Source organism: Channa argus, chromosome 19, assembly GCF_033026475.1.
Source record: "Channa argus isolate prfri chromosome 19, Channa argus male v1.0, whole genome shotgun sequence".
NCBI lineage: Eukaryota > Metazoa > Chordata > Actinopteri > Anabantiformes > Channidae > Channa > Channa argus.
The window spans coordinates 412057-556235 of NC_090215.1; the positions used below are offsets into that span (position 1 = coordinate 412057).

Here is a 144179-nt window from a genome sequence, read left to right on the forward strand (position 1 = left end):
CAACAAGGTGGAGCAGGACAAGAGGGCTCTGGGAGTTCTCCTTTCCACATCACCCTAACCTTCTTGCAGTTTTTTTACATTGTTTCAAAAAACTGTTGGGATGCTGTATAAAACCAGTGTTTTATTAGCAATCACTTCTGTACATTTCTATCAGCCTCAGCTATTTTGTATTTAGTGCTAATTTGCAAACAAACTAGGGAAACTTGGATGGCAAACATCCCTGCAAAAACCAGCCTGTTATCTTAATCATTGTATGCATATTAGCATCCAGTGCTGACTAAGAGTATTGCTAATTCTAAGTCCACCACACCTGTGGTACAGCCTGACTATTTGTGGTTTTAGTTTTAGTGTACTAAACGTTAAGAAGGTAAAAAAAAAACTCTGGTAAAGTATGTATTTTCTTCTCCTCCTTTTCTACCCAGAAAATATTGACAGAAACCTAACAGGTACTAGACACCACAGTCAGCTTTCCATTTTTAAGAGATGACTTTGTTGTGAATTGGTGTTATTTAAATAAAGTTGAATTGAATTGCTTTGAATATCAAGAAGCTCTAATCATTTTCCCCTGGCTAGAGATTTGGAATTACTAAGTTATTAATTATTAAGCAGAAATTAAATAAAATGAGCAACAATTCTAAAACCTGTCTGTATAATTAAAATGAATAATCAAACTATATGTTGCAAGTTCTTTTTTTAATTGGCATGAGTGCTGTATTTAGACACACAACATAATTACATTAATTTTATATTTGTAAATTTGTAGTCATAGTGGTGTTGTCTTAGGGTACCGAATCATAAGCTTTATTCAGTTTGACCATCGCGCTTATTCTAAAGAAGCACATATATATACACACTACACTGCCCTGTATTTCATGAATGGCATCCATCTATGTAATATTGTCATCAATCAGGAAACTGTCAGCTCAGCCTCTAGAGTTGCAGTGATTTTTCCGATGCAGGGTTGAGAAACAGCATGGCTACAGCTCAACACATTCTTAGACAACATGAGGGCATTAATATGCCTCTGCTGTTGTTTAACTGAGACATATTTCTTCACAACTGTGGCAAAAGATGAGGGATATACCATGAGTTCTAAATCTACAAGAACATATGAATAAACAAGTTAAAACACTGGTAGGTTAAGTTATAACGATGGTGGTGCTTGCTGAGAAATCTGCCAAAGAGATGATTTAGATAGATCACGCGTCTGGGTGTGAAGGTTCCTCAGACACTGACATGGGAATGTGAAAGGCGATGAATGAAAAACCCAGCACATTTCCAACATGACAACTAGGACAGTAGCGTTAACTCGTAATCTGTCATTAAGACATGGACATTTAAGCAATCACGAGAAAAGACTCATTCTTCTGTTTTAGTCTAGCTCTTCAAGATGTTTGGATCAGCACGACAACAAATACAAGAGTTTTGCACACACACAAACAGTCCCTTAAAAAATAGTTTTATTTAGTTCAATACACAGGGGCGCTTGTACTGAAATATGAATACATTCAGCTTTATAATTCACAGAAATTATCCCTCCAACACACAATTTAGAACTTATACACCATTTTGAACACAAATGACAGCTGCTGTATAATAGCTTTAAAGTGATAGGCTTCTTCCTTTTTATTTTATCATACTACATCTTTAAACGGTAAACCTTTATGCCATGTTGTATTTTCAGCTAAATATTAGTGTTTATAGTAAAATGCATCAGGTCAGTCACTGGACAAAACAAAAGAGAACGACACACAGTTTTCCATGCAATTAAACAGAGATAAAAACTAAATTCAATCTGTGACAAAACATGCTTGTTATCCATGCCATTTTCATAGTCCTGTTATAGGACCGAAGTCCCACAAATTTATGTCCCTGCATTTCTCAGACAAGCACTTAAATAATACAAACATCATAGGAGCTCAGGGCATCAGTAATATGTATATAATTGATTACACATACAAAATTGTGTTACTGTGAAATCCATTAGCAACAGCAATAGCACAAAGATTTTCTGATTTTCCAAATTTAGTGGAAACGCCCTCATGACTCACAGCTCTGGTGTAATATTAAGCACTTTCCCTTTGTTTCTGTCCAGTCAAAGAAATATATTTCAATGGCTGTAGAAGTGCAAGGGTTATTTCTGATATGAGGCAGAGTCAGTAGGTTACACTCCTTTAAAGCAACTCTGTGGAAAAAAGGCAAGAGTATTCTTCTTCTTCTGCATCTAAGAAGAGCTTCCTGGTGCCACCCCTGGTGCTCCCAACACACATGGTGTAAAGTCCAAATCAATAAAAGCAGTAGAACATCATTACAAACACAACAATGCCGTGAGACAGAACACACGATGCCCTGGCTTGATAAGCTTCCCTATAATCAGAGTAATGTTCACAGAGTCTGTGCTGGGGGTGCAGCATCAAGCACAATAGAGAGCAGAGGAAAGACAAACTCTAAAGAAAAGTAAGCCGCGCACTGATACAGATGTGCTTGCAAAGGCAAGGGCTCCTAGGAGAAATGCATGCAGGAGACCAGAAATAAATCTCGGTAAAAAAGTATTTTTGTGCTTCAGAAAAAAAGTCATGATTGAAAAATTTAGGTTTATACCCAACTATACATAACTGTCATGATGAAATAAAAAAAAACATACTGAGAAATTGGGAAACTGAATTTTAACCAAGGTTAACTGTACAAAACTGTAACTTAGAGGAGCAAACAACTAATATGAAGGCTGAACTGCATTTGCATTTTAGTGCAGCTCTAAAATTACAAAGTGTGCAAAACGTAGTATCTGTGAGAACACAGAGAGTTGTCCTCCATTTTAGCTGGAGGGAAGACCTCCACCTGCTTTCATGTCTGAGGAGAGAGCTCATCTCAGGACATAGTAGAGTGGGGGAGCTGTCTCTGTCTGTATATGCTTGTGTTTGACAGTGGTGCAAGGAATTCACACATTTTAGTGTGTGTGTGTGTGTGTGTGTGTGTGTGTGTGTGTGTGTGTGTGTGTGAGAATATGTGTACTTTATGTTTGTGTTGCTCAGACCAAGGAGCAGTAGCCACCACAAGTTCCACCCCCTGCATCTTCGTCAGTGAGCTGGACTCCTCGGCCGTGGTTTTCACTCTGCCATAAGCCAGGAGTCTGGATGATCTTCTCCACCAGCTCCTCAAATGCACACTGAACACCGTCCCTGGTCTTTGCACTCGCCTCTAGGAGCACATGGGTGACAAATGAAAGATTGAAAGGAAGGAGTGAAAGGACGGACAGGAATACAAGGGTAAAAAGGCAAGAAGTAGTAATACACGGAAAAATAGAAAAATAAAATAAAAAAATAAAATAAAAATAAAGAGGGCATAGAGAGAAGAAATTGGAGAGAAGGAAGATGGAAATGAGGGAGAGAATATGAGAAACAGATCTGTTTGATGTCATCTGCTGGGTTGCTTGACTACAGCAGAGGGTGGTGGAAAATGTCTCAACAATAACTGTCAACTCCAGATAATAATAGTGGACCTTAGGAAGTTATTATAGGATAGTCAACACTGAATAAACAACATGGTGATATCCAGAAACAATATGGTATTGATGAGCAAAGAATAAATTGTATAAAAAGATGCATCAAAATGAATATATTAGGAAATATAAAGATCTATGTTTCTATTCAAAAAACAGTTTTAAAGAACATTATTAGTAGTTAATAAAGATAAAAACTTGGTATCAAAGCACAAATCATTTCTACTTATTCATTTACACAGCCCTTTACTGAATCATGTGAAAAATAAAAGCAGACAGGAAAAACATATGATGATAAATAAAGCTTGTTACATAAATAGAACTACATTCCCCAACAAGTATAATACTCATACTCAAGTGTAATAGCCTTGTGTAAATGATGCCCAGCAACCTTTTATAAAGTAGGGAACCTTCCTGACTTACCTATAAAAAGCATTGAATGTTTTCTTGCAAACTTCAGCCCTTCAGCCCTATCTAGTTCGTGGTTTTCCTAAAACAAACAAGTAGTAAAGGGTTATTTCGTCCACCCGGCAGAGCTGTCTGTTGCTGAGGTCATCGCAGGACAGAGAAGTTAAGTGATTTACACAAACAAACACAAGTACACAATAAATTCAAAATGTTCTACTTAGTGGGCATTTCTATGCAGTAATTCTGGTAACCTGGTAAAATACTAGCTGCCAGAAATACAATTTACTATACTACAATTTTGTTTCTGGTCTGTAGGTTACATTGTTTAACCAAAAAAATATATATTTTAATTTTACATTTGTAAACTAATACTAATTCAATTTAAAGTTTTATTTACAGATTTATTCTCTTTAGCCAAACAACCTTTTTAACCAGAATGGATACAAAACCACAAATCAGCATACCTTATCAATTTTGTTTCCTACAAGCATTTTCACAAGGTCGTTTCTCGTACAGTATGTCTCCAGCTCATTGAGCCAGTTATCGAGCTTGGTAAAAGTTTCTCGACGAGTGACATCATACACTGTGCCAAAACACATAAACAACACGTTTCAAATAAATGTAATTATACACAAACATTGTATATTTTCTACACATCTTGAACATAATTTGCATTGATAGTATGACTGAAATATAAAATGCAATAGAAGGTGACCTGAGATTAAAGATAATGACTACGATGGACACCTGGAAACTGTGACTGATTAGTAAGAATAAGTAAAGTGCCTTCTGAAAGTCTTCCAGAAGATGTGAATGCAGCACCATGAACAACCCCTACTGCCACTATCACTAAGACCAAGAAACTGATATACACTAAAAGATTGTCTCAAGTATGTAGGGCTAGACAGAACCAGGCCCAGACATGATCCACAACCATTGGCTGAAGAAACTTTAATCCATGAGCAACTGGCGGTACAAATGAACCATCTACTAATGGATGGAACCCACCCTGAAAGGTTAACCAGCTGGAAAGGTCTGATCCTGGAGGAACACAAGAAGAGAACAGTCCCATCCAACTACGTGCCTCTGCACAACAAGGAAGCTCCTGTAAGGCATCATAACAGCTAAGATGAGCAGGCACATTGTTTAATACATTAAAGGGCCCCTAGAAAGAAACTGGTAGCAATACCAGAGGAGCAAAGCCCCAGTTACAGATAAAGCACTCACTTAAGACTGCAAGACCCGTGAAACTCATCAATTGACTACAAGAAAGCCCATGACTTGATTCTAAACACATTGATCCTGGAATGATTGGAAGGCTATATAACATCAACAGAACTCTGAGAACGTTTTATCAAGAACTCAAAGGGGATGTGGAAAACAATCTTAGAGGCCAACTTCAACCCAACTACACACGTCACCATTAAGTGCAGTGTTTACCAGTGTAGTTGGATGATGACAAGGAGAGACCAGGGTAGTCAGAACTTAGTGGAAAATACTATCGGAAATGAACATATCAAATATTGAGGACAGCTACAAGTGCCTTGGGATCCCACAGGAAAATGGGAACAAAGCAGAAACTCTCAAATACCTACAGAGAGTGAGAAATTAAAATAAAATGTCCCAGTCCCCTCAATACACTTTTTTAAACAGAAAAATCTTTAAATGTTTTATGAAACAGTCCAAAGTCTGTGGTTTTCTCCTCAAGTTATTGGGCAGGGTGTTCCAGAGCTGTGAAGGCAAGTCCTAAGAAGTCAGCTGAATGGGAACAACAAGTACTGGTATTATTAACACCTAAGCCCTGCTTGTAAAAAGAAACACTGCTGCCATAATAAGTTAACTAAAGAGGAAAAGAGGTCACGGTCATCAAAATAAGGAAGCGCCTTAAAATACATGGTGGATTTCAATTCAAATCCAACATCCTGAGACTGTACACTAAGAAGAACGAAGGAGGCTAAAGACTAGTGGGCATCAGACCAACTATGCAGGATGGATACATCTTGAAAATGGCCCCAATTGATGATGTGCTTAGTTAATACAAGAGAAGGACAAGAGCACAAACCATCAAGGAAGGACAAACCCCTGCACAGTATGTACTACTGACAGATTCAATTCAATTCAAATGTATTTATATAGCGCCATTTCACAACTAAGTCATCTCAAGGCACTTTACAGAATAAAGTCAAGACTATAAAGATGTATAGACTGCTTCTTATTCATCCATTCGCACTAACAATCACATACACACACTCATACACCGATGGGGGAGCTGCTATGTTGGCCAACACTCACCGGGAGCAACTAAGTTAGGGTTCAATGTCTTGCTCAAGGACACTTTGACATGTGACCGGAGGAGCTATCTTCCTGTGCCACAGTCACCCCTAATACCATACTACCCAAGACTCCATGTAACAGGCTGTGCAAAGATGCTGACACATGGCAGAGTGGTGCAAGATGCTAACAGGCACGGTATAGCCATTCCCAAGCTGTTGGGATAATGGAAGTGCAAAGATAAAAATGGGATACACCTCTGAAGGCGGTTGAGAATTAACAAGCTAAGATCATGTGGGACTACTAGATGCAGAAAGACAAACTGGTAATGGCTAACCAACTGGAAGTAGTGGTGTTTCACAAACAGAAAAAAAGAGGCCATAATGATGGCTGTAGCAATCCCAAGTGATACCAAGATTAGGAAGAAGGAATATGAGAAGTTGAGAAATACTAAGGGTGTAGTGCAATCCTATCAACAGCTAAGACACTACGCAAATAATGAACACTATAAAAGTGACAAATTAATTCATAAATTAATTGATAAATTAAAATGAACCTTTAATAAATTTCTGATAGGATATTTGTACTAGCTGAACGTACATGAAAAAAAATCTCTTTCTACTATTTCAAAATAAGGAAATGCAAACTTTTTCCATCAAACTATAGCCAACTGTGTGTATAAAAACACACACGCAGATGCACGCAAACATACCCTAAGGAGAGAGGGAAGACTCTGTGTGTGGGGTCACAGGATGAAAACCCATCTTAAGTTCTACAATCAGGTGCAATTTAGAAGTGGAAAGGCCAAATACATACATGCTTAATCAAAGATTGTGTCATCGTCTTGGCTTACCCAGAATGACTCCCTGGGCCCCCCGGTAGTAACTAGGTGTCAGGGTTCGGAAGCGCTCCTGTCCTGCAGTGTCCTGCAAAACACAACAAATCTTTGCCACTAGACACACTTACTACTGCCTCAAACAGCGGGTAACCAGGGCAAGAAGGAATACAATGCCATGCACACCAAAAAATGAGTCCTAATGTCAATTACCTATTTGTCTTTCTACAAAACCCTCTCTTATTCCTTTAAGAAACAATAAAACTCATGACGTCCAACACTGGATGGACGTACCATTATCACTTATGGGCCGAATAGATTAAATTACAATGAAGAAAAAAGCAAAAGATTTAATTGCCTACTCTACAAATACCCAAAGAGCCCTCTTCGCCCTATACTTTTATTACTATTCAGTGGCAGGCCAACTTCAATATATATTTAATTGGACACACCACAATCAAGCATGGTTACAGTAGTCACTCATAGGTAGGGTTGTTGTCCTGTTGAAAGATGAACCGTCGCCCCAGTCTGAGGTCCAGACCACTCTGGAACAGGTTTTTATCGAGGAACTCTCTGTACATTGCTGCATTCATCTTTTGCTCGATCCTGCCTAGTCTCCCAGTTCCTGCTGCTGAAAAACATCCATACAGCATAATGCTACCACCACCATGCTTTACCATGCCTTTTAGGGATGGTCAGGTGCTGAACGGTGCCTGCTTTCCTCTAGACATGACACTTGGCATTCAGGCCAAAGATCTCAATCTTTGTTTCATCAGACCAGAGAATTTTCTTTTTCACGGTCTAAGAGTCCTTCAAGCGGGCTTTCATGTGCCTTTTACAGAGAAATGGTTTCTGTCTGGCCACTCTACCATACAGGCCTGGTTGATGAAGTGCTGCAGAGATGGTTGTTCTGGAAGGTTCTCCTCTCTCCACAGAGAAATGCTGGAGCTCTTTCAAAGTGACCATCAGGTTCTTTGTCACTTACCTGACTAAGGCCCTTCTCTCTTGATCGCTCATTTTGGCTGGGTGGCCCGCTCTAGGAAGAGTCCCGGTGGTTCCAAACTTCGTCCAAGTACAGATGATGAAGGCCACTGTGCTCATTCACACCTTCAATGCTGCAGTATATTTTCCTTACTCTTCCCCAGATTTGTGCCTCGGTACAATCCTGTCTCGGAGGTCTACAGACAATTCCTTGGACTTCATGGCTTGGATTGACATGTACTGTTAACCTTATATAGACAGGTGTGTGCCTTTCCAAATAATGTCAACTCAACTGAATGTCCCACAGGTGGACAATCAAGTTGTAGAAACATCTCAAGGGTGATCAGTGAAAACAGGATGCACCAGAGCTAAATTTTGAGTGTCATGGCAGCGGCTGTGAATACTGATGAACATGTGATTTTTTTCCTTTGTTATGTTTAATAAATTTGCTAAGATTTAAAACAAACTTCTATTCTATAAACTCATATTGTCATTATGGGGTATTGTTTGTAAAGGTTTGAGGAAAATAATGAATTTAATCCATTTGTAATAAGGATCCTGATTTTGTCATCAATAATAAACAATGATCTCATTCACCTGTCCAGAGGTTTGGATTATACACAACTTAAGTCACCTATTCACTCTAAATTACTCACCAGCCTAAATCTTGCCCTCTAGCCCTCCCTCAAAGAAGAAAATCCTTTCTAAAATATATATGTATAATATGAACAAGTATATACAAGTTAATATCTGATGAAACACCATCTATACCATCACAAAATGAGAAAGTGATATGTACATCAATCCTACTGACAACTTCTGGACCCATTTTCAAGAACATCTTCTAAATGACCAAAAATGCCAACATACAACTAATACAGTTTAAGATTCTACACAGAACTACACAGTTTATTCTATGAGGCAAAAATGTTTAACATGGCTCTAGCATCAGAAATATCAGTTCACAGTGCTAAAGAAATACCCCAGCTACCTATGTCCATGCCATGTGGCATTGCACAAACATAAACAGATTCTGGCAACACTTTATCGAATCATTATTCCTCTGGCTTGCTGTATCCCACTTACCCCTCACTCTGCTTACTAGGAGAAATATCAACACTCAATCCAAAAAAGTAAGATAATATATTACTTTTAGTCACTGTAACTACAGTTTAAATCTCTTTTGAAAATGTATCTACTCCAACACAACACAGACACAGAAACCCACTGCTTCAAATCCTGACTGATTAACTTATTGCAGTACTGAATCTCAGAATATATGTTTTGCTATTTTTGTTGTCACTAATGATACTAACTATTATTGTTGTTTCCAGCATTATTAGAAAATATCCGTATCTTGTTCCTGTCTTACTTTGTATTTTTTGGGATTTATGATTCGTGAATTCCTTTGCTTTTTGAACCATTGGCCTTATGCGCAAAATGCCCATGAACACACAAATTACTTTTTATCTATTGTACAAAGATGTTTAGTTTGTTTCTCTCGTCTTTGAATGTGGCCTGTCCAATGTTTTATATATATAATAAAACATAAGCAAATAAAACTAAAAGGGCTGATTAGTCTGTGTCCCTCAAGGCACATGTAGGTAAAACTGTGTTACATAAGCGCCATCTCCTGGGGACTTGAGATTGTAGTCATGCAGGAGACAATGTCTGTGGTTTGAGTGACAGACATGAACCACATGTTTGGTAGTTTGGTAACATAATCACCACGGAGATAGTCACTTACCCATATTGCCAACTTTGCCTTGTTACCATCCACAGAAATGGTTTTCACTTTGAAGTCAACTCCTAGACAGTGAAGACAGTCAATCACTCATACTGCCATTATGACTTCATCTTACTACAGTGCTAATTTAATGACTCTTACAGATTTCGAGAATTACTGCCAAGAGTTTTGTATCATGACGAGAGGCAATAATTATCAGTGATGAACTGTCAAAACATACATAGCCCACAATGTCTCTGAACTCTTGTTAACCCCAGCTATTCAGACTGATGGTATGGCCAGCCCATGTCCTGTATTTAAATTACGGTGTGACCATGCTTTTATCAACCATGAAAGCATGGTGTGTTTTAATGCCTTTAGCTGAAACTGATATTGGCCTATGTGAAAAAGTAAAAAACTTAATGACTTCTAAAATGGCTCAGATGTTGGTGACTCACCCCTAAATCTTCCTATCAGGTCCCAAAGGAAAAGACCTTTACATCAATATAACAATATTGTCCCCCTGCCTTTCATAGAGTAAATCTCCTGTATTGCCTTTGTACAGTGACTTTGTGTGCATTAGTGCAGTGACACTATGACAAATGAGCCTAAGCTTTAGCATCCACTGAGAGATTTACCAGCTGTACATACACTTCTGACTGACTTATTTTTACATTTGTGATTGGGGAGAGAAGGCAATTCAGTGCCAAAACTGTGGAGGAGAAAAGTGACATAAAGACAGTCTAAGAATATATGACAACAGTATGTCTACCCCACACACGAATATTTAGTGTATTACACACAACCAATCACAATAGCTAGCTACTCATGTTCACCTGGTCTAGTTTGTTTTTTTGAGTCTCTGAAGAGCAGTTCATTTGAGGCAGAAGTCACATGTGGTTCTTAGCCACACTTATATGCAACAACATTAATACCAGGGCTGGGTAATATATCCAAAAATAATAGCATGACATATTTTTTCATATTAGTTGATAACAGTAATTATTAATATATTCAGTTAATACTATTATTGAGGAAGGAACATTATGCAAAAGAGAAATGCAGAGGGAGAGGACTGAGTGTCACAGTATTGCCGCTTTACAACTACAGTTGAATGATTCTTTGTGTGTTGACTCTGAGACAGACATAAACCATAGCAGGATAAATACAACCCCAATTCCAAACAAGTTGGGAAGATATAAAATGGTATAAAATGTAAATAAAAACAGAATGCAATGATTTGAAAGTAATTGCCTTAAATCAAAAATAAATGGAGGGGCATTTGACAACTAATTAGGTTAATTGGCAACAGGTCAGTAACATGACTGAGTATAAAAGGAGCATTTCAGAGAGGAAGAGCCTTTTAAATGCCAAGATAGCCAGAGGTTCACTAATCTGCTTCTAAAAATTGTGGAACAATTTCAGAAAAATGTTCCTCAATGTAAAATTGCGTTGGGGATCCCAAGTGATCAACTTGTGTCTGACACTAGGTTCACGTTTAAGCTGAGGTGAACCTATATCTGTGAGCAGGGCAGTGTGAGATGAAATGCCTTTTTGCACTGGAGTTTCTGCAACAGCTGTCTGTTTGACAGGTTCTGGACTAAAGAAAAAAATAAAAATAACCTAATAACCTTGCTGTTGCCACCACCAATATATGTTATTGGTTTATTTTCTACATTACTGAATTCAGATGATAAACTCACCTATTGTTGCTGCTTGCTCTGGGTCAAATGTGTCATCTGTAAATCTTAAGAGGAGGCTGTGGACAGGAAGAACAAAATAAAAAGATTACGGTATGTTTTAGTTTGAAAGAATATTTTATCTAAGACGTGTCTGCCTAATGTGTTTTTAATTGTTTTTTTAATAGGGGTTTATGGCATGAATGATTGAGCAAATCCACGCTGCAGGCTGACAACTAACTAAACGTTAGAAGAGAAGATTCTATGTCAGCTTTACAACATGTATGACGATTGAAGACAAATCAATTATCTAAGAAAATGACCGAAGTTATTCTAGACTGGTGGCCACTCTCTTAGTGGAGTACTTGTACTTTTGGAAGTAAATTTAAAAGCGCATACTTGGTAGGTTTGTAAAAGTTTTGGAGCGGCTCTTGTATTATAGTGTAGTACATTTAAGCAAATATCTGCCTGCCCACCTTTACCATTCAACATGTAGTTTTAAAATTTCGATTTCTATGTTTCACTACTTTCTAACCACTAAAATCAGGTGTCAAAGATGAAAGAAAAAAAAAATATTCAGAAAAAATGTTTTCGTAAATGCAGCCCATGCTTTGAAAGCCACACGAGGACCACTGCTGCATTTCTGCTTGTCTACATTGCTTAGCACAGTATAAAAACATATAAAAAGCTTTAATTTATGCTCGAATGAATCATACTGAATTGACAATTCCCTTCAACACAAAAACTAAGAACTAAAAATATTTAACTTAAGAACAAGCACAAAACTCAATGTCAAAAACTGCCACATTCTTTGAGTAAAGTGAGAGGAGTCCTTTATGGAGACAGGATATAAACAGGTAATTGGTGAATCTGAAAAAAATGCCTGTAGGTATAAATGTGAGTGTGAATGGTTGTCTATGCCTCTCTGTGGGCCCTGTGACCCAAACAGGAGGAGCCGTGACAGATAATGGATGGATGGATTGATATAAACAGAAGAAGATGATGAATATGAATGTATGATGCATGATTGTTCGAGATAGCCCCAGTTGGGTGCCAGCCTGTTACAGCAGCTTCATAGTTGTTCTTAAAGCTTGAAGTTATTTTGAAAAGTTTAGATATGTGCTTAGCTAGTGCTGTTTTATTGCATTTCATTTTAATTTTTATGACGGTTTAAAGCAGAATTGAGTGGATTAGACTATTAGATTAAACACACTATTAATGTGCCTGATACTTGGAGGACCTCTTAAAGCAACACATCAGATCCGGGCACGCAATGTTTCCTATCAACAGGGGCTCCTGGACCTTGCTCTGCTTTCAACACCATGTAATTTCCTGCAATGGATCAATAAAGTATTATTCCTTTCTATAAATGGGAGCATGTAAATCATGAAAATCGTGAACTCCTGCAAAAGTTGCTTCACAACTTAAGCTTGAGTCAATAACTGATTGATTTGTTCATGGTTATTCAGGTTAGAAATTTACCTGTTAAAAATAGCAAAGCAGTCATTGTAAATGGTTGGTGTTATGCCACAGTCACATATTACAAATCATCATGATCATAATAATAAAGGTCATGTTTGAAATGAAAAACACAGTGATGATGGCTGAATGTCCTCAGGGCTAAAATCTACTACTGAAAGCAATCCTCTAGTAACAAAACCAACAGCGTTAAGTAAAGAGACCAGAGGTAAACATTTTTAATTGGCTCTGGATATGACAGCACTGAATGCTAAATGAATAAGGGACTTGAAATGGATAGCAGTACTCTGATATGATTCAATTAATGGAATAAATCTGTGCATGTGTTCAGATAGACAGAGGTGGAATGAAACTCATCCATTACCAACAGCACAGTAGGTTGACAGAACACATGTTGCTAAAATGGGGGGGTTTCTTAAGATATTATTACATAGCAGGAGTGACAGGTAACATTAATTATAACCCCGGAGTCTTAACCAAAGAAGCAGCTGCTTATAACCATAGGCAGCTAATGCTAATGCTATACTAAAGTTGTTGAGTTGCCATTAACTTTGTCTAGCTTCAATGACATCTGTTCTCATGTTTACATAGAAGAATTTGTCAGATGTTAAAGCAGCCAGTGTGAAGTTGAAACCTGTTTGCAAAGCCAGTTTGTAAAATGAACTTTCTAAACCTGCAAAACAGACTTTGTAGATACAAGCCTAAATGTACAACTGTACACCTCAAGAAATAAATAATTTACCATACTTTCTTATGTAACACAACAAAGTGCTGTTTGTTATTAAATCTTTTCCACACAGGATGAGCAGCTTTTGGTCTGTATAAGGTTTCCATTTTATAGGCTCACATAACTTGATCTGTGGCACCAGGCTTATCTACACCTTTATCTCTTTCTAATGATAATTTTGTCATTAACTTGGATTACATACCTTTGGATATCAACACTAGATTGTAGTCAGCAGGACAAGGTTCATTTCTCAACTATGACTTATTTGAGTGCAAAGGTCTTAATCACACTGCTGGTGTTTAGGATGATGCTTTTTCCTTGACCCAAGCATAATTCCTTTTTTTCTACATGGGCCATGATGAAGGATGAAACAAGTGGCGCTATGGAGCCAAAGAACTTTGCTTGGAGACAGCCAAAAGAGAAATGCATTCTGTATAGGTCAATTGTTCATGTGAAATGAACCTTGTATGTTCCTTGCAAGGCAGACATCTTACTGATGATTTGAGGTCTTCTACAGGTTTGAAGAAAAACAAATGAAATATCTGTATGCTATTAAGAATTTGTTGTCAGGATACCTGCCTGATGATTCAAAAATTGACATTTGAAACCAGTTATAGTCGGTATTTGTATATTGTATTAAGAAAAAGCATGTTTAATAATGACTGCTTTCTGGTAACAACGCTGTTGGCCTGAATGATGCACTAAAAGCCAGCATATAGTAAAGCCACAAACTCATTATTTAAAACCACTACATTATTTTTCTCTAAACAAACCAAGGTCTATGTTATGGTGTTGGCAAAACCTAGTCTGCCACATCCAGTTCAAATTTGCCGATATAGTATGCAAAATAACACCACTGGAGAAGGTGGAGAAGAGGGAAGATTATATAAAATAAATTTGTTATTGTGAAAATCTAAGGCTTCATCATCAGTCTGCACTAAAAAAAAAAAATATTTGGCTAGACAGTTCAATTGTGGGGCTAAGAACAAAGCTTTGGGCAGCTCATTATGCATCCAGTACCATAAGTTGCAATGTGATGGTTGAGAGCTCATACGGCTATTAGGATTCTTTCATGCAGTCTGGGAAAGTCTGGTGAAACAAGTAACCTACTGCTGTAAATCTTGCCTTAAATTAGTGTGAAGTTACAAATACTGTACACTGTAATGTGCGTTAGCACTATGAATGTGCCTCTGCCTTTTTTTTTTTTTTTTGGCCTAAACCTTAGAATTGAGAGCTCCTAATTCTCTTTTCACTGTACCAGCAGGAGGAAGACAAGGTTGAGCAGGAGAGACAGGCTTACAGTAGACAAGCACACAGAAGCAAACCAAGCCCATGTGAGGAATAGCAAATATGACAAAAGCTGCAAATACTATGCTGCAATAAAGAAAATGACTAAAATGCCTGGTCCCCAGTAAAAAACAAAACAAACAAACAAAATGAAAACCAATGTTGTTATTACAATTGATTTAGTTACCTTTATGCACTTATGATAGTGTAGCTACAAAGACACAACAGGAAAGGGATCTCGATTGCAACATTTTAACGTCATACCTGCACAAAGCTTAGGCTGTCATACAAATTCTTAGCTAGCCATAGTTAACAGTGCAGCACAGCAACAGCCTTACTTAGCTATTAGCAGTCAGGCAGTTAGTCAGACCGTCATTCTCTTAAAATGAAAGGCCGCCACAGTCTACGTTGCCTTAGTTTTAAACCCTTAATCATCTTTTGAAACTAACTTTCTTTGGTTGGCTGCTAAGCTAACACTGTAAGCAGCTGAGACACATCAGCTGCTATAGATAACGTTATCTTCAGCTTACCTGGACTTTCCAACACCACTTTCTCCTATTATTAATATTTTCAGTGTCGTTAGAATATCTTCTTCCATTTCCCTTTTACAGTTAGTTCTGTACCTCACGATAAAGTCATACAATAGACGTTCTTTACTGGTTACAGCTCAGCATCAGCGTTACGTCAAAGAAGCCTCACTCCAACCTTATCCGGTTTGATTTTAGGGTACTTCCGGTTGGTTTCCCTATGTATGTATAACTTGTGTATAATAATAAAATTAAATTTTGTTACTTTATATTAAAAAATTGTAGATCAAAACCTGGTGATTTATAAAAATTTGGCTAGAAATATATTTTGGAAAACAACCATATTTAGCCATTGGCTACAAGAAGAATCATACAGCTCTCACGCATGGTTTGTTGTTTAATAAATAACGCCATAAACAGTACTGGGAGAAAAGATGGTACTGAAATAAAAGGCAGTTTTAAATAATACTGTAAATGTTTTGTTGTTCTTAAAAGCATTTATAAGTAGAAGCATTTCAGAGGTGTAGCATCTGCAAAAGACTTACAAAAATCTAACAAACAAAACTGACTTACACTGAGCTCACTAAAAATAACTGACAGAAGACATATTTTTGGTGTACTTGACAGAAACACAGGGAAGGACCTGAGAAGGTGAAATAAATGTACTGCAGACAGCAAATACAATAGCTTACTTTATTATTTGCGACATTTTTGATAGCAATACAAATAATTGTATTGTTCATTGCAATAAAATATTGACAATACAAATAATAATAAATTGATATTAATCTTCATATTGTGTATTTACATAAATAAAAGGCACTTAGAAAACAATACTGTAAATGTTTTGTTGTATTTAAAGGATTTAAAGGAAGTAGAAGCCTTTTAGAGCTGTAGCATCTGGGAAACAGTTGTTGCAAAAAAGTAACAAACAAAACTAACTTACACTGAGCTAAAAAAAAAACTGACAGAAGACATATTTTTGTTGTACTTGACAAAAACACAGGAAAGGACCTGAGGAGGTGAAATAAAGGTACTGAAGAGCGAATACAATAGCTTACTTTATTGGTTGCTAACAATACAAATAATTTTATTGTTCATTGCAATAATATGTCAACAATACAAATAATTATAAACTGATATTAATCTTCATATTGTGTATTTAGTCCTTCAAGAAAAAAGTGCAAGAAATTTTAAACATAGCATGTTTTTAAGGTGCCCTTTGAAAGTACATTTACAACTGCTCACTACTGCAGATTCTGTTGTTCAACATACTATAACTCACAATCAAAGTTGAATGCTATATATTATTAAATATTTCCCACGGCTTTTGTTTTCTGTATACACACACTTTAATATAATGTATATAATATAATACTAAACTTAGGTCTTTTCTACAACACACAGAAATGCACAAGTAGTCAGTGCACAACAATTGAGGAGACAAACAAGAGTCTGTTGGTACAAAGGTGTTAAGAAACCAAGTATATTTACTTAAGTGGTTTATGTAATTACAATTTTGAGGTACTTTCTACTTTACTGGTGTATTTCCATTTTAATTTATTTAATTTGTTTTTACTTTGATTACCTCATACTTCACTACATTTATTTGTTGCTTGTTTTTACTATTAATAAAATATACCATATATAATTCATGATGTTTTATTATAGATAAAGCAGCTGTCAGTCACAAAGCAGTTAAAATCAAATCCACCTACACCATCTCAAGTTTTGTTACACAAAGTCTTCAGATAACACAGATATTTGGGTCTTTTTTGTTGTTTTTTAATTAACTAGTAGGAAATTTACTAACATACATAATTTTCATCTTTAAAAGATCAAAGAATCGTTCAAATGTGGACTACATCACACCAGGGCTGGATGTTGGAACCACAGGGTTACTGGTTCAAACTTACATGTTTTGTGCACTTTGTAAAAACTACTTGTGGGCAATTGTGGCGTAGGAAAGTAGAGCGGTTGTCCACCAATCTCACAGTTGTTAGTTCAATCCCCACCTCCTCCAATCACATGTCGAAGTGTCCTTGAGCAAGACACTGAACCCCAACTTAGTTGCTCCTGGTGAGTGTTGGCCAGCTCAAGGACACAGCTGCATAGCAGCTCCCCAATCGGTGTATGAGTGTGTCTGTGATTGTGAGTGTGAATGGGTGAATGAGAAGCAGTTTAAAGCGCTTTGAGTGCCAATAGGTAGAAAAGCGCTACATAAGTGCAGACCATTTACCATTACTTTGCCACAAAGTAGATATTTTGCACACCATACAGCCCTAACTTAACTGTATACGACTAGGAAAAACTCTATACATGTAATATTTAGATGTAACATGTTAAATGTGTAAAATTGTTCAAAGGACAAATACAATTAATCTAAAAATCAATTGCATATTTATGTTATCACATCATCAAATTCAATCCTGTAAACACATTGTTTTCTTAGTGGATTATTCATACTTTTAGGTGAAAATATATTGCATGTACTTAAGCTTTAGTAAAGCACATGAAGTGATATTTCTACTTGTAGTGAAGTGTTTTTTTAGGCAAGTACTTGCACTTTTACTTGAGTAATGAGTTTGTGAACACCTCTGTCCGATGTCTTAAGAGAAACGGAAGCTGAAAAATTCTTGTACGTACAGTATATTGTATATCCCCTGGGTCCACATTGTGTTGATAAGCCCTTCTATCCAGGTCTGCAGATATCTAGCTTAAAAGTATATACATATAATATGTTGTACATCAAGACTACAACAAATGCATATAAATCATGTTAAGCAAAAAAACTTAGAAAGATACAAACTGGTGTGACTGAATGGTACACTATAATGATAAACAGACAGGAAGAAATTACATAAATTCCACAAAAGATTTGACTTTGGAACCCTAACATACTGCACCTCAAATGCTTGATAGATTGAGAGGAGTTCATTATAAACTCATCATTTTCCTTCATATTTGGGATTGACCACAGTTGTGACAGCACTTTTGTAGATTGGATTTTCACCCTAGAAAGAAAAGAAATGTTATGGTTATAACAGATGTTGCAATTTTTCATTAGACGATAACAAATTTCTTACAAATTCGGGAAAACAGAACCCTAGAAACAAAAATTGTATTGTTTTGTAATAATTTGCCTTCATTTAGAGCACACTCAGCCATGCTTTTGTGATAAAACATTAAATTCCACAATGTATGAATTACTCCTCCTCCTTATTAAGATACATTACTTACCAGAAAAAATTGTAGTATTGGTAGTCTGAGAAAAACGTAATACCCTCAAGCCATGACACACTCATGCAGTTTTGGAAACAATAAAGGCAAATATTCAAATACATATTTTAATTTATTAGAAGCCTGCTGAAATAAAAAAAAATTAGAAACTAGAACTGAGTGAAAGCAAGTACTGAATGCATTCAGAATGAGTCCATGCAAGGAAATTACGTGGAAAGGAAAAGAAATACAAACTTAAAGGACAGCAGCTTTACGTCCATAGTGTGGATTCTGGAACTGATTGATAGGACTCTTGTATATGGGGTTTTCTTGCTACAAGTGGACAATAAGGACAGAAAATTGTTCAACAGGGAAAGAGAACGAAAGCACAGAAAGAAGAAGTATGAAATAAAAAAGAAAAGAGTAGAACAGAACAGAAGTGCTAATATGACACACCTGACTGAAGCATAAGTAATAGAGCTCTATTACTTTTAAACAGGGAATGTTACTAACAGTCACTCCAAAAATTCTCTGGTTTTAATGTTTAATTAAATCTTGCCCCATTGGTGTCATTCACTCATCTATTTATGGAAACCCTACACCATTTTAGTATGTATTCTCTGTCCTACAGACCTTTAACTCGGCCTAACAGAGACAAGGAAGTCATGCTGTTGCAAAGCAACACCACATCTGTGTTCGTGTCCATACTGGGTATTTGGGCATGTGTTGAACGAAAAAAGCCTTATATAAGTGGAGGCATTTAAATTTTTGTTTTTCTTAGTTGGATTACGAAAAAGTGGTTTTAAAAACATCTATCAAACACCACTTGTACTGTTCAGCAGCAAAACTGATGTATAAGGTAGATTTTTTGATCTAGATGTATTTCTCTATTCTTTGTAAAAATACATTGGTATAGAGGCTTTCTGTGGAGCTTTGTATGCATATAAAAAAGAGAATTATTAAATGTAATTAAATTGGTTATTGAGGGATATCAAACTCTCCTCTTGTCTATGACAATACCATCAATAGTAGAAAAAACATAGTGAAAATAGTGAAAAAAATCTTATTAATTTGTTGTAAAGTTTTATTTCTTTTTTCAATCTGATCAACAATTATTTAAGAGATATATTCCAAAAAGGATGGGCTTATGTATCCTTATCTATCCTCAGATATTCATATATCCTCCTCAGGTTGATATATATAAGGTTTTGGGACATTCCTTAAAGATGACTGGAACAATTTCCAGGATGAGTAAGGTTTGTGGTGCAGAACATCATATAAGACATATAAGACACTTGAAATGTACCATTATCTTTGAAATAGCTTATGGACGCTATGACTTGTTGGAGAGTTTCAAAATCCTGAGAACAGGGGCAACAATGATAAGGGTCTTCGGCATCATCCAACCCACAAACAATGTATGAATGTCACAATACTACCACTAGGTGGTGGCCTTTTACTGTACAAAAAGATGTTTTGTAATTCAACTAGCTGTCATGTTGATGTTGGCTGATGAGGCTGCACAGAAGGGGAGGCATTAAGGGGAGGAGCTGTGGCCACTCCCTACAAAAAGTCCAGCTTGCTCAGAGTGCATAACATTTCCAAAAAAGTCCACACAATCTCTGATACGTTAGCTTTTATTTTGGCAACTATGCAAATGAAACACGCTTGATCTGTTTCTACTGCGGTGAGAATGACGAGAATACAGGAGAATACAAGTGGGACATTTGTAATAAGATCAAGTCTGTGAATATCATCATCTGCTAAGAAGAGTGATCCCCACATGTGTATTATATGATAGTGGCTGGCTTTGCAGAGCAGCCAAACAACAGCTGTTTAAATCACCAAAAAGATTATATTTATCTGGCCCATCTTCCATAAAGCCTGTAAAGGTCCAGACACTCACCGTATCCCATTTGGCATTCATCTTCTCCTTCTCAAACTTGGCAAACTCTCTTCTGTCATGAATGATCATGAGCAGCTTCCAGATGAGCAACAGGGCTAAGCCAATTAGGACAATACCAGCGACCACACCTGCCACTATTGGGATGATGTCAGGGCCAGCGGGGCAGTCTGAAACATACAAGAGTGCAACTTGTTCGTTTGCTTAAGGTAAGAGTGCAAAAGAAGCCAATAAGAAAAAAAACATGCCATCATATTTCTGTATGTGAAGAAACATATGGCCTATACAGTAAGTGTAACTCAACAACAACCACACCAGTAATTAGCCTTCTCTGTAACAGAAACTCTCCATGGCCTTGGTTCATGTCAGCCTATCTGCTTACCCAGTGTGTCGACCACATGGACTTCCTTCTCCGTGTTGTTGTTCACAGCGTAGGTGTAGTAGAACCAGCAGTCATTGGCGTCCCTCTCTTTGCAATGCATCACAGGGTAAGAAGTGTCAGTGGGCTGGGGCAACTTGTCTCTGTCCTTCACTTTAATGAGGTTGAAGTAGCTGCAGTCTCGCTCACATGTATCCTTTTTCTCTCCTGTTCCAAATGCCCGGCACTGGACACATTCTCTGAGGAGAATAGTTTTTTGGTTAGTAATGATCAGTGGCATTTGCTTTGCTGTGTCTACAGTTTCCCTCCACCCCACTTATATTGACATGGAGAAACCATGTTAGCTGTTGTCTGTAATTTTTGTCTTTTTAGCCTATACTTCTATAAATTTTGATAAAGTGGTATCATCAGGGTACTGTGATACTAAAGAAAACTTCAATATTTACATGTAATGCTTCCTAGGCAAGTCCAGGTCACAAGGAACCCCAGGATAACATCTAGGAACCTAAAAGCCTTTGTTGAAGTGTGTGATATCAGTGATACCAAAAGAACACCGAACAATATCGTAGCAGAGCCAGTCATTCTACTAAAGAATAGTTTGAGCTAGGGCTGCTTGATTATGGCTGCTTTTTTAACTGCTTTTTTCCTCAATATGTTTTTTAAGATTATTTGAGTAAATAATTTATTAACTTCAGAAACATCAAGCTTTTTTTTGGTAAAAATATTACCAGTCTATTTTCTGGAAAAACTAAATTAATTTATAAATATTACAACATAACGGGATGTTTTTTTGTTTTTTTCTGCCACTCCTTTTGAGTTCCAGAGACTTCATATAACCTTTGTACAGCAGAGCATTTTTAATATGCTTGCTGTTTTTTGTAGGGCGTGTAAACAGGGTGACAGCTCAGCAAGTAAAGCAGTCATCCACCAACCCCAGAGTTATTGGTTCGAGCCCTCAAGTGTCCTTGAGTAAGACACTGAACCCCAAAACTAGTTGCTCACGGTGAGTGTAAGTGAGTGTGATTTTGAGTGTGAATGGCTGAATGAGAAGCAGCATAAATCCAATACTTTGGGTACCAATAAGTTAGAAAAGCGCAAAATAAGTGCAAAACTGTATTACCATGTTTGTGGGTCCACTAATATTTGAGCGCTTTGTGTGTTTCTGTCACTTGCTGTGCTATAGCTACAGGAAATTAAATCTGTTTTCCCTTAGATACACATTTGTTTTCAACTTAATCTGAGGCAACTTTAGAAGAACCGGTTACCTCCCACTACTTCTGAATCCCAGGATCTAATGTTTAGCTCATTCACCTAAATGACTGGATAAAACACAGCAAAAGAAGCACCCACACATTTCTGCCAATATGGCCGTGCGCCATTGACCATTGATGTAAAGAACTGATTTGTTGTTAGTTCACTCTTTTGGGTCTTCTACTTTGTGACAGGATGTTAACAGGCTTAGCCAGCAGATGTACCATCTTGTTGTGTAGAATCATTGGGTGAACTTAACATACTGCAGCCTGGAGGAAAGAGTTTAAGCTTTTGGTTAGGGGTCAAAGCACACTGCTATTAAGGATAGGTGTTTTCTGGATTTATAACACAATACAAAGCAAGAGCATCATCACAAATTGGAAAAGGGCAAAATAATCTTTTATAATCTTTCAAAGCTACAACTGTAATTACATTTTTGTGAAATGTCTAAGTCAAAGTCATAAATTAATTAGAAGGAAATGCATTGGAAATTGAAAGCCAGTAGTTCATGCAAGAACCTGAGGCTCTGTCAGTTTTTTTATTAGCCTGAATCTTTAGGTATTACTAGCTTTCCAGTCACATGTTGGTATATTACTGATATTGTGTCCCAGCAACAAGCTTACATATGAATACCAAGAAAAGACGGTGACTTGGGAAGAAATCATTAGTTTGGGTTAATTTTGAACAGTATTTGTATATTGACAAGTCTTAATTTTGAACTTACTTGTGTTCAGTACAAACTCCTGGACAGGTGGGGCAAGTCTCACAGGTGGGACCCTGGAATTTAGGGTCAGTGCACTTACAGGTGCCACATTCACATGTTCCTCTGCCATTACAGATCTGCTGGTTGCTGGCCATACACGTGCTACTGTCCATAGAACAGTCACAGGCACTTCCAGTCCACATGGGATCACAGATACACATTCTACACTCACAGCGCCCATGTCCTAAGAAAAACACATAAATAAAAATAGGAGTATGAAAGATTTAATGGACCTTTTTTCTAAACATAAACCAAGTACTGAATAGAGTAAGCCTTCATAAATTCAGAGTGAAATTTTTTCAAGAGCCTTTTAATTAGTGACCTATTCACCTCCACACAGTTTGTTTCCAGAGCGGTCACAGTTGAAGTTGTCACATTCACAATACTGGCCGCTATACCTCTCCTCGGGGTTATCTCTCTTTTTGCATTCACATGTGCCGCACACGCAGTCTCCGTTGTTACTGCAGATGTCAGTACCATTGTCTTTACGACAGGTCCGGTCCATATCTTCTGTAGCTACGTCATTGGTGCTGCATTCGCACTGTCTACCCACACGTCCTTCATTACACCTGAGAGAAAGGGAAAAGCAAAGATTCCAAAGTCTTTTTAACACTAAAAGTCTTGATCCAAAATAAGGCTTACAGATTTTAGATATTGTCTGTGTAAGCTGGTGGAATATAAACGTTTTTCACAGACTTACTTGCAGGCTCCACACTCATAGGTACCGTTACCAAAGTGGCAGAACTGATTGCTTTTGATACCCTCTTTGTGGCATTCACACTCACAGATGAAATTTAGAGTAATCTCCACCTCCTCTGTGAATCCCAGGGGCTTAATCTTAATAGTCTCAGGCTTTCCTTGTTTTGGACAGCCCTTTGATGTCACACTGATGCTAAACATTACCTATGAAGACAAAGCGATGTGCAAAAGTTAGTACCCCCTTATTTTGAAATGGCAAATAGAGGAAAACAATCTTTTTTTCATTAACATTATACCTAATACACAATTACTAATTATGCATTAAATTTATCAAACTTTTGCACTTTTAAATTTTCATTACTTTTCCTACTTTTTTAAAAACTGTTGAAATACTACCCCTTGAACCTTTTTGTTACTTCAATTGATAAAAATCATTTGTAGCTGAATATGCAATGTTATTATGTTAGGTTTAGAGTTGGGTTTGCATCCTACATGCAGTTTTCAACGTACTGCACATATGCTGTACCACCCTAACATACATCCAGTCCTGACTTCCTCGTGCAGTACCACAACTTCTCTCTGCACTCTGTTGTGATCTTTTTTAAAATCCATAAACACAATGTGGCTCCTTCTAACTTTCGCAGTACTTCTCCGTCAACACTCTCAAAGCATACATTGCATATGTGGTGGTCTCTTGGCAAGAAGCCATGTTGTTACTGATCATCACAAATAATCTGGTTAACCACTCCACTGCCATCTCTCAAAAATAATTTCCATGCCTCCACTGGTATTTCATCTACCATTCTTCATTTTATTAATTGTTTTCCCCACTTTGTTCTTAATAATTTCTTGCACTTTCTGGTTCACTATCTGAAGGTCTGACCTTCCCTCTCTCTCATTTTCTACAGTCTTCAGTTCCTCAAAGTACACAACATCATGATTGAGTCTTCAGTGATTGTCCCCACCAAGCCAGCCAGAAATCTGGAGGTCATCATCGACGACCAATTGAGTTTCACTGAACACATCTCCTCTTTCTCTAGGGTAAGGAGATTTGCCCTCTACAACATCAGAAAGATCAGATCCTACTTTTTAGAATATGCCATCATCTCACTGTATAGATGCTGGTAATATTTCATATCTACTACTGCACCAGCAGCACAATCTAACACTTCCAGATGATCTAAAATGCAGCAGCACATCTCATTTAATTAGTAAAAAAGGACATGTCACACCATTCTTCAGATCTCTGCATTGGCCTTTGATAGCTGTCCGCATCAAGTTCAATGGTGATTTTCGTTTACAGAGTAGTCAACTCAACAGCACCTGCCTACCTCCAGTCCCTCATACCCATCTTCAGGCCCGTAAGGCCATTAATTGCGTCTGGTGGTCCTAACATTACACACAAGATCTAACTGAAAAATCTTTAGCTCAATGATCCCATGATGATTGAGAGCTACCAAACTCTGCATGCTCAGCAGCCTCAGTCCCAATATTTTAAACAGTGCTTAAAACATACCTCTTCTATAACCTCCTTTGTACTTAAATCTTTTAAAAATCCCACCTGTTTTATGTTGCACTTGAATCTTATGCAACAAAAACACTTTTTACAGCATTTTGCTTTAATGTTTTCTCCTTGACCTAGATTCTTGCTTGCCTTGTACCTCAATAGTAAATGGTCAGCACTTATATACTATATACTATATAGTGCTTTTCTACCTATTGGCACTCAAAGCGCTTTGCAATGGTTCTTATTTACCCATTCACACACACACTCATACATCGATGGGGGAGCTGCCATGCAGCTGGCCAACTGGGGTTCAGTGTCTTGCTCAAGGACACTTCGACATGTGACCATTCAGTGTCTTGCTCAAGGACACTTCGACATGTGACCCGAGGAGCCGGGAATTGAACCAACAACTGATTGGTGGATAACCACTCTACCTTCCTGCGCCACAGTCGCCCCTACAGATGGAGTACAGATGGAGTAGCTTGGAACTGCTGCCCTGAGCTGCCTGTCATGGCTGTTACCTGAATGTTATGCAGTTCTCAGCTTTTTATCAGCAGCAGACCCCTCTGTATACATTTCAATGTAATCGTGGCCATTTAAGCCCATTTCATGCTAATCCAAGGTACCTACCTAAGGTGGTGCTTTGCTTAAAAAAACATTTCCATAAAACAAGTGCTTCACTTGTAGGTGTCACTACTTTAGACACAGCACACAGTAATTTTTATACGTTTATGCCAGATTAACACAGTTGTTGGAAAAAATTATAAAAAAGCTCTCTGTAGCTGAGTTTCTGTAATTTCTCTTGAGGCTGCTGATTTAGTCTGTTTTTAATAGTATTAAGAACTGTGGGTACAAAGTTTTGCTTTTCTGGTGAATTGGATATTTGGTCTGTTGTTGGTGGTAGTTTCAGCTTAGTAATCACCAATTACTTAGTTATCACGCGTTCAAACGTTTGACAAACGCACACAAATTAGTTTGGTTTCGACAAAGGGGCGGTTTTAACTGTAGCTAACTAAGACCGTATATAAGGCACCTGTTGGGCTTGAGCATCAGCGGAAGCATCAGCCCTTGTGTTCAGACCTCCTTGTGTGAAGACCAGCGAGTCTATCTGCACGAGTCCACCGAGCAAGGACGTCGAAGAGTACTTTATTTCTAACTTCTTGTAATTCTTTGGTTTCTTCACTTTGCTTCACATTAATCCTTTTCTATCTTTTCTTCTAGCTAGTTTCTTTGTTTTGCCATGTCGCAGGACATGGCGCTCTACTAGAAGACAAAATGTTTCCCAACTGCGCACCCTCACCCAGACCCACAGTGAAAAAGGCTGACTTCATTCCAACTTTTGCTACACAGTCAGCTGTTCAGCTGCTTTCACTTACAGAAACCTGGATCACACCACAGATCATAGCCACCTATGCTGCACTATCCACCAATTTTGCCTCCTCGCTCATCAGGTCAGGGGGTGGAACTGGAATTCTTGTTGCTGACACCTGGAAGGTTTCCCAGACAGCACCCCTCAAGAATTTGGCACAATCTGATTACAGCACCGATAAAAGTCCATGTGATTGTGATATACTGACCATCGGGCCAGCTGGGGAACTTGTTTGATGTGCTTGACATGCTGCTGTCCCACACTCCTCTCATCTTGGGAAACCTTAACTTCCACATGGACAAACCTCAGGTGGCTGACATGATTGCTTTTTTAAACATGTTTGACGTGAGACTGGTCTCCACTCCCCCGACCCACAAAGCTGGGAACAACCTGGACCTCATTCTCACCCGTAACTGCACCAGAGACAAATTCTTGGTCACTCCTCAGTTATGTGACCACCTGTACAGGAAGTACAGGAAGAGTTCATCATAGTACAGAAACACCACTGGTCACCAACAAACTCCTCTTGGCATCAGATAATGGGCTAGTCTCTGTACTTGTTCTGTTAGATCTTAGTGCTGCATTTGATACTATTGATCACAACATTTTATTACAGAGACTGGAACATGAAACTGGGATTAAAGGAACTGCACTAGGTGGGTTTAAATCTTACCTATCTGATAGACTTTAATTTGCTCATGTTAATGATGAATCCTTCATGTACACGAAGGTTAGCTGTGGAGTTCCACAAGGCTCTGTGTTAGAACCAATACTTTTTACTTTATATATGTCTCCTTAAGGCGACATTAATAGAAAACACTCCATAAATTTCCATTGCTATGCTAATGATACCCAGCTATATCTATCTATGGAACCAGATGAAAAAAAAAAATCCGTCAATTACGCTTCAAGCATGCCTACAAGACAAAGGCCTGGATGTCCCACAATTTTTTACTTGTAAACTCAGACAAAACTGAAGTCATAGTATTTGGGCCCAAAATTCTCAGAAATATGATGTCCAAACAAATCTAGATGGTATAAGTCTGGCCTCCAGTACTACTGCAAAGAACCTGGGAGTTATTTTGACCAGGAATTTTCCTTTACATTACATATAAAACAAATATCTGGAACAGCCTTATTCCACCTACAGAACATGGTAAAAATTAGGAGCATCCTGTGTAAAGTGATGCCGAAAAACTAGTCCATGCATTTTTTACTTCTAGGTTGAACTACTGTAATTTCCTACTTTCAGGATGCCCCAGTAACTCCCTAAAGAGCCTGCAATTAATCCAAAATGCTGCAGCTGATTGGAACTAGCAAGAGAGATCATATTTCACCTGCACTAGTTTCTCTCCATTGGCTTCCCTTAAAATCTAGAATAGAATTTAAAACCCTGCTTTTTGCATGTAAAGTTTTAAATGGTCAGGGTCCACCATATATAGAAGACCTTGTAGTAGCATATCATCCCAGTAGACCACTTCGATCTCAGAATGTGGGCCTACTTGTGGTTCCCAGAATTTCCAAAGGTAGCATGGGAGGAAGAGCCTTTAGCTATCAGGCTCCTCTCCTATTGAACCAGATCCGAGTTCAGATTCGGGAAGCAGACACCCTCTCTACTTTTAAGTCTAGGCTTAAAACTGTAGTTGTCTTTCTCCTTCTCTGTCTCCCTCTCTCTGTCCCTTTCTGCAGGTGTCCCCGGCTTTGAAGCTGTGTGTTTTTCAGTGTGCAGCTACTGGTCCTACCAACCTGCCAGATGTTTTGTTGTTGTTTTTATTGCTTTTTCTTTTCTCTCTTATATTCCACTCACCCAAACCGGTCAAGGCAGATGGCCACCCACCCTGAGCCTGGTTCTGCTAGGGGTTTCTTCCGATAATGGGAGTTTTTCCTCTCCATTGTTGCTTTGGGCTTGCTCAAGGATGAATTGTTGGGTTTTCTCTATACATCTTTATAGTCTTGAGACAAAGTCATCTCAAGGCACTTAACAGAATGTGATTTGGCGCTATATAAATAAAGTTGAATTAAATTGAATTGAACTCCTCTGCATTTATTGGATCACTTCTTTATTCAGCTCAAAGTCTTCATCCCTATATCTTCGCATTTTCCCAACACACTTCTCTCAACCACGGACAGCCTCTGCCATACACTGTCATCATGTCTGGATAGTCCCTGGCCCATGTCTTCTAGACTCGCTCGTCCCTCAGCTTCTAATCCGTGGCTCACTGACTGGATCTGTGACAACGCACCATGCTTTGGAGTGCTGAGAGGAAGTGGAGCAAATCAAAGACTCCATCTGTTCTGCCAAGTATCAGGGTCTGCTTGTGTCTTTTTCTCACAGTGTCACCAGGGCAAAGACTGAATATTACCAGGAGAAGCTCAGCAACACAGGAAGATGTCTCTCTCTAATCCAAGACAGGCAGAAATGCGTGATGAGACGGTGGAGTTATCCGTTGGAAAGGACAGGACAAGAGGAGCTGTGTGTCATCAGCATAGCAGAGATAAGAAAGGCCATATGAGTGGAACACAGGTATGTGGGTGTGTAGACAGGCTATAAGAGGTTAAGAGGGTGAGAAACATGCCCCTGCCAGGATACCTTGAAGATTCGTCCCAATAGGTAAGACCGAAGCCAAGCTAGAGCTGATCCAGAGATGCCCAAGTCAGAGAGTGTGCACAAGAGGATCTGATGGTTCACAGTGTAAAATGCTGCAGATAGGTCGAGTAGGATTAAGACAGAAGATTGACCTGCGGCTTTTCCAGCTCAAAGAGATTCCACAACAGTCAGTAGTACCGTTTCTGTGGAGTGACCCCTCTCGAAGCCAAACTGGTTTCTGGGTTCAAGAGGGGACTGGTGGAAGTAGACCATTTGGTGTATTGCTATTACATGGTAAACTACTGGTTTTACCAGACTAACTAAGAATGTAAGGGCAAAAAAAAAATCATATGATGATATGCAGACAAAGCTAATGCCAAAGCCATTTTCTCACCTCATCTCCAATGGAGATATTGGAGCATTTCCGTCCATTTTCGCCCTCACTAACCACTCCATTCTTACAACGGGATATGTACGCTATGGTCACTCCCTCTGGAAGTTTGCTGTTCTCCAAAATAACCTCAGACGAGAGAGACTGCCAAAATAAGACAACACAAACGTTGTTATTTCCTGTGCACAAATGTCATTTGGTGGTTTTGTTTTGACAAAGATACACAAATACCTAGCTGAGTATTTAATAGGAAAACCTTTGAATATTTTAACTCAATGAGAACACTAATTGGAATGTGGTCTTAAAGTCTGTAATGTCACTAATGTACTTACATTGTAAGCATCTATAATAAGGTTGATTACATTGCTTGAGTTGGCAGACAGGGTCCCCACTGCAGACTTTGGTATTAGGTTTTTCAATTCCTAAGGAGAGAACAAAAATTTAGTATAAAGCTTTATCAAAGTTCTGTTAATCTTATGATCTCTGGGATCACAGAGGATCAAGAATACTTTTACTTTGAACTTTTTTGTGAACTTTGTGTTACAGCTCCAACACACAAAAGCATACCATTAGCCCCTAAATACTGGATTAACCATTATATTCCTTCATTCCCCCACCCATCCATTATCTGTAACTGCTTATCCTGTTTAGTGATGGTGGTGGTGGGGGGGGGGGGGGGGGGGGGGGGGGTTGGCTGGAGCTTATCCCAGCTGTCATTGGACCAAAGATGGGGTACACACTGCCAATTCCGAGAGACATACACAGACAGACAACCATTCACACCAAAGGGGTATTTAGAGTTATCAATGAAATGCAACCGCAAGGGGGCAAAAGCCAGTGTCTTCTTGTGCCAGTCCCAAGTCTGGATAAATGCAGAGGGTTGTGTCAGGAAGGGCATCCGACGTAAAACACATGCCAAATTAAACAATGACAATGACTTCCATACTGGATTGGTCGGGGCCCGGGTTAACAACAACCACCACCAGTGCTGTTGACCTACAGGGTACCGGTGGAAATTGGACTACTGTTGGTCGAAGTCGAAGAAGGAGAGGAGGAAGGTGTGTTCGTAGGCAGAGAGAGTAAAGGACAGCTAAGAATGTAGGACTGACAGTCGGGACTTGAATGTTGGAACTATGACAGGGAAGGCTAGAGAGTTGATTGACATGATGCAGAGAAGGAAGATGGACATACTGTGTGTCCAGGAGACCAGTTGGTAAGGTAGCAAGGCTAGAAGCTTAGGAGCAGGGTTCAAGTTGTTCAACCATGGGTCAGATAGGAAGAGAAATGGAGTAGGAGTTATCCTGAAAAATGAGTTTAAGAGGAATGTTCTAAAGGTGAAAAGAGCATCAGACAGGTTGATTAATCTGAAGCTGGAAATTGAAGGTGTGATGTTCAATGTTGTTAGTGGTTATGCCCCACAGGTAGGATGTCAGTTAGAAGAAATTATGGAGTGATTTAGATGAAGTGATGCAGAGCATCCCCAGAGGTGAAGAGAGTGGTGATTGGAGCAGATTTCAATGGGCATGTAGGTGAAGGGAACAGAGGTGATGTAATGGGCAGATTTGGTCTTCAGGACAGGAACGCAGAAGGACAGATGGTGGTAGACTTTGCAAAGAGGATGGAAATGGCTGTAGTGAACACTACAACTTCCAGAAGAGGCAGGAGCATAGAGTGAAGTATAAGAGGGGAGGTAGAAGCACTCAGGTGGACTACATCTTGTGTAGACATTGTAATCTGAAAGAGGTCAGTGACTGTATGGTGTTGGTAGGGGAGAGTGTAGCCAGACAACACAGGATGGTTGTGTATAAAATGACTCTGATGGTGAGGAAAATGAAGAGGACTAAGGTGGAACAGAGGATGAAGTGGTGGAAGTTGAAAAAGGAAGAATGCTGTGTAGTTTTCAGGGAGGAGCTGAGACAAGCTCTGGGTGGTCAGGAGTTGCTTGCAGATGACTGGACCACTACAGGTAATGGGATTAGGGAGAAAGGTAGGAGGGTACTCGATCATCAGGAAAGAGGAAAGTGGACAAGGAGACTTGGTCATGGAACAACAAAGTTCAAGAGTGTATACAGAGAGAGAGGTTAGCTAAGAAGAAGTGGGACACAGAGAGGACTGAAGAGAGTAGACAGGAGTACAGGGAGATCCAGCATAAGGTGAAGGTAGAGGTGGCAAAGGCCAAGTTTGGCGTGACAAAGAGATAGAGATGGGAAGGATGTGCAACAGGCTAGTGTGATTAAATATAAGGATGGAAATGTATTCACAGGTGCCAGGAGTGTGATGGGAAGATGGAAGGAGAACTTTGAAGAGTTGATGAATGAGGCAAATGGCTGGTGTGGAGCAGGAAGCAGCAAAGATTAGTAAGAGTGAAGTGAGGTCGATGTTGAAGAGGATGAAGAGTGGAAAGGCAGTTGGTCCTGACCTGTGGAGGTATGGAAGTGTCTAGGAGAGGTGGCAGTAGAGTTTCTGACTAGTTTGTTTAACAAGATCTTGGATAGTGAGAGGATGCTGAGGACTGGAGGAGAAGTGTCCTGGTGCCAATTTTTAAGAAAAAGGGAGATGTGCAGTGGTATTATATGAGGAAGTCTAGAGTGGCAGAGAAGTATGTTAGAGTGGTGCAGGACATGTATGAGAGCTGTAAAATCGTGGTGAGGTGTGATGCAAGTGTGACAGAGGAGTTTAAGGTGCAGGTGGGTCTGCATGAAGGATCGGCTCTGAGCACCTTCTTGTTTGCTCTGGTGATGGACAGGTTGACAGATGAGGTTAGACAGGAATCTCCGTGGACTATGATGTTTGCAGATCACATTGTGATCTGTAGTGAGAGCAGGGAGCAGGTTGAGGAAACCTAGAGAGGTGGAGGTCTGCTCTGGAAAACAGAGGAATGAAGCTTAGCCGCAGCAAGACAGAATACATGTGTGTCAATGAGAGGGACCGAGGTGAGGTTACAGGGAGCAGAGGTGAAGAAGGTGCAGGACTTTATGTACTTAGGGTCAACAGTTCAGAGCAACGGTGAGTGTGGAAAAGAGGTGAAGAGGCGTTTGCAGGCAGGTTGGAACGGGTGGAGAAAAAAGAGTAAAAGATAAAAGAGTATCAGCGAGAATCAAAGGAAAGGTGTTCAAGACGGTGGTGAGACAGTGGCACTGAAGAAAAAACAGAAGGCAGATCAGGAGGTAGCAGAGCTTAAGATGTTGAGGTTCTCTTTGGGAGTGAAGAGGATGGACAGGATCAGGAATGAGGACATCAGAGGGACAGCTCATGTTAGATGTTTCGAAGATAAAGTCAGAGAGGCCAGATTGAGGTGGTTAGGACATGTTCAGAGGAGAAACTGTGAATATGTCGGTAGAAAGATGCTGAGGTTGAACTGCCAACTAGGAAGTCTAGAGGAAGACCAAAGAGGAGATTTATGGATGTAGTGAGAGAGGACATAAAGTTAGTTGGTGTGAGAAAAGAGGATGCAGATGACAGGGTTAGATGGAGGCACATGATTCGCTGTGGTGACCCCTGAAAGGGACCTGCCGAAAGGAAAAGAAATGAACAGGGCCAACCTCACAGCCAAAATGTTGCCTGTTTACACCCCAGCCGGCCGTGGCGTTTCTGTGTGGAGTTTTCATGTTCTCCCCGTGCCTGGGTGGGTTTTTTCTTCTTTCTTGCTCCGGTTACCTCACACAGTCCCAAAACATGATCTGCACTTATATAGCGCTTTTCTACCTATTAGTCCTCAAATGACTTTACACTGCTTCTCATTCACCTATTCACACTTACAATCACACATACACTGATGGGGGAGCTGGTATGCAGCAGGCTTAAACTCACCAGGAGCAACTAAGTTGAGGTTTGGATGGATGGATAAAATAAACCTATGCATGTCTTTGGACGGCGGGAGGAAACCGGTATACCCAGTGGAAACCCACACAAGCATGGGGAGACCATGCAAACAGTAAACCTGTGAGCTTCTAGCTGTGAGGAGGCGAAGCTAACCACTCTACCACCATGCATCCTAGAGAAATAAATTATATGGGAAAATAACTGAATTGAAATTTTTAGACTACTATTGAGAATGTTAATATGGATTTTTTTACTTCCCTCTCTTCTTTATCATTCACTGCAAACGAGCAAACAACCTACTGTATGAATGAACAGGATATTGGCACTATATAAACTGCTTTTTAATAAAAGCCTTACATTTTAAAAAATGCATTCTGTTATCTATCAATATAAAATTCAAAACATATAATTCCGCCCAAGTCAGATACTAAAAATATGATCAGAATGAGACTCAAAAAACACTTACTTTGTAAACAGGCTGGAACTCCTCTGTGACTGCAAAGATAGTCTGAATGTTGTTGTCACTAAGTTTCTGAACCAGGTGAGCAATAGAGGGATAGTCCTAGATAGAAGAGTCACATTCAAAAAGTAACAAAAGGAAATATTGTGGTGTGTGATTAATTGGGGAATTTTAAGGTTTTTAAGTAATAAAACTGGTATACAGCAATAACAAACACAACATAAGCTACTTACATAATAGTGGCTCATTGTGTAAATATTGTTCTCCAGGTGACATTTTCCATCATTAGGAAGTACAATACCACCCAGTTTGCCATCACCAGCAAAGTGGAAACCAGCATCAGTGGAGAACACTAGCAAACGAGTCACATTCCTCCAACCAATCTGCTCCTGATCAATGAAAAAAAAATATATTACTAGTACTTTAGATTTCTACCATCTTAATAGCAGCAGCCAGCAGCCAGAACATGAACTTTTGATTATCAATGCATGTAAAACTCCCACATAAAGGACACAAAACAAGACATTGATTAATGCTGTGTTTTTCCACTCAAGTTTAACAGTTGTGGAAACATTTCCTTGACCTGCCAATCTCTGCTACATTATTTCCAATGGGATCACTAACTTATTTCTGCTTACCCCACACACAGCCACTTGCATGATGGCATCAAAGCCCCCCTCCGGAGAGTCTAGATTTCCAGAGATATGCTGCTGGCCTACCAGGGTGTTGAACTTCTTTCCATCACTGGTCAGTTTGAGAACATTTTTGTAGCTGAAGGGGCTGGTGCAGTTCTGATCACCTGTGCATGGGTTCAGCAGCTTGGCAGGGGTGGTGCTGATGTATGGCATGACTGTCTTCTCCACAAAGGAACCAAAACCTTTGGATGACAGATGTATGCCAAATAATTGTTTTCCCCTGTCCAAGCAAGATGTCATCACACGATTTAGGATTAATAAGTTACTTTGTTTCAGAATGGGTGTTCTACTCCAGACACTTGGTGATACTAAATGTATTCAGAGGAGTTACATAAAAGATGATTCAATTAAATTCACTTCTTGTTTTGAATGTGCAGGTTAGAACAAGGGCATTTAAACTTCAGTGGCACCAGGTACCCAGAACCGGATGTCCCAATACTGATACTAGTGTCAGGTCGGATATAGCTTTGCGTACTCCAACTAACATTTTACAATGAGGGGATAGGTGAAGGTATTTTACTATAAAGGATCACAAAAGTAAACCTAATTGCAAGCTTTTCTCAGCTAAAGTCTTCAGATCAAGATCAAGATTATTTTAAACATGTATAATAATTACCACTGACAAAAACATGCAAGAATTTCCATGTACGCAGGATTTTTCAGCCAGTCCTGCCCACACTCTAGTTTTCATCATGTGCTATTTTTAGACTGTCATGGACAAAAAACTGATGGAAACAGTGTAAAGTGTAAATTGTCTAGTCTTTAAAATATAAGCTGAAAGCTAGGCATGTCCCTAGCTTTCAGCTTTACCGCAGCTATTTGGACCACCAGTGTCTGCCGTATGGCTCTGATCAAATCATCAAATAATTTCTGAGCCTCTTAAAGAAACAAACTGTCAAATGTGATCACACTCTAGACTGAAAATCCTCACCTATCCTGAAGTCAGAGGTGATCTTTGACATCTCCAGCATCAGGCTGGTTCCCAGGTTCTTAACATTCTCCAGATCGTCCTTCATTGAGAACGACAAGTCCATCAAGTAGTACAGGTCGATGGGATAATCTTCTGCTCGTTTGAACTTCAAATCAAAAGACTGGGGCTCACCTACAAGTAGTTACCACTATTAAAAAACTCAAGAGTATCATAGTCAATGGTGAATTAAATGGCTTCAGAAAAACAATTTTCACCAGAACGGAGGGTGAGGGTGAGTTTCTGAGGCTGGATTTGAGTGATGTCTTCCGGTTTTAGTTTTTCCTGTCCCTTTCTGCGATGTGTCACAGTTTTATTCTTGAGGGTCTTCTGTTCTCCACGTGGGTTCTCAATCAGTGCTACATCACAACCCCGTTTCATCAGAGACTGCAGCTCATCACAACGAGTTGACACAGTCTCACCCTGTTTCAGAAAGTCCTAAGAACAGTGACACATGGGACAGTTAAATGGGTAAACTATATATTTCCCAGGTAAAAATTTGTTTAATTATCAGAAGAAGAACTACTCTGTCAGTGAAAGCTGTTGTATGATGTATTTTGTCTTTATGAAACAGCAAATGTCAAGTATGAATAAAAATAAAATAATATCCTCAGGGTTATCTTGGCTTAGACTTGGAGATACATTCATAACATAAAGCCTGCTTACAAAGTGGGGGAACTGGGTGCCAGTCATAGGTGTGAATCACAGGAAAATTGAATGGAGAGTTGAAATAGTATTTTGGGCACCATTTCAACTATTAACTATAAGGATGTGTTGGTTGCTCTAATTTTGACCATTTTATTGTGTCCCTTTACAAAAGCACAAAATAAAAGCACTAATTCTGCCTATAACATCAACTACATTATATATGTCATTTTCGGCAACCTATTCCTGAAATGATTATTTGTAATTAATCAATTACAAATAAATTAATTTACTTGAAAAATAGCTTTCATTTCTTGACTGCTTGTTGGACAAAAAAGTAATCTGAAGTTGTCAACTGTAATAAATCGTTACGACTCTCATTTTAGCTACATTTAGCTGAACAAATAATCAATTACCCTAAAAATACACAAATCAGCTATGTTACAGAACTTGAAAAACATCTGTTCATGCTTAATATTTTCAAATGTCTAATTAGACCCTAATCGCATTAAAGTAAAATTCTCAGCAGTGAATATAGCTGACTGTTTAGATTCACATACTGGGTCTTTGCACCAGCCACATTTGGCTCCAGCCTGGATACACTCCCCGCAGTGTTTGGCATTTGCATTGATGCACTCATTCCCCTCTGGAAAATAAAAGGAGAAAAGGGAAAGAAGAAAAAGGGAGAATAGCCTGGTAATGCCCCATGTTTATCAGGTTATGAGGCATGATAGTAATTGGACAAAGTAAGAGAATATTCTGTCTTTTCCATCCTTCCGTATGTTCTGTAATGCTGGAGGTGGAGTTCCACTGGTTCTGGTCAGGGATATCAATAAGCTAAAGTAGCAGGTTTCTCAGTCCTGGGAGATACATCATTATAAACTGTATGTTTATAAGGCAAACTGACACCAATAAAAATATCATCTGTGAGATACAGTTGAATGCAAAGGTTTGTATCCCCTAATTCTGAAATGGCAAAAGGTGTAAATTATTTCAATCTCATTGAAATAATAAGAAATGCACAAGCATCTAGTACAAATGTATCCTCATCAGAAATTAAAAAAGTCTAATATTTAATTTATTAAGGCAGATGCAAGGCCATGCACTGATACAATTTTCATTAATTTGCTATGAATAATTTATTTTATTCAATTCAATTCAATTCAATTCAATTCAATTCAATTCACTTTATTTGTCCCCAAGGGGCAATTTAAAGGAGCATCGAAGTAGCTTAAAAATACACGCTAAATTCCACAGACACACAAAATCAACATACACCATACACATCAACATTCCAAATAAAACTCATAATAAAATAATTTAAAAATTGCTTTAGTTATAGTTTGTTAAAATGTAAGTCCATTTAGGAGCTTGACCACTCTAGGGACAAAGGTCATTTTTCTTCTCTGTGTCCTGCAGCCTGGACAACGAAGTCTTCGTCCCGAGGGGAGCCACTCAAATTCAGGGAATAGAATGTGGGAGGGGTCCTGTAGAACCCCACGTGCTGACTTCACAGTCCGCTGATCACATAAGTCTGTATGCAATTTTTTTTTACTTCTGATGATAAAGGAATTTGTGCCAGCTTAATATGAATTAGTTTTATATTAGGGTTAGGGTTTCATATGCCATTTCAATAAATAACAAAAATGGTCAGGGAGTGTATAAAAAGTATAGCAAAATAATGACTTATTTCATGTAATTTCTGTCTTTCTTCTTTATGATCACATCAGAGCAAAGGTTTGCACCCCCCTTAATATTAATTTCAGATGAAGGAACATTTTTACTTGCTGAATGTCCATTAAATATTATGTTGATGAAAAGCATTTATTTGTTTTACTCATTTAAAAATAAGGGGATGCAAGCCTTTGCACCCAAATGTTAATGATGGTAATATGTACAGCAATGCAGTTAAAATAAAAATGACTAAAAAAACCTCACCTTTCGAAGTACTACTGTAACAAATGATGATATGTAACAGTATAGACATCATAAGAAGCTTCAGGTTCATCTGAAACACAAATAAGAAACAATGGTTTTAAGGCACTGTGTTCTTTACAGCAACAAAAAAGCTTCTGTTGTTTTGAAAAGCAATATCCTATTTGTGACCACATAATTGTTAACAATAATAGCTAATATGTTGGGTGGCCTAAATGCTTAGATTCATATCTGCTGGACAACAAGGTCCAGTGAAATGAGGGAGAGTTTTAGAAAGACAAATTCAATCTTTAAATTGCCCAGTTATAATTGTAGGTAATAAATTATCCAGTGACATATTTTCAATCAGCTAATTCAAAGACTACTTTCACACACACAACATGCACACAGCTATAACTGTAAATATAGCACTTTGAGTAAAGCAATATTGATCCCTTGTCCTTGTGCTGGCCCTTTGCTTGGCTATATTGATGTTAGTGTTTTACTGCTAAACCAAAGTGCATGACTTACTGCATGAAAGACTTTCTCTGGGTCCTCAAGAAGAAAAACAGCAAAGAAGCTGTAGCTGGCCTATTTCACTCCTCTGTGGAGAGGGTATTACCCTCCAGCTAAGGAATCCTCAATACAATGTGCAATGTGAACTTACATAGGTTTTAATTCATTGCACAAGTCTGCTTTTATGCTGAACTGTTTTTCTTTTAGATTTGAATATATATATATATATATATATATATATATATATATATATATATATATATATATATATATATATATATATATATATATATATATATATATATATTTTTTTTTTTTTATCACAATATTGGTATAGTAACATTATGCTAACAAGGCATTGCTCACCAACCAGACAAATTAAGTGAAGTTCTAAAGTGTAGATGCCATGTTGCTAGAGGAAAAGTCAGGTTCGCTACAGTCATTTTAAGGGGAATGTGAATGTGTTTGTAACTAATTTTAAAAACATCCATGTGTTTGTGTGTGAAATAGCTATAATTCTATAGCTATTTCATGGATGATCCAAACCAGCCAGTCTACAATGGATAGGTAGCAAATTAAAGAAAAAAACTGAATAAATAATTGAAGTGGAATAAATGACAATTTGCTTATTCACAGGGAATGAGGTGTCCCCTAATAGTTTAATGAGTATGAAAATTATGTAAAAACATATATAAGCGCCTTTACGAACACCAGATCTCAACACCTATGGAAGATTTTGAAATGAAGTGTCTGATAGTGCTCCTCACTATGAGTTATGGAAGAATCAAAGAATTTCATCCCTTGAGAGAATTTCCAAGGTTGTAAAATCAAGGCCAAGGCAAAATGAAGCTGTTGTGGTAACATGTAGTGTCCTAGCAGCTTAGTAAGACACACTGGGTTGTTTTAATCTTTAATTTGACACTTATCTGTAGATAAAGTGTTTAATACAACTCAAGCCTGTGGTGGTCAAATCAAATCAAATTCCCAAAGCCTTTGTCAGCTTTTGAGCTAATTTAATTAATAATAATTATTATTATTAATAGTTTGCTAGATAAATAAATCTGACGTATGTGGCTAAATAAAAGTCAAAAACTCTCAACTGAAAAGTCAGTAGATTACACCCTTTCTGGAACATGAATAACAAAGGAAAAAGGTAAATTAAATTGTAATCCATGCAAAAATAGAAGAGACATTTTGGTTTCAACTAGCTAACCAACACAGCCATCCAAACGTGTTCTGTAGGATATTGTCTATGTAGGTGAAAAGTAGGATCCACCCTAAGATGTGGTAGAAAATTCGGAATGTAGAATTAATACCCAGGTCAAACATAAAAAAAAAAAAATCAGCGGATCAATCCATAATTAATCTGCAAAGTAACCAATGTATCTCACACTGTATATTGAAGCATGAGCACAGCAAGGCTGTTTTCAGCTTTTTAAGACGGGTGGCTTTGGCTATTCATAGATGCTACTTTAAAAGACTGCATTCTCTTACACTGTGGTAAATTAAGCTTTGACATTCAGTGTGCATGATGTTCTGTGACGCCTTCCTTAATGTGTGTGTGTCAATGTCCATTTATATAGACACAAAGAGAGGTAGACAGTCAGATTACATCAGCAGTTTTGTATCTCGACTCCTTTACATAGGGGCAGTGTACCCATCTCCCCCTGGCTCAGCCATATCTGTTAAAAATGTTCATAAACATTCATAAATTATTAGATTTTCCTGAAACAGGTCTATATAATACATAGGTATATGGACACCATTCAACACAGACCTTAGAGGGGATTTTAGTTCACATTCGTCTTTAATAACCTCACACTTAGATATTTTATGTATGTCTATAAAACTCCAGCGAGGTGTCAAGTGAAAAAAATTACCACGTCTTTATATCATGAGGTTTACCAGCTTCAGAGAGGAATGCTCACCCAAAAAACAAAAGCAAAACAAAACCTGAGAAAAAAATAGCATATGCCAAAAATATCAGCATCTTGTCTTCCCAACAGAGCTCAACCATTTGACACTTGTAAATGGTGAATGGTCTACACTTATTTAGCTCTTTTCTACCTATTGGAACTCTAAGTGCTTTACACTGCTTCTTATTCATCCATTTGCACTCTCAATCTCACACACACACTCACACACACCGATGGGGGAGGTACATTGGTGCACATACAGTATATCCACATGTAAACATGGATGAAAGTGACCTGAGAATCCTGCTTTTAATGGATAAATACATACCGTTTCTGCCCCTTCAGGACCAAACTCAACACAATGGGGGATCGAGCTTTTCCAGCAGCCCCTCCACGGCTCTGAAACGCCCTGCCTGAGAACTTGAGGGCACCACAGACTGTGGACCGTTTCAAAAAACTAGTCTGTTCAGAAAAGGGTGATCACTTAAACAGCTCCTGCCTACCTCAACTCCCTCATTCAGGTCTACAATCCCACTGTGATCTGCCAATGAACAACGTCTGGTAGGCCCAGGACTGCACAGAGGACACCATGCAAAACTCTTCAGCGCAATGATTCCACAATGGTGGAACAAGCTAACAAACTGCACGCTCAGCAAACTCACTCCCAATATTAAAAAAACTGCTGAAAACAAAACTCTTCCCCACCCTCCTATGCACTTAAATCTACAAATAAATTTAAAAAAAAATATTAACTTCCTTTTTGCTTTTGCTTGCACTTGGATATCATGAAATGTAAACACTTTTTTTTTTGTGTTTTCTCCTTGACTTAGATTTATGCTTGCCTTGTACCTAACTTGTAAGTTACTTGGGAGTCCATTTGAGGCTACCAATAAATGGGCCTCTGGTATTAAAAATACAATTGCATCATCCAACCCACATTGTAATAATTAAATATTTGGTTGGGGTACCCTAGTATCCACTTAAGAACAGTCTTGAGGTGCCTACCACCCCGTGTCAAAACCTCTTTAAATTAAGCTATTTCTCCAAGTTCTTGTAAGTACTTACATCAATAAGACCTTTGATGACTAATGACCAGCTTAGCTAGGAAGAAAGCCATAGAAACTGGTGGTGTATCGGTAACAGTGTTCTTTGTGACAGAAAGCCTGGGCTTCCTTCTATCAGTATGTCTGCTCTATGTGTGTTCTTCTCAGGTCATTTAAAGCAGGAATGGAAAAAAGGAAAAACAGGAAAGGGTGGTGCCTAACTGGGAGGGAAAGGGGTCTCTACATGTCCAAACGGATGCTGAGTTAGCCATTTAGTCTCTGTTATTCCTCTGTGTTTGTTCAGTTATTAAAATTTTTTTTTATTCTGTGGCATGTATTTGGAGTCCTACACTCTCATCTCGTCTCCTTCCTCCCTCATACCACCCACAAACGTTCTGTTCACTCCCTCCACAGAGAGCTGAGCCAAGTTGTGCCCTTTGACTTCAAACATACCTTCACACAGTGCAAACCACAGAGCATGTTGTCCCAGCATCGCACAGAAGACACCAAGCAAAACTTTTTAGCGCAATGATCCCACGATAATGGAACGAGCTACCAAACTCTGCAAGCTCAACTGACTCTCTCCCAATATTCAAAAAAGTGCTGAAAACAGAACTCTTCCACATCTTCCTATGCACTTAAATCTCTTAAAAAAAAAAAAAAAAAAAAATCCTTTCTGCTCTTTCTCGCACTTGCATCTCGTAAAATATGAACACTTTTCTCACAGGACTTTGCTTTGATGTTTTCTCCTTGACTTAGATTTTTGCTGCCTTGTACCTCACTTGTAAGTCGCTTTGGATAAAAGCGTCTGCTAAATGAATAAATGTAAAGCTTGTCAGAGCTCAAAGACGCAAAAGCTGCTGGGCAGCATTGAAGGAGAATTCTAAACAGTGTCTGTCTGTGTCTCTGTCCACTTCCTCCCCCACTTCCCACCACCATCCAGAGGACCCTCTTATAACAGACAAAAGCGATAATTCAGAGAGCCCTCTTTTCCCACTTACAGTAAAGTGTCCTCTTTGCTAAAATGATAATAATGATGCTAAGTTTGAAAATAGTTGATGTCTCCAATCATTAGGTACACTGCATCTCATCAGAATAAACTTTGTTGAATTTTGTGTTGTGATGAATAGCTTATTAATCATGAAGAACATTGCCTACAGCACTAGAGCATAGACAGAACTCCTTTTCTAATATATCATTCCTGTCTTTTTCCCTAGTAATATAGCTTTAACAGGACATAATGGGCCACATTTAGTACTGAATTTAATAGGATTAGGAACATTTCTCCTCTTTGTAAACAAAACAGACTTGACAGTAAAAAAACGAAAATCCACATAAACCATATTTAAGATTCCATTATACCGTAGAGCACCAGCATTCCTGCTACTAACGGCTTGTGGCACATTAGGGGAAATTTTATGTGCTTAGAAGTTGTCTATGCTCATAAGCAGATATCTCCATGCAGCAAGAAGGGCCAAATTCAAAATGAGCCATGATCAGGGCTTTGAGAACAGCTGCAATAATGAATATAATCAGGTTGTGGATCAGACAGGGTTCATACATCTTTTAAAGGTCAAATTCAAACACTTTCAATGTCAATCGTCAGTTTTTGTAGCACTTTACAGCTGCAGTAAATTAGATATTTGCACAAATAAATTCAATTCAATTCAATTCAACTTTATGTATATAGCGCCAATTCACAACAAAGTCATCTCAGGGCATTTTACAGAATAAAGTCAATTATAAATTATTATAAACATGTATAGCGAGAACCCAACAATTCCCCCTGGAGCAAGCCATAGGCAACAGTGGAGAGGAAAAACTCCCTTTAATGGAAGAAACCTCCAGCAGAAATATGAAAATATGATCTCTCTTGCTAGTTCCAGTCAGCAATCTTGCTGCAGCATTTTGGATTAATTGCAGGCTCTTTAGGGAGTTACGGGGGCCTCCTGAAAGTAGGGAATTACAGTAGTCCAACCTAGAGGTAACAAATGCATGGACCAGTTTTTCGGCATCACTTTGAGACAGGATGCTCCTAATTTTGGCAATGTTCCGTAGGTGGAAGAAGGCTGTTCTAGAGATTTGTTTTATATATGAGGTAAAGGACAAATCCTGGTCAAAAATAACTCCAAGGTTCCTTGCAGTAGCACTGGAGGACAGACTTATGCCATCTAGAGTAACAATTGTAAATGGTCTGCACTTATATAGCGCTTTTCTACCTATTGGCACTCAAAGCACTTTACACTGCTTCTTATTCACCCATTCGCACTCACAATCACACACACTTTCATACACCAATGGGGGAGCTGCTATGCAGCTGGCCAACACCAGGAGCTAATATGGTTAGCTCCACATGTGACCGGAGTAATATGGTTGGACATCATATTTCTGAGATTTTTGGGCCCAAATACTATGACTTTAGTTTTGTCTGAGTATAGAAGTAAAACATTGTTGGACATCCAGGCCTTAATGTCTTGTAGGGTTGAAGCTTTATTAACTGATTATTCTCATCTGGTTCTATAGATAAATATAGCTAGGTATCATTAGCATAGCAGTTGAAATTTATGGAGTGCTTTCTAATAATGTTGCCTAAAGGAGACATATATAAAGTAAAAAGTATTGGTCCTAACACAGAGCCTTGTGGAACTCCATAGCTAACGCCATAACGCCATAGCATGGTCGGGGAACAAACACAGTCTCTATAGGTATGTGGAAGTTGTGGGGGCGTGACGGTTTTAAGTATACTGCAGAGAGGCGTGTAGGACTGGATCTCAGTATCCTAGGCTCAACTCTGGATTGTCAGACCTTTGGTTGTCTAATAAAACCAGCCATATTTCTGGATAAGAAAGCTGCACCATCTAAAGTAGGATGGATGCCATTTCTCCTAATCAGCCTAGGTTTTCCCCAAAAATGGTTCCAATTGTTTATGTAGCCCACATTGTTTGCTGGGCACCACCTAGACAGCCAGCGGTTGAATGACGACATGCAGTTGTACATGTCGTCACTGGTCAGATTTGGCAGGGGTCCAGAGAAAACTACGGAGTCCGATATTGTTTTGGCAAAGTTACGCACCGATTCAACATTCATTTTAGTGACCTCCGATTTGCGTAATCGGGCTTCATTAACTCCCACGTGAATAATAATCTTACTGTATTTACGTTTATCTTTAGCCAGGAGTTTCAAATATGATTCAACGTCGCCCGCTCTGGCCCCAGGAAGGCATTTGACTAAGGCCGCTGGAGTCTTTAATTTCACGTTTCTGACTACAGAGCTGCCAATTGACAAATAAATAAATACTGAAATTAATTATTACTTTTAAAATCACATTTAAAAAGATGGCATAATGCTATAAACAACCAAAATAATTTCATAATAGCAGAAACAAAATTAAAACACTCACTTGACAAATAACTTTCATTGTAATTCTTTATCTTTGTAATGTGCAATTCAAAGCAAAACTTTAACAGGACAAAGTAGTGCAAAAATGTATATGTGTTAAACCAGATTACACTAAAAGTTGCATTATATGTAGATGTATACTGTATAAAAATCCAAATACATATTTCACTATACATTAACTTAACAGTAAGATGAGATGCAAATCAAAACAATTCAACTTAAGTTGAACTACATGCATTTCTTCCTATTGTTGAAGTAACAAAAATAAAACTGCACAAAACCTGCACAATGACAAAATGAAAGACATAAAAAATATAAATAAAAAAAAAACAGCAAAACACAAAATACTCCAAGGTAACTCAAGGTGAGGTAATAAGGACTGTCGTTCAGTTCCTTGAGTTTGTCAGTTAGCAGTTTTTCCAAGGCGTCTAGACTTTCTCCTTTTCTTTAGGAGCTCTTTGAAGTCCACTGGACTGTGAGATGAAATGCAGCTTTTCTTCTGACGAAGCTTTTTCTGCACTGCGATCGGACTTTAGGAAGAACCTACTATCGTCTTCCATTCTCTTCTTTTTGGCTTATTCCTTTCCTCTTCTGTGTTTTCTGCTCATCTTGCTTTAGCTGTCTTTGGTCATCAAGATACATGTGATACTTCTCCCTTGCAGCAGCTGCACGCAGAAATAGCTCCTTTGTTTTAGACTATGTTGAGCAGCCCTCCAATATGATTCACATGGCCATGAATAATCCTCTGAGTAATCAGTGAATGCCCTTTAAGGTTCTCCACCATCACCTCCTTGTTAACTGAACCATGTTAGAGGACAAGGATGAGTTTTACAATCTCCCATAAATGGTGAAACTCTCTTTTGTTGGATAAATAGACATGGTAAAATTCATCCAACCTTCCACTTTGTGGGTTGAAGTTCCTAAAGGAATATGATGCTGAGAATATGATGCTAGGCTGTGGCTAAACTCTATAATAATGTCACAGGATTTTTCTTCAATGTGACCACTTTCCACAAGAAGTCTGACAACAGTGGTAAGTTAGTTTGGTACTAACTTGATAGTGGGCTGCTATGGCAGGGGTCACCCAGAAAGCTAGCAATGAGTGAGGACCCAGGGACACACCTTGTGGGTAGGCTGGGATTATGATCCTGCAGACTTCTGCATGCCATCCTGGTGCTTTACCCTGCTGCTCTACCCACTGAGCTACCAGGCCATCAGCATTGTCCAGAGTTCATATGTAGAACAGGCTTACTTTTTCTGAAGCTTTGGTAAATCTTTAACACAATAAAGAAAACACTGTTTTCTTTGGCTTTCTATTGTCTCCTCCTGTCTCCTCAGCCTCCGAGCTATGCAGTTTGCACTGTGAACAGGAGGTGTTGTAACAAATATATTTGAAATAGTGTAGAAAGGATTGTAATTACACATACAGTAATGCCTATTGTTTAAACAATAACTCCGCTTATTGACCAAATTTTAAATGGATTTGCACTTTTGCCAATTGGAACCAATTTTACACAGGAACTCAGGACAATGCTAGGAGAAATTAGCCTTAGACATTGACCAGAGTGGTGTTTCAGACATTTAAAACACAGTGGCAGATCAACCAAATAAGAACCGTCCTCACTTATGAAAATCACAAAAATCACCACAATTTGCAACACAACAACTGACCAGTGTGGTTGCTATAATCGCACAAAAAAAGCTAAATCAATGAGGACAAGTAGAGATAAGAAACTAAACCAACTACCTTCCAGAGGTTGAGTGTTTTCATTCATATTTAAATGTGTGTGACTATCTCCATGGTTACCTACCCTGCCTCCAGGTCTGTGCACCTTTGTAGAGAAGCTTCTGGTAAATGGTAAATAGCAAATGGCCACTGAAATGCTTTACAATGTTGATTCCCATTCACCCATTCACACACATTCATCAGGCTGCCATGCAAGGTGCTCACCTGAACCACCAGGAGCCACGTGGGGTTCGGCGTCATGCCCAAAGACACTTTAACACGCAGCTGGGACCGGGGATCAAACCACTGATGCTGTAGACAACTGCCTTACCAACTGAACTATAGTTTCTTTTGGGAAATTACAGTATATTTGCAAGTGACACAGAACAGAAACACACCAGAAATACTGACGAACAGATCCTGAGTGCATGAATTACACATATTAATGTTAACTAATTAATACAATTTAACGCAGGCAGTGGATTGCACTGGTAGTTGACTAACCAGTGATCATTCTGTATAAACAGCTTAAAACTATTTTTCATGACTAGATTAGTTTAAAAGCAACAGTATAAACCAACACTGTACATGCTGGACACACAGTAGCTTACATAGGCCAAGACCTACCACAATCCATTTTGGCAGAACAAAGCGACAGTATTTGAATGACAACTAAAAAAATGTTGGACTCATTCACAGATCCAGAAATATAATCCAATCACAGACTGGAAGCAATTTTATCAAATGATTTCTGTCAAAATGCAAACATATTCCAGCTGTCAGTGATGAAAAGTAACAAAGTATTTTAGGAAGGAAGTCATATGCGCTAATGTGCAGTGGGATTACATGTGACCATCCACTGTGTTTACTTGTATTCAACGATCAAGTGCAAATAACAAAATAATGCTACAAGATAAGCACAGAAATTTTCGCTTTTTAATTCTGTGTGTCCTTACTTTATTTCCTGCACTCTTGACATTTTATTCTGATTGTATTCTTGCACTTTTACTTAAGTACAGTTTTGAGTAGTTCATCCTCTACTGCCAGATGTTCAATCTGCAAAGTACAAATTATCTTCCAATAACTCCATTCACAACTTGTTAAGGAAACCAGTCATCTTTGAACAACAAGCTGAGTCATGAAAACTGTATTCCTACACTAGCAATAACAGTCAAGAGACTATCAGGGGAATAAGAAAGAATGTAACATTGGTTTACTTAAGATTTGATACTTGGATTAGACAGCCGCTGAACTTTTCATATGAAAGTACATTTTATGTAAAAGTCTAAAAGACTGCTGCTCTCATTTCTTTAGTGTGGTTATGAGAAAACAGTCACACATATTGTGGAAAAAAGGAAAGTGTTATATATATGTATAAAAAAGGCTTTTTTTTAAACCAGATTCAAAGATTCAAAACTATTCCTTTAATAGCTTTAAAGGCCCGACTTAAGCTAACACCAACATGAGACTTGGAATCAGTCCTGTCTGTTCTGCCCAGCCCTCCCTTTTCCTGCTTTTATATAGCTTTGCTTCACACTATACCACATACTGCATAGCCATTTAGGTTAATTGACATAAATAAGCTACAATCTTACTAATCCAACATAAAATGTTTAAAACTTACTTAAAACACTTAGAATGCATGGATTAACATTTTTTAAATCACAGGCCCTGACAGTTTAACCTTCACACTGTCACAATAATAAACAACTAAAGTCTTCTACTAACTGTATATACCAACATAAGATTTAGACTCATATTCGAAGCAGTCCTTGGCAAACAGAGGTCAGCTCTAACCAAGCTATTCTTCCTCAGTGTTTCAGAAGCTGTTTTTAGAACCAGGAGGCCCCTCCAAAAAGGCCCAGAATGTGGAATGCGAGCTCAATGTGGAGAGAGAGTACATACAGAAAGAAAAGGCACAAGTATTCAAGTAAGTCTAAGCGTCACAAACCAAAACCAAGAGTATAGGTCACACCGAAATCTAGTAGACAATCTAAAAATAGACAAATCTGTGCCAAAAATAATAGCCAGTCCCTACGTAAGGGAACAAACAGCAACAAGCAAACAATTTTATTGTGTTACTTAGTTAATTTTTTATTTGTTTTATTTGTTACAACTATTGACTATTTGAAACCAGAAATGTGAATATTTCTCATTTAGAGAAAAAAAAAGGCCAAGTCTGCAGCTCGTGCCCAAAAATGTTGTCCTGTACATTTTGTGACATGGCTAACTGAAAATCTCCACAAAGTTACTAAGGAGAAAAATACTTATATGTGAGTACCATATTGTCACATACATTATAAAAATTGTAATAAGAAATTGGCCTTCCCTTGTAGTAAAGAAAAAAATATATTGTTATCGGGATATGAAATATTGCACGGCCGTACAAACACACACTTTGGCAAACTCACGCACAAATGTATTCATTCTGGATTGACAGGGCACCAATGCACACTACACACTGAAAAAAGCAATGGGTCTCTTCAATGCATGTTTGTTATTACACTGCTACACTCTAAGTGGCCTAATAAATCCAATGAGAGCCGACCCAGCAGCAGCTATTCCTTGGGGGCCTGGAGGTCACATCCAGCTTGTGACCACTGTTTCTGCAACAGTTTTTCAAATCCCCAAATGTCCTTCATTTTTCCCCTCCTCCTCACTTACTGTCCTTCCCCCATATCATTTGCTTTTCAGATCTGCTTCTGACATCTCCTCACTCCCTTCGTCTTTGCTTCCCTTCCTGCCTCCATTTCCCTGATTAAACTGAGGTTAGTTTATATGAGATCAGTTGTAGGTCTTATATTTGACGTCCACGTGAATGGCGTGCAGGAATTATAATGCAAGACAGAGAACCTATAATAAAAATCATTAAAATAACACGTACGCACACACATACACGAACACGACCACAAACAACAACCATCACTGTTACCAGTGTTAAAGACTTTCTAATCTTAAGTGCAATATTGCACGCTAGTGAAGAATGGCATGAAATGTCACGTTACCAGAAACTATGGTCCGAATTATTAATTGATAACCAAACAGCTATTAACCCTTATAAGAACATTCAAACGACATAACACAAAGAAAATAAATTATAAACTACGTACCATTACAATAAATTAACGCTAGTATCTTAATTGAAGGCATACTAGACTTATCTATAAACTTTGACCATAACAAGAAATAAGTAAAACATAAATTACTCATTTGTGATACACACACAAACCATAAGAAGGGTAGGTTGGTTATCTTTATTTACCTTGGCGCTGGTGGAGTTATTTCCGAGACAACATACAGAAGAAGTAAGCTAGCTGCCCAGTTTGCTGTGGGGATCCACTAACAGCAGTGCAGACAGCAGAAGCAACTCTCTGCCCTGTTGGCACCGGCGGCCACTTTCCGCTCCGAAAAACTCTCGCTAGGTTTCCTCTATTACTCAGTCCGAACAGACTCCCTCCACACACACACACACACACACACACACACACACACACACACACACACAAAATTAAAAAACACTTGTAAGAACACGTCGTTAGCTTGAAATGCAAAAATATCTCAAATGTGCCAATGTGGACCTTTTTAACTGTGTGTTCATCAAGCAAAAGCAGAGAGGTAACGCGAAGAGCTCTGGTCAATGTTCACTACTGTCAACATGCAGCCTTCCGGCAACAACGTTCAAAATAAAACCTGAACGTACAAGCTGGCAGCTGTATTTTTAAACATCTCCGTTTAATTTATTCAATTCATGCACGTCCACGTATATACTTACATTGAATATACTTTTTTTCTACTTATTTATCAAACGGGAACTCTTCTTACTACTTATTTCTTCAACAGGCCTTACATCTATGGCGTTGGTTGGTGGTCTATTAATACATTTACGGTGCTTAGGCTATGTATGCAGGCAATAGGCCAGTATTAACCTGCATTGTCAAAACTTGCTGATCATCTGACCGTACCAGTGGTGCTTCAGCTGTATGAGATAACAATACGGAGCCAGGAGAGTGACTGTGATGTTTGGTATCGAAACTTGGACTTGATAATAAATTCAGCTAAAAGAAAGTTAAAGTCTGTTGTGGGCCAGCTACCACACATCTTAATAGCCTCTCACTTTTATTTTGAAGGCAAACGTTCTACTGCCCTGTTATTTGTGCTGAGCTTTGTCTGTTACTCTTTTTGACGTCACCACTAAAGGACACCCCCTCTCAAATGATTGCCATACTGTATCTCTTCAATATTACATTGTCAATTTGTGACTCGATGTGGAAATCATTAACATCATCATCATCATCATCATCATCATCATCCTCATCATCATCATCCCGCTTCTCACCAGTGTACGAGCAGTTTTATATAAGCAGGCAGACATTTCTGCAAAAACACAATAAACATTTCTGTATTGACATCTAATTTAGCAATATTAGATTATGTTTTTTAATTCTTGTTAGGATTTCATGTGTTATAAACAATTGCCATACAATCCTTTCTGGAAAATTCAGCCAAACCACACTAACTCTGTACCGTATTTATTTAAACCACTATTTTAAATTATTCAAATTTAAAAACTGAAGTGAATAAGTGTGTAAAAGTGACTTTGCTCATTATTGTTACAAAATTCAAATTTTCAAGTAGCCTAACTTTAGTTTATTTGTGACAATTGTTTTTTATTTAACTGTAAAGTTTCTTTTGGATTACCAAAAGATACTTTCACAAATTGTATCTCTCAAGATGTAATAAATAAGTTTTGTAAGAGTTTTAAATGTCTACTGACTACAGACTTCAAACGAAACAAAGAGTCTTCATGACATAATTCAACTGTAAAGTTGGAATATAGATAAGACAGAAAAAAACAATACCAGTCACTGTTTTTCTCACTATTTCCACATTATTAGACACCTTATTCAACTGCCATCCAGCAGCTGCACAGTTTTGGGTCTGTTTTAATGAAAATAATCAACCTAATTATTTAATTACTTTAAAATAAGTAGAATGTTATTTTTGCCTCATCATTGGGAACACGGTGGAAAAATGTGAGAAAAAATGAACTGCTGGGGTGGAAGATCCTGTTTAGTCTCCAGGGAGTGTTTACAATTGAGTGCTACTTATCTCCCAGTGCTCAACAGCAGAGGTGAAAAGTTTTCTGTTTGATGGAATCAAACTCCAAATTCCTCCCTGAGGTTCGGTTGGGTCACTGCAGATAGGACAGAAGTGTGAGTAAATACTGCAGTGGTAGTGTTAGTGCAGTAGTTTGTGCACATTTTCTTAATTTATGTTCCTGTTTAGTTCTTTTCAAACATTAGAACAAACCATTGTTACTCTCTTGGGGCTTTGAACATTGGAGAGACTGTGGTGCAGGAGGTAAACCAGTCGTCCACCAATCCTAGGGTTATTGGTTTGATCTCCAGGTCCTCCTGTCACATGTCAAATTGTCCTTGAGTAAGACACTGGACCCCAACTTAGTTGCTACTGGTGAGTGTAGGCCAGTTGCATAGCAGCTCCCCTCTTGGTGGGTGATTGTGATTGCAAATGGAGGAATGAGAAGCAGTATCAAGTGCATTTTGTACCAATAGGTGGAAAAGTGCTATATAAGTGCAGACCACTTACAAAATATTAATAATCACCCTTTAATTACAGAAAACATGTTGACTTGTCATGCTAAGAAAAGCACTGATTTAACCAATGGCTGTGTTTTATTTGAATGTTGCAGTATACCACGGGAGTGTCTAAGCCATCATTCAGTATAATAATTGCAGTTGTGCTTTTTCTGATGTCCAATGTTAAATGAATAAAAACAGGGTAATTTTCTCTGGTGATACCTGCTTATGCTTGTTACAAACTTGCTATCATTTCTAAGGATCATTGTCGAACTGTCTCTGGACAACTGTCTCTGAGGAAGTGTCTCTGAGTCTCTGAGGGATAAGCCAAAAGGACAAAAAAAAATTATGTATTACAATGAAATGTTGTCTCCTCATTTAAAACAACCCTTTGTGTGGAACAGTAGGCAGCCACAGGGGGCTCCTGGGTACTAGAGCTTAGTGTCATACTCAAGGACATACATGGTGGATATATTTTAACCTGCAGACTTCTGCATATCGTGCCATTGAGCTACCAGGCCACCAATATATTTGTATTGACTTTGTGTACCATCTATGTATATAGAATATCACGTTTTGCTGCATACGAGACTGTGTAGAGCCAAGCTATGATTTGATTGGGGCCAATAATAGACCCAGTGGCCCTACAAGAAATCGCCCTGTATGCTAGATGGCCAGTCCATGCCTGCACTGCATGATGAGCACTTTTACAACTGACCATACTGAGCAACGTTTGGCACAGGAAAGTAGAGCGGTTGTCCACCAATCTCGCAGTTGTTGCTTCAATCCCAGCTTCTCCAGTCACATGTCGAGGTGTCCTTTAGCAAGACACTGAAACCCAACTTAGTTGCTCCGATAAAGGTTGGCCAGCTGCATAGCAGCTCCCCGTATGTAGCTCGGTGTATGAGTATGAGTTTCTGCCAATAGGTAGAAAAGCGGTATATAAGTGCAAACCATTTACCGTTTAATTAATATACATGCATGTCTTCGGACTGTGAGGAAACCAGAGTACCCGGAGGAAACCCACACAAGCACATGGAGAACATGCAGGGAAGTCCACAAAAAACATAGTCTTTTCTTTTTAAGGCCTTGCTGTTTATTCATTTTTCCCTACAACAGCAAATTACAGAAGCAGTATTGAAAATAAAAGTTTTATTTTCTGGTTCTTGTAAAAAAAAAACAAAGTCTGCACAAAATCTGTATGACATTACAAAACGAATATGCCATGTATATGGAGCGATGGGATGTAACTGTTGGAATATCGATTTTGCCTTTTTCAATAATGAAAACTTTTCAATATCTTTACTTTTCAGATTTATATCACATAATCTGAAACTATATGTATAAAAAAGATGAAGAAATGAAGACATGTTTTTGGGTTTTTTGATTTTCTTCTGTTTTTGTTGTTTAGATTTTTTTTTGCAAATGAACGCTACAAACACATATACCTCTTAAATATATTTATCAGTGCAACATTGTTTTTTGAGTCCCTGCTACAGTATCCTTTTTCTCTAGTTTAGCAGAAATTGCTGGAGCTACAGTTCTCTAAGCGCAGAAGGTATGGTGGAGAGATTGAATCAGACATGAACAAGCTTAGAATGTGTTCCAACGCAGCGTCACATACAAAGCACAGAGATGTAGACAATGTAACCCATCTCAGTATCAGGTATTTGATTGTTTGACTGTGGCATGGAAAACCAATGAGTTCTATGTCCCATGGACCTTTGTGTCCTGTTACTACAATCTTACGTGGAGTTTAAACAGATTCCTCTCCCCTTGCTGTGTGTAATGGACAGATTGCCCCATCTATCCATCTGTACAGTCTCAATGTAGATTTTGAAGAGTTCACATTCACATGACTTTTGTACTTCTTTTAAACTTAAAAAGAAATAGAAAACAGACACATCTCTATAAATGTCCCCTTTTGATTTTTTGGAAGTAGTCAGTTCTTTTGTTAGTGATGGCTGTTAGTGAACTGAGCAGTTGTGTGTTGGTGAGAACCCCCAGCGAACAAGAAGGGGGCGACCATCCTTTGGTAAAACAACCGAGGGAGGTCAGGTGACCTGATTCAGTTGATGCCACTTGATCTCCTTACTGTACCAGCGTCCAATCCTGATGACAGCAACCTCTGACACCACAATGTAATGGCTGCTACACATTTAACTCTTTGAGGCCAATGAGGCCTTAAAATTACAATACAGCATGTAAACAAACAACACAAACTGGTTTAGCCATGTGACAAGTGTCTGGCCAAAGTAATGATAGCACCATTCTTCATTTAGCATGATAACCCCTCTTTTAATAGGCTCCTATTGAGGGATTCAGAAACAAAGTGCATTCAAGCTCCATTGTCCAGATAGCACTTCTTCACTGAACAATCCACAGTGATGTCTGGAAGTGATGAGTTAGTCTAGGTCTTAGCTAAAGAAAAGCAATGGTGATTGTTTTTTTGTTTTTTTGGTATGCTCGCAGACACTTTCTGTATTTTACTACATCCTCTGCCACTGACATGAGCATTTTAAAAGTAATTCTGGTGACCAAAATCTCAGGAGAAAATATTAGATGAAAAAGAGTGCCAAGAGTTTTCTTTGTTACCGTTTGACTCATGTGTTCTTTTGGTAATCATGTGGATGTTCCAATGATAGATGTCTTGAATGTACATAGAAATCTCTGTAACATTATCATCACACACATCTTTTTCATCTGAGCAACACAATGTAAAGATTAAAAAAAAGGAACACTCCACCTTCCACTAAACAGTCAAAAGATTGTATTTACACACACAAACCCATGAAAAAATGGATACTGCAGCTTTTTTCCTTTTAACCTTTTTTAAAATGGCAATAAAATATATTAAAACATATTTACAGTGTGTAGTTTTTGGACAGTTAAGCAACTAAAAACAAACCAAAGCTCTGTGATAAATTGTTATCCTCGTTAACAGGTATCTTTAAGATAATGTGCCCCTGTTTCCTGCCATTATAACTTAAGCCAAGTAAAGTAAAAAAACACCCAGTTCAACAAAGGAGACCAACCAAAATGTACTAAAGGCACTGTAAGAACCATACATTGCCATGAATTGGACCCTCACTTTTGAGTGATTGAGGCCATGTTTCTGGGTCCTAGGTTATGGGCACACCCTGTATGCCACAACATGGGGCAGTTTTGCCACATATGGTTCATTTAGGATTTTTATACATCTCTTTCTTAAGTTGAAAATAAACAGCTTTTATGAACTGACAATAATAATAAAAAAAAATCTCTTTCCAAGAAAATGATAAATACTTTAAACATTATTAATAAATTGGTCTCAACACCAGCATCTGATTGTAGAAATGAATGGAAATAAACATAGAAAATTAAAATATTATCTAAATCATTTGTACACATTTTCCGTTTTTTTTTTTTTTTTTGTACACAGTGTCCCCTACAGCTAGGTTCTTTTTACTGCAGCTCCTGAGAAAAGCGATGATCAGTCCACAGCTCCTATTGTGTCCTGAACCTGTCCCTCACCCTGTGAGGGTGCTGGCAATTCCTTGAGCTCACCCACTCATGGATATGCCTACAGAGAGTCCTTTACATGCTCTGTGAGCGCTGCAAAGCATATTGTCACACCAATGCACTTAGTCCTACCTCAAGCTTCCGAGTAAGAGCCCTGTACATTAAGTTTGTCTTTCTTTAGCTTGACACCGTCCACTAATTCAAAATTATAGTTCTCCAGAGCTGATAAATTCCTGTCCGACATGCCTCCATGTGAACAAGCACAATACAAGACCACGCCACATATGGCACCCAGGAAGACCCCCAGGGCCGACATGGCAATGATAGTGATGAGGATAGGATCAAGTGTCTTCAACATGTTGCCTGCTCCACTGATCTGGTTGGTCTCTACAAAGTCTGGGTATTCCGTAATCTCCTCAACTATGGAAGAGACAGAAACAGAATAGAGGAATAAGGAACTTTCTAGAAAGAAATATAGTTAAATAGATTCTCCATGTGAAATTACTTACGGATTTCATTAAAGCTATCCTCTGGCAGCATGGGCTCAGTGGGTGCATCAGGATCTGTTGAGAAATAATTAAATATAGTGCTAAAACAAGCTACAGTGTGTTGTCATATTTTACATGTGGAGGTGAAGGTATCAAGTTATGTTAATAAAGGTATTTTAACTGTTACCTCAACAGGCTAAGAGGCTCACCTTTACAATCTGTCATGCTGAGCCCATTGAGAACCTTAATGTCATCCACAGCAATGTCTCCCCAGCTTTTTCTCTCCACCTGACCTTCGATCACCACCTTGAAAAAAAGCACAGTAATTTGTTGGTTACCTTTTTTTGAATCCCACACTTGATAGCCCATTTCCATTTCCACACACCCAGTTAAAGACTGAAAGTTGGTCTACAATAAATCCTAGAATTTATGGAAATTTTGATTTACCTGATAAGGTTTGTTGGCACGTGGCACAAGGACACGTCCCTCTCTCCAGCGGTTGCCCTGGTGACCACTGACCATCCAAAGCAGGACATCAGCTGGTCCGTCAATAGTCTGTTTGCGCTGTTTGATATGCAGTGTGCCAATGTGTGACCCAAACATGTGATACCAAAAGGACACACACAGGTCTGAGTCTGGATGGCTGACCACTGGGCTGACCAGCCGAGCCATTTCTGTCTCTTGAGAACCTGTTGCCAAGGTGTAGATGAAGTTCCCTGATCCACCTGTAGCATAAAAGATCTTCTTAACTCTCTGACAAAAATGGTGAAACTGAAAAAAATTGGGACTTTCAGCATGTATTCTCAGAAAGTTGGACTGTGTTTCTTCATGCATTGCTCAGTATATCATTAGCCTACAGGCTCTGACCTGTATGATCCATGTTAGGTCCAGTGTTGAGTGTGGGGGTACCACTGGACTGGATCTGCCATTTAGAGCCAGTATCTTCAGATGTCCAGCTGCAGAAAGATGGGTCATTGGCCCATCCAAAATCACAGGCAAACCACAGAAAAGCTGGAAATATGTTGAGAACAGGTTAGGATCACGTATAAGAATAAGTCACATTTCATCATCCTCTATAAAAGGAGAATTTGCCAGGAGCTCTGGGATTTATCTGAACAATGACGTGAGGGCCTGTTATGACTGCAGGTTACACTTTGGGGCTTCCTCCCATCAATCAGGCCTACTACAAACACTAGATGGCAGCAAAGAACTGTGGGACATATGCTCACAGTCCCACAGCCAAGCAGCTAACTTAGGAGGAATAAACAGACTGTGTTAGAAGTCAAGATACAGCTCTGAGAAGAAAAAAGACTGAACTGACTGTTTGGACCTTATATCTTTGCTTTAATTACTGATTTCTTTTAATCAACATAACAGGCAACATAAGATAGGTATGGAGGGGCATTAAGAATAGGCAGATCTAAAATTGAGGCAGAGGGGGAGGTGAAGATGGGGTGTGTCCAGTTGAGAGAGCAACATTCATTCATAGAAACCCACAGAGCTCAGGATATTAATAAGAGCAGCAATTTGAGGTTTGAAGACAGCTTTGTGACAGTGCCTGGGCCTAAGGGGGTTAGATGTTTGGGAGGCCACGGCCATGGCCTTAATCTTCAATAAGAGATGCCTTTAGAAATACAACGAGGTGGCATTCCACATAGTAACATCCCCTTTAATAATGGAATGGTTTTAACTAGCATCAGCAGGCAACAACGCTATTTACTCATAAAATACAAAGTATGGAATTTCCAAGTGGAACTACATGTCAGACCACGAGCTCAATTAAAATAACGTTGACTCTTTTGTTACATTCTTGGAAGGCTTTGACTACCAACAAGCTCAGGATGAGATGAACACCCACAAGACTTGATAAAAAGAAAAAGAGACAACAAAAACCTCATCCTCATCACACACACACACACACACACACACACACACACACACACACATACACACACACGCACAACAGAGCCACAGAGCCAGCTGATAAAGGGACTTGATGGAGCCTATGGCCCAATAGCCAAGGTCAGACTGGGGCATAGCCTCTCAGCTGGCTCCTGCCTCATCAACCTGTTATAAGAGAAAGCAATATGCCCTCATTTCCTGTGGTCATTAGCATTTTGCGTTCCTGCTTTGTCTTGTGTTATGTAGGTGTGTGCGTGCCCATGTGTATGTGTGCGTGTGTGTCTGCGTGTGTGTGTGTGTGTGTGCACGTGTCAGTGCTGGCCCAGTGATTAGTGATTATGCTGAGATGGCAGCAGCACAGCACCAGCGGTAATCATCAGCTAGCAGGAGGTGATGCAGGAGCCTCTCAGGGCAATATCATAAATGTAAATAACAAACACATATCAAAGTGTAGAGGCTTTAAACTCACAATCATTAACTAAGATATGCTTCTTGATAAATCCTTCGAAATTATTACAAAAACATCAAAATGTTTATATTTCAACATTATTGCATTACATTTTAAAAAACTATGGAATTTTAAATAGAAAGGAAAACAAATGTCACCTGGTATGGTGTCCACTTCAGTAGTTTTGGTCTCTGGCATTGTGGTACCACCTGTCAAAATAAAATAGCCTAGCTCACCTAATTTGGCATTTTAAACATTTTTATTTCATACACAGTAACCACACATATGCACTAAATGTATTCAGGCTAAATAAATTGAGCTAATTTAGTGTTATGTCTTTCTATGTACTCTCTCTTGTTATATCTACCCTGAAGCACAAATATGTGACTGAGATGGTGCCACACTCATCAATAGAGACTGCAGGATAATGGAAAGTGCAGACAGCAGTACAGGCCCACAAAAGCTACAGAGTTATTGAGAAATTAGGCCAAGAAGAGTAAATGGAAAAGTGAGTGCAAGAGGACAAGGTAGGTGAGAAATGAAAGAATAAAGAGAAGTGACTTTTGGTAGGTTCAGATTATGTTTGGTGCAAAGAAAGAAAGAATTAAGAAAGAATAAACTGAATGGGGAGGTAAAAATTACAGGTGCAGCTAATTAGAGCTGTGTTCATGCCAGTACGCTTGTGAGTGTGTCTGCAAGCAAGCTTGTGAGAGTAGTGCAGGATCAAATTAAACTGTAGAACAGTAGAGTGGTGTAGCTGTGCTACTGAATCAAGGTACAGGGGAGCTGATCAAGTGTGAGCCATAGCAGAAGGAAAGCCTGAAAGGGGAGAAGTATGATTGGTTGCAGTCTCATGAAGGCGATGTTAGCACCTGTCATGTCGTAGTCATCACCTGTGCCACTGTGGCAGTTTGCCTGGTCATCGTCACACTCATCTGCCGGAGTAGTGCCTGGGGCTACCATGGTAGGTGGGAGTGAAGGAGCTGTAAAGATAAAGTAGATAGACAGCAGACAACAGAGATTAGATATCAAGTTGAATTAAAAATCATCAAGTTATGATATGTTTTGTCTTAATGGTTTTGACATTGGGTTCCCATTATCACATTTGAAGCAAATGGTCTTTTCTATGTTTTCCAGTATTATTCAGAAAAGCTAAGGTACTAAATATAATTCGCTATTGCATTACATTTTAAGTGGATTGCTGCAATGAATCCACATAACATTAATCTGGCCGATTCTTTTCTTTTTTAAGCAAATTCATTCCAACATGGACAAGAGCTTGATGTCATCGAGGGGCGACTGTGGCACAGGAAGCTAGATTGGTCGTCCACCAATATGTTAGTTTGATCCCTGGCTCCTTCTTTCACATGTTGAAATGTCTTTGACACTGAACCCCAACTTAGTTTCTACCAGTGAGTGTTGGCCAGCCCTCATCGATGCATGAGTAATTGTGAATGAATAAGAAGCAGTGTATAGCACTTTGAGTGCCAATAGGTGGAAAAGTGCTATATAAGTGCAGACCATTTACCACCAACAGAATAACTAAGCAGACATTAAAATTGTGATGATAGTAAAATTGGATGGAAAGAATTATAGGTTGTGATACAAATGTAGTTTGAAAAGGTATGTTTACAATCAGCCATATATTAACACACTGAAGTGCATACATAATAAGCTACACATTAGGTTTCAATCTAGGCCAACCCTTTCAGCAACCCTTTTTCAATATGTGGGGGCGTGGGCATATACTGTAAATAGAGTGGAAGCTAATGCCTAGGGCTTGGGAATGGCTATAGGGGCCCCGGCTGCCAAAGTGGCCTATCATTATGGTCCTGTTACACATGGTTATGGCCATGGGATGGTTCTACTGCTGTGCAACCATCCTACTGTGAGTGTGTATTTGGTGTGTGTATACACTGACTGAGTAATGCATGGGCTTCCCCAATGCAGAAATAGGGCACTGAAAGAGGAGGGAGCTGGGGAAAGAGAATAGACAGACAGGGCAAATGGTCTTAAAAATGGACGTGTACCTTATATGTGTGTGTGAGGGATTGTGAGTGTGTCTGTATCTGTGTGCCAATTGTCTTCCTTCCACCCTGTCCTAGATGAAAGATGAGGTAGATCAGCCCCTGTCAGATTCAGCGTAGGGAAGGTCAGAGATAGGGTCATTGTTATGTCAGGGGAGCTTCTCACAGAAATGAGGATTTAGCCTTCTCGCTATGGCTTCACATACACACACGTGCGGTTGTAAACACTCGTACAGTCACCTGCTGTATGCGTGTGCTGAACTGTGTATATATGGCTGTAACCACATGTTTGGCAGGGTGACTGTGATTGACTTTGTGTATGTGTGTATATCTGTGTTAGTATGTGTATGTTGGGCATTAACACTGAAAACAGGCATTATCATCTGACTAAACCTCCTAGTGGGAGTCCCTGAGGCTTACAACAGAATGGGCCTCCAAGAAATCCAATATCATAACCCTTTTAAAATCATGTTCTAAGTCATATTTTCAAGTTTTTCAAAAAAGCTGAAAAAACTGAAGGAACCAGAGTAAAAGATGATTTGGGCAAAATAATCACTTTTGTCAAAAAATGACATCTTTCATTATTTTAAGAGGGTAACGATATGTAAATGAACTCAGGGGATGTGAGCTTGTGCGCTCGTTCCTCTGATCTGATACTGTGCAACATCAGCTTTGAGAAAGACAGATAACGAGCTAGAAAAAAATACAATAAGGGCAATTTTAAAGATAGCAAAGTGCGTGTAGTCTATTGAAAGGAGAAAGACATTTGGGGTTTGAGAAGAGTATAATAGGGGCCAGGCTGAAATTAACCTACTGGGTAGGTTGGCTTTCATTTGATCCCGTCTAGAAGTGGCTTGCTAAACAATACGTCAGCAGCGTTGCTGTAAAAGGGTGATAAGACAACTGTCCCTTGTAAACATAAAGAGCAGGAGCTAGACAGGAGCTCAACACACTTCAACCTCACTCAAATTTTTAAATAACCTCAACTCTGGCAAAGACATGAAAAGCAACATACTTACAGTTATATTATTATCTAAAATGACAGATAGCTCACAGACATGAGAACACATGTACATATTCTTAAATGTTTGTACACAGATATGTGCCCAGTATAGAGTTCAGGGGTATTATTCATGCTTAAAGTAATAAACATCACACATACTCATCTGGATTTAAATGTCATTGTGTGTTTAAAACCTTAGCTATAAATGTCATTGACATGGGATACCATGCCCAAGTTCCATCCCATCCCATAGTGATGTTGCCAGCATTGGTTACAGTTAGTAGAGAAATCACTGCAAGGTTGAAATGGGGCTGCCACAGAACTGCAGTAGAACTGCAGTAGAACTGCAGTGGCTTTTCTCTTAGTTTTTAGACAGTATTTCAGAAAACAAAATTGATTTAGATGTTTATCCTTCCATCCTTTTATTTTCTGCTTCGTCACAGCAGGCTAGTCAGAGTAGTCCAGATTTCCCTTATGTCACCTTAGGTCACCTACCTTATGTTACCTACTGTACTTATGTATACCTTGCAGTTGATCCTGGGCAGTGTTGGGCTTGTTGTTACTCTATTCAGAATTAATAGTATTGCCTTACCTATTACTGCCTGTCAAAAGTAATTTGTTACATTTGTTATATTACTTTTCTGAAGGGTTAGGTTGTGAAAGATGGCGAGTAAATAGTGGGAATGGGCAACACTGCATCCAACGCACATGCAACCACAAGCATTGTAAGTTCTATGTTGCTTGCTGTTGCTGCTGTTGACGATTAAAATCCAGCTTTGTATCCATCCTACACAACCACATCCATTTTGGGTTCTCCACGAGCTTTGTGTTGTCTTAACACGTGTTTCAAAAGGTTTGACATTGTGTTTTTTGCAGTGAACAAAATTCTAATTGTAATACTCGTACACAATTTACAGTTATTATAACGTTCTTGTCACCTTCCGTCTCGACAACATCAAAGATATAGGAATATTTTCAGCAGCTGAATGTAGGTACATCCATCGTCCACCTGAGCTTACTGCTTTTGGTGCTGTTAACAATGACATGTGCAAGCGCAATGACTATGAATATTAAATGTCAGGATTCAAATCAATCTTTGCTGTGGGGACAACAAAAGTAACAATGTAACAAATGTTTTTGGAGGGAGTAACTGTAATATTATTGCTGAAATTTTATTGGTAACTTTTTACACTACACTTTTCCCAAGCTCCTAGCTTTATCTCTAAGTTTGGGCCAGACCACCGTATAAAGAAAACACATTTCATTTTGTGTTTGTGATCTCATTCTTTTTGTTTCTTCAGCAAGCTTATGACCTCGTCTGTAAGGGTAGAAACATATATTACTGGTGAATTGAAAGCTTTGCCCTCATCATAACCAGACAAAACTATAAATTTAGGAAGGGCACAAGCTTACCTTCAATCTCACAGCCCAGGAGCTCAAGTCGTAAACCCATCCCAGTAGGCGTGGCCCTGTCCGGGTAAATTCTGATGAAACGGGTGACCAGGGGTTCCACTGTCCTAAGCTCAGGAGTGTCGTAGTTGCTGTTCCCTTCAAATATCTGCCAAGGAAAGAATAAGTGAAAGAGAGTGAGTGAAAAAAGACATTCAGTGTAATATTACAGATAGGGTGGGTCACTGATCCAGTTCTCCAATTACAGATACCCTAAGGCAGACTTCTTCTTCTGCCCTCTGAAAACTAGAAATAGGGTTGAGGGATGGCTTGTGCTGGGTAGGTAGAAGAATGATAGGAAAGAACAACAGATGACCAGATCTTTCTGATATCCTTAACATCTAAAGCTCTGGAAACTGTCATTGGGGCCAGTAGCAAAGGGAGCGTGACACATACTTCTCTCAAAAGCAGTTTTCGGCTGTTTTCAATCTGCATGTGATCCTCTTCAAGTAAAGGAATAAATGAAGGAAAAGAGGGTGACGTGTAAGAGACGCAATCAATGTGAGCAGTGACGGAAGTGGATTAGGATGTGATCAGGTGAAAAGTCCTGGTGCACCTTTGATGCTGGGAACCTCATAAAAAAGGCCCCCTATCCTGCTAATCAGGATAGGGGGCATGGTTCCTCCTCACTTTCATTATAAATCAACCATTAGCCCATCTGGATCAGATTTATGCCCTGTCCGGCAGGCTTGTAATTGGGAATTTGCTCTTCTTTGAGTTGTGCAAAGTCTTGGCTTGGGTCTTCTATGGATGCAGTGAAACTGGCACAGATCAATCTTCACTCTTCCACGTTGCTTCCTCGCTTGTCATCATCTTCATCTTCTTGTTTTCTCGATTTCCCTTCACTAGTCCTTCCTTTGTGGACACTATAACTATCCTTTGAAGGTTTGAACAGTGTGTTTGAATACAAAGCAGGAAGAGAGAACTGGAAAAGGACTCAGAGACATAAGACGCCTATCCTAATGTGACTCAAAGCACTGCTTAAATTGATTCCCAAAGACTGCTGAATCGCAAAACTACCAGGTGCAATGCTTTGGTGAAAATTGACCAAATGTGACATAATAGGAATAATTTTCCATACTGCACAAGGGTGAACCTATCTTTTTGAAGTGCTTAAAATCAGACTGTCAATGCCAAACCATAAAAGAAGATTTTCTATGTATAAAAAGAGTTCTTTGGTTGGGGATATGCTACGGATTCATTAGCAAAATTGATGAACAACTATTAAAGTAATTATTGACATTCTTAAGCATTTACATAGTATAAGTCTTACCTTAGCCTTATTCCCGCTAGTGTCCAACACCATCCTCCAATCAGAGCCATTGTTACTGTAGCTAAGGCGAAACTTCTTCATGAAGACTTTGTTCTCACGGTGCTTTCCTCCCTGGATGATCAATCCCTTTACTAGCTTCTCCTCTCCAAGATCCACCTGCAGCCATTCGTTGGTGAAGGGCTGTGGTTGTGGCAACAGAGTCCATCCTGTTCTACTGGTCAGCAAGCGAGCATTCTCTGGTACCCAGCTCCGGTCCGTATGGGAGGACGCAGTAATCTGGTTGTCAGTGATCATGCCTGATACCATGCCAAGCATACCTGAGCATGGGTACTCTGAAAGACAACAGGAAAAGGTGCATGGAGTCTTGAGACTAGTTCATCAAACCTGCAGAGATGATGCTTGCAGTAGTGTACATGGGCCACTTGATCACACTTGATCTTCATCCAACGACTTGACTCCAATGTCATTTACTATTCCAGAAGTGTGGTTTGGTGAGTTTGAGGTTCACGCAGGGGAAACAGTGATAGTGAAAGTCAAATTGAGAAGGAGAATTCCCCAAACTGATGTTACTGTTATCGCTTCTCTAATTCTATCTCCCTTCATTTGCAAATCTCATGCATACTAATTCCTCTGCCTGGAGCAACTGTCTCCATTCTGATTCTTCATTCTTTCTTCTAGTCGGGTTCTCTGATCTTCTGCTATGTTGTATTGTAGCATTTAAGTGCAATGCATATGCAGTATCTCTAAGTGTGTGTTGCTCTATCTTAAATCTACTAACTCTACTACTAACTAATTGTAGTTTGTCCTTTCCTAACTTTCCCCCAAAATTGATTACCAAGACAATGAGTAAGCAATAACATATTTACTAACATATTTACAACATTCACAGTGCAATAAAATCCCAGCATTATTACATCTCCTCTGTTCATACAAGACATACCTATGTTCACTGTAGTGGTGCAGGACTTAATGGTGTAGCTACATCTCGGAAAATTGAGCTTTGACTTGGAGAACAAGACCTTATTCTGACTTGTTTTTCCTGTTGTCTGGTTATCTAAACCTGCTCCCGTGCAGGCATGTGGTAATGTATCTTTTGTCCAGCATTGCAGAATTTTGGAATGCAAAATCCTCTCCACTTTTTTCAGGGTTTGTTCTATTTTGTTCTTTAATCTTTGTCCAAAAACTGTGTAAAGTAACCTGTGGCAAAGCTAAAGCATTGTACACTGACCATATTTGAAGTGAAAGGATATGCAAAAAAAGGTACAGTATATGTTTGAGACATAGTCTGTGTATGGAGCTGCTAATTTACTTCAGCTGTGACCAAAGAAGCTTCTGAGATGGCATGCATGCAATGACACACCCAGAGGAACAAATACATGTGTGTCTTTGAGGACATTAAGCGTGGAGATTTTAGGGTTTGGGTGGAGCATCAGTAGTAAACATCAAAACAAAGACATTTATTAACGATGGCATAAAAGAACAGGAAGGTTAAGAATTTGTAAAATGTGTAGCTGACCCTATAAGACATTTGATCCTGACAGTTTAGGGAAAAGCATCTTGATTCTAGGGTTCAATCCTCCTCTCTTCTGATGCTCGATGTCTTAGTATTAGGTTCATAACTTAGAGAAAAGTGGATCACTAAGTTTATACAACCCTCAAGAGCCTTGCGGTTTCTCTCTCTGCAACTGCACTGCCACCATGCAGTGGAGCTGGCAGTGTCTTCTAAGCACCCAGGGGTGCTGACGTCATCATGGAGGCCCTGTGGTGACTCTGATTTTGTGATGTGTTTACGCTCTGTGCACTGGTCTGGTCGTGTGCCTAAAACACACAACACAGCTGGAACCTAGCTCTACCCACTGTAGCCTCTGCTGTTACACAAACAGTCACATATGTAACTCTTAAGTGTACAACTTCATAGAAGCACAGAAGCACTTGCAGACGTCTATCCATTAAGTGAAAAAGAACAAAACACACTCACATACAAACTAACACATGCTCTCAAATCCACAGAGATGGATACAGATTTGCTAAAACCATATGAAAGTGAGCCACATACAAACACCACTCATTACAATAGCCAACAAAAAGAGCAAGATAAAAGGAGCTTTGCCAAAATTAAAGCTATGTGACTAAAGATGAGAGTTAGACCAGCTCAACATGAGAGATGGGACCAAATAGAGCCCACCCAGCTCCACCCTGCCAGCTGTTGGCTCCATTTATATTTGATGAGATACACGTGGAAGCATATGAAGGTAATTCTCCTCCACATGCACTGCTCTGTTTTTGCATTAGGCTTTGACCGAAGTGAGGTTTAGGGTCAGAACAGCCCATACCACCTATAATACTACTTTAAAATAGCTAAACAACTACTGACACATACACCTGCCATGAATAAAGTCAGTGACAATTTCCTGTTATTGCATTTAATTTGGTTTTGATTCTCATATGAAATGAACCTGTGTCACATACTGAGTGTGTGTATGTATCAGTGCAGATCAGCCGTACCAACCTGATATTTTACATCCATACACCTCAAATCGCAATGCAATCCCTGTTTCCCAGGTAACCGGACGAATACGGACAAAGCGTGTCAGTGTGGGTCTGGGCAGCATCGACTTAGCAGCATCTGTTGGGTTGGTGTTGCCTTGGAAAACCTATAATAGAGGCAGAGGTGAAGCAAATTATTGAGACGCAGGCTGGGAGTTTGTGTGAGACCTTAACTGCATTAAGTCAAGAAACAAAAAGCTGAGTGACAGGAAAGACATGGGACAGAAAAGATTGCCAGTCATCGCCAAAAACATCAGCACCCTTTGAATTCAGTCAGCAAACGCAACCCTTCTCTCAGAAAATGTTTGCAGTTGGAAATGTTTTGGTAATCAAGTTCATTTTATATTTTGTTTGCATTGGAACAACACAAAAAAGTCAAATCTGATACAATTCCACACAAAACCCAAAAAATGCACTGGAAAAAATTATTGGCACCCTTAACTTAATATTTGGTAGAACCTCCTTTGGAAAAAATAACTGAAATCAATCACCTCCTGTAACCATGAATGAGTTTCTTACACCTCTCTACGGGAATTTTGGACCACTCTTCTTTTGTAAACTGCTCCAGGTCATTCAGATTTCAAGGATGCCTTCTGCCAACTACTGTTTTGAACTTGACTCATTGCTGGCAATTTCAGAACTCTGCATTGCTTTGGTTTATAACCATTTCTGAGTGATTTCGGTCATTGTCCTGCTGGAAGACCCATGACCTCTGGTGGAGACGCAGCTTTTTGGCAATGGCCACTACATTGCACCCCAAAATTCTTTGCTAATCATCAGATTTCATGATACAGTTAATTCAAGGCGTCAAGGCGTCCAGTGCCAGAAGCATCAAAACATCTTTGTACCTTCAACATGTTTGACTGTAGGGACTGTGTTCTTTTCTTTGAAACAGTGCTTTTTCAGTTCTTCAGTTCAAATCAGTTCTTTTTCTGGAAACAGTGCCATAATGTCCTTTACCAAAAAGCTCTACTTTTGTCTCATCTGTCTACAGTACATTCTCCCAGAAGGATTGTGGCTTTGTTACATAGGTTTTGGCAAACTCTTTTTTTATGCCTTTGTGTCAGCAGTGGTGTCCTCCTGGGTCTCCTAACATAGCGTCCCTTTTCATTCAGATGGCAACCGATAGTGCGAGCTGACACTGTTGTGCCCTTATCTGCAGATCAGCTTAAATTTGTATGGAAGTTTACCAGGGTTCTTTATTCACCATTCGAACAATCCTTTTTTGTAATTTTGTCATTAATTTTGCTCTTCCGTCCACATCTGGGGAGGTTAGCTATAGTGCCATGGGCTGTAAATGATGATATTGTTGAAACAGGATCATGAAGATCTCTGGAGATGGACTTGTAAGCCTTGACATTGTGCATGTTATCTTCGATTTTTTTCTCAAATCCACAGACACCTCTTTACACTTCTTCCTTTTCTCCATGCTCAGTGTGACACACAACACAAAGACTGAGTCAACCTTTCTCCATTTTAACTGGTTGCAAGTGTGATTACTATATTGCACACACCTATTACTTACCACAACTCTGTCTAAATACAAATTACAGAAACATCAGGAGCTTGAAGAGCAATTATTTCTTACAAGTTTTTTGTGTTGTTCCAGTGCAAACAAAAACAATAAGCACCTGAATACCATTTGGAATTGGAACAATTTTCTGAGAGAAGGGTTGCATTTTCTGAGAGAATCGCAAGGGTGCCGTAATTTTTGGCCATGACTGTAAATGACATACCTTGTCTTAACAACTTTTTTGCATGAGAAAAATTAGACTAAATGATTAATACTTGTCATGTCATTCCTTAAATGTCCCTAGCATTTCATCTTACACCACATGTAGCACCACAAGCATGCCAAGTCCTGTAAAACCTGAGGTGGTATGTTTAACATTGATTAGTTTCAGATCTGCTGGATGTTTTACTGCAGTGCCTCATTTAAAGGTCAGAGTCACTGTTAACTCTGTCCTCCACAGGGTCAGTTACTTTACTAGTGCTGTGTGAAGAAGCTGACAACCCAGCAAAACTCCAGGCTCCCGACAATATTTTACTATTCATTCTGGGTGATTGAATAATACTGGGGGAACTATGGGGCAAACAGGTTGCCAGCTGAGAGATGCAGGAGGGATAGAGAAACAAAAATAGAAGTTTAATTATTTTAGGATGAATTGAAACACAGTGAGAGCTGACCCATTAGTGGATATAGCTGGACTACCACTGTAACCCATTCTCTGAGAAATACTTGTACACCACATCACTAAATGACTCAAGCAACAAAGTTATCCTCTCTCTTAAATGCCACAGCACTCTCCACTTGCTAACTGCAAAGTGGCTTTTCGGAGCAGCACTATGACACCAAACTGCAGTCTCAGCATGTAGAAAATGGTGCCCCTCTTTACAAAAACACTTTAGAGTCTGGAAAAACACAGACCGGCAAATTTAGGTTGCTACTTTATAAAAGGGACTATGTACCTTGTAGAGACCATAAATGAATGAGGCCCAGGGGCACGTGTACACAGCAGCGAAAACCTACTAGTTTGAATGCTGTGATGCTGTTTAAGGACCTTTTTGCTCCACTTGCGGCCTTGCACTCTTACACTTAGACATGCCTTGTGATATTTACATTAAACACAACCTTAGTGAAACACACTCATGCCTCTTTGACCCTTCAAGTAACCACAGTGGATGGTGTATTTGCCTAAAGATGGACAAAGATTAGTCTGTTTGAAAGACTGATCAGCAATCAATGACCACAGTTCCAGTCAAGCATATATTTCTTTTCTCTTCTTTTCCATACTAGACTTAGCTCTAACAGCTGATCAAACATGCGTCTCCTGTTTCATACTAACCCTAACCCCTTTCATTTTTGTTTGTCAGCCTTTGTCATTTACAATATCTTTAAAACAAATTGCTAGTTGCTTGTCATAAAACATATGCTACAATGTGCAGTAACTACAACAGTGCACACAGCTGGGAATTCCCCGTTTTGAGCTCAGTATTAAAAAATGGTCTGCACTATTCTACTTATTGGCACTCAAAGCGCTTTACACTGCTTCTTATTCACCCATTTATACTCACAATCACAAACACATTCACACAACGATGGGGGAGCCGCTATGCAGCTGGCCAATGCTTACCAGGAGCAACTAAGTTGGGGTTCAGTGTCTTGCTCAAGGACACTTCGACATGTGATCAGAAGAGCCAGGGATCAAATAAACAACTGCGAGATCGGTAGATGACCGCTCTACCTTCCTGCGCCTGTGTTTCCTTAGTAAGTAAACAACCATAACTCAAATCAACTTGAGGACTGAGTAGGATATTCCAAGTGCAGGAGCAGTGTTTATGACAGAAGGCTGGCTAGGCAGACACAAAAATAAACTATTATTATGAGATAGGTAAAGTCTCCTACCTTTTGCTTGGAGCCTTCCTTTAAAGTGATCCAGTCCTCTCCATTAGAGCTGACATCCACTTTATAGGACTTGACAAAGTAAATTCTTTGGGTTTCTTGGGAAATGGCACCCTGGGTACCAATGGCTGAAACAAACCGCAAGAACCCAAGATCCACCTACAGAGAGCAAGAAAAGACAAAAAATAGTGAACAACACCTTTTTAAACCACAACCCAATGTGAAATATTTCACAGTGGCTTCGTAGCAGGATGTCAGGTAACTGGGGCAGAGAACTACTAAAACATAAGGATTATTACATGTTTAAATGCATTTAGAAGTTTAGTGGAAAAGGTTGAAAACCTGCCCGGTATCAACTGACTCAGACAAGTTGGATAGTGCAAAATAAAGACCACTATTAAAATCACCTTTAGCCATAGTTAATTAGCTGCTACCTGGAATTTAATAATCAGCAATGAAATGATATTTACGTTAATGAAAGAGACACTGGATGACAACTTAATTTCCTGAGATGGGAGACAAGCGCTTATTAGATTAAAGTAAATGTTGAATAGAGTAGGGTCTGCAATCACATTATCAAAATTGGCCAGGAGGAAAGAGAGATACAGAGTGAATATCACATTTTGTGCATTTAAAATATGGAGGCTTTTTTGAATGAACTGTGGTGCATTACTGGAGGGCTATAATATTTTATCAAGAAGACAGCTGGAGTTAGCAGGGTATTTGGATTTGGATGTTTGCACTGCAGTTGCATGTATACTGTGCTGTATATATTTTTAAGTGTGTGTGCTATGGGAAGACAGTGCACTTGTAGAATACAACTTCCATATATATACAATGTGGCCATATATATATATATATATATATATATATGTGTGTGTGTGTGTGTGTAGATAGATAGATTGATAGATAGATAGAAGGATAGATAGATACATTGATAGATAGATAGAGAGATAGATAGATTGCCCCTGACAATGCAGCTCCCACGATTCTAGAGAGGACAATGGCCAGAAGGTAGTTTTTGCCGGTCATAGCAGCAACCTGAGGACTTGCTGGTGGACACTGGTGGTAAAGGAGGATATTGTTAGGCGGTAGAAGTAACACTTTGTGGAACACTTGAACCCCTCCAACTTGCCCTCTGAAGAGGATGCAGAGTCTGAGGTCTTGGGGGAAGGTGAAGCTCTCGATTTAGCTTTGGGGCTTTGAGCTTTGGGTTATTACCGAAAGAATACAATCCTGAGTACTAGCGGCTGGGATGAGTTTCCTGCGAAGGGTGGCTGGGCTCAGCCTTAGAGATAGGGTGCAGAGTTCTGACAACTGAAGGGAGCTTGGAGTAGAGTCACTGCTCCTTCGCATTGAAAGGAGTCAGTCGAGGTGGGTTAGGCATTTAATAAGAATGCCTCCTAGACACCTCCCACTGGGGGTCTTCCAAGCATGCCCAAGTGGAAGGAGACCCTGTGGTAGACCCAGACCACGTTTGACGGATTATATATCTGATCTGGCCTGGGAATGCTCTGAATCCCAGGCCAGATCAGGGGAGCAGGAAATTGTTGCTGGGGAGAAGGATGTCTGGAAAGCCTTGCTGCCACCTCGACCCAACTCAGGATAAGAGGAAAATATATATATATATATATATATATATATATATATATATATATATATATATATATATATATATATATATATATATATATAAAGAGAGAGAAAGAGAGAGAGAAAGGGAGGGAGAGAGAGAGAGAGAGAGTTTCACACACCTCAGACCAAAGAGCTAGAAGGGGGCATCTGCAGAATGTTAGTCATTCCTGCTATTCGAAATTCGCGGAATTCCTTCCTATTTGCTAACTGGCCATATGTGGCAGCACTGAATGGGAAAAGCATAGCAGCTGAACCAGTGGCACCCAATTATTTACTTAAAATGCTTACCCCCAAAAAGGCCTAAAAGGAAGTCTTGGAATGCTTTTTTCTGATTCCCATCTAATGAGAATCATTAGTTGGAATGAAGAAGAAATGTAAAAGAGTAGCAGAGGTAATTAGGGACTCTCATTGATACTGCAAAAATGTTCCTGATTTTAAGATGGATGACATGATATTCACGGATTAAAGTTTTTTTTTTGTCAATTAAAACTACAGTATGTAACTTTTTCCGTTTTTTAAAAAACATAGCAATATGCTCCATAACTTTTCTTGTTGTGGACTATTGCTGTCAACACTAGCTTTGACACATGATCAGTACTTGATGATCTGGATGGATTGCTTTCAGATCTGATTTTACACAGTAATCTGCAAAAACTGCAATTTGTAGCTTTATTGTTTTCATTTTAAGGGAATACTATTTTAATTTCTGCGACATGACTTTGTACCTCTTTGTAATAAAGGAAAATTACATTATTTATTTTAAAGTTCTTGGCACAGAAGTTCGAATTGTATTATTTAAAAAGTATTATTAGGTTAAGATTTGGTAGAATGTGACAAAAGAATAAATGACAGCAGGGAGGATGGAAAGAGCAAATGGTAAAGGGCTCCACTGAGAAGAAGAAGAGTGAAGAAGAGAATGTGGGTAGTGAAAGAAAAAAGCTGAAAGTGATGCCCTGGAAGATATGAAAGACAGAAGCATGGGTTGTGCAAAGACAAGATCAATTTCACAGACATGGGCTGTTAACAGGGCTTGGGTAATGAGCAAAGCTTGATTTATTAATGGCTGCTTGTTAGAGGCAGAAGAACAAGGCAGAAGCCAACCTCACAGACTGGGGTTGTGTGGTTCATGGAGAAAACACAGGCTGCCAGGACACTTGGATGTAAAGCACAGACTATCGCAAACCACAGAGACCACTGAAAATAAAACAGGCCACGATAATGATTACTAGTAGGACTTCTTTTAGCCCTGAGCCACAGAAAGCAATAAATGACCTACAGTACATAAACCCATAACCAGCATTTAGAAATAACATGCAGTGCTCAGTGGGTCATGGCTAAACATATCACTTAAGATGATACACTATTTGTAATCAGGCCTGAAAAGCCAAAATCATGCTTAATGGGTGATGTAAGGGCGATGTAAGGGTGACTGTTGATAAGGTAGTCGTCGACGAACCAAAAGGTCAGTGTTACAACCCCAGGTCCCTCCTGGTTATGTGTGGAAGTGTCCTTGGGCAAGATGCTAAGCCCCAAGTTGCTCCCTGTGGATCAGGTGAGCCCCTTGTATGGCAGCCATGGCCATCAGTGTGTGAACTGTAAAATGCTTTGGATAAAAGCGCTATATAAGCGGCCATTTATTTATAATCCCTGTGCAGAAATCTGTAAATAATGACTGACCTAAACTCTTTAAGGATGTGATGCAGTTTGAGACTTACTTAATGGTTGTGTAACGGAATAAAACGTATACTTCTATGAGTGTTTGGACTCTAGCCCACCTATAGGAAAATGCCACTATATATTCTGGGCCTGCCGGTGCGGAGTCACTCATATCTGGGGGACACACAAAGTCTAAAACATAAACATGCGAAGCAGCATAGGAAATCTAGATTTCTCTCATCTTTCCATAAAGCATGCGCAGGCTAATACATGGGCAATACTTCAATATGTCCTTGTCTCCCAAGAGTTTTTTTTTTTAGCTCTAACATAGTCCAAAATATGTCTGACTCTGTGGATGTGTTTTGGGTGTTTTTTACCTTCATATTAGTTGGCAAACTGATGACACAAACCTTCTTGCATAACAACAGCCAAGTGAACACAGTTCAAGTCATTCCACAGACTAATGAAACCAGAAAGGCAGACAAAATCTGTTTAAATATGGACAGGATAAATGTTCTGCTTAGATAATACCTTACAATATTGCTTCTCATTCACACACAAATACACGCAGCTGACATTCAAGATGCTTGTCTGACCCACAGTGTCTTGCCCATGAACAGGGGGAACCAGGAGTCAAACCACAGACCTTGTAATTTGTGCACAACAAGCTACAGCTGCTCTATTATAAAGGACAAGGTATTAAAAAAGTATGCTTTCATTTACATGCATTTGTGCAATTTTGACGTGACAATTTTCCATTTATCTTTTAACAGCGGTGGCAGTTGTTGGTGTGATGATAAGGCCGTTGTGTTACTCTATATATTGTCTCTGTGCTGTATGACTCAGATGTGCAGCAAGGCCACATGATGTTGTATGTTTAATGATACATGTGGTTTATAAGGTGGGGTAGAGCACTGGGGTATTCAAAATGAAGTAAATGCTAAAACTTCTATCCTGGTCTTACTGCTGATGGGCTCATAATATATAGTAGTTGCAATAAGCTGTTTACAACAATGCAGACTACTCTGCTGTGCTTAAAGAGATAGAGGCAGAGTCCGATCTGCAGAAAACAACCTCTGGAAATGTTTTATGGATCTTAAAGGACGGTATAGTCAGAAGAATAAAAGCGTGAAATCATCTCAAGCCAAAAGGTGGATACAAAGCTTCTGACTCTATCTAATCTAAACTTAATTTTGTGTCATTTGACCACAAAATTCGCTGTCAATATTCAATATTATTCCTGTTCTCTGGCAAAGTTTAATCTTGTAGTTTTGAAATAATTTTGTTGTTTCCTTCTTAGACAGCATCCATAGTTGACTGCACTGTCCTTTCCACTAACTGAACACTCACTGAAACACCAGTTTTTTGAGATTTTCTTTTTTTGCCAAACCAGAAGCACTTGGCTGCCTAAACATCCAAGTAAGCAAATAGTTCCTATGCCATTGATGCAGCATTTTGTCAGTTCACTATGAGTAATAGTAATTTGGTTTTTGGCAACACAGGGTTTTAAGAATATCTCCATTATCTGAAACTGTAATTAATTCTCTTTTAATGACAATTGTATTACTGAAATGCTGCAGGACCCATGAGCTCCAGTCACGACCTTCCATTTATTACAATGCTCACCTGATCGAAGTAGAGTTTATTTTTAGCCCTCAACACCTCTTTAGAAGCATTAAATTATGCATGTCTTCCCATACACCCATCATCTGTTTTCCTGACAAAGAGGGATGTAGCGGCACTGACTCAGTGGGAGCTCGAGAGCTGGGGCACCCCTGGGTAAGGCTGAGCACCCACAGGGAAATTATGGAGCAAGGATGAAAATTAGACTGTAGTCCACAGTTCCCTGTCTTCCCACCACTCAGTTTTTTCGATAAAGTTACATGAAGATGCACTCATATGAACACCTAGCATTCCAACAGTTTCCTGACTTTAAAATTATCTTTGTGTAGTTTTGTGACTGACACTTAGAACAAGTGACACACATGATTATGTAGGTTCACTCAGATACCAAAGTGCTTCTACACTGAGGAGTATCTGTAGTAATGTTGACAAAATGAACTTTGTGGTAGCACCAAAATGCAGTTTGATTATGGACGATCATCCACTGTGTTTACCTCCTAAATCAGGTGCATATGACACAAGACAGGCATTCTTGGCCTTGGATTTCTGTGGTTTATTAAATGTGACCTTATATCTCTCTTATCATTTTATCAGTGATTCCACATTGACTTACAGTGCAAATGCTGCTGTAGGATATCAAAGGATATCCTATATCAAGGATACCAAAGAGATGTGAAGTAATGGCACAGGAAAGGGGAAGCAGAGCATCATATACACATATATGGGTCGGACAACAAAAGGTTGCCATATTTTTTTTGTGTGTGAAATGGCATCAGGCTCATGTATGCACTGTTGGATTATTAAAGGTTGCAGTCGTGACTGTTAGAGGAAGGGATTTTAACTGTCTGAATGAATGATTCATTACTTGTGAATCATCTGAAAGATTAAACTCAGGGTCATTTCCATCTTTGCCACACATGTTAACAGGGATCTGAGTAATGATTATGAAACCAAGCAATGGTGGGAAAGAGGAAAGCCTGGAAGTATGTCATGTCTGCAAGCAGCGTGATGATCCCATCCTAGGATACACTGTAGAGCTGAAGATGATGATTTCTAGCATTCTTTGGCAATGTGTGCCAAAGTCCAGTCCTCTGCTCTCCATAGACCCCATCAACTGAAATGCTGCAGTTTATTACCAGTCCATATTCTAATTGCTCACCACTCAGCAGAGCTGTAAGCCTTGGATTGGGAACAGAAGTGAAGAGAGAGACAGTGGGAATGAAGGGGGCATTAATTCTTGTCTTGGACTAAATTAAAGCAAATATGGATGAGAAGGCAAGGAAGGAATTAGCCTCTGCACGTAGACCTGGAGAAAAATAAAAACTTTGCAAAAATGTTGTTTTCTTTGAGGAAGTGTGTAATTTGTTGGTCAGGTAATGGAAATCAACGTGTTATCCTTACTAAGGGGCCCAAGTTTTAATTTGCTGTTTGCATTATGTGAGGAAATATTAATGGGTCATGGCCTGCTAACGCATTAAAATCCTCTACAATGATTGACTTTACGTAGAAATTAGTATCATGAGCATGAGATAACAAAACATGTGACAAGAAGAAAGAGACTCACAATCCCATCTCATAAGTTAAACAATTTAGGTTATTACACAAATAGTTATATAAATGCTAATGAAATATTCAGCTGTGATGTTTCTTGCAAAATATTGGCAGGTGCTAACACAGCGTTATTATAGATTATTATTATTATTATTTACAAAATAAACAAAAGCTCATAACTTAAAAAAATAGAGTTTGGGACAACAAGTACTGTATAGTAAATTGCTATACAACGTGCTCAATAAAAAGAATTTCAGCTTCTCTCCAAGATACTGTAAGATTCCTTACTATATCAAAATTTTAACAGTTTTTCCAGTGGAACAACTAGGTTTCAGGATGATATGTGCTAATCTGTAAACATACAACAACAATACTTTCCCCTCAGACACAAATGTGTTTATGCAGATCTAGCATTTCCCAGTCCAAGTTCATAAAGCAAAAATCAGGCCATAATTCTGTTATCCAGGAGTGTACCCTCATTTATTTTTCTTGCAACAAGCTGCAAAGACCCTCACTGTTCATCCTCTTAAGATGGATAAGCAAGACATAGATTAAACAGTCACATAATATGCACAAATCTACTTCTACCTTGATGTAGATCTGCAATATGGAGATTAGGGGAAGAGTTAAAAGGGATAGTTGTGAAAGGAAAAGTAAAATTAATAATTATTTTCTTTTTCTTTACTACCTCCTCAAAACATAAACCCTTCAAAGGACATCTTTGTATACATCAAAGGGCTTATTAATGAACTGGCTAACCCAGCACTCAATGCTGAACCACACCAATCTAATTACCCAACTGCACAGACTTGAGTTTCTCCTCATCTACATGCATCAGAATGAGGCAGCATTAAAATGCATCACAAATCTGGATTATATTTGGCAAAAATGAAGGAAAAAAGAGCAAAGGAAAAAGCCAGAGAATCAAAGAATCTGTCATGAATAATAAAACTGAACTGCTCAAACTGCACTGATGATGAAATAAATAATGATTTGATTACTATGCATCTGACAGTGCACTGTGATCAATCGCACGTGAGGTGAGCAAATCGGAGATAGTAGCAGCAACTTGGGCAGGATTTATAAAAGAGGAATGAAAACTTTTACTGTTTTAATGCCACTTGATACGTGATAAGTGGGCTTCTGCTCAGAGTACTCAAGTGCATCTCACTCCTTAGAAAAGATGAGTTATGTGGCAACCACAGAACTGCTGCTTCTTTTGCTGTGTCCTCATTTAGTGTTATTATATGTTTAGTAATGGAACATCAGCAAGCCTACAAGAGAACATATTATAATTTTACTGCCAAATCAAATTCTGAAGGATATTCAGTGCTAGAATAAAGCCATGCCTTTTGATTTTAAAGCAAATATACACCAATCCGACTACATTGACAGAATATTATAGAAATATTCAAAACTAATAACTGATGATATATTATTAGGGGTTTAACCACCTGTCAGTAGAGTTAAAATCAGCTGCACCTTTCCCAACCTTTGCTCCTTATTTTTAATTTATTATTGTGCATGTTTTGCCATAATTACCATAATCAGTATTGTTATTATACATTGTTTTATTAGAGGACTACTTTTACTTTTGTACTTGAAGTAAAATGTACATAATCTGCTTAGTAATTTTACATGAGTTACAGATTTAACGTGGTACTTGTAATGGAAAACTTTATTAGGCCAGTACTGGAGTACTGAGTTTGTGTACTTGAGTCCTTGGTGTTCAGTGTCCTTGAGCAAGACATTGAACACCAATTTAGTTGCTCCCAATGAGTGTTGGCCAGCTGCATAGCAGCTCCCCCATCGGTGTGTGAGTGTGTGCCACTGGTAGAAAAGCGCTATATAAGGGCAGACATTGACTATTTACCATTTACCCCGTCAGAACATACAGTGTTGACATGACTAAACACACACTGAAATATCTGTATATACATGTTATTTTTGCTTTTACCTTTTATTATTATTCATATTTTGTGTGTTTGTTTTCATCCAAAAGTTAAACCAGCTGAAAATGAACTTTTTGCTATGTGACGTATATGGTACCAGGTGGTTGTGACAATGTTTTGCTGTATTGTGCGTGAAAAAAAAACAGAGCTAAACTAAAACTCCACTCCTGTACATGATGCGTTTCGCTACAGGACATTATGAGCCCTGCCAGACCATCTGACTGACCCACCATAATCAAGAATGTGCATGTGGACCCACATAACACGACAGACTAACACACGATTAAATTAGTCTGAAGGAGTAACTGCAGGCCCCGGGACAATATTTTCATTGGAATAATAAAGGAAAAGCTTGCTTATGACCAAGCAAATATTTGGCTTTAGGCCAGCTCTATTATACCTCCCCCAAGGCCAAACCTTTCAGCAGCAAATCCCATGGAACAACAGTACAAAAGAAGAAAAAAAAAAACGGTCTGGGCATTTACAATGCCTGGAGGCTGGAAGCATTTGTTTAATAAATCAAATGTACTCCAAATGCATTTAGGGGTTGTGCTTTAACTGGACTTAGGGTATTTGAGTTTAGAAAAAGTGTGTGTGTGTGGATAGGCAGGGTGCTTGGAATAGACTAAATCCCAGTTGAACAGATGAGCTCTGTTTTTAAGGAAAAGAGCCTTATTCTGGTAGGACGGAAAGAGAGACACACAAACACAGAGTAGACAGTGACAGAGGGAGTGGACACAGGCAATTTTATCAGGATGGCTGAACATCATTGAAGTTGTTGGGTCTTATCAATATGTTGTGTAGAAACACTAAACAGTTTCACTGTGTTCAAATAGGCCGAAGTCACTTTTTTATACTGTGCACAGCCTCTGATTATGATTCACCGCTACAACATAAAACAGGCAGCTGCAATTCAGTATGTTTTGCTGTATTTTTGTTTGATATTTGTTCAGATATTTTACTTTACCTCACTGTGATTATAAACCATGAGTTTAAAATGCCTGGTTGCTTGTAATTCCTCAAATAACAATAATAAATAATAATAAATGTGTTACCTGTATCCACTCTTTGTTTGAATCCTCTGCTGGTGTCCATGCATTTTCATAGTAGTTGAGTCTGGAGCGCTCTGGAGACCAGCTCGGGTTGTACTGGGATGAAGCCATGATTTGGTCTGATGTTATCTCTCCCGATTCCATTCCCAAAGGATCACTACAGTCGAAGTCTGAGATAAAAGTGGAAGAAAAGGGAGAGAGTAAGATGCTTAGTTGGTTTCTGAGCACTAGAATGAACACAGCATGTGCTTTCGGTCTACTCCAGAATCAGAGCTGGTCACTGTGGATCAGAAGAGCACATTGGTGATGCCACAGTGAATCCTTTCTTTCTCTCTCTCTCTAGTGTTATATATAGTTTTTGCGATAAGATGTTTAAATGTCTTGATAAAACATTGAGTGTGACCTAAGTTTACATCAGTTTGACATTAAAGTGACTTTCACTTTAGTTTTCTTTTTTTACTGTATGTTTATATACCTCCCAGTAGGTAATTCATCTTTTTTGCTTATGATTCTTTGGAGCGTAGGTGTGTTTAGGATCTGTATATTTGGGCCATATATTACACTCAATGGGCCAGCTGCTCATGGCAGTGTGTGGCTTCCCCTGTTATTGTCGATATGGGTCAGTCGTTTATGAGGCATCCTGAACTTATGGCTAACACCTGAGTTGGGCCAGCTTGGGGTCAAATTACATATCCTGAACCTGCTGTGGGTGGAGCAGAAGCAATAGTTGTAAATAAACAGTTTTTGCAACAACAATGGTACAGGAGGGCACGCATTCACAAAGTCCTTTGGATTGTTCTTCTTTTTGTCTATTTACTGATTTTTGACTGATGGCAAAAACGTTCATCATTATCCAAGCAAACACAGCATGGAATGAGTAGCAGCGTAGAACTACTTTGTGGCTACTGTCTGCTCATCTTCCACACTGCTAACACAGCTCAGTCAGCGCGTGGTTACAAATTCATGTTTGCATATAGATGTATGTCTTTGTGTCAGGTTGTGAAAACTCACAACCTCAGTACTTATTTTGTTGACTCTCTTTGAGTAGACTGCCCAATCTTGTGAAACGTGTATACAGTCCAACATCATCTAGATTACCAGATTAACAAAAACACAAAGTGAGGTTTATGTATTGTTGAGTACACATGATCAGATATCATGTGGGTTAGCAACCAAAGTGGAGCTGATAGCTGAGAAGATAGTGAGGGTGGCATATTAGAGGGGATAAGAAACACAAGAACAAAAGTCAAGGCCTCCTTTCATCACCTTATCACCTCTCATCTTTAGCTTTCAGCGTGCCGTGCCAGTCAGAAGAAAAGAAAAATAAAGAAAAATTCGGTGAAAAGCTGATTTGTGTAATCCGATTCCAGAAAGGTGAATAAAGTGACTCAAGTAAGAAAATGAAAACAGCAGACATCACTCTTCCTGTGAGTTGTGTTTTGTTTCATTTGCAGTCTATCTCTATCTCTGTGTGTGCGTGTTTATTTCCAGATTTTTACATAATGGGGTCAAAGTTTTCAGTCCTGACAATGATGTAAAAACCCTGGGGTAGTGTGTGAGGGTGATTAATGTTGGGGAGGCTGCCTTTTGGGGGCTGTGTGGGCCTTGTGTGTAAACACAGGTCTTGTAAACCATGTGACGTGGAACCATGCACAGATTATAAGAAAATAAGCTCCTTTGTTTCTTTCTTTTAGTTTGTTTGTGTGTTTGTTTGTTGGTTTCTTTCTTGGTTGATTGCTTTCCTCTGGACTGTGATTGTTGGAATGTTATCTTGATTTTCTATTTTAATTATACAGAAGTTCACACTTGTCTTTGGCATCCCTGCCACCCCCAACTCTGTAATTTGCAGTGTTTTTTAAGCTAGCTCACCCTCTGGAACAGTCCTTTCAATGACAGTAAAGTTTGCAGAAAAGCCTTCTTTAGCAATGGCGCTGTCAGTGTTGATTGTCAGTGCCAGGATGCCTGTGTAGGAGATGATTCTGCCTGGAGTGTTCTGCCCACAGTACCTCCCGACATATGGGCCCACTGGAGAGAGAAAGGAGAAGAGCGTACATTTTGTTACACAGCTTTGTGAAATATTCTGTTATTTTCCACAGTCACATCCCAAGTGGGTTTAACGTCTAACTTGAGATGTAAATCTGTTACATGAGTGAGGTATGGCACCAGCTGCATTGTTTGCTTGACTCTATCACAGTGTGAGAAAAGACTCCCAACATTCCATACTTGCTTGACCAATGAACGCAAAAACAGAAGAGGAAGAACTGTGGTGTGGACAGCTCACAGTCTGTGTTAATTTGTTGGGTGTAAATCCCTCACACGACCCAGCCTTCTTTTTTTCAATCCTGTGCGAATTTATGGCAGACAATGCCATGGCTGAGTGAGTCTGGGGGCATGGGGCATGGGGATAAGGTGATGTGTGGTGACGATGAAAGAACAAGAGCAAGAGTAACAGTGACCTTTTACTATGCCTCTGGTGTGTGTTATGATCTTCTCTGTGTATGTGCACGTGTCTGTGTGTGCATGTGTGGTTAGGGACCTGCAGCTTATCTGTGATACTGTAGGTACTGCTGGGATCAGGAGCAAGTCACAGTCCTGTTCCCTGCTTCCAGCCTACCCCCAGACAAAAGGCAAATGCCTAGACTAAAAGGAAATAAAGCCTCCTCCTCCTTTAATTGGCTAGCGGGCCACCACCCTTCTGCGCTAATCTGCTTTTGATCAAGCTGTTGTCATACAAACCACTTATAGGTGAAGGGCCAACACCGTATTTTCTTCTAGCAGCTTTGCTTCTAGTTTTTATACTGTCCGCTGTCTGCTGGACAACTTGAAGTGTATGATGTTCAGTATCTGACCTGAATGCTTCCCTCTTGGACATAAGAGATACTGATGCATTTCGTTCTGGTTTTGTTGTCTCATACAATACGTTTACGTGAGAAAATGGAGAAAATCTCTGACAGAAGTAACACGGCAAATGTGTTACTTCTGTCAGTACAGATGTTTTTTTGTTTAAAAACATTTTTAAAAATCACCTGATTGCAGCGAGTCTTAGTTTTAGGCAAATATAACCTCAGACAAACAACCCTAACCCTGAATGAGGGATTTGAAGACTTATGTCAAAATGATAGAACAAATGGAAAAGTATTAACACATTAACAGGAAAAAATTTAACAATAGAGAAAAATGGTCAATTTTAAGTAAACTTACATGAAAGACCACTGTGATTTACTCTTCAATCTTATCACTTCAAATAACACAGCAGAGAATGCTGTGGACCGAGTTGAACACCACACCACAAGATACAGGGCTGTTAATTTTCAACCACTGATAGGTAAGAAAAACCTTGGCTTTTAATAATGCTCACCCTCCCTCACTCTGTCTCTCATCTGCTTATGTTTTAGATGGATATGACAAGGCGCTATTTTACCAACCATCTGAATCTATCTTAACTGAGATCTTGGCTGTATTGCTCTTTTTTCTCTAGTGGGAAACACATGAAAAATTCCAAAGGAACTTACTCTTACAGCAATTTCCTGTAAGATTAGACAGTGTTCCCAAAACATCAGGGTGCCAAGAAGCAGCAAACTAAATTTTATAGCTGACAAAATCCCTGATATTCTGACAGCACAATGCAGCCAGAACACAAACAGGAAGGGCAGAAGGTGTAATTAGGAACTGTTTTCAGTGAGTGATGATAAAGCATTGTGCTCGTGATGACTTAGACCCCTGTTAAGGCATTTAGCCCACTGGCTTGGATAATCCCATCATATTGGGAGACTTTATGGTAAATGTTCTGCACTTATACAGCACTTTTCTACCTATTGGCACTCAAAGCACTTCACACTGCTTCTTATTTACCATTCGCACTCACAATCACACACACACTCATACACCGATGGGGGAGCTGCTATGCAGCTGACCAACGCTCACCGGGAGCAACTAAGTTGGGGTTCAGTGTCTTGCTCAAGGACATTTCGACATGTGACCGGAGGAGCCGGGGACTGAACCAACAACTGCAAGATTGGTGGACAACTGCTCTACTTTCCTGCGTCACAGTCTCAAGTTGTGCACTTCCTCTGAAAAGTGATGAGAAGTGAAGTTAAAACTCATCACATCGCCTGCCCACCTTCTCTGTTTCCCACTACAGGAAACATTTCGAAAGAGTGCACTTTTCTATCCTTTATATACAACAGATAAAACAATTACACTTTTGTGTCCAAAATCTTTATGGTAAATCTGCTAATATCTAATGCCCAGTAAGACTGTAGCTCTGAGTGTACAGAGTTAGCAAGGAGTAGTTTTTGTTGTTTATGAATTTCAAGACATACACAGTCTTGCTCTAAATTCAACCGGAGAACACAGCTTGCTCACCTCCTGGGAAGCCGTCCCAAATCTCTAGTCTGTCATAGCGGCAAAATATACCAGCAGGGGGTGTCGGGTCAGGCTCCAACTCAAAGCTCTCAAACTCCAAAATGATCTCAGACATCTTCGGTGCAAAGATCATAAAGGTGCAGTCCAGGTTGTTGGGGTACTTCTCTGGGAAGCCAGGTGACTTTATGACACCGCTGTTTGAGGTAAAGTTCCTGGAGCATTCAGGACCTGCAGGAAGAAAGAAAAGAGCAAACCAGATGGAAAGTGAGAAGGCGAGTGACTAATTGTCTAAGTGTCCTTTAAATGATATGTGGACTTCTCTGTTGAGCAGACACTATGTCCCATATATAGGAGCCCAACTTGATGGAGCCTTCTATTTTCTAGGGACTGCATTAACGTCTTAACTTCACTTACTGTAATTTTGTGCCTTATTGTCTTTTTTTCACAAATATCACAGCCCTTCATCACTTTGTGTGATCACCAACATCTGCCTTGTAGGTTTACAGTGAAAGGTCTCAATCAGCACATTTGGGAAACAGTGACTAAACAGTGGAAAAAAATGCAGTAAAAAACTTCTTTCCCCCACATACACATGGATACAGATGCACACCATTATCCAGACACATCTGTGAAACATATGAGAGGTAGCATTAAGAGGTCAGTAACGGAAGGTGAGCTTAAAAACACACAGACTTACCACACTTTTACTCAAGAAAAAGTCAAAATATTTATATTATTTATTCCTATGAGAGCAGCCCGAGCATTTACACACTTCTCACAGCACAAGACTATGATTTGACATGTGATAAAAATTGATGCTATAACCACTTGCTGAAGGGGCTATTTTAAGGGGGTGACCGAAAGTGACATTAATACTATACAGACTCAAGGGCTGTTAGTATTACCAAGCCTGTCTTCATACAATACAAACTTCAACCAACAGCTTAAAAAAAAAAAGACAAGTAAATTTAAAGACATTAGTGGCAGAAATGTGAACAGGAAAATATTTTTATGCTAGTCTGATCTCCCCTGTGGTGGGCATAGATTATACCAAAACTGCACAGAGAAAGCTCTCCTTACTCTGTAGTCATTGTAGCTTAGAATGAATGTGGCAAATAGTTTTTCCATTGTTATTCAAGCATCTTGCTGGGACACTGATTCAAGACCATCAGGTCCACTTTAACCTGTCCACCAGTGGAGTGAGAGAAGGCAGCAAGAGCCATGTTGATTTTCTTTCTCCAGCGTTGAAAGCCACAGCAAGCTTTTTGACTCCAAAGAAAGTTGACATTTACTAAGGCAGCTAAAGTGAGGCTTTTGGGAACAGTGGGCACCATGAATTTCACAACTTCTCCATATTTACTACTTAAAAATTTAATGATTTTGTCAAGAGAGAGTGTTCTTTGGGATGAGAGGGTTCCTGGATGCTACACTTCTGCACTTGACATATCTGAGAGAAACATCAGCCAATTTGGGGCAAAAAAACTATAGATTCAAGTTTTTTCTTTGAACAAGGCACCAATGGCCACTGGGAGCTCTAGACAGCTGTAGTTTCCAAAGTGCAATTCTGGTTAGTATGTACAATTTCCTGTGAATATCGGCTCAGAACCGCACTCTCCATCCATTTCTCCAGCTTCCACCATGATCTCTCAGCTCCCCAGTTGACCAGAACAGATTTAGTCATTCTGATCAATCCAAGCCCTAGACTGACACCCAAACAGCACCATACCTGGGAATGTCCTATTTTTTATTTATTTATTTTTGTCCTTTCAGCTTATGCCGTAAGTTCAGGGTTGCCACAGAGGATCATTGTCTGCACGTTGATTTGGCACAGTTTTTGCCTTTCTGGAGGGCTGCGTCAGGAAGAGCAAGCCTACTGGGCTTGGACTGGCACTGCAGCTCTGGGGAGAACCCCCAACCCTGTTGCCACAAAACAGCCACTCCTCTTTCCCAAATTTCCTAAAGGTATTACATTAGTTCTTATTTGATGACATGCATTTTTAATAAATGTGGACAAAAATATGTACAATAATAAAATCTGGTTTATTTTAAAGAAGTCATTATCAAAATGTATCCTCTGTGTTCTCTATTAATTACTATGATTGGAACTAAGCCAAGGACAAATTCCACCATCACAGGAGAACAGAGCAAAGAAATCTCAATATAATAGAATAGAGAGAAGACAGGGTGCTCCTGCTGGTCACATCAGCAAAATAATCACCAAACACATCTCTATTATCTAGTACATCCACATGGGAGGGCTATTTTCCCCGATACCCCGTGCTATACCCAGCATGCTTTGTGCTGATGTCTGCGCTAGAGCCATTTAATGATAACAGTAACGCTTCTGTAACAGTAACAGTAACGCTTCTGTGGCAGCAGCTGTATGTATAGTATGTGGTGCATGTGTGTCTCCGTTGACAATGTGCTCCATGTACTCTGTCCCTTGTTTTAGTGCTGCTGCTGCTGGACTGGTCTCCTGGAGGATTCATCGCCTCAACAGCAAGAATGAGGAGAAAGAAAGGTCTGTGAATAAGGTAAGTCATAAAGGGAAACCACACAAACAGCAGTCCAACATCTGTTTTAAAGAAACAGCTGAAACAGCTGACAGGAAGTAAGGAGAGAAAAAGAACACATTACATTTACCCGTAACCTCCAACCAGGCAGTCCAGTGTTTACTGCAGGCGGTAATAGAATCTTTAAACTGCTGTTTATATTGAGCAATTCTCCACTGGTGAGGGAGTAAACAAATGTCACCCACTGAATGATTACAGTTTGTTTAACAGCAGTCATAGCCAGCAAATTGATATTTGATGAAGATCTGATTTCACTATCTACAAGAGCTAAAGGTAAATAAATATGATTTTAGCATTAAGGTGCCATTAGAGGACATGTAATTTCCCTGATGAAACGTCTGCTACGTTTATTGTAAGCTGTTACTCTAATTGCTGAAAATGGACCAGAGACTGGGCATTAATCATTAGAAACAACTCCGCACCAGGAAAAGATGTTAAATGTGACAGCCTTCCGCTATTTTCATTTTTAAATCTGTCTCACTCTCCCTTTCTATATACACTTTTCTCTTTTGTCCATTTATTCATTTCTCTCATTTTCCTTTGTCAGGGTTATTAGTAGCTGAAGCCACAGCGACTGGAAGTGTTGTTCTTAGACTCAGACTGCTAAATAAATCACCACTGTTTATGTTTCATGTTGTTCTCTGTCTGATTATTAGACCCTCTGCTCCTGGCATGCACCCACATTTCTAACCCCCATTCACTCAGCTCGTATGGTTAATTACTGGTGGAGAATTAACTCATTCATCACTAAAACAAAAATGAATCTCAAACCTGTGGAGTGTCTTTGAAACAGATGGAAGGACAGGTGTACTTTTACCCATACACACACTCCAAGGTACTACACTACTGAAACAATGTTTATTGTTTAGACTTTGCCCACAACATTACTTCCTCCATCCAAAGTGAGATGACATAGTGCTGAACCAAACAGGGGCAGGGTCAGTGGGGGGTTGCAGTCTCCCTCTGGCTCCCATTAAAGAGATTTGTTGTCTTAGGTTTCCATGAGTGTGTGTGTGTGTGTGTGTGTTTGTGTGTGTGTGTGTGTGTGTGTGTTAGTGTGATGACAGGGCATTTTCATGCCAGATGTGACCTATACCATCAGGGTGTGCTGCCCACCAAAGCAGAGCTTGCCCTCTGTTAGGCTCCATCTAACACACACTCATGCACAAACATGCGCACATACACGCACCTTGAAAGTGTTTTTACAGGTGTGCACTCAGAGTAAATGTGCCTGCATCAGGATAACATGATAAACAGAGATTCTGCATGAAAGTATGTTTTTAATTTGCAGAGAAACAAGATAACCCCCTGTTCAACAGTCCTTTTGCTGAAATACTGTGAAGAAGAAGAAGATGAGCATATGTGGGTGTGCATGTGGAAGGGAGGGGGCAAAGCGTGGCACTGTGTCTGCCTCTTTACCCACTTCAATGGGCCTTGGCTTGCCTTGATGTGGCTCTAATCAAGCTGTAGAGATGTTAAAAGAAAACATATGCTGTGCATCAGTTGATGTATGTGTGCAGGGTTGTGCTGAAAGGATTTTTTTTAGAAACACATAAGGATTTTAAGTTTGGTACTGTCAGACAACAGAATTAACCATGGACCACTGAAAAAGGGTGGGGGCATGATTTCAAAGCACAGCGAGTGTGTGCCTAGACTTAAATTAGTGATAATGAGAATAAAGTAACGATACATTTTTAGTCTGACATCACACAGCACCACATGTATAGCCTTGGTATAAATAACACGCACACACACACTGAAAAACATGGTCAAGTCTGATATGTCCGAACCAGGAGATAAACACAGATGCAGGGAGACAGTTGGGGTGGGCTGAATAGTGCACACACACCCACTGTCTGCAAATTCTCTCTTTTCATCTCAAGTATTCCTCACTCTCTGACTTTCTCTTTTCTTCTCTCTCTTTTCCCTCCACTGTGTACTCTTCTTGTCACTTGCCAGACTTCAGCCAGTGGAGCCATTTGCAGGATATAAAATTAATAGCCCATGCTAATTAAGACTGCTGGAAGGGAATGAGTAGTAGAGGAGGGTAGAGACTGATGTCAGAATGGCCAAAGAGAGCCACAAAACAACCTGTTACCTCCCAATTAGACACTAGCCTGTCTTTCATCTTACACAGTTGATGAAAGCAAGGGTTATGAAAGCTAGCATGTGTGGAGGTGTATTTACATGATTTACAGATTAGGTGGGTAAACCTGCACCTGTTAACATTGTTATGTAAGTTGGGAGTGATTTCTACATATGTATGTGTAAACTTGTGCTTAACTGAGGAAGAAATTGAGCCCCAGAGGCTGACTTCCAGTGATAACCAGCCTGCATTCCTTGCATTTCCTTTCATTGGCATGCACGGCTGCATGCCTCGTGTTCCTCCATCCGTTATCAGAGCATCTGTGACTAATCATTAACATTACATCTGTTAGCCAACACAATGCTCTCCTAACTAATATTCTGTTTGTTGGTAAGCATTGCCAATGAGATACAGTAGTTTTAGAAAGCATTCAGACCTTCATCAGACACTTCTTAAACACTTTTTGAGTTACAGATGTATGAGTTTGAGTTTAGATGAATAAAATAGTTTTTTAGCATTATAATATATTATAAATATTCGGTCCATTTGCTCACCAAACTGTGGTCTGTTACATGCTGTTTGCTTTAAATATCTTTGAGATGTGTCTAGAACTTGCAAAGGACATTTATTGGACATTGCGTATATAGGGGTCTCACAATTTACCCTTCATGTCCGGACAAAAACAAATTAAGCAAATTAAGGGCTTGAACACACTAAAGGACAGAGCTTTTTAATATAAATTCATAAAAAATTCTAAAAAGCAGTGTCAGTCTTATAAAAACACTTAAGCCAATTAAGTGCACAGACAGTAACATGATCTTCTTTTTGAAGCCACTGTAGATCTGTATATGTCGTTTTGCCTCATACTCTCTGGCTCTAACAAACAGGGCTGTTAATTGATATCAGACTTCTAAACATAATGAGAATCTGGATCCACTAAGAAAGCGGCGGCACTCCCATGGTGCTTTTCTCCAAAAGGGAATAGTGCTGTGTGCAAAACAAACAGAAAATTCTGTGCTGGGTTTAACTTTACGGGTTTATCCCATCACCACCTTAGCCCCCAGCCCTGATTTCCTTTTGGATCGCATCCTAAAAAAAACTTCATCTCTCTGTTTCCAACTTTCTATCATCATTTATCCCAATCACATGCATATTTCTCGCTAGATCAGCAGTTTTTCCTTGTCACTCCTGAGCCCCTAATATGCCTTATTTATAATGATTCCTAGCTAATAAGTGAAACTGAGAAATATCAAGGTAAAATGGGGAAGAAAGTTGTCGACTTAACTGGCCTATCAAGCAGAGTAAGACAAGCATTGATGAGTTTGAAGGGCCCACGCATTTCACCAGCTCCCCTGTTGGGATGGCGACGCACACAAACCACATACATAAACACAAACATGCACTAACCAGATTAAAGAGGGGAGGTACATTGCAGAGCCATTGATCTTGTCCTGAGGTCAAAGGGGTTTATCCTATAGAGTGCTGCTGAGGTTAATAATGAAAGTAGTCTGTAGCACCTGCCTTGGTACTAGCTACTCTCCAGATGGGTTATCCTCCTCTTTCTCACTTAGTGGTTTTATTGCAGTGTATTGAATTCACTTCCTCTAAAACCAATAGTTCTAACCAGTTTGATGTCTTTACTGCACTGTCTTGGATCAAACCAATGTTCGGAACAACATTTCTTAAATCAAAGCATAGCGTATGATACTACTGCTGCTTGTTTTAAATGGCAATAATCTTTAGAACATATGTGACTATGTTTTATTGGCTTTGAATGGAGCATATTGACCATATTGAGTTGCTCTGGTGCTTTGACTGAATTCCAACCAAACCAAAATGTTTGACAAACAGGCTTTAACTAGAACGATTATAAGAATTACTTCTCTCACTTTCATATTTTGTCCTACTGAGTGGGTAGGTTGGTTTCAGCTCATGCTGACATTATTTATGATGTGGGGTTGTGATAGTGTTTCTTCATTTTAATATATTTGGGATATTAATGCTGCCAACATATAAATAATTCAGACAGTCACACAAATGAACATTACAGAATATTCTTGTGGTGTCCATTTTCTTTTTCAGCCACTTTCATTCTTAACACTGTTAGCTCCTGTTTCTCCGGTTAGAGAGGAGTAATTGTTCTACTGTTTCTTTATTTTGTTTCCCAATAATTTACCAACATTATCACTTAGATAAAAAGCATAGCACAAGTCTGTTTGACTTGTCATGTTTTATTTTTTTAGTTGAGACACAGTGAAGATGCAACTGTATTAAACCACCCACCTGTCTTGAAGATCTCATATCTGATTGAGAACCCTGCTCCATGGGTCTCATAGTCAGACACAAACTTGATGAAGAGCTGGTTTCCGGAGGATACAACAGGCGACGGGGCGATCTTTCCACAGTACTTCCCCACAAGTTGGCCGCTCTCATCCACACCATCTCGCACTTCCACGTAGTCATATCTGAATAAGACAAAAGAAAGAGACGACACGTCAGTCACACAGGTTTGGTGTTTATTTTGTTCACGTTGTTGTCTATGTCCTGCATTTGGCAATGATGACATTACTGCTATGCTGCTCATACTGGCATATAAAGGAATGACACACACATTTACATCCATACTCAAAGGAGCACATAAAAACAGCAACACAGCATATTGTGCAGGTAATGTGGTAGAAAAAAATCACAGCGTACTAATAAGGACTGTCACATGCCAGACTGTGTGTGTATGTGTGTGAGTGTGTGTGTGTGTGTGTGTGTGTGTGTGTGTGTGCGTGTGCGTGTGCGTGTGCATGTGTATGTGTTATACAAGAGAATATGGAAACGGAAAGTGATTATGTTTTGGCCTTTCCTTTACTGTGGGATATAGACACAACAGATGTTAAAGCTATTAAAAATGATCACACTTCAATGTCAGAATTTTAGACCCCTGGCTAATAGGGAGAAGTCTCCTGGTTGATTCGCCACAAAGTCTGGTAACAGAGGAGGTAAACATCTTTGAAATAGGACTGTGACACACACACACACACACACAGTCTGGCATGTGAAATAGAAGAGGGCACCGGACAAATTAAAAGTCTCAGACAGTTTCTGGTTATTACTGTGTGTGTTTGAGGCACTTGTTAGGAGTGTACATTAAATTTATCTGACTTGAGGTTTATGCCCTTGTTCCTGAATGTGTGTGAGTGTGTGAGCTGAAATGATTGCTTGGATGAGTTCTCAATGCTGTTTTTGAAATGTGAGATGACAAGTTGAGCACTTCTCCAAAAGTGTTTTTTAGGTTCAGGTCCCTAACTGCCCAAAACAGCAGGGGGCTACTTGTGACCTGATGCAGTGTCCTCTATCATTATCAAAATAGATTACAAAACTGCTTTTCACACATAGTAAATACAGAAATCAGTGTTCATTTCTATAAGAATAATGTGCTGCAGGTGTAGAGGCACATTATGTCACAAGCATACCTTTTTTGACTCCTCTGAAAATATGTTCCCTCCTGGCAAAGGAACCTATTTTCTTAATTAGCTTGATTCTCAAATTACTTCCAAAACATCAGGCTTTCATAGCAATTCAGAAATAGCTAATTCTCAGGATGTCCAAAAAATTTTGATTGGCACATTTGAATGCTGGCTTAGGATTGGGCATCATACAGATGTGGAAGCTGTTTTACAGTACTAATCAAAAACTGGATGAAAAGATCTGCTTTTTTTCCCACTTGGGTTTTTGCCTGGGGTGGCTGTGGTTCCTTCTGATTTCCATGTGTTGAATTTTCATTGGGTAGGACACTAAACCTCAAGTTGCTCTGTTGTCACTAGTGTGTGTGCACGTATTTGTGTGTGTGTGTGAATGGGCGAATGAGAAAAAACATTTTAAACTGCTTTGTCTGACAGGTAAGCAGAAAAGAGTTCCATGACTTCAGGCCATTTAACACTCATCTATGTTGAAATCTTAGAACCCTGGTCCTGTCTTCAAATGTGAGTGAAAACACCTGCTTTACTTGTTTAGCTTCCTCACATTTGTCATTTGCTGTGACCAGGTCTTCTCCCCACTTCTCAGCCCACCAGCTGTGGCAAAAGCCCCTATTGGTTTCAACAAGTACCACTTTAGCTACTTTATCAGGAGCAGCTCATTAAAAAATATGAATTTCATGTGGTGTTTACAATGCTAACCCCACTTCTTCTTTGTGGATAAATGTTTAAAAAGCTCCTTGAAGCAGGTATTGGGTGTGTGTTCCAATGATGTCATCATCTAGTTTAGTCACCAAAGCAAATATTTATGATTAAAGTATTTAAAGTATAACTACCAATTAGCAAGTTACCAAGTTTCTCCATTCAAAAGTTTAAAAATATATATAAAATTAATGTCAAATGGTTAATTAACATCTTTAGTTTTACTGAAACAAAGATATGCGGAAAAAAGTAAAAACATATTATGTAAAATTACAGCTGTAAGATTTCTTTACCCATTGTTTGTATTAGTGTGTCAATTTGTCTCATCTGCTCTTCTCTCCTCTCCTCCTTCTTACCATCTTTTGGCTTCATGCTTACAACAGAGAGCATCAATCTCTCTGTGGCCCAGCACTGTTCTATCAGCAAACTTATAATTCACCTCAGAGCCTCTGTCGCTGCAGCTATCTTACTCCCACTGCAACTGCCAAAAGCTGAGCATTGCCAGATGTCTAAAATATGGGTGCACAGATACATCACTAAGATGAAGCACAGGCTGTAGTACAGTTAAAAGAAACTGAGCAAGTGTTGCATGTGTGGTTCTGTTGATTGTGTGAACATTGACACCATATATTACGCATATTGTGTACAGTATGTAATCATGTGAGTGCAAACAAATGGAACCCATTTTGGCTGTCTTCACAGACTCGTTCACCGTCCCTGTTACAAGAATACTTTTATTGTTGCTTCCATTTCAACTCTTCACACCTCTAGAAAAGCTGTTTATTGCATTTTTACCCTGACACACTATCAGCTTGGATGGCCCTCATAAAGGGGGCACAGTGGGAGAGGATGCAGATGGAAGAGAGAAAACACCCTGGGGGTCCTTTTCTACTTCATTTGCAATGAAAAAAGGAAGAAAGAAAGAACGAAAGAAAGAAAAAGACATGATGATGATTCACTAAATGTCTCTATTTGTACCTAAATGTGTCAGCCAGAACTCCAGTGGTTCTACGCGAGTGGGTCCATACTCTGGATCCAAGCATTTATCATCTGAAAGACATTTTGTGAAATGCTTGCTGGGAAATTTGACGCCTCCAAAAAGCCCTAATGTTGGCAGCTGTGTTAAATATAGCTCAAATCCACTGCCCTAAACACCTGTGGGGACTCACTTCAAGGGCTGAGTGTCCTAAGGAACAACAGAGAATGGTTTATTAACTCTGTCTAGTCAAAGTAAAAGGAGAACATGAACATGACCTATTTTTAAGCCACATTTTCGGGATCTGCCTTTTAACTGTATTCTCCTGACCTGTCAAATTAAATTGGAGTCCTCTGCTGGAGGGTCGTGTGGTGATTCTTATAGGTGGCATCATTGTTGTTGTTGCTGTTCTTATTCCTTATGACAGTACAGTCCAGTTAATGCATCTGTTTACATCCCTTTGCATCTTTGTAAACACCTGTTTATCTGTCTATTCTGTTTTGAGATTGGGTTGGCCTGCCACACACACAGACACCCAGACACACACACACACACACAGAGTGCCTACCAGAGTGCTAATAGTAAGAACGGTTTGCCAATCCAGTGGGGAAATTAAAGAAAACAAAGAGAGACATAGAAGGTGGGGGTGAGGGGGTATGTAATTCTCAGTGACCTTCATTTCAACAACTCAGATGCATTAGCTTGCCTTCTTTTGTCAAGCACAGAGAGAAAGCAATCCTCTAGTGTCAAACTAGACCATTAGCCCTCCGTGAAAAGCTAAACGGAAGGCGACAAAGCGCTGGCCTAACAATATAATAATTACTGTATGCTGCCTAAAGCTTTCCCATGAAAATAATCTGTCCTTTATTTAAATTTCCACTTCATGTGGGTTTACAGAAGCAAGACAATCTGAGGGAATGGAACAATGCTATGATAGAATGTATGAGACTATTTATTAGCTCAGGCATGCAATGGAAAACCTCAGAGCAAGATCTCTGTCTTTATCATTACTCTCTCTGGTTCAGCTCTACAGATAATTTTCACACAAATACATCATCTACAACACATGTAAACACATTACAACTAACACAAGTGGAAAGCCATAAACTTGGGACTTGATGATGATCTTTGATTTACTTGTTCCAAGTCTGGAGGGGACATACTGCTCAAACCTGTCTCTACCTTCCCTTTCACACTCCCTCCTCTGGGACCAAAACTTGCATAATAATTGTCCCTCTTTCCATGGGCCCTGCCCACCTGTAATGACCCCAAAGCAAGTTTGCCTGGACATGCAAGAAAGAAGGAACAAACCAGGCTAATAAACCAAGTACAGGATATTCAAACCCCAAAACATTATTATTTATAACCTCATTGTGAAGCAGGAAAATATCAGGAAACATTTTAAAAGCTGTCAACCTTGCTGTCGACACTTGCTCAGGAAATTATTTGTTTCTTGTTTTGTGGTTGTCTTGGTCACATTTTTGCAAAGCACATTCCCTTGTCTAAACAGCAGTTATCATTAGCATTGATGGATATAGCCTGCCTCCATCCATTAGTTTTTCTAATTACACTGTCAAGAGATCTGCTGTCACCAGCAATCAAATTATTGAATTTGGCTATTTAGACTCAATTATTGCACCCTCTTCACTCTGCAACATGCACAATAATCTTTTATTTAAAAATATGAGCATCGACCAACACAGAGAGAATTCTGTCCTATAGGGATGTGGGGTTGGAGGGAGGTCTGGACCTTACTGCTCAGCACAGAGGAATGTTTACACTGCTGTGTAGTGCTTTCTACTGCATTTTGAACCCTGGCAATGCACAAGAGCATTCAGCTGACTTGCCTTCTGTTCCCATTAAGCACTGTAACATGCCAACAGAACCAAAGCAGGGGCTTGCATATTTTCAGCCATATTTCAGTTAAGCACACTTTAGCTTCTTTCATTAAAAAGGCAAAGCATGACACACTAATGTATTAAAGAGACATGAAAATAAGTCAATATTTTAAACAAATTAGTACATTTGATCTCTTTTGCATTGTCATTAAAATCACATTAAAGGACCAAATACTGCTGATGTAAAGATAGAGTAATCTAAAGTAAAAAAATTCTCATTGTGATTCCTCGTCCTGTAATGTCTGATGTCAGTCCCACCAACTGAAAGCTGCACACGATCACTGCAGTTATGACCAGAGCTGAGAATAATTATCTATGCTTCTTTTCTAGAATATATCTTGTTACCTAAAAACAGCAGAAATGTACAAGTACACGTGATTAGGAAACTGCCTATTGCAAAATGGAACTAAACATTTAGCATCTTTTCCTTGCTAAATTATGTCTAGAAGTTGCTTTACAGCAGTGCACTATATACATGCATCTTAGTTTACAAATATAAATATTCAGACTCTAAACGCATGCTACCCCTTAGGAAATGCGTATTGGAAGCAAAGCTATAGTGTAGTAATGACCTCTTTATAGTCATTTAGACTGAGAGCTACTGTGTTATACAATATTTCAGGTCTTTGTTATTTTAACATGTTAAAACAACAAAAACTGTAAACTTAATATTATTTGCAACGGACTGAAAAAAAAAAAGCAGGAAAATTAAAGTCTTGGGAAAATATTTTAAAAAAGTAAACCAATAAGTAGGGTGAGAAAGAGAAACCAAGTAAAATGGGGGGAGGGAAAGAGAATAATGCCAGTCCATTTCTGGTGCTACTATTGGGGGGACATTTGAGTTGATCTCTGATTACACAGGAGAGAGGGACAGGCAGAGGTAATCGAAGAGAGTTTCCTCTACAGGAGTCAGTTGTGCAACTCAGATGATATGCTGTTGTTACAATAATGAGGAGTCAAGGTCAAATACAATAGGGCACTGGAAGAAAGAAGGTGATGGGGAACACCTAGACTGATTTTCCCCTTCCTGCTCTGGCCACATACACTCGTTGGGGAACCCGTGGGACGCAGATAAGGGCTTCATTATATAAGATACCCTGTGTTGCTTCCATCCCTTTATGGATGTGCTTGTATCCATGTAAGAGGAGAAATCTCACAGTGCACCGTGACTTCAAACAAAGCTGGGTACAGTATTTGGGCAGGTTCCCATTTGAATCACCACTTAACTACACTGACATCAGGTTTACTGTCATTTAAGCTCTGACTTTCTGACAGTAAACTACACTGTTACTAGGTTAAAGTAGATAGACTCAGAAGGGTCAGTCAACAGTATCCAGATAATTATGTACAGTATGTATGTACTACTGGACATTTTGTTCAGCACTACTTGCACATGAGGTCCAACATGCTTGAACCTCATGACAAGAAGAAACAAGAAAAAACACGGAGATAGAACCTTGAACCTATTGATCACTGGACAAAATTTAGCTAAGTGAGCGCTACATGAATAAATGCTTTATGAACTCACAAGAAAAACTGCAGCAATATGCACCCCCTGAATTGAAGGGGCATCTGTTTGTGATGCTGTGAGAAGCTAGCAGTGCTCCCCACTGGGTAATGAGCTGTGTGCATGAGCAGCGTGCCGCACTTAAAGAGGGAAATAGGAGCAGAGAGGGAGAGTAGAGGAGAGTAGGAAGGGAAGGGAGGAGGGGGACCGAGGGTGAGGTCAGCTGGAGGTAAAGCTTTGGGTGCTGTTTAAAACTCTCCCCCGTCGGAAGGACGAGGGAAGGTAAGGAAGACAGGAAAACGTTTAAAAGGCATGTATGTTGAGCAGTCAATAAAGCGAGCAAAGGAACGGAAACAAATAAAAGAAAATGATAAAAATAGATAATATAACTAGTTGGCAATCATTTGCCATCACTGCTAAGAGGTTCAATGATGTGAATCATGCTATGCAATGAAGCTAGACAAAAACAGTAGTAATAACCGTACTGGGAATTGTTCAGTTAAACACACCATCCACCCCTTGTGTTTTCCCTCCTCTTTCTTTCCTCCAGTCCCTGCAGGCTGTGAAGGCAGTAGGGGGTTGGGGCATTATAGAGTAGTCTGGGCTCGGTGCTCAGTGACCCGTTCCTCCGGCTGGACATGCAGCCACTTGGCTGGAAGGGAGAACATGAAAGAGTGTTGTAAAGGATTGGCTTTGTCCTCCTCCGTTTATACAACATTCACAAGCCAGCTGCAACCACATCTGTCTCTATCCACTGTAAATACTCAGAGACAATACAATTTACTCCTGTTTTTTAAGAGGAAGAAGGAAAGGGTGGCAATAAAGCAAAAGACTTACAAAGGGCACATGCTGACTAGCGCATACAGCTGGTTCCTTGTTCCCAGATTGAAATAGTTTGCTCTGAATATGGATCAGCACAATTTCTAATCATTTAAACCACACACACTTTATTTTATTCTGATGGTTGCATTGTGTGAAGACCTCCAATGATACAGCACTTTGAAAGCAAAATATGCCGGGCTGCGAAAGCCACATGCGGTGCATCTCTTCCATGGTGCTGTGCAGACAAGCTGAATACTTGGCATCACAGGGGCAATCTAAGTGCTGATGGCCAGCCAGCCCCTCCAGCATTTGGATGTCAAGGTGACTCTTAGTTACTGGACCTGCAGTCAAACTTTCCTGCCAACTTGCAGGATTTCTGTGTAGTAGCATTTCCTTTTGCTTTCTGGTGAAATCATCCAGTGGATGGGTGTGTCACTCACTGGAGGCAGGAGCAATCCTGGCGTGGCTGGGCAGGTGCCAGAGGTACAGGCTATTATTAACACTTTCAGTACTATCTTACTGTGAGAACTCCACACAGGCTGCTGTGACAGGCTGAATTGACTTCCCTTCTTTGGAATTACTGTCACCTAACAATAGAAATAAAGCGAGCAGAAAAAAAGAAATGCATCGGTGGCTGCAGAGGAAAAGGCCATGAATGTTGATAATTTAGTAAGGAGAGTTCAAGCAAAGAACAAACAAAGCAAGGGATTGTAAGTTGCCCTAACTTAATCAGAGAGCAGTGGGGTATTGGCCATCAATCACTGTCTGCTTGTCACCCCAACTGAATCACATCAAGTTGAGTGCTGGAGAAACACCAGCGGGCAACAACAGCCTGCTGTGCACATTCACAGTGAGCGAGTATGACACTGGAATTGTGGGACTGAGACAGGAGAGTCCTTGGCTTTACTTCCTACCTACGTACCTCTTACCCACTCCAAGCAAATTTTGCCTTGGTCTGAGCCCCTTTTGGGACTTTCTTGATTGTTTGATTAAATGTGGATCTGTAAGAACCACTGTGTTAGGGCAATAAAGAGAATTTGTAGGATCACAACCACATCAATCAAAATAATGAGCACCATGCAGGGTTAGACCACTAAATGACGAGAAATCTCTGACAAGCCCATGTCTGACAAGCACAGACACGGAGTACTAAAGTGCCCAGAACTTCCTCATCAATTCTGCTATAGTGTCTGTTCTCTTTTCCTTTCTCATCTGAGAAGGGTGGATAAGTAGGATGACGGGAGGTTGAAATTGATCCATCCTTGACTACTGCTCTGCTACAAAGACATCATGAACTAATATTATCCCTCATTCATTTAGCCTCCCTATCACTTTTAGTTGTTTTCCATACAGCCTCATAAAGTGAGAAATCAGCATTTGATGGGAAGAAAAAAGGCAAGCAAGAAAAACCTGTTGCTAATTATACTGTGTGAGGCAGAGACAGAGGGAGACGGTACTTATTGCCAGCTGTCCCTTGGAAACATAAATGCATAATTAAATTATAGCCTGTTTTTTAACTCGTGCTGGAAAAAAATGAGTATGAATTCTCTCGCAGTCAATAGATGTGTGTCCAGATACAGAGCTTAGATTACCAAAGGTTGTCTCGAATCCTAAATCTCCACACAGCACATCTCCTTTTTAAGCAACCTGTAAAACAGAAAACTTTATGGCTAATATGTCTGAGCTGTGTGGGCTGTAGTTTCATTTCAAAAGAAGTGTCCATATAAGCTAGCTTGCATTGGTTTGGGACTGAATAGAAAAAGAAGTAGATGAAAGAATTGAGCAGCTGTGTGCCAGAAACAGCTTAGTGACATTCACTTCCCAGCAAAAACAAGTTGCTAACTCCGAAATGGAGATGAAAAACAAAACAGGCATCAATGTGAAACTATGATTCCTTTATGTTGCCTCAGAAATGTGACCAATGCTTAAAAACCATGAAGTTTATTTATGAGCACAGACCTTGTCTAGTCACTTTCTCTTTCATCTCCCTCCCTCATTCCTCCTTCTTCTACTCCTCCGCTGTGAAGTGGGCCTTCCTCCCGCTGTGAGCTAGAGTGGCTCACCTCCTGGTTGTAGTCAGGTTCTGCATGAATCAAAGTGGTGACAGAGCAGCAGGGAGGATGGCAGATGCCACGGCCAGAAAGCTTTTCAATCAGGCTGCCCTTCCAAGCTGTGGCCAAGGTGAGACACTTCACAGCTGAATGAAAAAAAGACCCTCAGCCTGACGGTCATTCACACACACACGTATAACATGCATGTAAGCCCCAAAGCACACAGACCTATTTTAATGCTGCCCATTACTTAAGGAGTAACAGTTTAGGTTTAATAGACATGTAGAATAAGAAAGAGTATAATCACTGTGAAGGTCAATGGTTTTGTGAAGAGACATCTCTGTCTGCTGTCATGTTTTTTCTTCAGTTAATTGACAAGGCAGACATCAGCATTGCTAGCATTGAATTGTTTTAAATGCATATGTATGTAGCATATGGGATAATACATTTAGACTGTTGAGGTTTTCCTATTCTGACAAAATAAGGGTTGCTTTGAAGTTCAAATAAGATATAATCAAAGTAGATTTCTTTCTGAGGTGCTGCTGATAAGCTGTTTCAGTGCTGTTGCGGGTGAACTGTTTCACTGTAATTTTTGCTGTGATTTGATTTTTATTGTTATGAACAGTGGGAGTCTATTGCTGTGAAAAACACCAGGTGCATAATTTCAGCTGCTTTTCTGAAACTTGTGTTGTTGAAAGAAGCAGTGTCACACCGTGTGCTCTTTATTTTTCTGTGCCTATTTTGCAGCATCACCTTGAACTCCTGAAGCTTTTCTGACAGCTACTTTGAAAAGAAGCACACATCAAAGGCTGAAAGACTTGTCCACTAACAGGCCATAAGTATCTCTAAGAATTCATGTCACTCCAAAACCCCATCCCATCAGCCCCGGAGGTCACAGTACTTCCTTTCTTTAAAAGCTGCTACCACGATTGGCCTGTTCAAACAAGGTTCCTGTTGCATTCCTGACTTATTTATTTTCCTCCATGACAACGGCAAACAGTCACACAGTCGACTTCTCCTTATTTGCCTATAGTTGCCTCACAGAGGAGCGTGAGAGAGCAGGGAGGGGGATTTCAGATCTCTCTCACTTTCCAACTGTGAAGTTCCACTAGTCTTGATCATAGAGCTGCTGCATGTTATTCAAGCAAATGGACAACAGGAAATTGTCCAAATGGATCTTTTCCTAAATCCCCTTCTGCCCTCCACTTTCATTTCCTAGAAACAGGTGGCACACTTTGTTGTGCACTGTTACCATATGAAAGGAGTTGATAGGATTCTACATGACAAAGAAACAGCCAACTGTAGATGTAGAACACTGTATTATCCTGCTCCCCCTTCCTGAGAAAGGCGAGGACTACAATTAAAAAGCGGAAAAAGAGTGCTTTTCCAAGCTTTAAGTTACAGCCACTTAAAGACAGGGGGGCTCTCACAGACGTCTGAACCGTGACAAGTCAGGAGACCTTGGTTGACTGTGCTCAAACTCCCCCACAAAGGGCTGCTTGAGAGGGCATTCTTCAAATATCTTTGCTGCCTAGTACCACACTAACCTACGTACATCTTTTTTTAAACCCCCTCCATACTGCACAGACTGTCCCGCTGGAATCTCTATGAGGTCCAAAATATAACATTCAGATAGGGAGAAAAGCAATAAAATGAAGGGTGCTTAAAAAAAAAGAAAAAAATCTCATTGTCCGACCATTTTTAACCCTCCTCTTGTCCTCCTATACAATGAACTGAGCAGCCTTGACTGACTGACCGACTGCAAGGGATTTCAGAGTGTTGGAGAAGTACAGTGCTGTTTTTTGTCTGCTCAGCAAATCCAGTGCCATCAATTATTCACAGTGTTGTCAGGAGTACATCAAATCTGTAGATAACTAGTTCTCCTCTTCCAGTCAGCAGTAGAAAAAGTAAAAAGAACCACCTACAGCTCAGGATGAAAGATTCTCTATATCCTGTCTTGAGTTCAAAGCTGGAAACTTATTGGGAAAATCAGCATCACTAGAATATGTTTTTTTAAATTAGATCAATTGTCCTTAAATTGGTATTATGTTAAATCCTTCTGTCACTTGTTTTGATTCAAATTCACTGAAAACACAATTTTTCCTTTAGATGGCAGAGGTGCCACAGCTATATGAGCCTGACAGTCCTTATCAGATACAAGTGAAACACAGAGGGCACATGGGGAGGGAGTGAAAGTGAAAGCACATCGATTTACTTCACTTTTTCATTTGAGCTCAGCTTGCTTATTCTACTGATATTCAGATTTAATTTACTTCAAATATTTGGGTTGATGTGGCCTACGCATTTGCCTCAAACTTTATTAGCTGCTGAGCAGCAAGGGTGACCCCTGAAACTCCACTCTGTGAAAGTCGCACAGTACGTGAAAGGTAAACACGCTTTGCATTCAGAATCATAGGGGTTCACTTAGTCTCCTTATCTCTGTGATGAAGTGCTTTCCTCCTTCAGCTTTCAGGATACAGACCTCTACACTTCCCTAAACAAACCTGCCAAGGGTAGTGCACACGTGCAACACCACCACAATAGACAGACTCCACTCGGTGAGGGCTGTTTTTCTTTTTATAAGCACCACTTTGAGTGCTTCTTGTTTGGCTTACTGATAACAGCCATGTTGAGAAACATGTGGGGCATGTGTGTTCCATTTGTACACTAATTAGACTGCAAGGCAGTTCACTGAAGCATGCATTGTGGCCCCCTCCCTCCTGTGCCTACACCCGCTTTGCCAGTCCATCAGATAAGGAAGCTATTCAAGCTCTGATCAGTTTCCATTATGTAAGGCCTAATTTGTTGAGTGGAGTTGCGACCAGGAGTCTGATGGGTCCAACATAAACATACCCTACCATCTGCGTTACTATTCCCTTACTGATTAATCAGGTTACATATGACATGCATTGTCAGCATTTAGCACAATAACCCACCTTGATGTAATACAATGTAATAATTAGAAATGGAGGTGGAAATTTCTTTCACTCAGTTGCTTGCCTTTGGCTAAAATCTGCCCACCACACTAATAAAATCATTAAAAATGAAATGGTACACCAGGTTAAAAATATAATATAATATATTATATATAATATATTCTTTTATATATATATATATATATATATATATATATATATATATATATAAAAGAATATAGGTCAGGAGCAATCTCTGGATGCACAGATAATTGCTTAAATTTCACAGCCATCTGCTTGAGTGATTGTCCACCTATTCTAATAGGATAGATATAAAAGCATAAAAGCAACAGTAAGGATGATGATGATGATGTGAGGAGAAGAGATCCTGACAGATGCAAACACATCCATTATGCAAACTTAACCAGTTAACAAATTCATGAACACAATGTTTACTTGCAACATGCAATTTGTAAACTCAGTGGTTGCTAAATGAAAGGTCAGAGCTAATTTGTAAATGATACATGGGTAGATCACTAAGCTCAAGGCCTGCCCTCTTTTTACCAAGGCTTCCTTGAGCCTGCAGGAACAAAATTCTTTTTACTGGGTGTGTTTAGACACAGGAAATTCATTCCTGACTTATTTAATTAGCACAAGCATCAGTACTGCTACCCCCTCCCCATGTCCCTTTCTTGCTCTTTGTCTTCTATCTGTGGATCTCGGGGAGTTTAACAGTCATTTTAGTGAAGGAATTGGACCCAGAAGAAGTGTAAGGGGCAGCCAGTGTCTTTAGGACAGCAGTGTTCAGTCCATGAATCTTTCACAGCACTAAAGAAGGCTTAAAGTGGGACTGAAATCCAAGATTAAAAAACCAAACCGTTCAAAAATATATGGTGGCTATTCAAGGAGCACAAAAGAAGAGTGGGGTCCAGGTTTTAGGTGGAAAGGGGTTACAGTAACCGGATCCTGCAAAGCCCTGTACTCTCCTGAGCCCCGCAGCATAAACAAACAACTCAGACAGAGCAAGGCACAGACACATGCACGCACACAACCGAGGCAATCAGAGTGAGGCAGTCTCCCCAGACAGAGCTCACCTCAAGGCACCCACACTGACACTGGCTCATCACATTACTGTCTGTCTCCAGTTTCACTGCCTTAAACAATCTGACAACAGGTTAGCTGCTTAGCCTTTTGTTGGATGCAACAACCTGTGGTCAAATAAGTCAAATAGGGATCAGTAACTGCTTAAAATGATTATTACACCTCATGTGAAGTTTTCTTCATAGACTGTCGAATTAAAGAAATCTTAAACGTTCTTGTGTAAACCCCTTGGAATCTCTCACTTGTTTGCAGAAGAAATAAGTTTTAATTTGGAAATTTAGACTAAAATGCCAAGATGCCCATTTTTCTTTCAGTGTGTAAAGTAGCTTCAGTTAATGGTCTCTTGTGAGGTTTTGGTCACATTGCTCACCCTCAGTGCCTTTTGCAAAAGTATGGTAATTCAAATCAATATTATACCCTGGTGACTTCATCCAACAAAGCCGAGAAGTGAGGGCATTCCAAAACCAAATGACAGGGCTGAGACGGTCCTGCTGCCAGAGGACGATTAGATTAACACACGTTCAGAGCTCGCTAGCACTAGATGGCGCACGTTCTCGTGCAATACGAGGAATGGAGGAAAAAGATTAACAGTCCCCCTCACTCACATACACATATACTACAAACGCAATGAACCGCTCACATATATAAAACAAACAAACATTTATAATCCCATATATATTAATTATTCGCTGGGTATGTGTGAGTTGATTAAAATATTCTAGGTTATATAAATATAAATTTAATAATACATACAATGCCCAATAGACCAAATAGGGACGCTTTTTGATGTCTGACAGACATTTGAATTATCCTAAGAGAGAAGTGGTTGCAGTAAAAAACATTACGTATTTCAGAGGTTTCACTGTCTGTCCCTGATAAACAAACCTCAGATCACACCACACTGGGGCCCCAGGGACAAAATCTCACTGGATGAATGCGGCTTTAGGACCAAAAACACATCTGCTTTCCATAGACATGAAAATTAACTCATGCTGCACTTACTTGCATTCTCGGTCCTCCAGATCGAAATGCGGATTGAAGTTGATGAGGATCCGCTGGTGAGGACCAGGGGCCGATATCACCCACACGCATCTCTGAGAGTGGGTATAAGACAAGGGGTATCCGGGCGAGGTGAGGTAGTTGGCGTTTAAGATTCTGATGTTGCCTCCACATTTATCTGCAGAAGACAGAGAAACAGAATTATTAAAGCCAGAAACCAACTTATAAACATATATCTATCTATTAACCCATCTATCTATTGCAATCTCCTAAAACAATTAGCACAATAAAGGCACATTACATTCAAATGATAAACAGTGCAGCTTTCGCAGCAGTTTGGCCAAATGTAGGGGAACAGCGATGAAAAGAAAATCCGAATGGAGAAGCTTCAGAACTGTTGTATTTTAACTAAAGTCGCATGTCAGAGCCTCACAGTCTTTAAGTTTAAACCTACTTAATCAACTAATAAACTACACGTGTCATCATAAAAAATAATAAGTCTTCCTTTTTCGAATTTGCACGCACACGCACATGTCTCTTCATTTATACCTGAAATTACTGTTTAACTATAAAAGGCCTCCACCCATTGCACTTTATGCAATTGCACCTTTAACGCACGCTTCTTGAAAATCGATTGAATTGGAACTCAGTGAATAATATCAGCGCAAAGCTAAAACGAAACTTGTTCTGTTACAACATGAGGAAATTATGTAAGACGAGCATTTGGGGCTGACTTTTTGAACTCTATATTAACTAATTCAGCCGTTTCGTGGCTGAGAGCTTCTCTCAACAGGAACGAACAATGATTTATATCACTCAGTAAACTTGTATATAGACATAATATATCTTCAAAGTCCCACAAGAAACAGTGTGAATGAAAATAAAGAGACATGTTAAGAAAAGGCCTGTTTAAATAAAATAAATTTAAAATGAGATGATGAATAAATAATATTCAAAATAATTAAAAGAGAGAAAAAAACGACCAAGAAAAATGTCTATGAATTTATCTCGGTTGGGAAATGTTGACAGTATCTGTACAAATAAAATAAGAAAGATTTTAGGCTGATCTTTTTTCTAAATAACAGGTTTTTTTCAGAAAGCACAAAGGCTTTATTTTTAGATATTTCAGATGTCAAACTTACCGTTTTTGAAAGCCTTGACCACCAAGAGTATTTCCATGAACAGGATAAATACTAATCCACAATGCATCCTTGTATTATCATCAAAAAATAAAATTAAGCACTTAAATAAAACTCTCAAAATTAAACTTCTCCCAAAGATTTTTGGCAAGTATTGTCCTTTCCTCCGTATAACCCGACAAATAATGCAGACGTGTCTCTTTTAAAGATGTAGGAATTGATCTGAGTGTGGGCTCAGGTTGTTGGCATCCTGTCATTCAGCTCTTGTTTCCTCCCGCCTGTGCCGGCAGCGCTCTTTTCCCCAATCCTGACCGTGTCATGTCCTCTCCAAAGCAGCCAATGCTTAAGTTAGGTATATGAAGAAAATACGCAGTCCCTCCGCGTCCTGACTCCGCCAAATGATGCCCGGTCAGGGAGTAATCGCTATCTGTGGAGTGGAGGGAAACAGATGGAGATGTAAGCAGGTTAGGAATGCCCGCCGCTGCCGTGCGCCCTGGACATTCCCTTATCAGTCTAAACGCGCTGTTGCTGATATAAACAAGACTAAAGGCGCCGGTACACAGCTTCTCTAAATTGTGACCATTTTGTTCCTATAGGCTTAAAGTGGACTCAGAAAGGTTGACGGCTGGATTGATCACAAATCGCCAACCTATGTGGTAAAAGCTCTGAGACTTTATAGCAGGGCTGCACACAGAGTCACAGAGCTCCAGCAGTTCGTTAAGTGAAAAGACCCCCCCACCGCCACCCCTATACCCTCCCCTCTCTGTCTTACTCCCCTTACTCCCCTACCCCGACCAACACTCGTGTTTTACATAAGGAGTCAGACATTAATAGATATTGAGATACTGTCATGCTGAAATTAGGCTATTTGGTGAAAGCAAGCAAACATTATTGACTTAAATTTGAACAATTTTATGTATGCATTGGAAGAAGTGTTGCTGAGGTATTTGCAGGATGTGTTCTTCCGTCTTTATCTGGCACACATCATTACATTTGACACACTGAACTACATCAGCAAAAGTATCATATTCGGGCTTTGAATCCATCTCCCCCTCACAAGACTGATTCGCCGCCTTAAATGGACACATCTGTACTACAATCCTTATTACGGCCGAGGTTGACCTAAATAATAAGTGTCTCACTTTGTTTTGCTCTGTGTAAATTTCCTTCATACACAACATCTGTCTACGTGCACTAGACCGTTAAAGCACTACCCGACAACATTGACACTATCACACTGACTCTTAAATTTAGGAGAGATCAATTAAAGCCTAAATTATAGTAGCCTAGAGTCGTGTACTCAGGTTGCCCTTACTGGGTCAAACTGCACAAAAAAAGGAGCCAGCTTGTTTTCAGCAACACCTATACCGTAGTTCCGCTGTTCAGAATTCTCCATCACCGTGACGAATGACATGAATAAAAACCAATCTGTAATATGCATATTTTAATGTCTATACAATCGAATAAAAACCAGTTGGGTGTAAAAGAAGTAATGGGGTCTTGAACCAAATGCGTCAAACTGTACATGATATCATGGAGGAAATTATAAAAAAAGAATCTAATAGTAGTAAATTCTAACGCAGCAACACGGCTTTCGATCCCATTCATAAGTCAAGTAAAAACAGCTGCATTCACCTGCGTCTGCACTCGCAAAGCCGTTGGCATCCAGCCCTTCTCTACTTGCAACATGCGTAGAGCAGTGTACGGTCCGTTAGGTTTACTCCGATTCTGTTGAAATCTCACCAAACCTTCACTAGATTCCCCCAAAAGCTAGTCAAGCTATTTTAACCCTAATCTCCGCCTTTTAACCCGATGAAACACCACAGCGCAGTCCAACCCGTCCGTGGGTCTCCACGGCGCAAAGACGCACAGCCGATGTCTGAAGACCTTAACTCTTCTCTCCGCGTATAGAATAATTTCCACCCGCTTGTATCTACGGGTGTCCTTCTCTCGCTTGCTCCCATTCAATGCTGTCACACGTGAAATCCGATCAGTGTGAGGTTAAATAGATAGTCCAAAAATGTCAAAGGAAGATAAAATGAAAAGTCCTTTTAGGTCTGACATAACAACAAGTTAGTTTTTTCCGTTTCTCAGAGCGCTGCCGCTCTCTGATCCTCCACCGATGCAAATGCAGAGGGTTTGTGTCCCTGCCAGCCCCACACGCCCCTTTACTAGGACGATGTACGCGGTTGCGTGGGATTGCGTGCAGTGGTCTCTGCACTCGAGATGTTGATTCCACCCAGTTTTATCTCGTCACCAGCCTGTAGCTTTGCCTGGACTTATGAAAGTCATATTAGACATGAAATGCGCGACCTCGGTGGAATATGCGCACTTTTAAATGACTGCGAATAAGAAGCAGAATTACCATACAAATTGCTCCTTAGTGATATCTACTCTTATGTAAAACGATAGGATACATTTCCTAGCAATACTATAAAAACACAATATCAGTGACCAACAGCTTCTATCATTGACCAATCACAATTCGCTGTTTTTATTATTAAGAAACAAAACAGAAATGATTTAATCTAACATCTATTAAAACACACAAAGCAAGTTTCATTCTGTATGTTTTACCAGACAAGTCTGAAAATGACAGTAAAACTACACAATTTAAAATGAATTAACTTGAAATAATCAATGCATGTATATTTACATTTAGTTAACAAGTAGATATCAGTTAATGTCACTAAATAACAGTAGGATATGTTCTTCAGGAAGTCTAGGGCCAAGGTTATTCCAGAGCACATTTTGGAAACAAAGAAGCTGCTGTCTGTTGATCATATATGGATATATATGACATCAAGTCATTAAACAATGAAAAAAATGGCTTAAAAAAGTCACTATATTTATTTAGGTTTCAAACACTGGCATCAAATTGAAACGTTTATTAGATACATGCCTGGCGACAGGAAATGTTGTTGTAATCTAATAAATAAAAGGAGAATGCTGTTAACCTATAAAAAAATTAGTCTTCTGTTTTTTGTTATGACAGGCTCTCTAAATCAGGGCAATGATTCATAATTGTCCAAGTCTCCAAATGAAGCGAGACTGAAACAGGATTCAGATTGATATAACGAAAAGTCCCTCAGTCCTGCTTCTCTATTCACAGTAAGTTTGTCCCCATGAGTTAATCTTGGCACACATGCTGCCTAAAACCTCTGTTTTAACTCAAATGATTACAATAACTGGAGCCTTCCAGCTGCAAGTCTTTCTCTTTTGGTCAGTGGACCTGTAGGGGGCATCAGAGGCAGTGAACAGTTTAGAGAAAGCCACCGAATGCTCCTCAAGCTCACTTTACTTTACTGCCTTTGAGACTATAATAATAATAACAACAATAATAATAATAATTATAATTTTCAGTATTGGTATTAGAGTTTCCATTCATCAGCTTTAACACTTTTTTCTTATTATTATTTATACTGTAATAATATGTCTGTGTATCACATATATATTTTCCCTGTTTTTTTACTGCATCACTATGTCACCATATGAGGACAGCAATCAGCTCTTTGCCAATTAAAGAAGTTGGCATGCTTTATCTACATAGTGTATTGAGATGTCCCCTTTTTGAAAAGTTTTTGTGACACAATAGAACTAGATAAGCCCATACAATCCCTGCACAATATTATTTTTTATTCCTAGAGTGAGTGAGACACAGGATTGAAAGGCTTTACTCCCATCCCAGCCGTATTAATTCTCTGTTTTGCTGATAACACAAATGTTCAAATGGTGCTAGACATCCCTATCAAAGACTGCACTAACTTGCTTTTCGTGTCCTCAGTATAACACAGGAACAATGGCTTGAAGTCATTTCACAAGGGCGCCTGCCTGTACCATATCTAAAATGAGAGGGGATTGTAGGGAACAATAAAGTATCCATTTAAAGAACGTGCTTCTTCATATTTATCGGCACTAATCTTTACTACAGCTCTGATAAACAATTAGCTTTGATATAAAAGCTGTCTTTTTATGACTCCTATGAGCTCTGGACTTCATTTCATTACCCTGGCCTTTATTCACCAAAGTGAATAAGTTAGAGTTAAATGCACAGGTTCAAACCATTTGGCAATAAAGTCAGTAAGAGCATCTCCCCTCAGTTTCAAAAAATGTGTCTTTGTAGTCATCTGCCAAGAATTCGGACATGCACATCAACCCCCAGTGGTACAGAATAATCCTAAATAGACAGAATTCTTGGGGGTACTAGGCTATATTCAGAGTTTCTGTTTCACCCCATAACTAACCTGCATCTATGGTATGTTAGTAAATTTAACTTGACATTTTGGCACCTTAAAACATGACTCAAAGGCTGATAAAATAAGTACCTCTCTCTGATAATGCAGATGAGCAAAACCAAACCAAAGTTTGCTTTTTTAATTAGAGTGTGGTTTGGTTTTGCTCATCTGCATTATCAGAGAGATATTTAACTCGCCAGCCTTAGAGGCATGTTTTAGGGTGCCAAAATGTCAGGTTAAACTAAGATGACTCTGATCACCTGTCAAAGTCAATTCCAGTCCAGTCCTGCTTAATGGTACTTTATGAAGCAGTTTGAGAGACGTGGGGTTGGTGTTTTTAAAGCCTGTGAAAGTTACCATATAGCTTGCGCTATAAAGGGTTCATTTCTTTCAAAATGTATTTTAAGTTTATTTTATTAGAATTAAAATAAATTTTGAAAGACATATTGAAAACATTCAATAAGCTTCAAAAACATCACCCCCACGAAAAGCAGGTTTCGAACATGAAAACATTAAACAACAAAAACCTTTAAAGATGGCGCCGCGGATGGCAGCCTCAGTAAATACAAAGGTGTGCTCCCCGGGATATCCTTCTCTAAGGTGTGTCACTTTATAATAAATTGGATGAGCTGACCCTGCTGCTGAACAAAAGCAGAGATTTTTCTGCGGCCTGTGTTTTTTTGGAAGTGTGGACGTGTGATCTCATATCAAACTCTGCACTACAGCTGGGTGGGATTTAACTTTACAGAGTGGACAGACACACAGAGCTTTACGGCAAAACAAAGTAAGGTGGAATCTGTTTTTATATCAATGGTGGCTGGTGTTTCAGTACTGTCTCTGCACTGTTCCTGGAAGACCCGAAGGCCTTCATCATTATCTGCAATACTTTTGACACTCCTCATTCATTCTCATCAGTGTTTACATCCCACCTCAAGGTAACAAGCGTGAGGCCCAGTGTGAGCTGGCTGACGAGATACTGTGGGGCGACTGTGGCGCAATCTCACAGTTATTGGTTCAATCCCCGGCTCCTCCGGTGACATGTTGAAGTGTCCTTGAGCAAGACACTGAACCCAACTTAGTTGGGATGCCTTGGTAATTTTCCTAGTAGATTTGAACAGAGGTAACCTATCATTGACATGTGTGTCAATGAGAGGGACCCAGGTGGAACAGTGAGGTTACAGGGAGCAAAGGTGAAGAAGGTGCAGGACTTTAAGCACTTAGGGTCAACGGTTCAGAGCAACGGAAAGTGTGGAAAAGAGATGAAGGGGCGAGAGTATCAGCAAGAATGAAAGGAAAGGTTTTCAAGACAGTGTTGAGACCAGCGATGTTGTTCGGCTTAGAGACAGTGGCACTGAAGAAAAGACAGGAGGCAGAGCTGGAGGTAGCAGAGCTTGAGATTCTCTTTGGGAGTGACGAGGATGGACAGGATCAGGAATGAGGACATCAGAGGGACAGCTCATGTTAGATGTGTTGGAGATAAAGTCAGAGAGGCCAGATTGAGGTGCTTTGGACATGTTCAGATGAGAGACTGTGAATATATCGGTAGAAGGATGCTGAGGCAGGAGGTCTAGAGGAAGACCAAAGAGGAGATTTATGGATATAGTGAGTGAGGACTTGAAGTTAGTTGGTGTGAGAGAAGAGGATAGGGTTAGATGGAGGCACATGATTCGCTGGGGCGACCCCTGAAACGGAATAGCCAAAGGGAAAAGAAGAAGAATCTCTCCCACAAACTCCCTAAATACAAGCAGTTTATTAAGTGCTAAACCAGAGTGGGGAATGTACTAGACTACTGCTACACAACCACCAGCAGTACTTAACATGTCATTCTTTGCACCACACTGAGCCAGTTCGAACACATCATGGTGCACTTGATTCCGGCATACATTAAACATAAACATAAATTAAAACTCCACAAACCTCAAACATCAAAGATTTGGACCAGTAAGGCTGTGGGGAACCTTTAGGAGTGTTTAGATCTCGGATGTTTTTTGGTTTCCCACTAACATGGTCGGGATGAGTACACGGACACACATTAGTTAGAAACTAATGTCCAACATTAACTTTTGTGAGGACAACGTCATTCCTTCACTCACCAGGGTGAGTTATATTAATGACAAACCCTGGTTCACAGCTAACCTCAGTTGAGGTGACAGAAAAGGCTGCATTCAGAAGTGCGGACAAAGACAAGTACAGAGAGGCTAAGTACAGATTTAGCAAGGAGGTGAGCAGAGCTGAATAAGCGCATGATGAAAAAATGGAACAGCAATTCTCAACCAACGACTCAGCTTCTGTCTGGAAGGGGCTGGAGGCTGAATCGCTAACTGCAAGCCTAGAGCCCCCCCATTCTGTGAATGACCTGTGCCTGGAAAACAGCCTGAATGAGTTTGTATATGGGAAAGCTGGTTTCCAAAACTAGGTAAGGGATTAGGGAAACCCGGTTGCCCCAGGTAGATTTCTGTCAGAGAAGCACCGTTTTCCGTCATTATACAGTTAAAATCTGCATAAACCAGACTTCTAAAATAAGTCAGAGGTGGAGGAGAAATAAGGTTACTCTTCTGCTGCATGTATACTCTGATTTTCCATAACCAGGTTTCCTAAGTGCATGTAAACATTGTTCCCGGAAAAAGCTGATTTCTCTGAATACCTTGGTTTCATGTAAATGCAGTCTTCCCCTCCACCCCGAACAACTGTGCCAATCAGTACTCTTCACTGGAGACCTGTCACGTGCCAACCTGCTTTAAGTTCTCAGCCATTGTACCAGCCCCCAAAAAGTTGAGGATCAAGGGACTTAATTATTTCTTAGCCTCCCCGACTGAAGGTGCCCGATTCCATTTATAGGTGGATTATGGAGTTCCTGACAGACAGATGGCAGTTCTTGAGAGCTGGAGGTAGCAGAGCTTAAGATGTTGAGGTTCTCTTGATGAGGATGGACAGGATCCGGATTGAATACATCAGAGGGACAGCTCATGTTAGATGTTTCGGAGAAAAAGACAGAGAGGCCACATTGAGGTGGTTTGGACATTCAGAGGAGAAATAGTGACTTTATTGGTAGAAGGATGCTGAGGTTGGAGCTGCCATGCAGGAGGTCTAGAGGAAGCCCAAAGGAAGACCAAAGACTTCCCAAATCTGAACTGGGAGCTGACTCCACAGGAGAGGAGCTTGGTAGCTTAAAGCTCTGCCTCCCATTCTACCTTTGGAAATTCTGGGAACCATAAGTTGGCCTGCATTCTGACATCGAAGTGGTCTACTGGGATGTGGTCTACAACACATGTACATCCTCTACACATGTACCTTGGGGCGACTGTGGCTCAGAGCATTTGTCCACTGATCCTAGGGTTGTTTGTTAGACTCCCAGGCCCTATTGTCAAATGTTGAAAAGTGTCCTTGAACAAGACATTGAACCTCAACTTAGCTGATCCTGGTGAGTGCCGGCCAGCTCTTTTGTAGCTCCCTCGTCGGTGTGCGTGTGTGATTGTGAGTGCAAATAGGTGAATGAGAAGGTATGTAAAGCACTTTGTCTACCAGTAAGCAGAAAAGTGTTATAAGTGATAAGACTGTTTACCAAACTGTACATCCACTTACATCTCCAGAGATATTCAGTTTGAAAACACACACACATACCTGCACACGAAGCATATACTGTATTTGTAAATGGAATTGAAACACTGTTTTCCCTTTTTAGTTTCTAAAACAATGAAAATAGCATGGCTTATATAACGTTTGTAAGAAAGAAGATGAGATCATTTATAATGGAACAAACATTTATCCAAAGGAACAAACAGAAAACAATTACTCTAAATTTCAAACTTTCTCTATTTATTTTTAAATTCCAATGATTTCCCTTAAAAAACATATAATAAAAAAGAAGCGAATGGAACTCAAAGTTACTTTTTATGGTACTGATAAATGTTATTTTTTGCTTGTTTCATCCATTTTTAGTCATGATCTGTTCCTTTTTACTACGTTGCCTTCACTGCCTTGGCAATTTCTGTTTCCTCTAATCAGCTTAATTGGACTCACCTACTTCACTTTCATTATAGTTGCCTCTACCCTTTGACTCACTGCCAGATTGGTATTAGATGCAGAAATGTTAAATCTGAACCTGCCTGTTAACCTGCATGTCCTGATTTTTCTTTGGACCTCAGCCTTTACATAACCATCATCAGGCTATGATCTTGTTTTTCTAAACATTGCAATCGGTCCTGTTAATAATACTCACAGACGGATGGGGGAACTGCTATGCAGCTGGTCTTCACTCACCGGGAGTGTTGGCGTTCAGTATCTTGCTCAAGAACACTTCAACATGGATGACTGCTCTGCCTCCTGAGCCACAGTCACCCCACGCCAACACACACTTAGCACAATCTTGGGTCTAATCCTGCCCCAAATCACTCTGGCCTCACAGTGAATTGAAATAGTGGTAGAAAATTATTTCCTCTGCCATAACTAATGTATGGTTATAATATGTTAACTATATATGCTCAAAGAATAGAGATAAAAATTAGCTTTTGGATAATTAGCCTAACCGGGACATTGTAAATAAAATCTAATTAACATGCACTGTCCTTAACTTAATAAAAAACTAACAGCAAAAAACTAACATAAAATCGGCAACAGACGTTTACCACACAGATTACAAACCTGTTAGTGCTAAAAGACCTAATTTCAGTTTATGCTAATTATCATGAGGCAGCAAGCATCAAATAAATCCGAAGATAAAATCAAAGTGTACACAACTAGTAGTCATATATCTAACAATATAAACATTGCTAATACACAAAAGAATTTTAAATAATATGTTGATTGTAGTATAAAACGTGATGTTGGAAATCCACATAGTAAGCCAGCTGAAAATAAGATATGAATCATCCACTAATTCATAGCAGAATAAACACAGCTCTCTAAAGCTAGATTAGGTCCTATAAACATTGCCCTTATCATCTTATACAATATGACTAAGTCATTTGTACGTTGGAAAGTTGTAAGTTGGAAAAAAATAGCTAACAAAAACATATTAGTGTGGCAAGGCAGCAACTACACAGAATAGATTACCAGTGTGAGATTGTTGGAGATAGATGGATTAACAAAGCAGGGGGCTTTCCCACAGGAGATCGAAGTTTGAGTCCAGTGTGATATAGCTGTTAGTAGCTTTGTTGTAGCAAGTCAAGTAATGTGACATAGCATGTGACGTGAACAAATTGAAACAAAACCATGAGATTTTAAGAAGACTTAACAATGTTTATTTAGTTCGTAGCATAACCTTGTTTAGGGCAAAAACAAACAAAAAAAAAGTATGATGGCCATTTTAGTATCACTGAATGGTAAATGGTCTGCACTTATATAGCGCTTTTCTACCGATTGGCACTGAAAGCACTTTACACTGCTTCTTATTCACCCATTCACACTCACAATCATACACACACACAACCACAGTTGGTGGAGCTGCTATGCAGACCAACACTCACCCTCACTACGTTGGGGTTCAGTGTCTTGCTCAAGGACACTACGACATGTGTGAGAAGCCGGGGATCGAATTAACTACTGCACGATTGGTGAACGACCGCTCTACCTTCCTGTGCCACAGTCGCCTGTGACCAATGAAATCCATTATTTTGGTGCTTGGCACCAAATGGCTTGCAGTTTTAACAGATACCTGCCTTCCTACATGGGGCCACTGTTTCAACGGATCCTGTTGGTTGTATGAGAGGGTAAGGACAAACGATCTACTGTTCACAGACACAGTTCACAACCTCAGAGAGGTTGGAGGAGTTGACAACAGCTTACAGGTGAGGAGAATCACGCTTGGTTGCAGCTAATTGAGATTTTCGACTCAGCTCCTTCAAATGACTGCAGGATGTGCAGGATGCCAATCCTGATGTTGTATCATCCAATATATCAGACTCAAGGCCTTGGTTGCTGCTCTTGTACAGACGTGCTCTTAGCCCCACGCCAATAGGGGGCCAGTAAAAATAAAGGCTGCAAATAATCAGCTAACTCGGACAGTAGGTTTTCTGCATTAAACAAATGAAAGCTGGGTCCGACTAAGCTAACTGTCAAACTATAAATGCTATAGTTATAAAATTAACATTTTTAGAATGTGAGATTTTTGCCAAGAGCCCCAACAAACTCTAGGGTCGCCACTGCTGTCACATGGATAATTTTAACCCCTGGGTTTATGCACTAATATTTCAACCTTTCATAGGAGCTCCACCTTATCTTAGCAGAATTTCCTCTGTAAAAATAACCATCATTCTGACTGTGAAAGAATGCACCAGGGATCCCAAACAGCAGGACTGATTAACTGCGGGTGCTGAGGTGCTGACTATAAACTTTGTGAAAGACCTTGTTACCACTGATTATACTGTGTTTCAGTTTTTCCCACATGACAACTGCAGCAAAACACTAAATAGAGGTTCCTGGGCCATAAAGCACTCACAGTTCCTAAGCTGCTGTTCTGTCCCTGCTTCACAGTTTGAAGTCGAAGTGAGCTAGCTGTCTTGTATTCACTCTCTGATGATATGGATGAAGACCAGGACAAAGCGGAGACCCTGAAAAAATTATTATGGTGGTATGTGTTAGGTGTTTGGTTCAGTCCGATCAAATTATGGTGTAATAGCTACAAAGGCAGTTTTTATCCATAGACCTATTTGAGCAAGGTGAAACTAAGTTTGAACAGAATTAGCAAAGGACTAAATAATGTGCTTCTGAAGTTAATGGATGTCATGGAAATTGAAGAAAGTACAACCAAACTGAAACGCTTTCATGGAAAAACAAAGAGCAAGAGGAGGAAGAGCAAAGCAGGGCAGGGAGAATACAACAAAAGCATAAAGAAATACCTTCATTAGGAAAAGAAACATTTACATTGACATTTGGTGAAGCCGGCATGATGTATAAATAAATATGCATAATGTTGCTGGGAAGCATGGAGAGCTTCTCTTGGGCAGAAGGAGGGTGAGAGTGATGGCCCCTGAATTAATTATGAGGGAGCCTAGTGTCTCTCTCTGGGTGTCTATGAGTGTCTGCACATGTGACAGCATTTAGCTACAAAGGGTGTGTGCGAGTGTATGCGTCTTAATTACATTGTGTGGACATATCTGTTCAATGTTCAGACACTTCATATGGTCCTCACAACTTCAAAGGACTTTTGAAGGTTTAGATTTTGGTTTTAGGTTTAAGTGTAGAATTGGCTGTTGGTTAGGGTCAGGGTAAGTTGTAATTACAGTTCAGGTGAAGGGGCTCAGAGATGTGTGTATGTAGTGAGTACTATGTGTATGTGTTTTGTGAACTTGGGTTGCACATGTAACACACACACACACAAACACACACATGCTCTTGCAACACCCCAATTTTACATCATCACTGATGGAAATTACCCAATATGCAATACTTAATCAAACAATAATTTTTTACAGACACACAGGTTTGTATTGTCTCTGATGCTTAATTACATTTCTGGAAAGGCATGGAGCAAAGTGTTTGGCAGATTCCTTTTTTTTGTTCATTTATATATATATATATATATATATATATATATATATATATATATATATATATATATATATATATATATATATATATATATATATATATATATTCGGGTGGGTTAATGTTCAATTCTCTAGCTTTTTTCCCGTCACTTCTAAGGCTGAGATGATGAATTTTGCACTGCTCATCATCAAACGCAGTGGGAGAGGCTCCAGAGATCACAACAAAGAGAGGGGTGGAGGGTGGGGAGTGTGTGTGGTGGTTGAAGAGCAGGAGGGAACAGTCATAGAGAAATGCTATGTAGGTCAATGAAGAATTGCACTGGGATATTGCCTCCTCAGCTCAGATCCTGGGAAGCTGATTTGATTTCCAGTGAATCCATCCGACATGAATTATGAGAGATTACTCTTCCTAAAATCACCTTGGTGACTGCTGTAGAAACACTCTGCCCTTACGAGGATCCATACATAGAAATCTATGCAGTATATTGGCTCATATAATATATAATTAAAGTCTGTCTAAATTCTTCACAGAAACCCTAGTAATATGTTTCAGTATTGATTAAAAAAGTGTCAAGTTGTTTGGTTTAAACTCTCCCTATATATCTACTCACAGGCCACTTTATTAGGTACACCTGTACAATCTAATGCAATCCAATACAGCAGCTCTGTCCTGAATTCTTTTACAATGTTATAATTTCTCGTTTTTTAAGTTGGAACTCTCAGAAAGGCGATAACACCAAATTTTAGGGTGGCCAAAAATTTTTAAACCACCCCTTCTTATCATATATGACTCCACTAACCGTTCTGACCTCAATAATGAAGACTACAAATATTACCTTTCTGACAGTTTAACTTAAAATGTGAGAAATTCTATCTATGTAAAATGATAATTGCCATAGCATCCACCCTTCCTACCTCCCCTCCTTCTCTCTCTCTCTCCCTGTCTGTTTTGTGTTTTTTCTCCTAGAGCACCTGGACTGCAGCAGCGGCCACACCTGCAGGCAATCACTCATCCTAGTGACAGCAGCTCATATACTGGTCTCCCTCACACCACAAGTCGCCAGATCGTCTCAGTAACCTCCTCGGTACTCGAGTACACTAGGCTCTCTGAAAAACACGTCAGTGTAATATTACTAATCTGCTCTTTTGTCTCCCTGCCCTCAGAACCTCCGGCCGCCCTGCTGTGTTCAGCGACCCGATCGGTTCCTCGTCTCCATGGCTCCTTCCCCAATGATCACCATTTCACCTCCTCCTGCGACTCTCCGCTCCATCGCTCCCCTTTGCATCGGGCATCAAGCTCCTCGGACCAGGCTCTCCTTCCCCAGGACATCGCCACTCGGCAGCGCTTCAGTGCCGTCTGGTCTTTGCCCATCAACCCCAAACCTATGCCTCAGATGCAGCGAAGGTCGCTTATGTTATCGGGCTGCTCCGGGGATGAGCTCTTGAGTAGGCGGAGGCAAAACTAGGTAACTCGCTTCTGATTCCATTCAACACATTTATTGAAGGATTAAGAAAGGTGTTTGATCACAGAACGCAGGTCATGGGCTTCTCTCTCTCTGCCAGGGCTTTCGTAGTGTGGCAGATTTCTCGGTAGAGTTCCGGGTGCTTGCTATGGAGGCCAAATGGGACAGCGCTGCTCTGTGGGCAGTGTTTCGCCACCGTCTGTCCGACCCAAGGGAGGATAAGCTGGCATGCAGGGATCATCCCAATTCCCTGGACGAGCTAATTGATCTAGCCATCTGTTTGGACAACTGCATCCGTGAGCGGAAGAGAGAGAGAGGACAGAAACCAGCATCAGCCCCCAAGGGCTTGCGCACTCCCCCCTTTTCAAGAGTCCCGTTTCGCCTGGATCCAGTGCTTTATCCCTTCCTGAGCCTTCTGCGAAACCTATGGACCTGGCTTGTGCACGTCTGTCCCCCACAGAGCGACAATGCCGGTTCCAAGCTGGTGAGTGCATTTACTGTGGTTACGGCCAAAAGGGGGAGCTCATCAGGGAGACTGGGGGCCCTGATGAGTGGAGCCGTTTTCCCCGACAACCCTCAAACCCAGCTACTAGTATACACAACTCTCTCTTACCCTCCCCCTACAGGCCATGATGATGGCAGTGGCTGCCATGCAAGGTGCTCACCTGACTCACCGGAAGCAACTTTGGGGTTCAGTGTCTTGCCAAGGAGGCTTCAAGTGTGTAGCCGGGAGCAGGGATCGAACCACTGACCCTGTGGTCCATGGATGACTGCTTTTACCAACTGAGCTACAGCCACCCCACGGTAGACTCCTGAACAGAGCAGAGGTTTCAGGGTTGCATAGTTTACTTGACGTCTCCCTACCTAAACAGTGATCAATTCCCCTTATTCCCCTGGATCAGCCTTTAAAGGTCAGAACCCTGGATGGATCAGTAGTCACAGAGACAGAGATTTCACACCAAACAGCCACTCTGCACCTGTTAGTTTCAGGCAACCACCAAGAAGACATGTATTTTTTCCTTATGCATTCGCCTGACAATCCCGTGGTTCTGGGCTACTCCTGGCTAAGGAAAACAAAACCCCCACATTGACTGTTCCTCCAATAAAATAATCGTCTGGGGAATCTCTTGCCACATCTCTTGTCTACTCTCAGCTTCATTCCCTGGTGCCCCTCTCCTCCCGCGGCCACCTCCCCCACACTGGACATGTCTCTCATTCTCCCAGCCTATCATGACCTCACCCCAGTCTTCAATAAAGAGCAAGCCCTGTCACTCCCTCCCCACCGCCCATTCGACTGTGCTATTGATCTCCAGCCTGGAGTGCCATTACCCACAGGTCGCCTGTATAACCACTCTCGCCCCGACAGGGAGGCCATGGAGAAATACATAAGGGAGTCTCTACAGGCTGGCCTGTAGATTACCGGGGGTTAAACAACCTAACTGTCAAGAACAAATACCCTCTGCCTTTGAGTCCTTACAGGATGCAGCCATCTTAACTAAGTCCGCGAGGGGGGTGAGTGGAAGACAGCGTTCAACACACCACTGGGACAGTTCGAGTATCTGATAATGCCTTTCGGTCCGACTAATGCTCCAGTGGTTTTTCATTCTCTGATCAACAGTGTGCTTCGTGACTTCATCAACAGGTTTGTTTGTTTGTTTACTTGGACGACATACTAATTACCTTCAACCCCTTCCCATACCCAGTTGCCCGTGGTCGCCCATCGCGTTGGACTTCGTCACCGTCATCTCATGGAAATACCACTGTCCTGACCATCGTTGACCGCTTTCCAAAGCTGTCTACTTTGTCCCTCAACCAAAATTACCTACAGCCACGGAAATCACTCAGCTTCTCACCCAGCATGTTCTCCGTCTCCCCAAGGATATTGTTTTGGACTGAGGCCCACGGTTTGTCTCCCAGGTTTGGAAAGCGTTCTGTAACGCTCTGGGGGCAACTGTCAGTTTGTCCTCTGGATACCACCCCCAGTTCAATGGTCAAACTGAGCGTGCAAACCAGAGTCTGGAAACCACCCTCAGATGCGTCACCTCATCTAACCCCTCCACCTGGAGTTCATTCATACCATGGATTATAAATGCTCATAACTCTCTCACTTCCTCCGCTACAGGTCTCTCACCCTTTATATGCTCCTGAGGGAACCAACCGCCAATGTTCTCAAGTCAGCAGACGAAGATCGCAGTTCCGTCCGTCCACACAGACATCCGCCGTTGCCGTAGGCTATGGAGAGAAGCCTGGGCAGCCCTCCTCCGGACAACACAGAGAAACAAGCGCCTCACCGACTGTCGGATAACTCCGACCCCCACCTATAAACCAGGTCAGACCGTCTACCTTTCCACTCAAAATATTCCTCTGCATGTTGAATCTAGAAAATTAGCTGCCCAATATAACGGCCCCTTCCCTATTCCCTAAAGAATCATTAACCCATGCGCTGTAAAACTCAAACTCCCCAGAAATATGAAACTGCTATTTTGTCTCCCTGCCCTCAGAACCTCCGGCCACCCTGCTGTGTTCAACGATCCCTACGGTTCCTTGTCTCCACGGCTTATTCCCCCATGATCACCATTCCACCTCCTCCTGCGATTCTCCGCTCCATGGCTCCCCCTAGCACCGGGCATCAGGCTCCTTGGACCAGGCTCTCCTTCTCCAAGACATCGCCCCCCGGCAGCGCTCCCCTTTCCCCCCGACCCAACCTATGATACCTTCCCCAAAATAAATCATTTACACCTTCCTAACTCCCTTGTTCCGTCTCTCTTTCTGGGTCCACAAAACATTAACTGCATTTCTAAGTGTGACAGATAATGAAGAAGTACAAGCTACCTAATAAGTACAACAAACTGTTCATACCTGAGGCCTTGGAGACTACCTAGCAAAGGCTCACAACCCTGGCTACCCAGCTGAAGAGGTAAGATAGAGAAGTTGAAACCAGGAGTATAAACAGGATGTTCTACACTGAGCCAAAGTGTAGCCAAAGTTGACTTAGATTTTTGCTTGCCTTGTATCTCACTTGTAAGTCGCTTTGGATAAAAGCATCTGCTAAATGACTAAATGTAAATGTACTCCCAGTGGCAGGGTAATAACATGAGAGCAGAGCCACCAAGGCTGGAGATAAGAATACTTGAAAAGCATATGGGAGAGGCATCAAATAACAACAATACCCAGTGACTGGTGGACTTGAGAGCTGACCACAGAAACGTCCTGAACAAGATCCAGTAACTATCACAATGACAGACATCACAGACAGGGTCTCAAATATGAAGAGCTGGACAGCACAAGGCACTACACCATGATCCATGCCTATCAGTTAAAGAAGCTAACCTCATTATATGAGCATCTGGCGGCACAAATTAACAAGCTATTAGTGGATGGCACCCATCCTAAATGGTAAACTGAATACAGTCTTGTTCCTGAAGGACCCCAGAAGGGAGCAGTCCCATCCAGCTACTGCCCAATAACCTGTCTCTGCACAACATGGAAGCTCCTCTCAGGCATCCTGGCAGCTAAGATATCAGCAGATAGCAGCAGGCACATAGATAAATACAAGAGCAGAGAGTAACACCAGAGGAGCAAAGCACCAACTACTGGTAGATAAAGCAGTCAATCGAGTCTGCAAGACCAGAAACACCAACACTTGCCTGCCTGGATTGACTACAAGAAAACCTATGACCTATGAAGCCTATGGATCCTCAAAATGCTCGGAATTATACAAGATCAACAGGACTCTAAGAGTCTTCATCAGGAACTCAATGGGGCAGTGGAAAACAACCCTAGAGGCCAACTTAAAGCCAATTGCACAAGTCAGCATCAAGTGGTGCATATACCAAGAAGATGCTCTGTCCCCACTGCTGTTGTGCATAGGTCTGAAGCCCCTCAGACAGAGTGGTTACTGATATTGACTTTGGAATGGAACGACCATTAGCCACCTCCTCTACATGACATCAAGCTGTATGCCAGGAGAGAAACCGACATTGACTCACTGATCCATACCACCAGGATATACTGCCAGGATCTTTGTATGTTGTTCAGACTGGATAAGTGTTGTTGGATGATAACAAGGACAGGAAAGGAACTGAGGGGACTGTACTACCAGAAGGCTAGATAGTAGATGTTGAAAAATGCTACAAGTACCTTGGGATCCCACAGGCAAATGGTAACTATGAAGGAGCCTCAAGAAAATCAGGCAACTCTGGCGCAGGAGGTAGATCGGTCATTCATCAATCTATCTACCTATCTAAACCCCACCTGCAATATTTATCTAACCCTAACCAATTGCAATATATATATATATATATATATATATATATATATATATATATATATATATATATATATATATATATATATATATATATATATATATATATAACAACCACTTCACACACAATGTGTATAATTGCTTTGAAGCATTTCAGTATTTATCTTTAACCTTAATCTAAGTACTTTTCTCACCTAATTGTCACCCAACACATGACTCCGGTAAAAAGACAAGTGCAACACATCAATGCTTTCCTTCCTTTGTTCAGTTAGTAATAACAACAAAAAGTGGTAAACCTAGCTGTCCCTTCAACTCAATGTCCCTTTCGATGTCACAAGGTTGTTAAGGACATACATAACAGGGATGGAAATGGAGCCTGAAACACCAGCACAGAAATATAAGAAGAGGAAACCCCAACAATGTGACGGTAAATATTAACTGAAACAGTGAGACGGGTTACTGAGGAAGATGAGACACTGGTCTTTGTTCACAAGTGAGTGTGTGTTGCTGTGAGAGTGAGAGGTATCTCATCTGTCCTAGTGTGTGAGCTTGTGTGAGTGTATATGGAGCACTCATACAATATGTGTACTGTCATTGCTGAGATATATTCTTTGTGGCTATTTTAACATATTTGTGTGTCTTGTTTTCAATGATTTTATATGACTGTATTTTTATTTTTGTCTTTGTCACAAGATCTTACTGTTGTCATGCAGGTGCTGCTGAGAAAACACTGTATCATGTGACAAGACTGGGGATTTACTCCTGGATTTCTGTACGATATTTCTCTGAAGAAATACGAGATCGGACTAAAAAAAATCACTGAGGACACAGAAAAAGCTGTTGTTCAATTCAGACCAACTTGGACAAGAAGTAGTGGCTTCACTAAATCAGAGTTACACAAACACAAGACTGTATTTGTTCTGAACAAATAAGTAAGTTGAAAAAAAAATCTGAAAAATATAACTGATACAAAGACTTAAATCCCTACAGCAACAATGATTTTCTGTTTGTGTATGTCTCTCTGAGTTGGCCCTGAGATAGACTGGTGGCCTGTCCTGGGTGAACGCCACCTCCTCTCGTCCTATCACAGCTCGGATAGGCTCTAACCCCTGCAGCCCTAAATAGGACAAGCGCTTACAGATGATGGATTAATGCATGTATTCCTCCAGCAACAAACTGATGCACATTTTAAATCAGAATATATCCCTATCCTTCTATATGTACGGACAGGCCGTCTTGACATTAAATTTTGTAAATAAATCTGCCTTTAACCTAAAAATCTAATAGGCTTCTCAGTCTCCTCAACACTGCTTAATGGGATTTTAGCATGTAGCGAAAGTCGCAAATTTATTGTTCAGCCATGGATAATTAAAACGTACATGTGTTTATTCTTAACAGTCTCTATTAGTCATGATGTCAGTCATGAAGATTTGGTCTAACAAATCCTTCAAGATTAGTACGATTTGACCAAATATCATGGGGCTGAATAGATTAACTGGCCAGATTTCCTATGCAATGAGCACTTATTGCACATATTTCCTTAAAAGTTGTTTTTTTTAACCTGCAAATGAAAATAAAAGATTGAGTGAGATAATTTGGCTAAACTAGAAGATTATAAACATTCTTCTCACTTTGGGTTATTGCAATAATATTTTCCTCATTGCTATTTCCTCATAACTATGTGAACAAATTTGATTTGATTATTAATGAATCAGAAAGTGTAACTCTTCTCTGATTGGTCTAAAGGGTGAGCCTTTCTCAAACACTTTAAGAAGTGAATATCTCTGCATACTTTGTTTTTTCCACAGTCCAAAGACATGGATCTTACATTAATCGGTGACTCTAAATTGACCATAGGTGTGATTATGAGTGTGAATGGTTGTCTGTCTGTGTATGTCTCTCTGTGGAAGACTCTACCTCTCGCCCTATGACGGCTGGGATAAGCTCCAGCCCCTGTATGACCCTACACAGGATAAGCAGTTACAGATAATGGATGAATGGATGGATATCTCTGCACTGCTCCCACTAGATTTTAATGAATCTCCATTAAAAAAACATATTCAAGAAATGTTGTGCAAACTAGATGCTGCTTGCACAACAACAGTGCAAACTATATGTTGTACTGCAATATTATCCATTGTTTCAGGTAAAAATCTGTTCCTACTAAATTTCCTACTTAAATAAATATCGTTGCGACAGGAAAAAAGGTATAGATGATGGATGGATGGGTTAAAACTATGATTACCGTTTAAGGAAATCTTAACTTATGGCCCATATTTAAGTACAACAGGGCTTTTTCCATGCTCTTCTGTAAATGTACCTAGAGTTAATGTCTGCAGTGCTGTGAAGTTTCACTTCACAATCTTGCCACTTCATGGTTAACCCTGAAGTCCTCTCGCTCCTCTCCATCAATTTCTGGAGTTGTTATCTTGACTGCCAAACTCTACCATTGCTGCAGGAACAAACTAACTCCATTTCACCATGTCAAAGTGCAGCCCTCAGAGAAAGCAGCCTGTCCAGTGAGACAAATAGAGACAGACAGCAAGAGAAAGAGATGCAGCAGGACAGAAACTGAGAAGGAAAAGATACAGATATAAACAAACAGAAGCACTACTGTGGCGCAGGATGTAGAGCGGTGGTCCACCAGTCCCATAGTAGTTGGTTTGATCCCCTGCTCATATCGAAGTCTCCTTAAGCAAAACACTGATCCCCAAATTAACTGCTCCTGGTCAGTGTTGGCAAGCTAAATAGTAGATCCCCCATCGTTTTTTTTATTATATAACATATAAAATATGTTCATTAATTAAACATCATCACTGCTATTTGAATCTCATCTTTAAAATGTAAAATATATTAAAAAGTATAAGGCGGTTGAGTATAAGTTGAGAACTCTCAGTTACAAATCAGTCTGCAGTGTACTGGTTGCTGGGTTCAACACAAAGTTTTCAAAATTTCTAGTAGAAGTCACTACATTGTTATAAGCCTACTGTAACAATATAATGTGCATGAAAACTACACCTCATTATGTCAGTTATGAAACTAATAGATCTGTGGAGATCTAACTATGGGGATCTGTTATGGGTAACAAATCTAAGCTCTTTACACATATTGCCCAGCTACAAAAAATATCCATTAAAAAAACCTGACATGCTTACTTAAAGGGAAATACCTTTTCATAAATCAACTTTTTTTATAGTGATTTCCATCCCTGGATGGAGGCCTCATTTCTACCTACCAGTGTCCAATCATTGCAGCTTATGGAGGTCAAAGCAAGTTTGCCTAGTGTGAGTGTGCTTTGCTTTGTGCAGTGATAAACCGCAGTGACACAGTGCAACTGGAATTTTTTTTTTTTTCAGAGAGCAGTGGTGCAGTGACGCATGTCTGATTCAAATTATTCTAGGTATTTCCCGTTTGCCAACAAATACCATGATTTCCAAATGTATTATGCCAACAAGCTACACTGTTGCGCTAGGTGATGTTATCTGCCATTACTATAACTGTGACCATGGCTCAGGAAGGTAGAGCAGTCATCATTTGCTGGTTCGATCCCCGGCTCCTTTGGCTACATGTTGAAGTGTCCTTGAGCAAGACACTGAACCCCGGTAAGTGTTGGCCAGCTGCATAGCATCTTCCCCGTTGATTGTGAGTGTGAATGGGTTAATGAGAAGCAGTATAAAGCACTTTGAGTGCTAATAGGTAGAAAAGCTTGATATAAGTGCAGACTATTTTCCATTTATTCTGACTTAATATCACATACACATTTCTGCTGCTGTATGCAATAATACACCAAAGCAACAACAACAACACATGAAAATAGTCACCAGAAAATTCCATATCTTGGCATTTTCAATGAGATTAAGCTAGTCACCTGCTTTTTCATGAGTCTAGAAGGTGTTTCTACCAACACATTCTCATCCCACAGCGTCAGATAATGAGGCTTCCTAAGGTGTCAAATTACAAAGGTTTTTCATTTCCTTTCGCTTATCATTTTGACACTACAGGTACCCCTTGGTGCTACTAGTGCATGCTCCAGGAGCACCACTATTTGACACAATGGGAACAACTTTACATAGACACAAAAACTACATTGGGGTTTGGAAAAAACTTCAGCTTAAGGTTACATTAAAAGACAACATGGGTTCAGATTAGGCATAAAAACTTCAGGGTAATGTTAAATTAGAAGATAAATTGCCTAAGAAAATGCTACAGAAAACAGTGACCAACGTACTTCCTTTTGCCATGTTGTTTCACGATTATCAATAAAGCGCACGTCTGACACTCAAGTCATACCCTGGTCTCTTGTGGAAAAGTCCTGTGTCTTGTGCCATCCACCACCCTGTTCACCTCGCTAGGAGACTTTTTCACTTTTTCACAACATCAGGGTTTTGATTGTTCTATACTGAAAACTCAAGGGTACCAGGCACATCAGCATGTAAAGGTGGCACTTTTTGACGTCTCTGGAATGAGAACATGCTGGTTTCTACACATGCTGAGCACTTGCTGGCTGCTTTTTCTGTACTTTACTGTCCAAGATTATCCAAGATCTTGTTAACAGTCTGGGTGTGTGTTTTAGGTCACTGTCCTGATGAAAAATGAAATAGATTGTATGGTGTGTAGCTGCAGAATGTTGTGGTAGCCATGTTGATTAAGTGTGCCTTGAATTCTAAATGCATTGCCACAGTACCTCCAGCAACCCTCTTCCATGCTTCACAGTGGGAACTGTGCAGATGTCAAATGCAGATGTCATTTGCTCACCTTCTCTGTGTCTCACAAAGAGTATTTGGAAGGAAAAACCTTACATTTGAAAGCATCACTACAAACTACAGACTCCCACTAGTGTGGCGTCCATTGCTTGTTTTTCATGGCTTTTCTTCTTCTTATTGGTCTTACTTCGAAATGGTTTCTTTGTAGCTTTTCTACCAAAGGCCTTATTTACACAGTCTCCTAAGTAAACTCTGGTTCTTCTATTCCCATAGCAGTCTTACAGAAGACTTACAGAAACCGTCATATTCTGTTCCATTCTAAGTATTACTGCTGTAGGTGAATGCAGCTTTACAGCTGACAACACAAAAAACAAGAAACAGGAAATTGTACTACTTTGAAAGAAAGATAATAATAACTGAGAACCATTACACGTGACTACCTAATGAATCTGGTCAACACATTGGCTGTAGAATGCAAAACTGTCAGCGTATCAGTGTAAATAGTAGCTAAAATAAAAGTCTTGCTTAAGACTTTTTTCGTTACTGGGTAATCCCACATGTGCTTTTAGGCAATATTTCACTATTTTCACAACATGAATCTACTATACAAAATAGAATAGATAGATATAGATGATTAGATATAGATAATAGATAATAGAACGGAAGTACTTTGTACATATGAAGTTCAGGATATATAGCAGAGAGCACGAGTAGAATGTAGAATGTTAAATACAAAATAGAAATACACTTTCATGTTTAGTCTGGTGGTTCAGTGGTATATACAGTAGTGTACCACTAGACTTTTTTATTGAAGTATTGACATGAACTACTATTTGGATTTGCTACAAATACTTATGAAATTATTCTGCTAGCAGAAGCCAGGCTTGATTCTTGGACAGGGGACAAAAGCAACAGCTTAAAACATTTCTTTCAATCATACATTATCGTTAATTACAAATTGCTTGATGAGATTGGCTGTTTGAAAGGCCCAAATGGATTGTATGACTGTTTAGCTACAGTGTTCACAGGCTAGACATATGGCTAATCACCACAAGGTTTCAGCTAAAGCTTTAAAAACTGGCCTGGCATGAAAACATAACAACACACTTGTTACCAACACATTGTATTCTTGTTATTCAATTGAACTTTATTTATATAGCGCCAATTTACAACAAAGATATCTCAAGGTACTTCACAGAATAAAGTCTAGATGATAAAGATGAATAGTGAGAACCCAACAATTCCCCCTTGAGCAAGCCCTAGGCAACAATGGAGAGGAAAAACTCCCTTTAACGGAAGAAACCTGAAGCAGAACCAGGCTCAGCATAGGTAGCCATCTGCCCTGACCAGTTCTGGTGAGTGGAAAGTGGAGAGAGAAAAGAAAAGAGCATAAAAGCACCGGAGAAAACACACAAACTTAATGCCATTAAGTGGTGACAATTGTGGGGTGAGAGGGGAGGAGAGAGGGTCAAGAGGAGGAAACCAGCTCAGCCTAGACTTTTAAGCTGAGACTTAAAAGTAGAGAGGGTGTCTGCTTCTCGAATCTGAACATGGTGAGCTTGATAGCTAAAAGCCCTGCCTCCCATTTTAACATCGGGAATTCTGGGAACCACAAGTAGGCCTGCATTCTGAGATCGAAGTTTTCTACTGGAATGATATGGTGCTATGAGGTCTTCTATATATAATGGAGCCTGACCTTTTTTAGCTTTATATGTAAGAAACGGGGTTTAAATTCTGGTGAAGGTGAAATATGATCTCTCTTGCTAATCCCAGTCATCATTCTTGCTGCACCATTTTGGATTAATTGCAGGCTCTTTAGGGAGTTACTGGGGCATCCTGAAAGTAGGGAATTACAGTAGTCCAACCTAGAAGTCACAAATGCATGGACATGGACTTTTCGGCATCATTTTGAGAAAGGGGGCTCCTAATTTGTTCTGTAGAAGGAAGAAGGCTGTGCTAGAGATAGCATAGAAATGGAAAGTCTTTCAAATATGTTGCCTAAAGGAGACATATATAGTAAAAAGTATTGGCCCTAATACAGAGCCATGTGGAACTCCATTACCATTGTGTACATGGAGAATTCTTCATTACCATAAAAACATTTAAATCTATCCGATAGATAACATTTAAACTAACCTAGTGTAGTTCCTTTAATCCCAATTTCAAGTCCAAGTCTGTGTAATAAAATGTTCTGATCAATGCTATTAAATGCAGCACTAGGATCTAACAGAACAAGTACAGAGACAAGCCCATTATCTGAGCCCAAGAGACGATTGTTGGTGACTTCTACCAGTGCTGTTTCTGTACTATGATGAACTCTAAATCATGACTGAAGACAAATTATTCCTGTAAATTTGGTCGCAGAACTGTCGCATAGCTGTAATTAAATTATATTTGGGGGTAGAATCTGGTGAATTCTTTCTCTAATAGCTACAATTTTATTCATTAAGAAAGTAATGAAGTCATTGCTGGTCAGAGTTAAGGGAAAACTAGGCTCAACAGAACTATGGCTCAAAAACTGGGGGTTGTTCGTTTTTTTCATCTACAAAGTATTAATGATGAATATTATGCTGTTTTGGCATCACAGAGAGGTTTTGTGTTACAGTTTTTGTTCATTTTTAAACTCTTTTTCCAGGCTAAATGACATTCTTCTTAATTTCCGGAACACCACTTCATTTCTAACATTTATGTTGTCTGTTTTAAGTTGTATGTTTGCGAACTATACCATGGAGATCACCTCTTCTGGTTTACTGCTTTCTTTTTCGGAGGGGCAACACTATCGAGTATTGTACATATTGAGGACGCAGAATTGTCAACAAGATAATCAACTTGTGCAGTAGTAAACCTATGGTGGCTGCTTTCCATTGTATTGACATATGGTGAAACAAATGATGAAAAAATAATTACTTTAAATTGGTTTACAGCTTTTTCACTTACACATCTGCTGTAGTGGATTTTTTTACTAACTTCTCTATAGTCTATTATTGTAAATTTAAATGTAGGAAAATGGTCAGGCAGAAGATAGTTATGAGGAAATATTAAATTATCTGTTTCAATGCCATATGTAAGGACAAGGTTTAAGGAGTGACTAAAACAGTGAGTGGGTTTATTTACATTTTTGGAAAAACCAATTGAATCAAATAATGAATTAAACGCAGTGTTGAGGCAGTTACTGTCAGCATTTACATGAATATTAAAGTCACCCACTATTATGACTTTATCTGTACTAAGCACTAAATTGGAAAGAAAATCCAGTCAAAAACACTATATAATGGACTGGAGGACGGTACATAATTTTTATTTTTTTTAATTTGGCACAGTTTTTACGCCGGATGCCCTTCCTGACGCAACCCTCCCCAATATCTACCGGGCTTGGACCGGCACTGCACAGCTGGGGAGGGGAATGGGCTGTTAGGGGTTCAGGGACACTTCAACATATATAGCCAGGGCCGGGGATCGAACCAATCATCCTGTGGTCCGTGGACGACTGCCTTTTACCAACTGAGCTACAGCTGCCCCTGGAGGACAGTACACAATAATAAATAATATTATTTTTCCAGTTTGGTTATGAAAGGCTAAGAGTAAGGCTCTCAAATGAGTTATAACTATGTTTAGGTCTAGGGTTATCTGTTACTATAATTTCTAATGGGAAACAATCACTGCAGGCTCTGTTGTTTTTCGAACAACATCCTCCATCAGCGTCACTGATAGTGCCAGACTTGGAGCTACTATTCTTCTTGTATGCTTTGTAATAGTGCTTGGTCAGATGTTAGTCAAAATCTTTTGTTTATAACAGGCTAACATTTATACCAGCTGTGGATAGGCTCGGTGTTTTTGACCTCCGCTGAGTGCATTTGTTTCACTGCCAGCATCTGATGTAGCGGTACACCACTCTCCCTTTTTACCAATCTACATCTGTGCTTTGGCACCTCTGCCACCTTCACAGGCTGAAAATGGATCATTGAGGCAAACCACATGCACAAAGACAAAGCATAACACATACATACAGAGGTTGTCTTGTTTTAACATGCTGGTGGTAATCAGTGTCATATCACACTGTGCACAGCATATGCAACAACTTTCCAAATGAAGCCTTTCAAAACAAGTGTTTCAGCTTCATGAGAAGTCAGTCACCTGTGGCATTCATAAATATAAAACAGTTCTAAAATAACCTTGAGAAACGTGAGTATGACTAAAAGTAACAAGATCTTAAAACTTGAGGACAGCAAAGTTTGCATTCATCTTCACTTGTGTCATCATCAATTATCTTAAAATAGCTCTAAACCACAAAAAATTTTCTACCTGAGGAGATTAGCGTGGTATCGCAGTATTGAGGAAGTCTTACGAATAAAACTACAATACCTGATACCTGTATCAGGACATCCCTCCTAAAAGCTTTAGTTGAAAACATAATCTAAAGTAGAAGGAACCCTAGTCAATAAAAGGCAAATATAGAATGTATAAAAAAATATAGATTATTATTGCATCCATATTTAAAAATATGCACACAGAGTGTAAAAAACTAATAAAACCAGAAATGAATGATTTTCAAATCTTTTTAATGTTTGAAAGGCAATAGTACAAAGAGAATTAATCAAACACTTACAATTTTTCTCAATTCCTTAGACACTTGTGTCCACTCTGAAGTCACATTTTCAAAACAGTAAATACACGGGCTGGAAGCAAGAAGCTCACTGCTCAAAATTAGACATTTTGTTTGCAAAAACAGCAAAACTTTTAGTTAAACTTTTACATTCTTGTAATCAGTTACTACACAATGAACAACAAATTACAAAATAAATCGCTAAATATTCCAATATCCCATGGTGATCTTTCTACAGATAACTAATCCTGCTGCTCTCTGAATCTGCAATGACCTGTTTAGAATTACTGTTTAGAGATGAAAAAAAAAAAGTTTTATTGAGTCGTTACTGTGTGCAGGTCTTCCTGCATCTAACTTTCTTTGGCATGCAAAACCCACAGTTAGCATAAAGACTGGATTAATTTGAACACTCACTATGCACACAGTAAGCACAGCATTTCTTGAGTATTATTTCTTAAATTACAAAAAAAAACTAAATTAAAAAAAAATGATTTGGTTATACACTGCATCAGATTTCATTATTGTATATTTTCACATAAATACACCAGAGTTTTATAATTTTGCAATGTGTTTCCTTTTGTTTGCCACAGTTATTACAACAAGGTCTTGGGTCCTGATGATACGTATCTTAACTGTTTTGATAAAGGATCTAAAAAGTGTGACACCAATGAAAACGCGTTAATACATTTGCAAAAGATTTCTGCATAAAGAAGATAATGATGAAGATCAAGTGTGTCCAGTTTCACATCTTAGCATTGAGAAAAAACTGTAAATTATATTTGATTTTTCAAAGAAATTTAACTTGATGCCAGCAACATGTTTCAAAATAGTTGGGACAGGTGAAGCAACAGATGGAATGTTGACAAATATCCGGTGGTACATGCTTTATCATATTTGATAAAATGTGATATAAGGCCCTTAAATGAGCAGCTAATATCCTACATTCTATTAAGTGAGTCTCAAATGTTGTTTTCAAATTAAAACTATTGGCCTCCTCAGTTTCGAAATGCTTAATGCCAGCAACATGTTTCTTGTGCTGGCATTAAATAAAAAAATTAATAATTGAATAAAAAATTTTCTTTCAGCATTTGATATGTTGTCTTTGTACAATTTACATTAAAATATAGATGTAAATAGGTAGATCCTGTGCAAAATGTAAAGATTTTGCACAGGATCAAATTTTTTAGGGAAATAAGGTAAGGTGCTATTATCATCATCATAATCATCATTATTATCATTATCATTAGTAGTGGTAATTATGAAATACAAAAGAAACAAATGCCCTGTACAATTACTATCTTTGCTTAGTTGCTCAAAGCTCTGGTGTTAGACAGTTAAACTTTAGCTGTATTAAAGCATCTTCAGGCATAATAAGTCAAAATGGGTCAATTTCTGCTGGGCTGAAGACTGAAACATAGATTGACTGCTTTGTTGTAAAACTTGTCAAACAGGCAAATACCTTTTCTATTGAGTTTTTAAAAATATATTTTAAATGGCCAGCACTTATAAAGTGCTTTTCTACCTATTGGCACTCTATACTGCTTCTTATTCACCCAATCACACTGACAATCACACACACACACACAGACACACACACACACACGCTCCCCCATATGCCAATGAGGGAGCTGCTATGCAGCTGGCCAACGCTTTCCAGGAGCAACTAAGTTGGCACTTTGACATGTAACCAGAGGAGCCAGGAATCAAACCAACAACTGCCAGATGGGTGAACGACCGCTCTACCTTCCTGCACCACAGTCACCCGACTTAAGTCATTGTTAGCTGTCAGAACCAGAAGATAGTTTTGTTGTGTCAATTTATTAATCAAAATATTCATCACTGCAATGAAAACTCCTCACCGCTTCCTTGTTGACCTGGAACAACAAGTCATCAGGCAGTCAGTTCAGTTAGTTGCATCGCAAGTGTGCCTCTCTGTTGTTTATGAATATGCTCGTTCATGTGAAGTCATTTATATGAAAGGTACTGTATTTGCTGTATGTTTCTACTCTAACTAAAAGTTATAGTAAAAGTTAAACACACTGACAATTATTTTCAGTTACAGACATGTATCCACTTTCTTTGTAAGTAAGTGAACTAAGAACACTTTCTCTAAAATGTATTGTGGTTGTTTTCCATTTTTTTGTGCATTAATCTGACTAAGTCTGTCATGTCAAAGCACACTAATAGAAAAATGTTTAAGGTCAGCTTGATCTCATTCCCAAGATGGCTGGGATGGCTGGCATATCAGATTTTAAAACTGAGAAATTTTAACATTTCATGGAAAATATGAGCTTATATCAACACATATCAAAAAATATGGAAGAGGAGGATGTTTACCATTGTGTAGTATCCCCTCTTCTTTTAACAACTGTCTTTAAATGTCTGGGGAGAAGACCAGTTGTTAGAGTTTTTATATGAGGAATGTTGTCCCATTCTTGTTGGATGTAGGATTCTAGCTGCTCAACAGTCCTGGGCTTTTGTTGCTGGATTTTTTGGTTCTATGATTCGTCAAATGTTTTCTATTGTCAGTTCAGTTCTGGACTTCAGGTCAGTTTAGCACCTGGGTTCTTCTGCAAAGCCATGCTGTTGTGTGGCTTTAGCATTGTCTTGCTGAAATATGCAAGCCTTCCGTGAAAGAGACGTTGTCTGAATGGAAATGTATGTTGCCCTAAAACCTCTATGTACTTTTCAGCATTAACAGTGTCTTTCCAGATGTGTATTTTACCCAAAGCCATAAGCACTAATGCATCCCCATACCATCAGAGATGCAGGCTTTTAAACTGTCTGCTAATAACAAGCTGGATGGTCCCTCTCCTTGTTAGTCCGCAGGACATGGCATCCATGGTTTTTCAAAAAGAATTTCAAATTTTGATTCATCTGACCGTAAAACAATTTTTGATTTTGCCTCAGACCATTTTAAATGAGCCTTGACCCAGAGAACACGGCGGTGTTTCTGAATCGCGCTCACATATGGGTTTTTCTTTGCATGATACAGCTTAAACTTACATTTGTGGATTGCACAGTGAACTGTGTCCACAGACAGTGATTTCTGGAACTGTTCCTGAGCCCATCCAGTGATGTCCAGTAAAGAATCATTCCTGTTTTTATTGCAGTGCTGCCAGATGGCCAAAAGATCCGGTTTTGACCTTTGGTCTTGTCCCTTGCACACAGGGATCCTCCTGATTCTCTGAATTTTCTGAAGATATTATATACTCTAGATGGTGGAATCTTAAAAGTCTTCACAACTTTACGTTACGGAACATTTTTCTGAAATTGTTCCACAATTTTTTGTCACAGTTTGCCACAGATTGGTAAACCTCTGCCCATATTTACATTCAGGGGGCTCTGCCACTCTTAAATGCTCCCTTTCGTTGTCAAATTTGATTTGTGGCAATTACTTTTCAAGCCATTTGTTGACCTTCTTTTAATCTTTTTGAGATGTGTTGATGCCATCAAATTCCAAAATGGGGTAATATTTTGAATGAACATGTCACCACTGGTTGACATCTCCATCATGTTGAATATTGGGAGAGAGTAGAGTTTGGTAGCTCGTTCCACCATCGTGGGATCATTGCGTTAAAAAGTTTTGCTTGGTGTCTTCTGTGCGGGGCTGGGACCACCAGATGTCATTCAGTGGCAGACCATCAATGCAGTCAAAATGTGGTAAATACAGCTACCACAGTATAAAGAAGAAGCATTTTCCTGTTGTGTGTATTATGAAACTAAGCATTTGTAAGTGGCAGTCTAAGGAGCAGTTACAAATAATTTAGAAATTATATTCTATCCATCCATTATCCTTAACCACTTATCCTGTTCACGGATGCATGGATTGGAGCCTATGCCAGCTGTCATGAGAGATGTTGCACGCTCTGGACAGGTCACTCAGTCCATTGTAGGGCCAACACAGAATGACGTACACAGACAGACCACCATTCACACTCACATTCACACCGTCAGCCAATTTAGAGTCACCAGTTAACTTAACATGCATGTCTTTGGTGGCAGGTGAATGCAAACTGGAGACCTTCTAGCTGAAAGGCAGCACCGCTAACCACTCCCCCAAGATGCTGCCGGTTACAAATAATATTTAGTTATTTATTTTGGAGGACTTTCTTACAGATTATTTTCTGATTTGATGTGATGTGTTTGTATTTTTCATCACAAAAGTCACAATCTGAGTATCCTGGTTGACTCATACATCAAGGATCTTTCATGGTTTATTTACACTGCAGCTGCAGACCTAATACACCAGACCATGAACCAACATTTCACTTTAATTGCTTTTCAATTTCATTCTCAAACTTTCATATACTTTAAATAACAAGGTTTGATGTTTACTTTGTATCAGAAGGTGTTCTGCGCCTCTTCACGTCTTTGTCACACTCAGTTTCTAGGCAACTGAAGGGCAGGATGATGAGAACTGTGGAGCATAATGCAGGGCTGGCATAGCTGCAGCAGGAACTTGACAAGTTTAATGAAGACAGGCAGCAAGACAAAGAGGACAGAAAAAAGAAACAGTAGCTGGCCATAACTGTAGGTCAAAAAATGAGAGAGAGCACAGCCACTCACATTTAGATTCCAAGTCGCAATTTCAACGACCAAAAGACTGGCACATGTACAAAAAAAATGATGCACATGCACACACAAACATATATATATATTCTGCTTTAGAATTCTGAATGAATCCACCCATCCATCCACCCATTAACTACAACCTTCTCTCGTGTTCAGGGTCATGGGGTGGCTAGAGTCAAATTCTAGCAGTCAATGAACGAGAGGTGGGGTCCACCCTGGACAGGGCTACATTTTGTCTCGGGGACAACACAGAGAGGCATAAACAGGCAGACAACGATTCATACTCACATAAACACCCACAGGCAATTTAGAGTCACCAGTTAACTTAACACACATTTCTTTGGATTGTAGGAGGAAACCAGAGTAACCGGAGGAAACCCATGCAAGTACAGGGAAAACATGCAAACTCCAAACAGAAAGGCTGCAGCCTTTTAGCTGTAAGGCAGCAGTGACAACCACTGTACCACTTATCACTGCTGCGGTCAACGTTTGGTACAGTCATCTTGGGGTTGAATGCATCACCTTCACTCCTCCAAACCCACTTCTGGCAAGTGTGGCCAACTAACTCCATCTTTGTCTCATTTGCCATAAAATGTACCTCCAAAACAGTGGTCTCCAATCTTCTCCACGTCATAAAAACATCATTAGTGATGGGCGATACCAGTGATTTCAGATTCGATCCGATACCAAGTAATACCTTGGCTAGTTTCGCGATATCGATCCGATCCGATATCCAGAGTGTTATGTTAATTCTGTCATCTGATCACGATGAAACACAATCACGTGAGCCCTTACAGGGAATAATTAAAAACATTAAAACGACAGCAAAATCATTGTTCAACCTATTGGCATTTTTAACATTTTCATTATTTCAAATAAAACGTATTAACATGCTGTTGCATGTTAATACATTCTGACTTATCTCCATGACAACAGCATGACACTTTCTTTATCAGGTGAACAGTTTATATCACTTGATATCCATGACTCGCCCTCATCTACATGTATGTCTTATATACCCATCTGTATTTCCTTCCCTTTGTTTAAAACCAATTATGGATTAGACACACTTTGCCTATTTCTACAATTCTCTTGAAACAGAACGTTCGTAGCGAAATAGTCCGTGAATAAAAATGATACATTTCGGTCTGAAATGCTGCATGTGTTTGGAGGCGGAGCCGCCAGCCGGTCGAGCACGTGTCGAAGAAATTTAGTTGAAGATTGTGGATCATGGGGCGGATCGGCGGAAGGAAAAGTAGTTCCTATGTGGTGCATCACAAATAATATACTAATTGATGTAGAAGGAGCAGAAAACATTCGGATATGACTGCAGAGAAAATCTGAATAAATAAACAGAAAATATCGATATTTTAACTTGAGAATCGATATTTAAAAATTGGCCGTCAAAATCGAAATAACAATTTTTTGGTATCGATCCGCCCATCACTAATAAACATATAAAGTCATAATGACATGTAAATGTCAGCAGTACAAAACAATAAAATACAATCAATCATAATCAAACCAGCTTTATATGTAAATGCAGTTACAAAATGGAATTTAAATAAGTCTTTGTATGTCTTAAAAGTGGTAATGCTGCCTAGTTCCCTAACAATAAGGTAGTTTATTCCATTCAGCGGCTGCTTTCAATATAACAGAGCTTTACAAAAAATTACATTTATCTCTAGAAATAACTAAGTAATGTTGATTTAAAAATCTAGTCGAGTAACTGTGTATTTCATCAGGATAGTGTAGCTGAGCAGCAAAGAAATGTGGTGTACCTGTTAATATGAAAGTTAACATGTTAACTTTCTTTATGAATAATAGTATGCTGTAACAAAATTGAACTTCAAGGAAGCCAAGGAAGTCTATCGTACATTTTTCTAATACTAGTTTATAGTTATATAGCAGAACAGTTAATAGTTTGAACAATTTAGCACTAATCTAGTCGCCCTATTCCGAACTAACTGTCTTATTAGCTGCAGACCAGATAACTGAACAGTACTCCGAGTGAGATTATTGTAATGCATTTATAAACTCTTTCATAACAAATTGTGTAACATAGAAAGAACATTTTCTTGCCACCGCTATATCCTTTCTCATTTTCTTTATAATACTGTCTATATGCTGAGACCAAGAAAGATAATGACTTATAGTCACTCCCAGCTGTTTAAATCAACTTACTTTTGATTTTGATTATAGAAAGATTTAATTGTGGACTGTTAGCCAATTATCATTTACATTCAAATTTCGATGCATTTAAAATAATATTATATTATATTATATTATTATTTTTGTCAACCCAATCAAGCACTCTTACCACTTCTTGTCCCAATACACTGGTCAATTTTTTTTTGTTTGTTTGTTGACCCTGAACTTTCTCACAACAGCAGATCATTGGTCAACATGTTGATTATAAAAAAAAAAAAAAACACCTTTCTGCTCTCTTGCACTTGTATCTCGTGAACTGTGAACACTTTTCTGATAGGACTTTGCTTTGATGTTTTCTCCTTGACTTAGATTTTTGCTGCCTTGTACCTCACTTGTAAGTCGCTTTGGATAAAAGCGTCTCCTAAATGACTAAATGTAAATGTAAATGATTCAACACATTTTTTACGCAAGATGCTCTTCCTCATGCAACCCTCCCCAATTTCTTCTGGGCTTGGGACCGACATTGGACGGCTGGGGATATACAGGTCAATAAAGTGCAATTATTAACAGAATAAAACATAGTAGAATTATCAGCATAGATTACAATGAAAGATTTGTTCAAAACAAATCTTTTGTAAAAACAGGATAAAGAAGTGGACCTAGACCTTGTGGCACACCACAGTGCACTTCACAGAAAAATAGCTGTTATAATAAACTATTTCTTCTAACCAGTCATGTAGAGCTACGCACCCTCTAAACCTATTTCTGTCCTTCTTGTATAATTTATAAACATCAAATATCAAACTCGTTATTCCCAAAGACAGGATCCAAATGTGTGTCGGAAAGAGCCAACACATTTAAAATGTTGGTTTACAGCAGTGCCTGAATTTCCTGGTTCTTATATCTGAGACTAAATATATTAACATCAGCAAATGAGAAATTATTTATGCAAAATCCAGGTATAAGACAAGAGTTAGCCATTTAGAAATGAAAATACCACAATGCCCAAAACAACACTAAGACAAATAAATAAAATTACGTAGATGATGAATCAAACATCTTAAGACTTAGGTTTAACTACTATGCTATGTCACCCCTGTCTCTGGCTGCTCTCAGCTGTGGAAGTAATTTATTTCTCTTCTTCCTGATGGCATCTTCATTGATGTAAATACTGCTGCCTTTCAGCTTTCGAGCAGATGAAAGAATGAATTGTCTATCTTAAAAACATTGCAACTTCACCCCAATTTCATATTGTCCAACTCTGTGAGCACGTTTGATCACGATTCTGTGTATATCAGTATAAATTTCATTTAAGGATGAGACTTTTTATCCAAACAACTGAGTGGTGGGAACAGAAGGGGAAATGCAAATTATTATTATTTTCACCACATAATTCATATATGGTGCTCACCATTTCCTGTGGGTGCTAGAGCTCTCACGCACATATGCAATTGACACCGATGCTTGTTGAAAAAGCTGAACCAAACAGCATGGATTGAAGGTCACCTACCTTGAATGCAGTGTCACCACATGAGAGGTACATTTAATTATTCACCAAGGCAACCCTTATTCTAAACATGAAAACACAACTCTCTTATTTCACTAAGGAATCGAGGCAAAAAGGGAGAAACAGATTTAAATAAACACATACATGGTTTAGTTTGAAATAAAAAAGTACAACTTTGTAACTACAAAGCTCCCAGGTGGCAATTGTAAATACTGTCACAGAACATGATAAGATCAACAGTCATTGGAACTGTTTGTTTCCTGAAATTAGAGACCATCAACAGGTTATATCTATATAAGTATAGATTCCTCAATATAAAATAGAAGGAATGGGAGCAGCTTTTGTCTTCAAAGACTCACATCTAAACAACAAATCACCTATGTTTACTTGAAAGTAAAACCAGAGGTATTAAGTTAAAAGTTCTTGCGATGCTCAAAAATTTTAAGGTAGAATATTTTAAAGTCTATAAACTTTATCTGTTACACCTACGGCAATTTAGAGTCACCATGCATACTTAACATGCATGTCTTTGGACTTTGGGAGGAAGCCAGAGTATATGCCCTAATGCACATTCAGCTAGTAGAAATGTTATTTTAACATTAGAAGTAACAAAATGTTAAAAACAAGTTTATAAAAAGTTATAAAATAATTAAAATGACATTAAAATGAAGTTTGCACCGTTCTTGTGAATTAATTCACCTTAACTTTTACTGATAAAGGTACATTTGTACTAGCTCAATTTGCATCTATTGCCATTTAAAAAATAAGGGGATGCAAACTTATAGCATCCAATTTGCTTATTAAAACATTTTAGCAATGCTTGCCCTTCTGACTAATCAGTGAGCAATGCTTTTTGCTTGATTAGTAAGTTTGTAACATTTGTGTTTAGTGTAATTTGGTGTTGACTACCAGAAGTGCTGTGCAGAGCATGGTGGAGTGTTAAGCGCAAAACTATTTCTAAGCAGGGAGATAAAAAGCTGGGCAGAGCAGAGAGGACAAACACTGTTGCAATCAGCATGTGAGTTAACACTAAATTACTTCCATAGGGGCATACTGTCAGCCACCTCCCAATGCCAGGAGGTGGCCTACGGCTGCCAGTTGAGTATTCTTGGGCCAGGCATTATGTGTTCGTGAAAGGCAGCTCAACAGAATTGACTGAATCACATGAATCGATTTTTTCAACTAGTTTGCATATCTTTAGTGTATCCATCCATCCATATAAAGTTAGTCACATGACTCACTGCAATGAACAACAGACTGTCCAAAAATTTGGCATAATCCTGTTTGCTCACATTCACAAGTAAACCTGCAAGGTTTATTAACATTAGCATTAACGAGCACGACAAAGGCCAAAAAACAAATTTGTAAATGAGCAGAGGATACACTTGATAACTTTATAATGTAATAAGGTTTTAAAAGAACAAACTTAATATTAGATGCAATAAATGGCTGTACTACAGATACACCATTACCTGCACAAGAAAGGTGTTTAGTTGGTCACATACCCACACAGTGACTTTCTGAAAGGAAGATAAACATCAAGCTGCTTAGCTCTGACTCTATCCATGCTACACTGAAAAGTGGCTAGTTTTACATTGCATATCGCACATTATATAGATCAGTCCACAGCCCTTACAATGTATGCTCCTTCATTATTGTGTTGTATTTTTTAAATAGTATGGTAGAAGAGTATGGTAGGGCGACTGTGGCGCAGGAAGGTAGAGTGGTTGTCCACCAATCTCACAGTTGTTGGTTCAATCCCCGGCTCCTCCGGTCACATGTCAAAGTGTCCTTGAGCAAGACACTGAACCCCAACTTAGTTGCTCCCGGTGAGTGTTGGCCAGCTGCATAGCAGCTCCCCCATTGGTGTATGAATGTGTGTGTGATTGTGAGTGTGAATGGGTAAATAAGAATAAGAAGTGCTTTGAGTGCCAATAGGTAGAAAAGCACTATATAAGTGCAGACCATTTACCATTTAGAATATGTTGTCCAGCTGCATTATAGTAAAGTTTTCTGTTGTTTCGCCTTCTCCTATACTAAGAGAGATATTTTTGCTTCTGCTGCTTCAACCTTTTTGGGCCTTGTGAGGACTAGTAACTAAGGATCCAAAAGCAGAACAGATAAATGAAAACCAGGTAATTTCAAAGTTATTTATGATAGTATAGTAAATGGTAAAAATTATCTGAGTCTCTTTGTAGGAAAGAAACTGAGTCATCTAAGGAAAGAAAAAAGTGTTGATTAGTTTCTGATAACTTGACTATAGTAGAGACTCAAAGTGTTAAGAGAACTCACAGTGTCTCTTGTTCTTGCAGGTTTAAGCAGGTCTAAGTAGTGGTGGTGGATCACAGGTACAAAGGAAAGTGATAGGTTAGGAACATGACGGCTGCCAGTTAAGCGAGAACACAGGGCAAGAACACGGTATAAGTAATTAAGCATTTCACACAGCCTAGTTGCATCCAGACTAAAGAAGCTAAGACTTAGTAAACCAAAGCTTAGGGTAGAAGGCAGAGTGAGGGAACAGAAGCCAGTCAGTATCAGGTGGATTTAAATGATAAATATCAAGGTTCAGCCTTGAAAGCACCAACCGTAGGAAATGACAAACCAACAGTGAGAATCAATTAATTCCTGTAGAAGTAAGACATACTGGATAACTCCTGTCTACAGACAAGAAGCCTCCTAATTACAGAAATTTACTCCTTGAAGTATCTCATGTTTTCTCATTTCTCACTTTACCGGGGCTGCATGCTTACATGCAGGAAAAATTACTGCTGTGTGAGTTTATTTTTGTAAGGTTTACTGTTTTTCTATCAGGTTTTCAAGAAACACATAAAATATTGACAAATATTCCTACATCCAAGCATAACTAAAATATTTAGCAATACTCAAATCA

At 39.5% G+C, this 144179-nt stretch overlaps 3 protein-coding genes across 7 annotated transcripts; all 3 read right to left on the reverse strand.

Moving 5' to 3' along the window:
- Positions 1-3024: 3024 nt before the first annotated feature.
- Positions 3025-15600, reverse strand: LOC137104803 (ras-related protein Rab-18). Of its 2 annotated transcripts, XM_067486530.1 has the most exons (7): positions 15423-15600; positions 11424-11479; positions 9742-9803; positions 7032-7104; positions 4372-4490; positions 3923-3989; positions 3025-3198 (listed from the first exon to the last, which is right to left on the reverse strand). In XM_067486530.1, exons 1-7 carry the CDS (start codon positions 15488-15490, stop codon positions 3029-3031), a joined length of 615 nt encoding a protein of 204 aa, XP_067342631.1. In that variant the 5' UTR covers positions 15491-15600; the 3' UTR covers positions 3025-3028. The 2 variants fall into 2 exon arrangements, with proteins under 2 accessions (XP_067342631.1, XP_067342632.1); XM_067486531.1 differs by lacking the exons at positions 4372-4490; positions 7032-7104.
- A 2612-nt stretch (positions 15601-18212) lies between these two features.
- On the reverse strand, positions 18213-50226 carry itgb1a (integrin, beta 1a). Of its 2 annotated transcripts, XM_067486277.1 has the most exons (17): positions 49853-50226; positions 38015-38084; positions 36637-36722; positions 35650-35869; positions 35396-35566; positions 34408-34646; positions 34003-34158; positions 33776-33871; positions 29820-29909; positions 29491-29631; positions 23635-23837; positions 23265-23503; positions 22896-23118; positions 20924-21159; positions 20545-20711; positions 18894-18971; positions 18213-18433 (listed from the first exon to the last, which is right to left on the reverse strand). In XM_067486277.1, exons 2-16 carry the CDS (start codon positions 38082-38084, stop codon positions 18894-18896), a joined length of 2415 nt encoding a protein of 804 aa, XP_067342378.1. In that variant the 5' UTR covers positions 49853-50226; the 3' UTR covers positions 18213-18433. The 2 variants fall into 2 exon arrangements, with proteins under 2 accessions (XP_067342378.1, XP_067342379.1); XM_067486278.1 differs by lacking the exon at positions 18894-18971 and having other exon boundaries at positions 49853-50225.
- Positions 50227-55520: 5294 nt separating this feature from the next.
- Positions 55521-108480, reverse strand: nrp1a (neuropilin 1a). Of its 3 annotated transcripts, none has more exons than XM_067486445.1 (18): positions 107934-108480; positions 106302-106725; positions 105163-105337; positions 91005-91186; positions 84063-84290; positions 81567-81722; positions 79701-79867; positions 70232-70387; positions 66788-66932; positions 64279-64610; positions 62970-63114; positions 59420-59509; positions 58685-58735; positions 57044-57187; positions 56624-56901; positions 56386-56482; positions 56198-56251; positions 55521-56108 (listed from the first exon to the last, which is right to left on the reverse strand). In XM_067486445.1, exons 2-18 carry the CDS (start codon positions 106366-106368, stop codon positions 55822-55824), a joined length of 2754 nt encoding a protein of 917 aa, XP_067342546.1. In that variant the 5' UTR covers positions 106369-106725; positions 107934-108480; the 3' UTR covers positions 55521-55821. The 3 variants fall into 3 exon arrangements, with proteins under 3 accessions (XP_067342546.1, XP_067342545.1, XP_067342547.1); XM_067486444.1 differs by having other exon boundaries at positions 59399-59509; XM_067486446.1 differs by lacking the exons at positions 106302-106725; positions 107934-108480 and adding an exon at positions 97781-97923 and having other exon boundaries at positions 59399-59509; positions 105163-105291.
- Positions 108481-144179: the final 35699 nt, after the last annotated feature.

Coding starts and splice junctions, on each gene's coding strand:
- itgb1a (XM_067486277.1), bottom strand. CDS start 38,084: ATGAACCTGAAGCTTCTTATGATGTCTATACTGTTACATATCATCATT. Junction 29,632..29,819: donor TTATTATAGATGCTTACAAT/GTAAGTACATTA, acceptor TTATTTTGGCAG/TCTCTCTCGTCTGAGGTTAT. Junction 23,119..23,264: donor TGGAAACAAACTGTGTGGAG/GTGAATAGGTCA, acceptor TGTTTTTCTTAG/GACATGGGCGCTGTGAGTGT.
- nrp1a (XM_067486444.1), bottom strand. CDS start 106,368: ATGCATTGTGGATTAGTATTTATCCTGTTCATGGAAATACTCTTGGTG. Junction 70,388..79,700: donor CAAACAAAGAGTGGATACAG/GTAACACATTTA, acceptor TGCTCTCTGTAG/GTGGATCTTGGGTTCTTGCG. Junction 56,109..56,197: donor GGATAGCTTTAATGAAATCC/GTAAGTAATTTC, acceptor TCTCTTCCATAG/TTGAGGAGATTACGGAATAC.
- LOC137104803 (XM_067486530.1), bottom strand. CDS start 15,490: ATGGAAGAAGATATTCTAACGACACTGAAAATATTAATAATAGGAGAA. Junction 7,105..9,741: donor AGGCAAAGTTGGCAATATGG/GTAAGTGACTAT, acceptor TGTGTTTTGCAG/GACACTGCAGGACAGGAGCG. Junction 4,491..7,031: donor GGCCCAGGGAGTCATTCTGG/GTAAGCCAAGAC, acceptor GTTTTGGCACAG/TGTATGATGTCACTCGTCGA.